The sequence below is a fragment of the Pan troglodytes genome, chromosome 13 (genome assembly GCF_028858775.2).
Source record: "Pan troglodytes isolate AG18354 chromosome 13, NHGRI_mPanTro3-v2.0_pri, whole genome shotgun sequence".
NCBI classification, from domain to species: Eukaryota; Metazoa; Chordata; class Mammalia; order Primates; family Hominidae; genus Pan; species Pan troglodytes.
In genome coordinates, this window is record NC_072411.2 from 108,211,837 (window position 1) to 108,335,069 (window position 123,233).

The 123,233-nt window shown below is 41.4% G+C and overlaps 2 protein-coding genes across 9 annotated transcripts; one reads left to right on the plus strand and one right to left on the minus strand.

The window, feature by feature from the left end:
* Nucleotides 1-18,000: 18,000 nt before the first annotated feature.
* INO80D (INO80 complex subunit D) lies at nt 18,001-119,290 on the minus strand. 8 transcript variants are annotated; one of them, XM_054680136.2, is made up of 13 exons: nt 119,227-119,290; nt 110,176-110,316; nt 88,207-88,322; nt 87,789-87,882; nt 87,437-87,683; nt 80,853-81,598; nt 71,152-71,260; nt 52,393-52,617; nt 44,040-44,149; nt 41,984-42,117; nt 33,868-34,085; nt 31,564-31,721; nt 23,537-29,809 (listed from the first exon to the last, which is right to left on the minus strand). In XM_054680136.2, the coding sequence occupies exons 5-13, from the start codon at nt 87,652-87,654 to the stop codon at nt 28,644-28,646; spliced, it is 3,084 nt and encodes a 1,027-aa protein (XP_054536111.1). In that variant the 5' UTR covers nt 87,655-87,683; nt 87,789-87,882; nt 88,207-88,322; nt 110,176-110,316; nt 119,227-119,290; the 3' UTR covers nt 23,537-28,643. The 8 variants fall into 8 exon arrangements, with proteins under 8 accessions (XP_516046.3, XP_054536111.1, XP_063646731.1 ...); XM_063790661.1 differs by lacking the exon at nt 119,227-119,290 and having other exon boundaries at nt 110,176-110,448; XM_516046.7 differs by lacking the exons at nt 88,207-88,322; nt 119,227-119,290 and having other exon boundaries at nt 18,001-29,809; nt 110,176-110,421.
* LOC107973896 (large ribosomal subunit protein eL27-like) lies at nt 64,752-65,165 on the plus strand. Its single transcript, XM_054680138.1, has one exon. The coding sequence runs from the start codon at nt 64,752-64,754 to the stop codon at nt 65,163-65,165; it is 414 nt and encodes a 137-aa protein (XP_054536113.1).
* Nucleotides 119,291-123,233: the final 3,943 nt, after the last annotated feature.

Genomic DNA, 123,233 nt, shown 5'->3' on the forward strand with positions numbered 1-123,233 from the left:
TATCAAACACCAGTCTCTCTCTGGAAGTTCAACTTGACCCAAACAGTCCATACTGGGAGACAGGAAAACAATAACAGTTTCAGCAGCAATATATTGACAGCCTTGTACGTGCTGCTTAGCATGCCACAGTGCAGTAGCCATTCTAGAATGCATTCCTGGTAGCAGATGGATATGCTAAACCTACAGGAAGGCCTCTATGGTGGCAGAGGCAGGGGTACTTCTCATACTTGCATTGCACCTGAAACCCTGGGCATCTGGTTAAAATGCAGATTTTGATCCTTTAGGTCTGGGGTGGGCACTGACACCCTGCATTTCTAACAAGCTGTCAGGAAATGCTGCTGCTATTGCTGCTGCCGCTGCTGGTGGTACAGGGACCACACTTTAAAGTAGCAAGATATTAAGGCATCACTGTTCAACAGAAACATAAAGCAAGGCAAAAATGCAAGCCCCTGTACATAATTTTAACTATTCTGGTAGCTGCACTAAAAAGTTAAGAAACAGGTAAAATTCATTTTAGTAATATATTATTTAACTTAATAACTTAAAATGTTAACATTGCAATATGAAACCAATAGAAAATTTTATTTATGAGGTGTTTTACATTCTTTTTTCATACTAAGTATTCGAAAGCTGGCAGGTATTTACCCTTAAGGAACCTCTTATTCCAGCTAACCAGGCTTCAAGGGCTCAGTAGTCCCATAAGGGCAGTGGCTATGTACAAGACAGCATGGCCCCTGGGGCTCCTCAGTGGTTCTGGACTCCCTAAGCAGCCATGCTGCGAAGCAGCCAACACTACGGGGAATTATTCTACTCTATTGGCTCCTATTGAGAGTCTTCTAAGAGGTCATAGAGACTCAGAAACGGAGTCCCAGAAACGGAGAAGAGAAACATCATATCTTTTGAGGTCTACTTATCAAAAACAAGAAGGGCCATGGTTCCAAGAGGGGAAGGAGGGCTTTTGCAGTTCGGAGCCCTCCAACAGAGAATCTAGCAAGCACGTTGCGAAGTAAGGTGGCCAAGACTGGTGGGTGGGAGGCAGCCCAAGGGAGAAGCCCTAGAGCTCCTCAACTACTTCCCACGCCTGCTTCCTCACCACCCTTCCTTGACTGGGTGCTGCTGAGATCCAGGTTCCGGACCCTCAGGCCACAGCCAAGCTCACCAATCCTGTGGCCTGAATTTAGTATCAAAAATGAAGTCATGGGGCGTGGTGGCTCACGCCTGTAATCACAGCACTTTGGGAGGCCGAGGCAGGCGGATCACCTGAGGTCCGGAGTTTGAGACCAGCCTGACCAACATGGAGAAACCCCGTGTCTACTAAAAATACAAAATTAGCAGGGCATGGTGGCGCGTGCCTGTAATCCCAGCTACTCGGGAGTCTGAGGCAGGAGAATCGCTGGAACCCGGGAGGTGGAGGTTGCAGTGAGCTGAGATTGTGCCATTGCACTCCAGCCTGGGCAACAAGGGTGAAACTCTGACTCGGGAAAAAAGAAAAAAGAAGTCAAAGAGGGAAAGAGAGAGGTGACAGCGTGCTGGCAGCCCTCGCACGCTCTCGGCGCCTCCTCGGCCTTGGCGCTCGCTCTGGCCGCGCTTGAGGAGCCCTTCAGTCCACCGCTGCACTGTGGGAGCACCTTTCTGGGCTGGCCAAGGCCGGAGCCGGCTCCCTCAGCTTGCGGGGAGGTGTGGAGGGAGAGGCGCGGGCGGGAACTGGGGCTGCGCACAGCGCTTGCAGGCCAGCGTGAGTTCCCAGTGGGCATGGGCTCAGCGAGCCCCACACTGGGAGCCGGCAGGCCTGCAAGCCCTGGGCAGTGAGGGGCTTAGCACCTGGGCCAGCAGCTGCTGTGCTCAATTTCTGGCTGGGCCTTAGCTGCCTCCCTGCAGGGCAGGGCTGGGGACCTGCAGCCCACCATGCCTGAGCCTCCCCCGACCTGCTGTGGGCTCCTGCGCAGCCCGAGCCTCCCCAACGAGCACTGCTCCCTGCTCCACGGCGTCCAGTCCCATCCACCGGCCAAGGGCTGAGGAGTGCTGGCGCATGGTGCGGGACTGGCAGGCAGCTTCACCTGCGGCCCCTGTGCGGGATCCACTGGGTGAAGCCAGCTGGGCTCCTGAGTCTGGTAGGGACTTAGAGAACCTTTATGTCTAGCTAAGGGATTGTGAATGCACCAATCGGCACTCTATCTAGTTAGTCTGGTGGGGACTTGGAGAATCTTTATGTCTAGCTAAAGGTTTGTAAATGCACCAATCAGCACTCTGTGTCTAGCTCAGGGTTTGTAAATACACCAATGGACACTCTGTATCTAGCTAACCTAGTGGGGACATGGAGAACTTTTGTGTCTCACTCAGGGATTGTAAATGCACCAATCAGCACCCTGTCAAAATGGACCAATCAGCTCTCTGTAAAATGGACCAATTAGCAGGATGTGGGTGGGGCCAGATAAGAGAATAAAAGCAGGCTGCCCGAGCTAGCAGTGGCAACCCACTCGGTCCAGTTACACGCTGTGGAAGCTTTGTTCTTTTGCTCTTTGTGATAAATGTTGCTACTGCTCACTCTGGGTCCACGCTGCCTTTATGAACTGTAACACTCACCGTGACAGTCTGCAGCTTCACACCTGAAGCCAGCGAGACCACGAACCCACCGGGAGGAATGAACAACTCCAGGCAGGTAGCCTTAAGAACTGTAACACTCACCGCGAAGGTCTGCAGCTTCACTCCTGAGCCAGCGAGACCATGAACCCACTAAAAGGAAGAAACTCCAAACACATCCGAACATCAGAAGGAGCAAACTCCGGACACGCCACCTTTAAGAACTGTAACACTCACTGCGAGGGTCTGCGGCTTCGTTCTTGAAGTCAGTGAGACCAAGAACCCACCAATTCCGGACACAAAAGGAAGAAAATAAAGGAGAAAATAAGAAGGGAAAAGGAAAGTAAGTAAATATAAAGAGAAAAAAGGAAAGAGTTCTAAGCTCTTAACCTCTATTTGCCTTCTTGCTTCTTTACTCTTGGTTCCCAGGTTATACACAAGAAGATGAATTCTGGAGTTTAATGTCCCTGCCTTAGCTTAGAGATAGGAGCAGGCTTGAAACCACAGTCTTTACTCAGGTAAAGCCAGCATGAGAGGATCATTTCTGACTTGCCCACAGGATTTGTTTATGGAAGTCATAGATCTATAGGACTTCACCCCGATGATATGGTTTGGCTGTGTCCCCACCCAAATCTCATCTTGAATTCCCATGTGTTGTGGGAGGAACCCAGTGGGAGGCAATCGAATCATGAGGGCAGGTCTTTCCCATGCTGTTCTCATGATAGTGAATAAGTCTGATGAGATCTGATGGTTTTATAAGGGGGAGTTTCCTTACACAAGCTCTTTCTTTTTTTGCCTGCTGCCATCCATGTAAGATGTGACTTGCCCCTCCTTGCCTTCTGCCATGATTGTGAGGCCTCCCCAGCCACATAGAACTGTGAGTCCATTAAACCTCTTTTTCTTCCTAGTCTTGGGTATGTCTTTATCAGCAGCGTGAAAACGGACTAATACACCTATCAAAGCAGGAATTCCTCTGAAACAAGGACAGCCAGACTTTCCTTGAAAATTTCCAGAAAGAATTCACTACCCGAATAAGACATCCTCTCCAATTTTTAAGAAATATTACAAAGTTATTGCTATGAAGTTGAAATTTACCTTCATTTAATGTTCAGCCACTAATCCATGTACTATTTTCCAGAACTTCATGAAATACATGTAATCCCTATTCTTTAAATACTTGAAGACAGTTGTCCTGGGTACCTGTCCTAGATCCCTTCCTGTCCAAATCTGCCAACACCTTTCTATCAATATGTATATATATGTTTCAAGTTGATATATATACACACATATGTATATGTGTGTGTGTATATATATACACACTGTTATTGGTTTTAGTTTTAAAATGTGAAACATAATAATAGCATGTTTCTATGTAAATGGAAATGATCCTTTAGATAGGGAAACACTTACAATAGAGGAGAGAAGGGAGAATTACTAGAGCAGCATGTCTTAGTCCATTTGGACTATTATAACAAATTCCATAACTGGGGGCTTATAAACAAAAGAAGTTTATTTCTCACAACTCTGGAGGCTAAAAGTCCAAGATCAGGAAGCTGGAAAATCCAGCCTGGGAAGGGCCCACTTTCTGGTTCATAGTTGGGACCTTCTTGCCCTAGCCTTACCTGGTGGAAGGAGTACAGGAACTCCCTTGCACCTCTTCCATAAGGGCACCTATCCTATCAGGAGGGCTCCACCCTCATGACCTAATCATCTCCCAAAGTCCCACCTCCTGATATCACCACCCTGGGGGTTAGGAGTTCAACATAGGAATTTGGGGAGGACATCGCCATTCAGGCCATAGCAAGGTGTCTTTGATGAATGAAAGGGTGTGGGATCCATGTCCGAGTGGAAGGGCAGGCCCTTGCTAGGAGCACAGACCCATCATCCATGGAAACAAGAAGGCGGAGTGAAGAGGAACAGATGTCTCTTCCAGTGTGTAGTGGGAGAATGTAGAACTTTTCTTTGATTTCTTAAATTTTCTGAGTGAAATAGGAAACAACGATATCTGCTAAAGGTGAGGACAAGGTATGAGTTGAGGTCCGAGAAAAGAGGAAAAAATATGAATGTATCGTCTAGGAGAGGGAGAAGAGTGAAGGGACACTTTCACTTTGCCAGACAGCATTAAGGGTATACTTGAATTTAGTGACCATAAAATCATCTCTCAGACCATATCTCAGACCCTTTATAATTCTTTTTTTTTTTTTTTTTTTTTTTTTTTTGAGACAGGTTCTTGCTCTGTTGCCCAGGCTGGAGTGCAGTGGTACTATCTCAGGTAACTGCAACCTCTGCCTCCCAAGCTCAAGCAATCCTCCCACCTCAGCCTCCTGAATAGCTGGGACTACAGGGTGCATGTCACCATGCCTACTAATTTTTGTACTTTTTGTAGAGATGAGGTTTCGCCATGTTGCCCTGGCTGGCCTCAAACTGAGGCTCAAGCAATCCTCCTGCCTCAGCTTCCCAAAGTGCTGAAATTACAGCCATGAGCCACTGTGTTCAGCCTATAATTCAATTTTTAAGGAATAACCTGAAATCAATAAATGGAAACACTGACTTGACTATACTAAAATCTAAGGACCCTAGACTTTTAGAACTAGAAGATACTGGGCCGGGCACGGTGGCTCACGCCTGTAATGCCAGCACTTTGGGAGGCCAATGCAGGTGGATCACCTGAGGTCAGGAGTTCGAGACCAGCCTGGCCAACATGGTGAAACCCCATCTCTACTAAAAATACAAAAATTAGCCAAGTGTGGTGGCACACACCTGTAATCCCAGCTACTCAGGAGGCTGAGGCAGGAGAATCACTTGAACCCAGGAGGTGGAGGTTGCAGTGAGCCAAGATCACATCATTGCACTCCAGCCTGGGCGACAACAGTGAAACTCCGTCTCAAAAAAAAAAAAAAAAAAAAACTACAAGATACTTTAAATACTATTATTCAACTTCTTTCTTTCACAGAGAAAGAAATGGAAGGCCGGAGAAGTTAAAACATTTGTTAAACAAGTCTATGGCAGAACCCAGATCTTTAATGTGGGGAAGAAAAGTAATACTTGATATGTGACCCCCAAATGTAGAACACACACCAATGGCTGGAATTTCTAGATTTCATCTAAGTATAATATGTTCTTAATAGAGATATCCAATAATGGGATGGGCTACTTGAGAGGGAGTAAAGATAGAAGACTTAGCCAGGTGCAGTGGCTCATGCCTGTAATTCCAGCACTTTGGGAGGCCAAGGCAGGTGGATCACAAGGTCTGGAGTTCGAGACCAGCCTGGCTAATATGGTGAAACCCTGTCTCTACTAAAAATACAAAAATTAGCCGGGTGTGGTGGCACTGGGACTAGTAGCCTGTAGTCCCAGCTACTCAGGAGGCTGAGGCAGGAGAATCGCTTGAACCCGGGTGGTGGAGGTTGCAGTGAGCCGAGATCACACCACTGCACTCTGGCCTGGGTGTCAGAGTGAGACTCCATCTAAAAAAAAAAAAAAAAAAATTAGAAAACTTCACACGTGAAGGATGGTTCTTGCATTACGGGAGTTAGTCTAAATTAACCTTCCAGCTCTGATATTCCACACTTCAAATAGAGATAAATGTTTAAGAATATTGTGCACTGTTTATTAATACCGAGGCAACATTAGGACTACTAGAATAACTAAATCCCATTAGTTCCTTAAAAAGCCTCCCAGGGGGTGGGGATGTAAAAAAAAAAACAGAAAAAAAAGATCTTTTAAATAAAAAGCCTCCTACCCCTAAATTATTCAATTACAACTTTGGAAGCATCAGTACTGACAGAAGTTCCTTATTTCCCCTACTCACATGTGCTTATACAGCATAAAATGTCTATAAGACAAGCAGTCAGTGGAGTAGTTAGGAGAGCAGAGAAGCTAGGGTAATAAACAGAACAGATAATTAGTCCTTGAATAACTGATGAACTTAGGCTCCAAGGTCATTATTCCACAACATTCTTTTTTTTTTTTTTTTTTGAGATGGAGTCTCGCTCTGTTGCCCAGGCTGGAGTGCACTGGCGCAATCTCAGCTCACTGCGAGCTCCGCCTCCCTGGATCATGCCATTCTCCTGCCTCAGCCTCCTGAGCAGCTGGGACTACAGGCACCCACCACCATGCCCGGCTAATTTTTTTGTATTTTTAATATAGACGGGGTTTCACCATGTTAGCCAGGATGGTCTCGATCTCCTGACCTCCTGATCCGCCCACCTCGGCCTCCCGAAGTGCTGGGATTACAGGCGTGAGCCACCGCGCCTGGCCCCAAACATTCTTAATGGTACTAAAACTACTCCAAACATTTTCCTGACACCAACCAGTGACTGGGTTACAAGTTTGCTCCAGAGGAAACACTTTTCAGAAAGGATGAGTAAGTTGCTTCCAATAATGAGGAATGGCCACAGCTGAGAAGATGCCTTTAAAATACAATCTGGGAAAGTACTCTCCGATCTAATTTGTTTCATAGCATGTTAGTACTTTTAAAATTTTTCTGCAGCATACTTGGAAAAAAATTGGAAGAGTGGCAGGGACAGATATAACATGTCCACTGATAACTGCCATGTGTCCAGCAAGGCTGGCAGATTTGTCCAGTAGAGAAACAACAAGCCTTATACCCTGTTGAACTTAGTTTATTGCTTAGACATCAAACAACAACAGCAACCCCAAAAACAAAAAACAAAGAGGCCAGTTCCTCATGTCCTTTGTCCCATAAGGCAACACTGAAACAAAAGTGGCCAGATGACAGCATGGATGATAGCACACTCTAGCTGAGAAGCCTGTGGCATGCTGCAACTAAGCAATTTTATAGCCTGCAGCTATTCCCTAAGGGTAAAGACAAGGCCTCATACCTCAATCAGAATCCAAGAAGCAATGAGAGTGTCCCATGACGGCCTCCATGGAAGATGGGGAGGTGAGTGGGAAATGGCCTTAGGGCATCTCCTCATGTTCTGGGACAATCACAGGGCACTATTCCAAGACTTAGATCAGTTGCAGTTAAGCTTTGCCTATGTGGCCTATGTGGAGACTTGCACAGATGACGAGGACATCATGGTGGAGTCATTACCCTAGGCCATGGTGGAATTAAAGAGTCTCTTGGGAAAGATTATGAAAGAGAGGGAAGAGTGACATGCAGACGTCCGTAAAAATAGTCAAAAGGGCTCTGATTAGCAAGCTGAGTCCCTACAAGGGAAAGAGGTCACATGGGCAGTATTGGTTCATTAAGACGGGAATCTACCATGGGCAAAGGGCTAGTGAAAGCCCATTGGACACAGCATAACAGGACACTTTAGACCGTTCCTAACACAGGGATCTGGAAATGCTACTTGACATTGTGAGAAAAAAACTCACCTGTCCACACCCAAAGAATGGACTCAGAGACCGGGAGAACCGTGAAAGTGAGACTTTTAATGATGGTCTTGCAAGATTGGGTGTCTGATGAGTGGGAACACCCAGCACAGTTTCAACAAGCAATTTGTCCCCTAGTGCGCAGGTCCCTTCCCCAGTTCCTCATAGGCTGAGGACGATGGGGTCACAATCTTCCCAGACATCGCCTATGATTGTTGGGTAGGGGATTTAGATGGTTTCTTTAGGGTTGTCTTGCTGCATTTTTTTTTTTTTGCAGCCCACAATGCATTGCAATCCTAGTTAGCTCAGGGGCTCTTCGGGTATTTGACTTAGGACCTAAGTAGCTGGGCAGGCTGGTAAGAATAGACAAAGCGAGCTATCTTGCAGACTAGTAAACTTTCATCTTAGACTAAACTTTGGTTCGGGTAAAGGCAACTAAGGGGGTTGGAGGGGGAGGGGGGAGGCCGACAAGCAGGTGTTGGCTATCCAAGCAGAGGCCTAGTATATCCTGTTTTTTCTGTAGTTTGCTGACCTAAGCTGATTCAAGGCACTTTGTCTTGGAAATAGACCACTGTATATATCATTTCCTTTAACAGCAAAAAAACCACATGGGCCGGGCACAGTGGCTAACGCCTATGATCCCAGCACTTTGGAAGGCCGAGGTGGGTGGATCACTTGAGGTCAGGAGTTCGAGACCAGCCTGGCCAACATGGCAAAACTTCGTCTCTACTAAAAATACAAAAAAAATTAGCCGGGCCTGGCGATGCGTGCCTGTAATCCCAGCTACTCAGGAGGCTGAGGCAGGAGAATCGCTTGAACCCGGGAGGCGGAGGTTGTAGTGAGCCAAGATCCTACCACTGCACTCCAGCCTGGGCAACACAGGGACGGACACTCTGTCTCAAAAAAAAAAAAAAGAAAGAAAGAAAGAAAAAAGAAAGTACTAATCTGGCCTAATTCTCTTAGTTTACAGATGAGGAACCGAAGGTCCAGAAAGGTGAGATGATTTTCCAAGGTTACACTTCTACTTTGGAGAAACAGCTTGAGCTCAACCATTTCCTCATGGTCCAAGGCTGCTTCTAGTGGACTACCCACTTCTAAATTGCGACGCAAGTTTTGGCTTTTACCAAAACAAAACTGCACCAGTTAGAAATTGTTCCAAAGCAAAACTGAAACTTCTACTGAGAATGCTACTATTCTGAAGCTGAAATTATGCCTTTAAAAAAACACTTTTTTTTTTTTACCAGACTAGTTCAATGGCATCAAGAATTGCTACAATCTTAGTAATTTATTTTTTAAAGCATTGTTTTATCCAGATACTTAAGAAGATATGATTTTAATACTTCATTATTCCATTGCATTTTAAAGCAAGGTTTTAATTTAGTCTTACAACCAAAACACTTTCCAAAAAAAGCATCTCTAATTTGGTAATTTGTGTCAATAAGAAAATATGACTAATTAATATAAATCAGATTTACTGCCAACTTTTCAGGAATACATTTATTTTGTCAAGTAGCCTGTTAATTAAACAGGAGTATGATAAGAGAAACAAGTGATAATAATGCAAGTAAATAGAGCTTCAAGCTTATCATTTTCAGAGGGAAATGTAGGTAATATCCACAAACAGAACATCACATTATACTTTTGATACCAAAATTCAAATACAATTTTGGCACTGCTATTCTATCTGTATATAAAAATTAAATAAAACAAAAAAGGCGCTAGATGCATGTTCTTAATGATTAATATTCTGTGCATACTTTTTTCTGCACACAATTTTTAGGGGAGACAGAACACAGATTAATGAAATGCTGACAATCTAACATATTCTGTGACAAATTGGAGTTATAGAAAAAATTGCCAATTTTGAATACCAAGATATATTTGAAGGTTCCTTATTCTCCCTCACTCAAAAAAAAAAAATCAAATATATTATTTGGCGTCTTCTAGCATCATAATGGGCAACAATTTATCCAGGTTCTGCTATATGCATTGAACCATTATCTCCAGCAATAAGGATTTTTATTTTTATTATTTTTATTTTCTTTGAGACAAGGTCTTGCTCTGTCTCCCAGGCTGGAGTGCAGTGGTGTGATCTCGGCTCACTGCAACCTCTGGAGGGTTATCTGTTAGGAAATGATTGCATGAGTTTTGTCAGCAAGTGAGGAAAACCTGCAACACTGGGAGAAATCAAGATGACTACGGATACTGGTGTGAGTTGGGAGTCTTCATATTTGTTCAAAGAATGAATAATTAAAAGAGCAAGTGAATAAAGGCAAAAGTTCACAGTGAGAGCTGGTCAAAAAGGAAAAGATGTTAACTTTGGATTTAGACAAGCTAAATTTAGAATGATGGCTGGATATCAAGGTGGGAGTCCTCAGGAAGCAGCAGGAGATGTGAGGCCAAAGTTTGAGAGTAATCAGAGCAGTAGGTACAGTTTTCAAGTTAATCTCCAGGGAGGTCAATGTTTAAGCCAGGGCATAGAGGGATCCTAAACTGGGAGCTCATGTACACAGTGAGAACAACAGAGAAGGCTGAGGAGTGATGATGAGGAATTGGAACTGACAAAGAGCCCAGAAAAAGCATAATATGGGAATAAAGTGGAGAAAAGAAACAATGCAATGTTATCAGTCTTGACTGGTTCAAGAGAGGGTAAAGAGAATGACATCAAAGGGCATGGATGGCCTCAGAAAGAATAGTTGCAGGAAAATAACAAGGTGAAAGCTAAAGTGCAATAGGTTAAGGAGTGACAGTCAGTGGAAAGAGCAGATGTAATGTTGACCAGTACAAAGAAAGGACTGCAATTAAAGGAATAAGGGGAGGGAAGATTTTAGTCTTCAAGAATAGACATTGGTACTGAGAGTAATAAGCATTGTGGGACACTATATTTGGCCTCTATGTACTGTGGAGGTGACACATGGTCTAGCTTCTTAGATTTCTACTTTTTATTTATTCAGTGCTTTTTGAGATAGAGTCTCACTCCGTCATCCAGGCTGGAGTGCAGTGGCGCGATGTCGGCTCACTACAGCTTCCGCCTCCTGGGTTCAAGCGATTCTCATGCCTCAGCCTCCAGAGTAGCTGGAATTACGGCGCCCGCCACCATGCCCAGCTAATTTTTGTAATTTTAGTAGAGATGGGGTTTCACCATGTTGGCCAGGCTGGTCTCAAACTCCTGACCTCAAGTGATCCACCTGCCTCAGCCTCCAGAAGTGCTGGGATTACAGGTGTGAGCCTCTGCGCCCATCCTCTACTTTTTAGTTTAGCAAAAGTATCTTGAATTTGATGGAGCTTATGTTGAAAAATAGTTTATATTTTTTATCATTTTTTATTTATTTTTGAGACACAGTCTCACTCTGTCGCCCAGGCTGGAGTGCAGTGGCGTGATCTCGGCTCACTGCAACCTCTGTCTCCCAGGTTCAAGCGATTCTCTTGCCTCAGCCTCCCCAGTAGCTGCATCTACAGTGGGACATGCACATCTTCTGATAAAGGACCAGAGTCTACTAATTCTTTATACTTATAGTCATATTTTCTTTTCTTTTAGACATGGGGTCTTGCTATGTTTCCCATGTTGGCCTCAAACTCCTGGGCTCAAAGGGTCCTTCTGCTTCTGCCTCTGAGTAGCTGCAAATACAGGTGTGCACCACTGCACCCAGCTCTATATTTTCTTTTCTTTCTTTTTTTCTTGAGACAGAATTGCCCAGGCTGGAGTGGAATGGCACAATCTCGGCTCACTCCAACCTCTGCCTCCTGGGTTCAAGCGATTCTCCTGCCTCTGCCTCCTAAGTAGCTGGGATTTACAGGCATGCGCCACCACACCTGGCTAATTTTTTGGATGTAGTAGGGATGGGGTTTCACCATGTTGGTTAGAGTGGTCTCGAACTCCTGACCTGAGGTGATCCACCCACCTTGGCCTCCCAAAGTGCTGGGATTACAGGCGTGAGCCACTGCGCCTGGCCTATATTTTATTTTCTTAAGTAGTTTCTATCCCAAAGTATCTTCTTTAAGTCAGGATACCATGATATATTTTCTTCCATTAAATGATGCTTTGTAGTATGTAAGATAAAATGTAGGAGAATTTTTTGAAGTTCCAAAGCAAAGGCAAATTTATATTTTTCTTTTCTTTTCTTTTTTGAGACGGAGTTTTGCTCTTGCCCAAGCTGGAGTGCAGTGGCACAATCTCGGCTCACTGCAACCTCCACCTCCCGGGTTCAAGTGATTCTCCTGCCTCAGCCTCCTGAGTAGCTGGGATTACAGGTGTGCACCACCACGTCTGGCTAATTTTTGCATTTTTAGTAGAGACAGGGTTTCACCGTGTTAGCTAGGATGGTCTCGATCACCTGACCTCGTGATCTGCCCACCTCAGCCTCCCAAAGAGCTGGGATTACAGGCATGAGCCACCATGCCCGGCCTTATATTTTCAACTAACAGGATTCCCATAACTGAATGCATCCTCGAATATTTGGAAACTTGGTTGGGTAAGAGTAACCACATTTGCTGGTTACCTATATCCTCTTGTATTTAAAAAATCAGCAGCAGACATTCCTTATGATCAGAAATTTCTTCCCAAGCTCTCAGCCTATCTCCATCTTCCTCATTTGCAGCTAACCTCTGTTCTCTTGTTCATTTCCCCAGGACACTTCCTTCTGGAAATAGCCTATGTTGTTTATCTTCAGTCTTTCCCTCTAGTTATAAAAGAAGCCTAACTAAAATTTACTAAGTACTTAGTATATGCCAAGGACTATTCTAAGTGCTTTACATAGGTTCTGTTCTGCAATCCTCTCAATGCAAAAATGCATTTTACAGATGAGGAAACTGAAGAAGAGAGAGGATAAATGACCTGCCTAAGATCACACAGCTTGGAGTCAAGATTAGAACCTAGGAAGTCTGGCTCCCAAAGCCACAGCCTTAACCAACTGCTATACTGCTTCTCACTAGACCCCCTCAGTCTCTTTGGAGTGCTAACTTCATTCAGTAATATTTACTATGTGCTGACACTGGGAAGCAGGCTGTGCTAGGGACTGAGCTTTTTGGAATTAAGGAAGTAGATACGGGAGCATACCTTCCAGAAGGGGACACAAACAAGTCATTACAATGAGCGTGAGGGGGAGGCAAGTGCACATGCTCAGGCCCTCACAACGCCAGGGTTGGGGAAGGGCTGACTTTCCCCTTCAGAGAGCGTCAGGGAGGAGAGCTAGCCCGATAGCACTGGAATACCAGCTCCATAATTTGCTAGCTGGGAGACTCTGGAAACATGATTTAAGGTCTCTTTTTGGGCCTGTAAATAAAATAAAATAAAATAAAATAATAAACAAATAGATAACAGCTGTTCCCCCAAATATGTTCTTAGCTTTCTTCCTTGATCGTTTACAGCTGGCTTCAACATTCAGTTCTATGCCCACAGCCTCCCCATCTGTACCTCCGGCTTGGGCCTCTCTTCTGAGTGCTAGCGGAAGGGGAGCTGGCCATCTCCCCCTGGCCCCTGATCCCAGCTCAAACTATGTGTACTCAGAACACACTGGCCCTCTCCAAACTGTAGAGTGTTCGCAGCCATGCTGCCCACTTCCGTCACTGGCACCACTACTCTTCCAGAAACCCAGGGGTGAAACATCTTTGGCTCTCTCCTTTCCCCTGCCGCTCACATCTTATCACTCTGTTTCCAAGTTGTTTTGATCTCCCCTTTCCTTCCATTTTTACTTCCACAAGTAGGTGCGACTTCATTATCTAGCCTGACTACTGCAGTAGCCCCCTCCCAAATCATCTCACTGCAATCTTACCTCGATCGTGAGGAAAGATTTCCTGAGTCCCCGCTGATCATCACTCCCATTCCAGCCTTCCACATTCCTTATGCTCAGTCACCCATTAGCTTCTCTGCTCCTCACCCCTCTCCCTCACGTTAGACTCCAGACAAGCTGAACTGCTCAGTGTCCTTACACAAACTACGAGGTATCCCAACTGCTCATGCTGCTCACTTCTCCTGGAACACCTTCTCCATTTCTGAATGTCCAAACACCGCCCATCTGTGGATGCTCTGTTCAGATCACTCTACTCAGGGAGGGGCACAGTGGCTCTCGCCTGTAATCCCAGCACTTCGGAGGCTGAGGTGGGTGGATCACTTGACATCAGGAGTTCGAAATCGCTCTCCTCTAGAAAATTTGCTCTATCCTTTGGTTGCAAATTATGTCTCCCTGACTTGAGCTTACACAGCATTTTATCATTCTACTAGGCAGTTGACAGTGTCTTTCTTGTTTGCACAGATGGTTATGCAACACTCTCCTACTAGGTGGCAAAATCCTTTGGGTGTAGAATCCAGTTGTGATTCATTCTCATGTGTCTCACTGTCCCTAACACAAACTGCCCAAAAATATAACTAAGTGTATAAAAATGAATGCAAGGTCAGAAAGACAGAAAACTGGAAAGATGGGAGAAACAGCAATAGCATACTACCATGAGGCTGACTGAAATTTCAGGGTGCTAAGTGATGAGCATCATCTTTCCATCACAGGGATTTGAAGTCGGAAAAATAACTGACTACAGTCACAACATGTTAAAGAGGACTTTTCCAAGAAGACATTTCTGTGAAAGGAACAAAATAACATCACTGATATGGTCTGATGTGTCTCAAATTCATGTGCTGGAAACATAATCCCCAGTGCAAGTGTTGAGAGTTGGGGCATTTTAGGAGATGTTTAGGTCATGAGGGCTGTGCCCTGATCAATGGATTAATGCCACTGTAAAACAGTTTGATGAGGAAGTTTGTCCCTCTTTGCCCTTCTGTCCTCTGCCAGGTGAGAACACAGTATTACCGTTCTATGGAGGACACAGTGTCTCAGGAGCAGCCCTCACCAGATGCTGGTGCCTTGATCTTGTCTTCCCAGCCTCTGTAACTGTCAGAAATAAATTTTGGTTCTTTATAAATTACTCAGTCTCTGGTATTGTGATAGCAGCACAAAACAGGCTAAGAAAATCACCTTAATGTTTAGACCCACATATTGCTGGAAGGTACAAATTAATGCAAATAAGGTTTTTAAACAATACAGGGTTAAAAAAAAAAGAGAAACAGGTTTCACTTTGTTGCCCAGGATGGTCTTGAACTCCTGTGCTTAAGCAATTCTCCTGCCTCAGCCTCCCAAATGTGCTAGGATTACAGGTGTGAGCCACCATGCCCAGCCAATACAGGCTTTTTAAAGAACTATTGTTAGGCCGGGCACAGTGGCTCACGCCTGTATTCCCAGCACTTTGGGAGGCCGCGGGCAGATCACCTGAGGTCATGAGTTTGAGACCAGCCTGGCCAACATGGCAAAACCCCATCTCTACTAAAAATACAAAAAAATTAGCTGGGCATGGTGGCGCATGCCTGTAGTCCCAGCTACTCGGGAGACTAAGGCAGGAGAATTGCTTGAACCCAGGATGCAGAGGTTACAGTGAGCCGAGATCATACCAACTGCACTGCACTCTAGCCTGGGTGACAGAGCAAGACTCTGTCTCAAAAAAAAAAATTATCGTTACATCTTAATGAGGCAGAAGAAAGAACAAATAGGTGGAGGTATACTAAAGGGGAATTAATAAAAATATATTATCTTCTAAACTCCAATTTTTGCTTCCACTCACAATCCACAGGATCTCAGCACTACCGCTTTAAAGATGTTGCCTCAACTCAAATATTACACTAACAGGCTTGTCTCCTAAGGCTACTATTTTTTTCTCAGTCAAGAACTTAGCCAGCACAATCTCAAAAGTTTGTGCAGAGACTTAGAAAGGAAGCAACCTTAAGTAGAAAATAACAGAAGAGCTTAAAATCAGCTACCATATAACCGAAGAAACAGAACGATCCTTTTCAAGCATTATCCTCCATACCTTGTCAATCTCCAATGCAGAGAAATGGAAAAAGTTCTGTTATTGTGGCCGTTTTACTAGTACTGTGGCCATCTGCTTCTAGCCTCAAAATGTTAACTTCTTTTAAAGAAACAAAGGACAATTTTAGAATGTACCTTAAACATGCCTGGGTTAGAGACCAAGGAAAACAAGTTCAACTGCTCCACAAAAAAAAAAAAAAAAAAAAAAATTGGCTGGGCATGGTGGCTCATGCTTGTAATCCCAGAAATTTGGGAGCCCAAGGCAGGCAGATCACTTGAACCTAGTTGTTTGAGACCAGCCTGGGCAACATGGTGAAACTCTGTCTCTACAAAAAAAATACAAAAGCTAGCTGGGGATGGTGGCACACACCTATGGTCCCAGCTACTTGGGAGGCTGAGATGGGAGGATCACCTGAGCCTGGGAGGTCGAGGCTGAAGTGAGCCAAGATGGCACCACTGCACTCACCTAGTGACAGAGCGAGATCCTGTCTCCAAAAAAAAATTTTTTTTTAAGCGAAACTCTCTAAAGAACATGTGATCATAAGAATAGCTTGAGCCTGGGAGGTGAAGGTTGCAGTGAGCAGTGATCACACTATTGCACTCCATCCTGGGCTACAGAACGAGACTCTGTCTCCAAAAAAAAAAAAAAAAAGGTTACTAATTTTTGTATGTGAATTTTTGCCTCTATGTGTACAACAAAACCATTTACACTAGAGCTTCCCTCAGCAACAAAAGATAGCATTAGAAAGTTGAAAAACAATTCCAAGTAAATAGTTGTTAGTATCTGCATTAGGCTGTTCTTGCACTGCTATAAAGAAATACCTGAAGCTAGGGGTGGCAGCTCACGCCTATAATCCCAGCACTTTGGGAAGCAGAGGCAGGAGGATTGCTTGAGCCCAGGAGTTCAAGACCGACCTGGGCAACACAGGGAGACTCCGTCTCTACAAAAAACAAACAAAATTAGTCAGGTATGGTGGCATGCGCCTGTAGTCCCAGCTACTCAGGAGGCTGAGATGGGAGGATCGCTTGAGCCCAAGAGATCAAGGCTGCAGTAAGCCAGGATGGTGGCTACTGCACTCCAGCCTGGGCAAGAGAGTAAGACCAGAAGATGGAAGGTAAAGGGGGAGCAGGCACATCACATGGCAGGAGCAAGAGCAAAAGAGAGGGGTGGATGGTGGGGTGGGGGGGGGGATGGTTGGGTGTGCCACACACTCTTAAACAGTCAGATCTCATGAGAACTCAACTATCGGTAGGACAGCACCAAGACATGAGGAATCTGCCCCCATGACCCAAACACTTCCCACCAGGTCTCACCTCCAACACTGTGGATTACATTTCAACTTGAGATTTGGGTGAAAATATTCAAACTATATCAATGCCTTAAAGAACAAAAGTGTCCCAGCACTTTGGGAGGCCAAGGTGGGAGGATTGCTTGAGCCCAAGAGTTCAAGACCAGTCTGGGCAACATGGTGAGACCCCCATCTCTACAAAAAAATAGAAAATTAAGGGCTGGGCATGGTGGCTTATGCCTATAATACCTACACTTTGGGAGGCTGAGGCAGGAGGATCGCTTGAGCCCAGGAGTTCAAGACCAGCCTGGGCAACATGGCAAGACCCTATCTCTAAAAAACAAATAATTTAAAAATATATATATCCAGGCGGGGTGGCACATGCCTGTGGTCCCAGCTACTTAGGAGGCTGAGGTGGGAGGATTGCTCAAGCCAGGGAGGTTGAGGCTGCAGTGAGCCGTGATTGTACCACTGCACTCCAGCCTGAGAAACAGAACAAGATGCTGTTTAAAAAAAAAAAAAAAAAGTTTCTTTGAGTTTTGTATTTTTTTTTAATTTTGGCTATAAAACATGAAGTTGTTCTTATATTTGTGAAACTATGAAAATGAAGACAGAAGAGGCTTCTGATTTAAAGAAACAGAAATTGGCTTGTAAGACTTCCATTATAGCATATAACAATTTCAAATGCAAATTCTAGTTGAACAAAGGCTGGTTACCATATCAAAAATCACTTTGGATAGAATTTGATTGATCCACAGCTATTACAAATATTAATTATTGTTAGTTCAACCATAAAAATCATGAATATATCTGCCTAGAGTTATTGGTGAAACACAAGATATTAAAAAATACTGTATTCAAATAAAGGTAGAAAAATACTTACCCTGGATTAGCAGCTTCCATCAATATCCCAGTATAGAAAATTAAACTAAAAACAAGGCTACTTCACAGCAAGATTTATTAATACATCCAAAAGAAAGAAAGAAAAATGATTTTGTCACACTATATACAGATAATACATACAGTGTTTCATACACATATTACATCAGTTTTTACACAAGAAAAATATACATAAAAATGTAAACTTTTGTATACAAAAACCCTTAAACAAATTAAACAAGGACCAGATAACAAAAGGAGACCAATTCATTATTATTTCATCAAATTTTTAAAACAGTAATACAGTACATTCATTGAGATATATATGGAAAATGTGAGCCATCTCTTCTTGTTTAAAGGGAAATTACAAACCAAAAGTCAATCGCCTCCCAAGACGTGGTCCTCCCAGCAATGCCGCACCCAATGCCACAAGTATGCCTGTCCACCAGAACTGGGGGCTCTTACCAAAACCTGCCCATCTCCTCATCTTGCTCCTACAGTCTGTGCAGAAACAAGTGGCTCCTAACTTTTGTGCATATAATTAAACTCGCAGCCACTATGAACACAAATACAGAGGAGAGATTGTCAGTTTGTAAGTTCCCTTTAAGCGGCTTTTATATTTTTGTATTTATTTTTAATGCATGGCCTGTTAAACATACTTGGGTGCCAAGGTGAATGAGAACACTGAAAAAGAAGGGCTTTGAGAACCGCTAGTCCTTGCTACCGTGCAGTTTCTTTGTTAGAAGAGATTTTAAAACTGTCCAACCTGTCTCATTTGCTGGTTTCAAATAAGCTACCTCACCTTTGATTTCCCACTGCAACTTGGTTTCAACTTACACTTCAGTACTCTAGTTGTTAGTACCATACAATTGCCAAGAGGCTTTTTGTTAAAGGCTACTTCTGATATCAGGTTCCAGCTAAGCTACTCAGTAAAATGGCTCAAACCCCAGCCTCTCTATTTTAGTCTTCAGGAGTACTCTTACTTCACTGTTTTTTGTAACATCTTACAATTTAGGATTGTCCATCTACCTTCCTCTCTCTGCAAGTTCTTGAGATGTAATCTGCTGCCAACTCTTCACAAAATAAAATAATATTTAATCGTTCTTCCTTAATAGTCTTGCATTCAGTGTGTCAAATTGATGTACTAATGAAAAATACCTAAACTGTGGGGAATAAGAATTAAATCTATTTCAAGCACATGCAACTTGGAACTCGCAAAAAAAAAAAAAAAGAAAGAAAGAAAAAAAGAGTTTGGGATGGCCCTTAACTAAAATGTGCTTAAGACAGCTTCATGAGAGAGCTGCCTTCTTTCAAATTTGAATTTTGAACAAGGCAAAGTAACAATTAGGTGATATATTTCCCTGCAGCATGGGAGTAGTTAACTTCCCCCAGGCAAAATGATCTCAATAATCATTATTTATTAATGAAAGGAGGAGGCAAATTGGTGAATTAAGTTGATCTAGGAGATGGTGGCTGACATACACTAACGGAAATATTAGGATTGCTTTATAAGTGAAATAAACAGTCTGGTCTGTGGAACATCTCCACTTCAGAGAGAGGAAAAATGCACAAAGCTCCTCAAGTGAATCTCCAGCTCTTTCTTACTCTCATGGGACAGATGGCATTTTTAAAATGACAGTCTCCCTTTCAGTTAAGAAAAACACAACAATAAAAGGAAAAGGAAGATAAATAAATAGTGTGTGGATGTCTTTAGATGAGACTTTAAATGTTCTTTAAATAACTTTTGATAATGTATTTTAAATCATTACATACAACTGCCACTGCAGTGACAATATTCCAGTAGGGGCAGCATTTTGCTAAATGTAAAAGATTGCCATTTAAAACTCATACATATACATGTGTATATACAGTTATATCAACACTATTTATATACATATATATCTAGAGAGCAATATTTCATTGCCTTTGAATATCTATATATCTACTCCCACAATATATACTAGAGACATACTGTGTGAGTACATACGAAAGCATATGTACACATGCTCTGACATGTATATATACACTTTTGTCTGTGTGTGCATAAGAGCTTTAAAGGCACAATATATAGGGATGCAAGTTTTCTAGAGAGCTGCAGCAAAGTTAATACAGAATGTCACAAACTGAGAAAAGTCAAAAGGAAATATAGCAGAATTCATCACACAGGAATTCATCAAAGCAGTTTCATCATGAGAAAAATGAGTTAGTTACAGAATTCAAGAGGCTAACATGTGACCTTGTATGCTTTCCATTAAAATGTAAATGGTGAAGTTATGATTAAACTACAAAGCAAATAAAAATATGTAAATGACAAATTAATGACAGTAAGTGTGGAAATAAACCTAACACTAATATCAATCATAAAATCATAATTATGTTCTTTTGTAATTTAAGTAAAATGTCTCCAAATTATTGAGCTAAAACTTTCAAATTTGTTTTATTTGAAGGTTGGCTTTCTGTTTGTTTTTGAGACAAAGATGAATGCCCAAGTCTCAAAATTCCTATTGATAATATTACCAAAACTTGTATCTTCTGGGAAAATTTCAGAGATAAAGATCTTTAAAAGAAATAACAGAGAAGTTGATGAAATATGCTTAAGCCAGATGCTTCTGGCTAGAAGAGACAGAGTTAAGGGGGAAAAAAACCACAATGATGTGTGATTTTTTTTTTTTTTTAAAGTGATGAAAGACTGACCAGTAGAAGGTGGTGAAGATGAAGAATAGTGGAACTGGCAAGTAAGAACTGTTCAGACAAGCATTCATTGTGTAATATCCATAAACAAAACTATAATCCAAAGGACTTCCATTTTAGTATGTTCTGATGATGTACTCTAGACTGTCACCTCCTCTGGCTTACAGAATAATCCAGAACTTTCCATAGACATTAATCTTGCTTAACAAAGGCTGTTTACCTATTATACACACACATTTTTAAGGGAAATATATGTATATAGCTTTATCTATACACACACATATACATACGTGTATATATAGATTTATACAAATGTATAAATAAACATAATACTTTTCAATCTTTCCATTGACAAGGCAAGTTCACATTCAGCAAAGTGCCACCACATCCCATATACACATCTCTGTACAGATATACACATAAGGGTCTGTTTTCACCCTTCAACCGGGAGAATTTTTTCTAGCAAATCCCATTAACCAGCAACTGAAGGGAGAAATGGCACCAGTACAAACTCCCTTCTTTCATTTGCATGCATATGTACAAGAAATATGCAGATTTTTAAAAAAATCCCAAAACAAGAGTGAATGAAACCAGGAGATGCTGCAAAACTACAACTGTAGAAAAGAACAGCATATAGAGCTTTCCTAGATCTTCACTATATCTAAGATGAAGTAAATGATGCTCAAGAGACAACTACAAATTCAGGTATATTATCAGAAGTTGCTTTGACATATTTCAAAGTACATGATTTTTTAAGTATTAAAAATAAATGTCATTGGAACATTTAATACCAACTCTACTTTTGACTATTTCAGACCACCAGATACTCCAGTAATAAATGTATAGCAAAATAACAACTTAAAACTCAAAATAAAGGGATGTATTTTTTTTAATTCCATATGAATCAGGGGTAGCACAATTTTCCTATAGCTAAAATATGGGGATGGGAGCACTCTTAAGTTAATAAATAACAGCAGAACTGAGTAAAAGTTTTTTGAAAAATTTTGGAAATAAATGAAATCACCCCAGCTTTGAAATATGCACGGTGAAATGATCCCACCAACTCCTTAAACAAAGCAGCCCCTTCCAAAAATTCTTTATGAAAGGCCTATACTTTTTCTTAACTTCACCAAGAAACGATGATCAACAATATTTTCTTACTCGAATATAAAGAAATCTATAATTAACATAAAAAAGATTCAATAGATCTCTGGTCCCATCACCACAATAGATAAACACAGCTCATGTCTGGGGCTGTCTGTCTCCCTCTCTTATTTTTATGCTCGAAAGTGAGAGGCTGATCTTAGAACCTCCTGTTTCTCATGTCATTTTATGAACATAGCATAATATAAGTTAATCCAAAGGTTAACATAAAATGCACATGATATCAGAGCTAGCCTTTTAACATAAGATAACATAATGATTAATTTGGTGTATTTATACAACAGAGACAATGAGAAAGTAACTCCAATACCCTCAACTAAATAAATCATGTTTCTACAATACATTCGGTTACCTTTATCTATTTTTATATAAGCACACATTCATATCTCTCACACACGTGCCCCCAATGTATATTTTTGCATGTGTGTAAAAACTACAGACATATACATGCACACAAGTAATTTAGTTCTATTTTAAAGTCACAGTGGGAATTCCTTAGTGAGGAGGGATAAAAAGTTCCTGAATAAGACACTGAGAACATCTAGATTTATTATTTTCTCTATTTTACTTCCCAACTTACAGAATAAACTGTAAATTAAAGAATAACTCCATAGGAAATAAAAGAGGTCTTACAAACTTAGTTTACAAATTCCAGCTACAGTAGTTGGAGTTTTACTTGATCTATGTATTTCTATGTACCCTGTAACTAAGCTTCTAGCCATCTTAAGTGTAAACCACAGATCATTTACTAAAGAACATGATTCTCAACAGTTCTAGGAACAGTTATAAATGGTCTAAAGGTGTTCTACATTTTGAGGCCCCAGGATATCCTTTTATTTTATATATCTGCAAGGTAGCAAAGGATAGCTATACACCTTGACACGGCAGAGATCCAGTGTAAAAAGGTGCTTCACTAGTTTGTTTTGTCCAAAAAAAAAAAAAAAAAAAAAAAAAGCTCATATATATTTAGCTATTAAACACATAGGCAACATAATTCATTACACTCGATACAGCTTTAGTATAAAACTTATAATTTATGAGGTGATGTTAATAGCATAAATTAATATACCTTTTCTCTTAAAATCTACAATAAGTATTCTGAAAGCTCATTGGGGAAGGAAATTTTTAAATAAAAGTTTTAAAGCTGTGCGTGATGGGAAAGGATTCTGTATTCTGAAGCTGAGATGAGAGCCTGGAGGAGAAAGGAAAAAGTCCTATGCAAGACACTGTGGGCTACAAAACCAAATGTTTCCTCTTTCTTCCGCTCTCTTCAATGATGAGTCACCTTTAGTTTCTTTTAAAACTATTTTCTTATTTTAAAAACTGCCCTAATTTCCACAAGGAATCCCTGAGACATACTCAATACTATACAGTGAAAAGAACTATCACTGTTGAGAGGAACAGATTCAACCCTTCCAAACAGATGAAGACAATGTCAACAAGTGTCAGACTTCCCATCATTTCAGCACTAATCCACTGGAGCCAACTGTACCTTAATGATGCAGGTTGGAGTCATTTTAGGGCAAATCAGTCTATTCCCCCAGGTAGAACCAATGGTGTGGCATTTAGCTGCACTGGAGCCTTCTGCACTGCGTGTTGAAAATTTTTCCAAGGGGAACTCTGGGTGCATATAGAGCTTACTTCAGTGGTCCCCAGCTTAAAAAACAAACAAACAAAAACAAACAAACGAAGAAAAAAGAAACAAGTGAAAGAAGAGGATTCTATGACTCTTCGGGCGGGATGGGTACAGATCATATGTGCGTGTGCATTCTTCAGGACTGTGGTGGGCAGACGCAAGAAGGCGAAAGAGAAGATGGAAAGCTGTGCTGCCTTATGGAGCTCACTGAGAGTTAGATTGTTCTCTTATACGAGTATTGATCTAAACTTTAGATCACTAAAAACTGCTGTTCAAAGTAGCCAAACATCCCCAGTATTGGGGAACATAGGGTAAAAAAGTCATACCCAATTTGCTTGCTCTCTCTCTGAAACGTCACATTTCCTCTTATTAGCTCTGTATCACAGTGCAGAGAAAAACTAACAAAAAAAATAAGGGCTGAAGTGAAAACAGAATTTTTGCTATTTAGAAATAAGGCTCCCTAAGTTTGACCCACAACTGCAGCATTAATGACACTGTTTATTAGAAGAGACATTACTATTCATTTATGTTTTATGTTTTCTTTCCTAATTCATTAGTCAGGGAAAAATGCTTAACAGATATCCAAACATGTCCTTCACTGGTATTTTATTACAAATTATTGGAAAGGTAGTATTTAAAATGTTACTTTAATCTACTAAACATGATTCTGGTTTCCTCCAGAATATAGGAAAATGTATAAAGATGTTAAGACATTATTAAACTGTTTTAACTTTTCTACAGAATGCCAGTGAAGATTCAGTTAATGTATTGGGCGGGGGGAAACATCTATGTTCTTTCATATATATATATATAAAACTCTCCACTCCCGAGAAATATATTTTTTGTCAGGAAAAAAATCCTTGGAACAATGTAAATACTGGTAATAAAAGAGATACAAATGAGGACTGTTCAGTATGATGAAATTTTCTTTCAAGGAATCCTCTAAATTGCCTCATTAAACTGGAGAGTTCTGTTGACCATTTAGAAGACCATAATATTAGATTTCTATATATACCAGATTAAGAACAGTATTTTTAAAGAAGTCTGAAAAGAAAGATGAAGAAACTGAAAACTAATTTTTAATGAATTTCAAACCTCTTAATAAGTTTAGTGTTCATATACTCATCTTTTTGCAATACCAACCCATAGCGACCTTCTGAACTAACCTGGAGGAGAGGAGATTGCCTTACACGTGCACTGCTGACCGATGGTGCCCACTGACCATCACCAGCACCCCTAGGATGCCAAGGCACGGCAAAGACGGCGGGCAAGCATCAGCGGACTGACCACACGGCATTTACCAGATATGCTCAAATTCTAATCCCACTTTATAAAAACAGAATGGTATAGGTCAACAGAAAGGTCAATTCTTTCATGTAAGAAGAAAACCATATGGACAGGGCACCTCTGTGCATCCCAAACATGGTTTCCTTCCTAATCAAAGAGTTGTCTTTGCCACTGTGGACTGTGATCACAGATTGAGAACAAGCTCTGATAAGGAAGAGCTTTAGTGTCAGTCACAGAAAATGATGATTCTTAACTTTCAGGTGAGAGATTGGGCTTATTTAAAAATAAATCTTATAAATAATTATTTGGCAAAGATAAAGTATCAGCTTTCTTTAGCCTCAAGCCACTAAAGACAGTAACACCAATTTTAAGGAAAAATAATAATAACCTCACTTTCCAACTTGCTCCCCATGCCTACTATTTGTTTCTGATTAAATTATAGTCTTCTCATAGAGGGGCACTAGACACACCACACTGCCTGCCAACATGAAATTGCTCAGGAAGTCATTTATAAAGCAGTTATATCACACATGGTAGGTCACCAGAGAAAATAATCCTTTGCTGTCTAAGCTATGTGACGATAATTAGAAAATTTTTCCATTGCATAGTCTGTCACTTGGTGGGTTAAGTATAATTGCTACTTACTATTGAGTTGTTTACTAGCTACATAACCTACCCAGATGTGCAAATTGCTAAGCCATTTTTACAGAAGAAAAAACAATGTCTTAAGTACTTTAATTAAAATAATATTAATAATTATGTAGAGAGAGTAAAGGAGAAAAAGCCCATCTTTTCTTCAGATACTACTGATCATAGCCAGTGAATATCACACATTAGAATGGAATTCAGATTCTCAGAGCACAGAATGTATCCATTAACTGCAGCAACTTTGTAAATTAAATCACAGTAACACAATCTAACTGGCCTTTATAAATAGTCCCAAAGAACTGCAGAAACAGAGTGAAACTTCTTTGCCACTATTTCTCCTGGGTTCAACACTAGAATAAAAGCTAGTTTCTACCTATTTAGGACCTTATATAAGATTTGTTTTTCATTCCAGTATTGCCTTGTGATAGCATAAGTGCTATTTTAAAAGATACTAATTTTCATATTTCTGGAGTAAAAGCCACTTCATTCCTTTCTATACATATTAATAGCAAAGTTACTACTAATAGACGAGAATGGCTCTATTAAGTAAAAGAAAAACACAGATCTCTCTGGGCTTATAGATGTTCTCCTCTCTTCCAAAAAGGGACTCATAAGAAACAGCAAGAGCAAAGCAAATTGCAAACTTTGATATCTGTTTTGAACTAGATAAAATAGAGGAAAAGTTTGTTGTTGATAATTCCTCAACCACTTTCCTCAGCTTTCATCATGGGCATCCAAACGAAAATGTATTTACTCAAAGTTTTTGGTGTGAAGCTGTAACTAGCAACATTCCTGATAATTTCATGCCTCCTTACTAGAAAGCAGAGAAGGGCTTTTAAATGCACATAAAACAGAAAATTGCAAACAATAAAATGTGCAACTTACTGCAAACTCAGCTTTGTATCATAACTGAAGAATTTCAAGCAGCTAACATGAGGGGACAAGTAGACAGAAAAAGTTCAAATCGACTACCCAGGACTTTCCCTTCCTTGTCAAAGGGCTGATGAGGAAGTCAATGTGCTGCTCTGCGACAACCTTTAAATACACAATGGAGACTAAACTGAACTGCTGGGAATGGACAGTTATCTAGTGATGCTTATGATGGTTGTGAAAATAGTTTAACAAACTAAATGACATTTTTGAGCAGAGGTAACTACTCGTGACCACTTCATTACAGTACATTAAAATAAAAAAGCTTACTAATATAGATTCACAGGTGAGAAATATTCAAATTATCTGTCCTCACCATTCAGAATAGAAATTTATGGTGATACCAAATATAATTTTGCTTTATGACATAAGTTATAATTTAGAAATTTTGCACTCTGCAAAAAAGGCAAAGCTATTAAAAATAAATCTTCCAATCAATTACCATGATTTTAAAAAAACTAAATATATTACAAACATATTTTTGGCCCACAAAAAGAAACATCAATAAATACAAAATAGGGCATATAATGATTTCATACAGTCATGTGACATTTCCCCTCCATAACCTCAGGCACGTGGTATCTGCATAATGCCTGCTGATCACCATCATTCCTTTAAAAAGCAGAGAAAGAAAAGCTTTCAAAAGAAGGGACTGGTTAGAACTAGCATGGCATAAAGAGATTACATACAGGAAGTAGGACAATACATCCAATCACTACCTATTAGAAAGGAATTAAGATCAAATATTCCCTGACAAATGAATTATTGAACCACATCAATAGGTATGTTCTCTCTACTTAACTTTTAAAATATATATATATGTGAATTAGACTAGACTCAGGTATAAATAGCCAATGGTATCTCAAGGGACAGTGAAACTACTCAGCAAAAGCAGAGTAGAGATGCCTTTAAAATCTAGTTCCACCCTTCTCTGGGGGGGAAAAAAAGGTAGGCAAGAAACCTCACAAATTCATTTCATAGTCACGAACTTCCTAAACTACCCCATATGATTTTTAACCCCTAAAATCCTGGTATTTTAAAAACATTTCCCAAAACTATTTTCAAATTTACTTAAACCCAAGTACTTGAATTATTTTAAAAGGACCAAAGGGCGAATAAAATTTATATCTAATTTCCATATTCTGCTTTGAAAGAAACTTTAAAATGTGTATCCTTCAGATATTACACATCACTTCACAACTGGTACACTGATTCTACAAGTGTCTTAACATTTTACAAATCTTACCAAAGAATCACTACTGTAAACATGAAAAATTCAAAAGCAAAAGATGGATCAAGGAGTTCACAGATCCCATCTTTTCAAATCTATCTGACCTATCCTGCTTTTTCACATCAAAATATTTTCTTTAATTACATCTTGCAAATGTATTCCATGAGAGAGGGATTTAGAAACAAATGTCTGAAAAGACAAAGTGACCATCAGGCCCCAGAACCCCGGCAGCCTGCAGTCATCCCAGGCAAGCTTTTTAGGACATCCCTACCTCACTGACGGGAATCCAAGCTTTCTATGTTCTGTTTCTTCTTGGGCTAACTTTTAGCAGAAAAAGGTTGTGCTACTCACACGACCAGTCCACCACCCTCCCTATTCAGGAAACTTGAGGAAAAGAAGGACCGACCTTATTAGGACTGTGAGATGTAGGACAGGAGAAAAGTAAGAGTTTTATACTCATTAAGTAGGGGGAAGGGGAGAACAAAAAAAAACCAAACTAATGGGACAGCTGCTTCCTGCACTGCACAAAAACACACGCGTGGGCACACGCATACTCACAGGCAGTCAAAAGACACATTTTTTTCTTTTAGTTAAACATGATCACAATTACGAATGGAATCCTGGCCTCACTGTGGTGTTTAGCAGTTGGTGCTAGGTCAGAATCTTGACCTGCCACACACCATTTGCTGTCTCTTATACAGGAACTCAATTAATAAGATCATTCTATCTAGAACCACCTATGTAAAAACCTGGCAATAGAATGGAAAGCATTGATCTGAATACTAGGAAATAGTAAAGGGCACTGGTATTCTGAGGTATCTTCCACTTCTAGGACTTGCTGCTAAAAATCAATCCTATCCAGTCACTGTGCTGAACCACTAAGGAAACCACTGGGGCGGAGTGGGCCTGCCAGGAGGGAATGAGCACCAGTGCTAAGGAGCACATGTGAACACTGTAGCGAGGTCCACTGCAGGGCCACTCATTGAACTGGGAAGGGGGGTGCCCCTCTGATCCCCATCTGTTATATCTTCTTTAGGAAAAGGGGAGAGGGGTGCTAAAGAGGAAACAAAGATAGAAAACACTGGGTTCCCCACCTGCCTGCAAACACACAGACACCCTCAGTTAGGGGAGGGAAAGGGAGAAGATGCATTATTGGTACTTGTAGCTGTGGCACCTGTTACTGTGAAGCCTGTAGGAGGGGCTATAGAGCTGTGGCTGGGCTGCAGGTCCTTAGGAATGCCACTGTGAGAACTCAGCTGGTGGCCAAAGGCTGCGCTGAACTGAGGGAGTTGCTGCTTGGGAGAGGTGGAGGCCATTAGTTCAGCAGAAGGCCCCATGCCACTGAAGCTGGTCTGTGGTAACCCCGGAAGCACACTGGAGCTGCTGGGGGTCACGGTGGCGAAGGCAGGCTGTGTGGTCTCTGAGTTCGAAGTGGTGGGTGGCGTGGATAGGGAAGTGGAAAGAAGATGTCCATCTGCGCCGAGAAGGTTGCTAAATGGAGAGGGGTCTCCAAGGTTGACAGGGAGATTGCCCCAGTGAGTTCTGGGGTTTACCACGCCTCCAAGTGGCACCTCAAGTTGGGTTGGGAGCAAGTGCTGCGCCATGATGGGCATCTCTGCTGAAAAGGTAGCTGCCATATTATCACCAGAGTACGATGTTGTGTGGGGAGAGGTGATATGGTCACTGTAGGGAGACGGCACATGCTCACTATCATAATGGCTTCCATGGGGTGAGGAGTGTGAGTGATCACTGCTGTATTGCTGTCGTGAGGTGATTAGGTCATCTGCCTTGCTCAGCAGCTGGGCAGGATGTGGCCTCTGGGAGGCATGGCTGCCGTCATGAAGTCCATGAAACTGTCCTGGGAAGGCTCTCTCCCCAAGTGCACTCTGGCTGATCAGAGTGGCAGAAGTAAGGCCAACGTTGGCTGGGGCAGAGAACTGCCCCTGGATCTGCCCTGCCAGGGGTGTAGGTGGGTTTGACAAGGTAGCAGAACGGAGCAGGTTCTCATCCAGCTCTAGACTAGAAAAATTATCATGTACTATACGCCCATTCAATAGCTCCCCTAGGTCTGTGTTCACCTCTCGGCTCAAGGATTGTATTCCTGAAGCTCCAGTACCTGTGGAGAACACCCCTATTCCTCTATCTGACAACTCCTGGACTGGCACACCATCTGACTGGGCAAGGACCCCAATGGTACTCAGGCACTCGAGAGAAGTTACAGCCTGCAAGGCCCGTTCAAGCTCCTCAGCCTCTTCGGTAGTTGGGAGGAGGTCTCCATTCTTCCCTGAGTCAACAAAAGCCATCGACAATCAGTAGAGCTTTTACCAGTTCTACATCACAAAAATCATACATTTGAATTATTTTAAACAATATTCGATTTAAAGAGTCCCTCTTGAAAAGAAAAGTTTCCAAGATTTTGATTGGAGGGAAAAAGTGAAATAATGGTCTGCAGGACAGGGTCTGTAACGTCAGCTACCTAGGAATTTGAATCACCACCTTCAGTTGATTTACTGAAAACCATCTCAAAAACCATCTTATCAAAGTACTAAATTCTTAGGAATTCTAAGGATTACAAATTTAAAACTCATGGTGACTATGTGATTATACGTGTTTTTAACCTAAAATAATATTATCATCATTAACATAGAAAACATATATCAACTTGGATTTGAGAGAAAAGGCTGTGTAGAACAGGTCCACCTTGCCTGTTCTACTCCTGACTCTCCCAGCTGGAGGGCAGCTGTGGAAAGTTAAAACACAGAAATTCATACATCTATTTTAGCACAACACTAAGCTCTCAGTTCATTTCATGGGTTATCTTTCAAAATGCTTTTGCTTTACTCTCTAATCCTTTCCCCTCATCCTCTTCCCATTTCTTACTAATTTTCATAAAACGGAAGCCCATGGACCTACTTTGATTTCATTTCTAATATTTAAAAAATCTATTGTTAGGAACTTGATTAATCACCATGGAAATATTCGATTTTTAATGGTGAAAGAAACATTCTAAAAGTATAAAATATTTCCCCTGAAAGCATGGGGGAATTGGCAGGATTAAGCAAACTTTGTTTTGGAAAAGTGCACTTCAGTTGAAGTACAGGGTGGGGTATAAAACTAGGGCAAGTTCTAACAGACTTCAAAACTCACGTTCGGCTGGGCGCAGTGGCTCGTGCTTGTAATCCCAGCACGTTGGGAGGCCAAGGCAGGTGGATCACCTGAGGTCGAGAGTTCGAGACCAGCCTGACCAACATGGTGAAACCCCGCCTCTACTAAAAATAGAAAAATTAGCTGGGCATGTTGGCAGACACCTGTAATCCCACCTACTCGGGAGGCTGAGGCAGGAGAATCGCTGGAACATGGGAGGCAGAGGTTGCAATGAGCCAAAATGGCGCCACTACATTCCAGTCTGAGCGACAGAGCGAGACTCCATCTCAAAAAAAAAAAAAAAAAAAAAGTCATGTTCGAGATGTTTTTGTTCAAAAATAAAGTAAAAGTATTCACTTTAAAGAAACAACGTTGGGCCAGGTGTGGTGGCTCATGCCTGTAATCCCAGCACTTTGGGAGGCCAAGGCGGGTGGATCACTTGGGGCCAGGAGTTCAAGACCAGCCTGGCCCACACTGCGAAACCCCACCTCTACTAGAAGTACAAAAATTAGCCGGGCGTGGTGGCACATGCCTGAAATCCCAGCTACTCGGGAGGCCAAGGTGAAAGAATCGCTTGAACCTGGAGGCAGAAGCTGCAGTGAGCCAAGATCGTGCCACTGCACTCCAGCCTGGGCGACAGAGTGAGACTCTGTCTCCAAAGAAAAAAGAAACAAGTTATAAACCTAGTCAGCAAATTATGAGATGGTTAAACAAACTGCACATTCCTTATCTTCTGAAAGGGTTAAAATAGCTGCAGTGGCATTATATTTCCTATCTACAATGAAAGACATTACATATGAGGAGGAATATGATAAACACATCTCAAAACACTATTTCTTTTCTTATAAACTCATTTTTAAAACCAGTTTCCTTGAGTCAAAATATTGACTATACCTTCAAAAAAATCAAAATCTTGTAAGTCATCAGGTAGCCGTGGCAGGACATCTGAAAAGTCCTCCTGGTTCAATTCCAAGTCATGTGGAATGTCAGTGATCTCATTGGCAATGTCATCCGGCAACTCATCAGCACTCAGCTCTGGCGTGGATGGGCTCCTGGGAAAGAGGACACTGTTGGTCCCATAACTCCCCCATTATCTTCACATCAATACCACCAAGCCAAGTTCATTCAACATGAAAAGAAGCTAACGTCAGGCAGGGCACAGTGGCTCACAACTGTAATCCCAGCACTTTGGGAGGCCAAGGTGAGAGGATCACTTGAGGCCACGAGTTCGAGATCAGCCTGGTCAACATGGCAAAACCTTGTCTCTACTAAGAATACAAAAATTAGCTGGGCATGGTGGTACACACCTGTAATCCCAGCTACTCAGAAGGCTAAGGCATGAGAATCACTTGAAACTAGGAGGCGGAGGTTGCAGTGAGCTGAGATCACACTACTGCACTCCAGCCCGGGCAACAGGTCGAGACTCTGTCTCAAAAAAAAAAAAAACCAAAATCAAAAAACAAGCTAATAATGTCTTTTAGGTTTTTTATTTAAAGGTCAGAAAGCCCCGGCAGGTCTTGAACCCAAGCACAGGGATTAGACAGATGGAAAGTAAGGAAGTAACCACCTGAGCTAAAGCCAATCCTAATGTCTTCTAGGTTTTTTTTTTTAGACAGAGTTTCACTCTTGTTGCCCAAGTTGGAGTGCAATGGCGCGATCTCGGCTCACTGCAACCTCCACCTCCTGAGTTCAAGAGATTCTCCTTTCTCAGCCTTCAGAGTAGCTGGGATTACAAGCGCCCACCACTATGCCAAGCTAATTTTTGTTTGTTTTTAGTAGAGACGGGGTTTACCCATGCTGGCCAGGCTGGTCTCGAACTCCTGACCTCAGGTGATCCACCCACCTTGGCCTCCCAAAGTGTTGGGATTACAGGCATGAGCCACCATGCCTTGCTTTTTTTTTTTTTTTTTTTTTTTTTTGAGATGGAGTCTTGCTCTGTCGCCCAGGCTAGAGTGCAGTGGCATGATCTCGGCTCACTGCAACCTCCACCTCCCGTGTTCCAGCGATTCTTCTGCCTCAGCCTCCTGAGTAGCTGGGATTACAGGTGCCCGCCACCACACCCGGCTAATTTTTGTATTTTTGGTAGAGATAGGGTTTCACCATCTTGGCCAGGCTGGTCTCGAACTCCTGACATCATGATCCACCCGCCTCGGCCTCCCAAAGTGCTGGGATTACAGGCATGAACCACCGCACCTGGTCCTAGGTTTTTTATATTCAACAGAAACATGAGAAACCCTAACTTACAGTGTCTCCTCCCCTATTTTAAAAGAAGGAAATCTGAAAGTAGAGTCACTGCAAAAATACATGCCTCACCATATGCAGTCATATTTCTGCAACCTTCACCCATGTATTAAGAGGCAACAACAACTACTAGGTAATACTTTTACTTCAAATTTGTACAATGAATCACAATTTGGTGTATCAAGTGTGTCTTAATGCTTTTTAGTAGAATTTCAAATCTGGTTGAAATAATAATTTTAGAAATGAAATTAACAACAGGTAAAATTGAAATGCTTAGCTAAAACAAAAGCTTCATTCTTCTGGTCAAAATGTTTAACCCTGCCAAAATAAATAATGCCTCATATTTCTGATGGAATACTTCTGTTGGAACATATATGGAATTTCTGCAAAAGTTTTAAAAGTTAAGAGACTAGGTATAGTGGTTCATGCCTGTATTCCCAGCACTTTGGGAGGCCGAGGCAGGTGGATCACTTGAGGTCAAGAGTTCCAGACTAGCCTGGCCAACGTGGTGAAACCCCATCTCTACTAAAAATACAAAAATCAGCTGGGCGTGATGGCACATGCCTGTAATCCCAGACTAGGGTGGCTGAGGCAGAAGAATCGCTTGAACCCTGGAGGCAGAGGTTGCAGGGAGCCGAGATTGCACCACTGCACTTAGCCTGGGCGACAGAGCAAGACCTGGTCTCAAGGAAAAAAAAATGTTTTTTAAGTTGAGAGTATACAATGAAAGTCAGTTTCAGCGTCTGTTCTCTTTATTGTAAGCAAAAGCTTAATTTTAGATCAAATACAGCCAGATACAGGTAAAATTTGCACCAAAAACTATTTTAAAAATCTAGGCTGATATACTAAATGGTTTCTGTAGCCTAGTGACAACTTTACAATAACCACATGAAGCTAGATGTTCTGAGAAGAATCCCAAAATGTAAAGAAAAATTAGGTGCCAGTGGCACCACTGACCGGATCTGAGAGGCCTCCACTGGCAGTGAGACGCTGGCGGGCATGCTGAGGTTCCCTTGGGGGACTGCAGGTGGAATGGGTTTTTGGGGTCGACGAGGTCCACGCCTTCTCTTCTTCTTGTGTTTTTTGGTTAGTGCAGGAGGCTTGGTTTTTTTCCTGGGTTTCCTCTGCTGCTGGTGCTGAACTTTACGGGAGTTATCTCCTCTCAAGAAATTATCCTTTGAAATGAATAAATAGGCTTTTAAATTGAGATTATCTGGGATAAACCTGACAGCTACCTAAAGAATACTTACATCCCTTAATATTCTATATAATGCCTAAAACATACTGGATGCCCAAAACTATGTATAACAATAATGAAGACATCAAACTTCATCAATTCCAAGATCTACATTTTAATATCTCTGCAATTGGGAAGCATTCTAAATTGGTGGCATTTTACCATTGCGGTCAGCCTGCTGATGGTCATTATAGTTGACACTGTCTACACACACACACACACACACACACACACACACACACACACGGTTCCAGTTCTTTGTACTGGCATCGTTTCTGAATTAAGGTTTGTACACTGTTGGTACTACGTGTGGAGGAAAATTTTTTGTGAATGTAGAAAGGCACAAAGAGCAGCAGGGCATAAAATTAATATTAGTGGAGCACATATTCATTACTGAAGAACTGACCACAATTCTTTTTTTTTTTTTCCCTGTAAGGCAACAACCAAGTGAAAAAGGAAAATAACCACAAAGTAGATGAAGTTGTTCTATTGCTGAAGTACGTAGAAAATACTGCCTTTCACATGTCAAGCAGTACAGTCAAAACCAGGAACAGTATATAAAAATCTATGTCTAAATAAGTCTTTTAAAAGCTCTTTAATGAGTTGAAAACAAAAATTCTAAGTGATAAGAAAGTACCGCATCACTGGCAACATTTTTTTCTTTCTTATTGGCACATAAAACAGTGGGATTTGCAATTGAATGTCACCTTTAATTAATTCCCTAATAACTCTTGTAGCTAAATAAAGATTGTAGACCATAGTATTTTAAGACTAATAACTATCACTAGCATCAAAAAATTGAAAACAAGAAATAAAATTAAAGCATAAATTCAGGAAATCTAAAACAGGTTTAATCCTACTCAAATGCTTGAATGTAAACAATTACAGATTAAGTCACAAATACATAAATTTAAAACAAACCAAAAAAAAGAGGCTACCTCGGGCCAGACGCAGTGGCTCACGCCTGTAATCCCAGCACTTTGGGAGCCGAGGTGGGTGGATCACCTGAGGTCAGGAGTTCGAGACCAGCCTGGCCAACATGGCGAAACTCCATCTCTAATAAAAATACAAAAATTAGCCGGGCCTGGTGACACGTGCATGTAATCCTAGCTACTTGGGAGGCTGAGGCAACGGAATTGCTTGAACCCGGGAGGCAGAGGTTGCAGTGAGCTAAGATTATGCCATTGCACTTCAGCCTGGGCAACAAAAGCGAAACTCAGTCTCAAAAAAAAAAAAAAAAAAAGGCTACTTCTCAGACTCTGGAGTTCTTTTTGTCTCAACACTTGAGGTCTACTTGTATTATGTCCACTATTTAACTCAACAAATGGTGAATGCGCAAGGGCCAGTACCCGAACATTGTGCTCAGCATCCATTCCCGGCTTTCCCTCCAGCACCAGTGCTGATCTCAGGAGGAAGTTAGGGAGCTCTCACCCAAGAGAAAATAAGTCCTATCTGTAAGGCTCCCAATGATCACCTGGGTCAGATTCCTGCCTGATTCTCCTAAGCTTGTGTGCAGTGGCCTTGTGGCACTCTTGGTACTATGCCAGATACTTCACACAGAACAGCCTGTGACTGATACCTGCCTTGCTCGCCTCCAGAGAGCTAGAGCCCCCACCCCCTGAGGCTTTCCTAATGCCAGCTGTTCTTTTACCTAGCTTCAGTGCACAGTGAAATACTATTCACTCCCAACTTTTGTCTGATTCTACCTCTATGTCAAGGCAATGCACTCACCATCTGTCATAGGATCTTACAAAGGTGGAATCCCATGTTCTGCCTGACAGCCGGGACTTCCTGCAGCTGGAGTCTCTTACCAATGGCTGTCACATCCTAGTTCTGAATCTTAACCCCTTCCATTGGTATGCCTAACCATTAATGTATTCAACAATTACTTACTGAGCATCTCTGTTCTAAGTGCTAGGGATACAGTAGTAACAAAAAAATGCTCCTGCCCTTGTGAGGTTTACATTCTAGTAGGAGAATACAGAAAATAAACAAACTAATGAATAACTGTTAGGCAGACAAATGTTAGGAAGAAAAATGAGGTAGAGTATGAGGATAAAACCTGACAGGGTAACAGGCAGGTGGAAGACCTGTGTGATGAGACAACACATGGTAACAAACCTGAATGAAAGGAAGGAGTGAGCAATGCGGAAACTTGGGAAAAGGCCAAGTGTGGTGGCTCATGCCTATAATCCCAACACTTTGGGAGGCAGTGGCAGGAGGATGTGATGGGAAGCCATTAGCAGGTTTTGATTTTATGGAGCTAATATGATCAGATGTATAGTCTAAAGGGCCTGCTCTAAAGGCTACTTACTACAGAATTCCCTTTCTATGACATTCTGGAAAATGCAGAAGTATAGGGGCAGAAAATAGATCAGTGGGGATGGAGTAAAGGGATGACCACAAAGGGAGTAGTGTAAGAGAATCTGGGGAGCAGTTCTGTATCTTGATTTAGGTGGTGGTTATACAACTGTATGCGTCTACAAAACTCCTAAGAGTGTACACTCAAAAGTGAATTCAATTCAAAGAAAGTAGAACATAGACACACCCAGCCTACTCTGGCTGCTATGTAAACAACATACCCCCTATGGCAGGGGGATATGGCAAGAAGGGAGATCAATTAGGAGACTATTACAATAATCCAGGCAAAGATAATGGTAGCCTCAACTAGAATGGTAGCAGTGAAATTTATAAAATGTGTTTGGATTCAGAATATAATATGAAAATAGAGGCTCGGCGCAGTGGCTCAGGCCTGTAAGATCCCAGCACTTTGGGAGGCCAAGGTGGGCAGATTACTTGAGGTCAGGAGCTCAAGACCAACCTGGCCAACATGGTAAAACCCCATGTCTACCAAAAAATACAAAAATTAACTGGGCACGGTGGCACATGCCTGCAGTCCCAGCTACTTGGGAGGCTACTGTGGGAGAATTCCTTGAACCTAAGAGACAGAGGTTGCAGTGAGCCGAGATTGCACCACTGCACTCAAACCTGGGTGACAAAGAGAGACTTGTCTCAAAAAAAAAAAAAAAAAAAAAAAACCAGAGCCTAGATTTGCACATACTTTTCATCTCCCAGTGTCAGTCTCTCATAGGAGCACTGATGGGGTACAAGTGCTTCTTATAGTCTCTTATGTAATTTTTAACCTAAAACAAAAATAGCTCAAACTACTGCCAGATTCTAACTGTCTTCAGAGAGAAAACCATTTTCAAAAATTTGTATTTTAAATACTTAAAAAAAATTTGATTAGTATAATTGTGATTGTTATATAAAATATATATTATTTTATGACTAATTTACATTATACTAATTCAGTCTTAGGTTTGCCTCATTGAATTTGCCTAAGTAGGAAAGTTTAACTAGCTGAAAAGAATAAAACTGCATTCAATTTCTCTAAAAGCATTCACATAATAATGGTTATAGGAGGCCAGGCGCGGTGGCTTACGCCTGTAATCCCAGCACTTTGGGAGGCCAAGGCGGGCGGATCATGAGGTCAGGAGATCGAGACCTTCCTGGCTAACATGGTGAAACCTCATCTCTACTAAAAATACAAAAATTAGCCAGGCGTGGTGGCAGGCACCTGTAGTCCCAGTTACTTGGGAGGCTGAGACAGAAGAATGGCGTGAACCCGGGAGGTGGAGCTTGCAGTGAGCCGAGATCTCACCACTGCACTCCAGCCTGGGTGATAAAGCAAGACTCCATCTCAAAAAAAAAAAAAAAAAAATTGTTATAGGAACCAAAAATTCATTCATAATAAGTTCCTAAAGCAGACACTGAAGTACAGTTTTTTCTACTTAACAGTATCTTCCTCAGTATCTTAGAAGTATGCCGGAATGGTGGAACTTTAAAATGAAAATATGCGGCTGGGATCATTTATTTCGTGATTTGAAAGCTACAGGGCCCACATTACCATGGGTCTGTGAAATCATCAATGAAGGTCCACAAAAGTGGTTCAAAAAGCATATAGAAATTATTCCTTAGCTATGACAAAGCCTGAGTAAGCTTAAAAAAAAAAAAAAGCCTATATTCGCTGGGCATGGTGGCTCATGCCTGTAATCCCAGCACTTTGGGAGGCCGAGCCGGGTGGATCACCTGAGGTCAGGAGTTCAAGACCAGCCTGGCCAACATGGAAAAACGCTTTCTCTACTAAAAAAAACAAAAATTAGGCGGCATGGTGGCATGCGCCTGTAATCCCAGCTACTCGGGAGGTTGAGGTGCAAGAATCACTTGAACCCAGGAGGCGGAGGTTGCAGTGAGCCAAGATTGCACCACTGCACTCCAGCCTGGGTGACAGAGTAAAACTCCATCTCAAAAAAAAAAAAAACAACCTATATTTTAAATGTTTTTATATTAAAGTTTTATATTAAAGTTGAAAATAATTATTCAACATTTGTAATATGTAATTGTAATATGTAGTTTAGTATACAAATTTTTCAAAACATATTGTCTGTAAAAGAAACCTAAAAAATAAAACAAGTTCTTGGTGAAGAAGCCAGTTGATCTGGTTTGGTTCTGTGTCCCCACCCAAATTTCATCTTGTAGCTCCCATAATTCCCACGTGTTGTGGGAGGGAGACACTGGGAGATGACTGAACTATGGGGGCAGGTCTTTCCCCTGTTGTTCTTGTAATAGTGAATGGGTCTCACAGATCTGATGGCTTTAAAAATGGGAGTTGCCCTGCACGAGCTCTTTTTGCCTGCCACCATCCATGTGAGATGTGACTTGTCCCTCCTTGCCTTCTGCCGTGATTGTGAGGCCTCCCCAGCCACGTGGAACTGTGAATCCAATTAAACCTCTTTTTTTTTTTAAATTGCCCAGTCTCAGGTATGTCTTTATCAGCAGCACAAAAACAGACTAATATAGCAAATTGGTACCAGTAGAGTGGGGTGCTGCTGAAAAGATACCCAAAAATGTGGAACCAACTTTGGAGCTGGGTAACAGGCAGAGGCTGGAACAGTTTGGAGGGCTCAGAAGAAGACAGAAAAATGTGGGAAAGTTTGGAACTCACTGGACACTTGTTGAATGGCTTTGACAAAAATGCTGATAGTGATATCGACAATGAAATCCAGGCTGAGGTGGTCTCAGAAGGAGATGAGGAACTTGTTGAGAACTGGAGCAAAGGTGACTCTTGTTATGTTTTAGCAAAGAGACTGGCAACATTTTGCCCCTGCCCTAAAGACTTATGGAACTTTGAACCTGAGAGAGATGATCTAGGGTATCTGGCAGAAGAAATTTCTAAGCAGCAAAGCATTCAAGAGGTGACTTGGGTGCTATTAGAAGCATTCAGTTTTAAAAGGGAAATATAGCATAAAAGTTTGGAAAATTTGCAGCCTGACAATGCAGTAGAAAAGAAAATCCCACTTTCTGAGCAGAAATTCAATCCAGCTGCAGAAATTTGCATAATTAACAAGGAGCTGAATGTTAATCCTCAAGACAATGGGGAAAATGTCTCCAGGGCACGTCAGATGTCTTCTCGGCAGCCCCTCCCATCATAGGCCTGGAGGCCTAGGAGGAAAAGATGGTTTCATGGGCCAAACCCAGGGCTCCCGTGCTCTGTGCAGCCTAGGGACTTGGTACCCTGCATTCCAACCACTCCAGCCATGGCTAAAAGGGAGCAAGGTAGAGCTCAGGCTGTTGTTTCAGACGGTGGAAGCCCCAAGCCTTGGCAGCTTCTACATAGTGTTCAGCCTGCAAGTGCACAGAAGTCAAGAATTGAGGCTTGGGAACCTCCGCCTAGAATACAGAAGATGTATAGAAACAGTCTGTCTGGGCATGGTGGCTCACGCCTGTAATCTCAGCACTATGGGAGGCTGAGGCGGGCAGATCACCTGAGGTCAGGAGTTTGAGACCACCCTGGCCAACATGGTGAAACCCTGTCTCTGCTAAAAATACGCACAAATTAGCCAAGCGTGGTGGCACACGCCTGTAATCCCAGCTACTTGGGAGGCTGAGGCACAAGAATTGCTTAAACCTTGAAAGCAGAGGTTGCAGTGAGCCAAGATCAAACCACTGCACTGCAGCCTGGGCGACAGAGACTCTGTCTCCAAAAAAAAAAAAAATGTATAGAAATGCCTGGATGCCCAGGCAGAAGTTTGCTGTAGGAGTGGGGCCCTCCAGGGGAACCTCTGCTAGAATAGTGCAGAAGGAAAATGTGGGTGGGAGCCTCCACACAGAGTCTCTACTGGGACACCACCTAGTGGAGCTGTGAGAAGAGGGCCACCATCCTCCAGACCCCAGAATGGTAGATCTACTGACAGCTTGCACCATGCACCTGGAAAAGCAGCAGATACTCAATGCCAGCCCATGAAAACAGCCAGGAGAGGGGCTATACCCTGCAAAGTCACAGGGGCAGACCTGCCCAAGATTATGGGAACCTATGTTTTGCATCAGCTTGACCTGGATGTGAGACATGAAGTCAAAGGAGATGATTTTGGAGCTTTTCGATTTGATTGTCCACTGGATTTCGGACTTGCATGGAGCCTGTAGCCCCTTTGTTTTGGCCAATTTCTCCCATTTGGAACAGCTGTATTTACCCAATGGCTGTACCCCCATTGTATCTAGGAAGTAACTAACTTGCTTTTGATTTTACAGGCTCATAGGCAGAAGAGACTTGCCTTGTCTCAGATGAGACTTTGGACTGTGGACTTTTGAGTTAATGCTGAAACTTTTGAGTTAATGCTGAAATGAGTTGAGACTTTGGAGGACTGTTGGGAAGGCATGATTACAATGTGAAGGTATTACAATGTGAAGATATGCTATTTGGGATGTGCCAGGGCAGAATGATATGGTTTGACTCTGTGTCCCCACCCAAATCTCATCTTGTAGCTCCCATAATTCCCACGTGTTGTGGGAGGGACCTGGTGGGAGACGACTGAATTATGGGGCAGGTCTTTCCTGTTGTCTTTCCTGTTGTTCTTGTAATAGTGAATGGGTCTCATGTGATCTGATGGTTTTATAAATGGGAGTCGCCCTACACAAACTCTATTTTTGCCTGCCTCCATCCATGAAAGATATGACTTACTCCTCCTTGCCTTCCACCATGATTTTGAGGCCTCCCCAGCCACATAGAACTGTGAGTCCAATTAAACCTCTTTCTTTTGTAAACTGCCCAGTCTCAGGTATGTCTTTCCCAGAAGCATGAAAACGGACTAATACACCAGTGAATCACACACATTGAGACTGAGGTCCAAAAAGGCTGAATCCTTAGCCCCTAGTTATATACCAAGCTGGTGGCAAAGCCAGGATCACAGGTTCCAACTATTAAGTCCTGGTCTAATACCCATTCCCTCACCCTGAGAATCCCTGAAAACTATAACATGTTTATAGAGGGCAGGAAGTATCTCACTTTCTAGTACATAAGGTACCTAGGAAAGTATCTTGCAGTAACTGCTTGATGGATGAAAACAATAAAAATGAACTTCCTTTAAATGATTATATAATTTAGATATTCCTCAAATTCAAATCTGTCTCTCCTCCAAATTATTCTGAATTAATTAGGATTTATGATAACTAGCATTAACTAAAGCAATAATTACGTTCAATAGATTTCTAGAAAGGCTGGGCCTTCGATTGAAGTTTCATCAACTATTCATGACATTTGTAGAATTGTATATAAGAAAGCAAAAACTTAGAGACATAGGAACAAAGAGAGTATTTAGAAATTCTGCTATGTATAAGATACATATCTTAAGTTAATAAAATGTATCTTAAGGGAATAAAAATCCTGTCTCAAAACTTGTTTCAGTGATTTATATACATACATAGTTTGTGCTAAGTTATAAAATACTTCCTACAGTGGATAGCTACAAAAAGTTTGAAAGCCTCTGTTGCAGAACTTACCATTTTTTTGGCATGTTCTTCACACAGAGGTGTCTGATGTGTAATGTCAAAAACTGGCACAGAGCACTGCTGTCCATCTGCAAACTTGGCTGTGCAACTTGAGAAGAGCTGCTGAGAGTGGTTCAAGAGGATATCTGGGTTTTTTTAAGTTAGGAGTAAAATACACTGAAACTCTAATTTTTCAATTTCTATATAAAATTTGCTTGTTCCCTTACATTTCATAAGTACAAACTTTATTATCCATAATATAAATATTACCCATATCAGTACTAGCTCAACTACTGATATGGGAAAATAATAGAATTTATCAGATGACAACTCTGAAGGACTCTATTTTGCTAATGAGACCCTGGCACCAGTCTCCTTAATGACCATTCTGAACCAAATTGTGTTATTTGGAAAAGCAGGGCCATTTCCTTCTTAACATGTGAACTCCACTTAAAGTTCCACTTCATGTTTTTTTTGTTTTGTTTTTTGTTTTGAGATGAAGTCACTCTGTTGCCCAGGCTGGAGTGCAATGGCACGATCTCAGCTCATTGCCACCTCGGCCTCCCGGGTTCAAGCAAGTGATTCTCCTGTCTCAGCCTCCCGAGTAGCTGGGATTACAGGCATGTGTCACCACATCCAGATAATTTATTGTATTTTTAGTAGAGACAGGGTTTCACCATATTGGCCAGGCTGGTCTCGAACTCCTGACCTCAAGTGATCCAGCCGCCTCAGCCTCCCAAAGCGTTGAGATTATAGGCATAAGCCACTGCACCTGGCCAATGGTTTTCTTTTTTTAAACAGCTCTTAAAAGGAAAATTTTCTGCCTATGATACTTACCAAGAATAAAAATTTAAAGATATAGTTATTAAAAACTCATCTTTCCAAATTTGAATATTTTGCTTCACACTTCCAGCAACAAACTCAAACTCACAACTCATGAAAAATTACTTTTAAATCAAAACTTCACTATTGGCCAGGCACAGTGGCTCACACCTATACTCCCAGCACTGTGGGAGGCTAAGGTGGGTTGATTTATTGAGCCTCAGAAGTTCAGGATCAGCCTGGGAAACAAAAAAGTACAAAAATTAGTCGGGCATGGTGGTGCATGCCTGTAGTCCCAGGTACTCAGGAGGCTGTGATGCAAAGATCACCTGAGCCCAGGGAGGTCGAGGCTGCAGTGAGCTGTGATCGTGCCACTGCACTTCAGCCTGGGTGACAGAGTGAGATCCTGCCTCTAAACAAACAAACATGAGCTTTACATCATCAATATTTTTAAGCACTCATACTTTTAGCTACTACATTTCCTTAACACTTACCTTATATCTATTAAGTGCCTTTGTGTTTTTCCTTTATGGTTTTTAGGTAAAACTATAAAGCCTTTATTACATAGAAAGTGCTGCTGAACAAGCTGTTCCAAGAACAGAAAGGAGGGCAACAATTAAATAGATGGTAAAGATAAGTAATTGCTGCTATTTTTACATGCTACCTGATTTTAAATACTCAATAAAAGTCACAGCAATAAGATTTCATCACCAACCTAAAGCTCTTTAACATAGGTTTTCTTCAAGTATACTTTAAAAGAGATCTTCTTTCCTAGGCAGTGATGTTTGTTACCTTTCATTCATTTCAAATCAGCACTGTACTCATTAAAAAGAGTAAACTAATCTTACAGGAAAAAGTTCTGTAAAACTGTGTAACTGTCTTAGAAGACTAAAAACAGATTTTAAATAATGTGATTTGATTTTTTCCATTAATGAGTGTTATAGCTCCTTCTTACAAGCTACTAGGAACCACCTGAGGGACCAGAATTCTATTAACAAAATATAATTAAGTGACAGACACTGGAGGAACCTGCTATTTGCTATCAATTTTGCTTATTTTTTGTGATTTTTGAGTAAAACAAGAAAAATTATTCAGAGGACATCATGAAAATTATGTTCGATAAAATTATTTTAAACATTAAACAGTTATGGTTTCAAAAGTCATTCACTTGAATTAAAAATGAAATATACAGCCCCAAATTAGGTAGTACTTTTTCAATGCACATTCCATTTAGTTGAAAGGATACGTTGGAAACAATGTCTGGTGAATGGAAGGGCTTTGTTAGCGCACTGTTCACCCTTCACGGTTCCACTGCATGCTGCTGGTTCCACCTCCCTCAGCTTGGTCCGGCTTATGCTAAGGAAAGAAAAACACAGAATTAATTTTTTTTTAATGCTTTAAGAATCCAGGGTAATTTTTCAACATGATGTCACAACTCTGTAACACTCTCATTATAATATATATAACATCTACAGTCACTAAATAAAATGCAAATGTGATTTAAAGAAAGACGGTATTACAATTACCAATTGTGTTATTTCCCTAATCTTCTGACATTCAAAGCTGATAATTACATCACAATATGTTTCAAGTATGTCTGTTTTTTTTTTTTTAAGTGATGTTTTATTTCCCTTTTCTTCACAAAGAGACAGTAGAGAAAAGTGATGAAGAACATGAGAGAAGAATCAGATGGACCTGGTTTTGAATCTCAGCTCTCCCTCTTACTAGCTGTGTGACTATGGGCATGTTGCTCAGCCTCATTTAAGCCCCAGTTTTCTCACCTGTAAAGTAGAGACAATAAGGTACCTTGAGCTGGCAGGGTTGTTGGGAGCATAAAAGGATTAAGCACATCTAAACCACTTATATACAGTATATAGTATTACACAGTAAACAGTCAGTGGTTGTTAGTCATGACTATGATTATCGCCACCATTAGGAATTGATTGCCTCATGCTACTAAACCCATAAATCTGCAAAAAAATCTTCATCTCATACATGGGGAAGAGGATACTGATATGCAGAAATGGCTGAGTGGCTTTTATCCTCCAAAGTCAACTCACTTTAGATCTATTTTTTAAACTTTCTATTATATGTGCAATCCATGTTTCATTATTTAAATTTTATCTCCACTTTGTACACTTAATGTTTAAATATTTTAACTCATTTAAAATCTTATGAATAAGCAGTGCATTCACATGGATCCATAAAAAAATTAAAGAATGCTAGGCAGTGAAGAATCGACTTCTTGCCCTTGCCCCCTAATTTGCCAGCCCCGACTCCCTCTATAATACGTATTCATTTTATTAGTTTGCAGATCCTTCCAGTTTCTTTACACAAACATATAAAAACACAAATAAATAACATTTAAATTCTTAGAAGTGGGCCAGGTGCAGTGGTTCATGACTGTAATCCCAGCACTTTGGGAGGCAGAGGAGGGCTCCCAAAATCAAAAAGGATCGCTTGAGCCCAGGAGTTTGTGACCAGTCTGGGCAACATAGGGAGATCCCCATCTCTATTAAAAAAAAGAAAAAGAAAAAGAAAAAAGACAATTCTTACAAGTACAAAACCTATCCCATCTACGTGACTCTATAAAGCATCACAAACCATTAGGCCTTTACAAGTCTGAGTATGAGGAAAAAAATCTACTTAACGTACTGAGTTCAAGTCAGATATCACAAACAAAAAACCTTTTGAGTTGTTTGTTTCTAGTATCTTTCTCAGGGTTTCAATGGAATTATTGACACTAATTAGGTAAGGCCACACAGAATCTAAATTACATATGAATTTACACAAAATATAAATACTTCTACCATAGTTATTAATTTCATATAAACTGTAAACCCTGTTTATATGTCCATGGTGTTGCCTTAAAACCTGCCTTAACTAAGATGTCTACAAGATTTGTCACGATTATAAGAATAGGGAAGTGGATCATCACAGAACTAAACAGTTTATTCCTAATAGTTTATCCATTGTTTCTTTAAAAAGTTGTTTACATTAAATTTAGCCCTATAAAAGGAATATATAATTTCAAATAAATAAACCTTTACTATTCTGGCAGCTAAGCTCAAATTCTCTTGGTCTAGATTTAAATAGAAAGGTCTCCATATTAAAGGGATACTTCTCTTTTTTTATTTTGAGACGGAGTATTGCTTGTTGCCCAGGCTGGAGTGCAATGGTGCGATCTCAACTCACTGCAACCCTTACCGCCCGGGTTCAGGTGATTCCCCTGCCTCAGCCTCCCAAGTAGCTGGGATTACAGGCACCTGCCACCATGCCTTGTTAATTTTTTATATTTTTAGTAGAGACGCGGTTTCACCATGTTGGCTGGGCTGGTCTTGAACTCCTGACCTCAGGTGATCCACCTGCCTCAGCCTCCCAAAGTGCTGGGATTACTGGCATGAGCCACCACACCCTGCCTGAATGGATAATTTTCATTAAACACTCTAATAAACCGCTCAGCTATCTTCAAAGACTAGTGTACAATACATTCCCTGATTTTCTTTATTCTAAACTTACAAAATAACTATTGGTTTCATTTTTTTAAATTGCCTTGTTTCAATAACCCCATGGACAAATTAAGGTAAAAATGGCCAGACACAGTGGCTCACCCAGTAATCCCAGCACTTTGGGAGGCTGAGGCAGGCGGATCACAAGGTCAGGAGTTCAAGACCAGCCTGGCCAACACAGTGAAACCTCATCTCTACTAAAAATACAAAAAAAATTAGCTGGGCATGGTGGCGGCACCTGTAATCCCAGCTACTCGGAAGGCTGAGGTAGGAGAATCACTTGAACCCAGGAGGTGGAGGTTGCAGTGAGCCGAGATCACACCATTGCACTCCAGCCTGGGCAACAGAGCAGAACTCTGTCTCAAAAAAATAAAAATAAAAATAAATTAATGTGAAAATGCTTGATGTAATGTTAGATATATTTTATTATCCAAATAAGCCCAACAAACAAAGGGAATTACCAAAACTTTTTCATGTTTTTCATATTTAAAAAATCTACTACAGGATTCCCTTTGACATGCCCTATTGCATCCCCCATAAATAATGATGTTTCCATACAAACATTAGTCACTGTATGATTGTGGGCTGCAAGATACTTAATTTGGGTTCACATATTTGAAGCTCTTTCAATGGCTTATTCCACTTACTCATCAATAAATACGACAAAGTTATTTGATAGGAAAGACTAACATTATTTAGCTTGTATACAAACTATATTTTATTTTATTGAGAAGGAGTCTCCCTCTGTCACCCAGGCTGGAGTGCAATGGTGCAATCTCAGCTCACTGCAAGTTCTGCCTCCCGGGTTCAAGCAATTCTCCCACAGCAGCCTCCCAAGTAGCTGAGACTACAGGCACATGCCACCACACCCAGCCACCATGCCTGGCCAACGAACTGTATTTTAAAGGATCCAGGCCGGGCGCAGTGGCTCATGTTTGTAATCCCAGCACTTTGGGAGGCCAAGGCAGGCAGAGTACCTGAGGTCAGGAGTTCGAGACCAGCTTGGCCAACATGGTGAAATCCTGTCTCTACAAAAAATACAAAACAATTAGCCAGACGTGGTAAAGGGTGCCTGTAATCCCAGCTACTTGGGAGGTTGAGGCAGGAGAACCACTTGAATCCGGGAGGCAGAGCTTGCAGGGAGCCAAGACAGCGCCATTGCACTCCAGCCTGGGCAACAAGAGTGACACTCCATCTCAAAAAACTAAAAAATTAATAAAGGGTCCACATTAGAAGGTAGCCATTAAACTTTTAATTTCTAAAATATGTAATGTCAAACTTTTATGTATCTTTTTTTGAAACTAGGACTTTAATACCAAAAATATCAAATAGAGGGCAGCATGCAACTAAAAGTTGACTTTTGTGAACCTAGAATATAATGTAATATAAAAAGCTGCCGGCCGGGTGCAGTGGCTCATGCCTGTAATCCTACCACTTTGGGAGGCCGGGGGAGGCAGATCACGAGGTCAGGAGTTCATGACCAGCCTAGCCAACATAGTGAAACCCCGTCTCCACTAAAAATACAAAAAATTAGCCGGGCATAGTGGCGCGTGCCTGTAGTCCCAGCTACTTGGGAGGCTGAGGGAGAAGAACTGCTTGAACCCAGGAGGTGGAGGTTGTGGTGAGCCAAGACTGTGTCACCACACTCCAGCCTGGGCAACAGAGTGAGACTCATCTTAAAAAAAAAAAAAAAAAAAAAAAGTTGCCAATCACCAAAGAATGATTATGATACATTGTTACATGATTATCAGCGATGCACTGGGCCATAAACGTTTCACTAATCATGGGTGACACAACTGAATATCATCAAATCAATCTGAAAACTATAACAGGGTCCATCTTGCTGTTTGTTTGTTGTGGCAGTTATCATTAATGTTTTTTAAATATCACTGATGTCAGTTAGGAAGATGTTCTGAAAACAACCAGTTAAGAATCGTAGATATATACAGTTTTCCACACAAATACCAAATTTTCCCAAACTCATTGTATAGTCTTTTACATCTTTGACAAGATCAGAATAATATATTGGACTCAGCATATACATTTACATACAAATTGGTTCATGCTGGACAATTCTACTAAAAGTATACACTTGAAAGCATTATATCATATAAATGTTAGTTATCATTATTTTATAACCTGTGTCAAACTGAGTAAATTCCTTCAACAAATAGAGAACAGACCTTCATTTACTCAATTCTGTTCACTCGTTCATCAATACTGGAGATTTAGGAACAAACTTTTTCCTGTTCTCATGGAAATTACTGTCTAGCATGAGAGACAGACTTAATATAGGTATAAAATTGTACAGTGAAACAGAGTACAGAGCACAGTAGGCATACACAGTAGAGGGAACCTAACATAGTCCAGGGAATCAGGGAATGTATCTCTAAGAACATAAGTCTCTGAGTAAGCTGAGACCTGAAGGATGTTCTAGAACAGATACTAGATCCAGAGGACTGAGAGGTCTAGGAGTCAGGCAAGGTGATTTGGGTGTAAGGGAAGAGTAGGCTGCAGCCATTACATATGGTATATTAGATACTTCAAACAACTCTAACCTGTTCTACTTCTAGAAAACTCTTAAGGGCACAGTGCATCCATGTGAGATATGCAACTGAAAATTAGGTCACTTTATTACAACAAATGAAAAGCAAAATACACAACACTAAAATAAAATATCAAAAAACAGGTATATAAGTAATATGACCAACAGCTACAAAATAAAGACTATATTTTAACACTTTGTTTTATTTATTTATCTTTTTTTTGTTTGAGACGGAGTCTCACTCTGTCGCCTAGTCTGGAATGCAGTGGCACAATCTCGGCTCACTGCAACCTCTGCCTCCTGGGTTCAAGCAATTCTCCTGCCTCAGTCTCCTGAGTAGCTGGGACTACAGGTGCCCACCACCACACCCAGCTAATTTTTGTGTTTTTAGTAGAGACAAGGCTTCACTATGTTGGCCAGGCTGGTCTCGAACTCCTGACCTCATGATCCGCCCACCTCGGCCTCCCAAATCATGCTGGGATTACAGGCATGAGCCATCGCACCCGGCCGACACTTTGTTTTAAAACCGTTTTTTTCCCTCAAGTGTCTTATGATCATTACATAAAAATGAGACTGTACAAACTAAGAATTTTTTCATTTTATCAATAATCCCACCACCTAGAGATATTCTGGTACATAAATTCCTAAATTTTTTCTCTATATATATACTAAAAGTTGTCATATGAAAATATAATAACTGGCCACGCATGGTAGCTCACACCTGTAATCCCAGCACTTTGGGAGGCCAAGGTGGGTGGATCACCTGAGGTCAGGAATTCCAGACCAGGCTGGCCAACATGGCAAAACTCCATTTCTACTAAAAATACAAAAATTAGCCGGGCTTGGTGGCGGGCGCCTGTAGTCCAAGCTACTCAGGAGGCTGAGGCAGGAGAATTGCTTGAACCCGGGAGGCAGAGGTTGTAGTGAGCCGAGATCGCACCATTGCACTCCAGCCTACACAAGAAGAGTGAAACTCCATCTCAAAAAAAAAAAAAAAAATATATATATATATATAAAATAACTAAAAAGTGTGAAATAGGCTGGTCCATATGCAGTGGTTTTACAAGTAATTTATCACAACCAGTTAGTTACAGATTTCTTTGCTCCTTCTCCACTCCCACTGCTTCACTTGACTAGCCTTAAAGGAAGAGAAATTTTTTAAATGTGTGAAATAATAAATAATAAACTCAATAAAGAAGCTGGCCTTCTATCAGGAGGCTGAGGCTGTAGTGACCCGTGATTACGCCACTGAATTCCAGCCTGGGCGACAGACTGAGACCTTGTCTGAACGACAACAAAAAGAATCAGAATTTGAACTCTATTTCCTTAAAGTAAGATAATGTTTTGAAATTTTTTTTTTTGGAAGGCAGTCCCACTCTGTCGCCCAGGCTGGAGCACAATGGTGTGATCTCTGCTCACTGCAACCTCCTACTCCCAGGCTAAAGCCATCCTCCCACCTCAACGTTCCTAGTAGCTAGGACTACAGGTGCACGCCACCACACCTGGCTAATTTTTGTATTTTTTAGTAGAGATGGGGTCTCATCACGTTGTCCAGGCTAATCTCGAATTTGTGACCTCAAGTGATCTACCCACCTCAGCCTACCAAAGTGCTGGGATTACAGGTGTGAGCCACTGCACCCAGCCATGTTTTGAAATTTTAAAATTCAATTTAGTGCTTTAAATGTGTATTTCAGTTAAAAGTAATAACCAGGCAGGGGCAGTGGCTCATGCCTGTGATCCCAGGACTTTGGGAGGCCGAGATGGGCAGATCACCTGAGGTCAGGAGTTCAAGACCAGCCTGGCCAACATGGTGAAACCCCATCTTTACTAAAAATACAAAAATTGGCTTGGCATGATGGCAGGCGCCTGTAATCCCAGCTACCTGGGAGGCTGAGACAGAAGAATTGCTTGAACCAGGGAGGCGGAGGTTGCCATGAGCCAAGATCGTGCCACTTCACTCCAGCCTGGGTGACAGGGCAAGGCTCCGTCTCAAAAAAAAATTAAAAAAAAGAAAAATAGCCATAATTAAAATATATATAAAAAACAAAATTGTGTTAAATATGTATTTATATATACACAACAGATATTATATATATTATATATAACAGATATTTTATATTTATATATATAACAGAATTCCATAATCAGTTTAGAAAATATAACTTTGTATTTTTTAAAAATTTTATAGGTATAAACAAAGGTTTAACTGTACTAAGGTTTTCACCATTACCACCAAAATGGTAATATGCCAAATTTCTAAAATATCAGATAACTCTACATTTCTGATATACAGATTTTCACGAATGGAATATTATGTAAACATTATAAATCCTGTTTTCAAAAGAATCTTGAAGAACATAGGGAAATGGCTATGGTATACTTTTGAGGGAAAACTAGAAAACTCAAATTATTGTCATGAGAATGTCATTAATTAATAATTAAGAATTAATCTCATGAGAAAGTGGTCATAATTCAGTGATAAAAGGAAAAGAGCATTTATGGAAATAAATGAAAATAATACAGATAACATGATTTCAATTTTGCTTTTTAATATAAACACATGGCTCACTGGAAAATTTACGCACGCACACACGCGCGCACACACACAGAGAGAGAAAGACTAGAAGGAAACAGAATCAAAATGTTAACAGTGCTCATTCTCTCTCTCATGAATGGCAACAGGAAGATTTTTCCCTTCTCATTTGTGTATTTTTTAAATTTTCCACAATAAACAAGTATCTGCATTATAAACAGAAGGAATTTTTTTCTTAAAAAAAATTCAATGTAATAAAATACTTGCACAAATAATCTGTGAGGTAATGTAAATATTAATAGAAAACACACTGAAAAGGCCAGCTACAGTGGCTAACACCTCTAATCCCAACACTTTGGGAGGTAAAGGTGGGAGGATCGCTTCAGGCCAGGAGTTTGAGACCAGCTTGGGCAATACAGCGAGACCCTCACCTCTACAAAAAAAATTTTTTTTAATTAGCTGGGTATGGTTTCACATGCCTATGGTCCCAGCTACTCAGGAGGCTGAGGTGGGAGGGTCATTTGAGCCCAGGAGTTTGAGGCTGCAGTGATCTATGATCACACCACTGCACTCCAGCCTGGGCGACAGAGCAAGACCCTGTCTCTAAAAACAAAAAAACGAAAACCAACACTGAAAAGAAACTAAAATAACACAAGTAAATAAACATAAAATACTACTTTTGTAGTTAAAAATCTATAAATGTTACTTTTAAATAACATGAAATTTCTAAGCATTCTATTTTTTTTAAAGCCAGGTAACATTCTCAAATCTTCAATGAATAAATTCTAATCAAACTTCAGCAAAATTTTAGTAATGGTTTAATTTTACTGTTAGCTCATGGCAGTATTATTTTGCCACCTGTAGCACTTTAACAAAGCAAGAAAACCAAAACATAATGCTTAAACGTTTGGAACTTAGTGGTCATCTCCCACTGTGCCTCAACTATCCTCTCACAAAATAAAGAAAGCAAACTGAGATGAGTCCCTTAAGAATAGGTTGCTGTGGCTCTAACCTGGTTCGACTGCATGCAGCTCTCCGCAGTTCTTGTATTAACTGACCAGTGCATTCTGGTTCTTTACTGGCCGCCTGCAGCAAAGCTTTCCTAAACGTATGCCGGCATTTCTTTTGACGAGATTCTGCCCGCTCCAGGCGGCAGAGGTGCTTATATTTCTGCTGAAAGTAAGTGCAAAGTTGGGTCACCCTGGAGCTCCTACTCTCCGCATCATCATCATCTGACCTGGAAAGTGCAGGGAGAGAAAGGAAAAACTGATTACACATTAGGCTCATTTTAGACAGGGTAAATGAGAATTAGGAAGTGTAGCTGAATGCACAGGTTTAAAACTTTTGTGGCATGTGAGCACATACTTCACACAATTAGAGTAAGAGAATTCCAATAGAGCTGAACTAAGTACAGTATTTCAACAGTAAGGACAGAGTTAATCCAGTGTTTTCAGAAACAGCCTTCTTAGCATGGCATCAGTAGACACTTAATATACCAGTGTCTTCTAAATTTTAAGTGACTAGAGACCCTTGAGGAAAAAAATTCATTTCTTTACCTTTACTTACTAAAAAGTCTGAGTAAATGACATGACAGTTATGAGGAAACACATAGCATAATTTCATAAAAGATAGGTCATACCAGAAATAGGGCAGCGAATTCTAACAGTTTATTATCTAAGAGCTGCCCTTTTAACCATTCTGGTTTTTAACCACCTTTTTCTTGCTAACCACCTAAAGAAATTTGGTTGTAGGGATCGCATTAATTCTATCATGTATTTTTGTTTTGTTTTTTGTTTTTTTTTTTTGGAGACAGAGTCTCACTCTGTCGCCCAGGCTGGAGTGCAGTGATGCGATCTCGGCTCACTGCAAGCTCCGTCTCCTGGGTTCACGCCATTCTCCTGCCTCAGCCTCATGAGTAGCTGGGACTACAGGTGTCTGCCACCACGCCTGGCTAATTTTTTTGTATTTTTAATAGAGACGGGGTTTCACCATGTTAGCTAGGATGGTCTCGATCTCCTGACCTTGTCATCCACCTGTCTCGGCCTCCCAAAGTGCTGGGATTACAGGCATGAGCCACCGAGCCCGGCCTTCTACCATGTATTTTTTTAACTATGGAAGTATCCTAAACAGCATTTGATAAGTCAGGGATTACATAAAGGATTTTCCATCACATGCTAATAATGTGATTAATTGGTGTCCTGGCTGAAATGCGATGTGGAAGTGATGCTGAAGGAGCATCTAAGCTCAACAAGAAAGAGTGCCTTTTTAGCAATGGCTACCACCAGCAAGGTTTAAAAGGCCACTTTTTTATGGAACAAATGTGATCTTACTTTTTACCGTTAGGAATAATGCACACTGGACTTGAAAACTGACCTGTTATTTTAGCTTCTTTCTCTGCTATCATAAGTAAATACCACACATGTGACACCATGGACTATATATTCTCTTACTAATCTTCTACTATTCATTGCTGGGTTTCTCTTAAGTGATATTATTCTTCTTTCCTTCAGCATAGTCTATAACAGGCTACTCTATAAACTTCTACTTAGTACCTCTCCTAAGAAGCACATTCTCGTCAGTATACTTTTTACTACAGATCTACAAATTGAAGGACTTTACTTCAATCTTTTCGTTTATTCAACATTCAACATTCACTGTGTATCTATTATGCTCAGCACTACAGAAGAGAGACCAACATTTCAAAGAGTTTGCAATGCAATTTGGACAAGATAAACACTTCCCAAAAAGTTAAAACAATTCAAAAAAGAATAAAAACAGTAACAAAAACAGTGGGGCAAAAAGGCCAATGATTCAAATATCTGACCACAAATCAGAAAAATCTGTGAGCACTTAAAAGTTTCAGACTCCTACGAACTACCCCAAATCTACTGAACCAGAATCTCCATGGTATAGGGCCCAGGATTCTTCATTTTGAATTTTTCACTGACCTCTGACAGCAGGTCTACACTTGGGAGTTCTCGTAGAGCTAGCAAGTGTGATAAATATCTTTCACACAAGACAGAAAACAGTAAAGTACCACAACAGAGGTCAGGGTAAGGTGTTACTGAAGTTCACTGGAAAGACAGCTGGAAGGCCTGGGTACGATGGCTCACATCTGTAATCCCTGCAATTTTGGGAGGCCAAGGTGGGCAGATCACCTGAGGTCAAGAGTTTGACCAACAACGCAAAACCCTGTCTCTACTAAAAATACAAAAAGTACTCAGGTGTAGTGGTGTATTCCTGTAATCCCAGTCACTCAGGAGACTGAGGCAGGAGAATCATTTGAACCTGGGAGGTGGAGGTTGCAGGAAACTGAGACCACAGCAGTGCACTCCATCCTGGGTGACAGAGCAAGACTTTGTCTCCAAAAAAAAAAAAAAAAAGACTGCTGGAAGTAAAGAAAGGCTTTGCAGAGGAGGTGACAGCAGAAATGAACCCTGAAGAAAGAGGACCTCACACAAATACAACACGTAAGCCAAGACACACAAGACACAGAGATAGACAGGATGGTGAACAGCAAGAATGTAAGTAGCTTGGTGTGGCTAAGGTAAGGGGTCTGTAAGGGAATAATGATAGGTAAGGTTAGCTTTCTAGACTTAAATGTCAAATTAAAGAGTTTAACCTTTATTCCACAGGTAAAGCAGAAGACTTGTAATTTTTTAAATTTTGCACTCCTAACTGCTAAGCTTTGTAACTGTTAAGAAAATACAGTAACAGAGGTGTGCCATGACAATGATTACAGTCAGCAGCAGATATAAAATAAACAGAAAAAGAGAGAGAAGAAGGCAGTTAAAAAATTACTGTAAATCTCCAGCAAAGAGATAACAAGGATCCATGCTAGGATGGAAGGCGCAGGACTGGAGAGCATGAGGCAATCTGCATGTATAAAAACAAGCTTTGTCAGCTGGCAAGGACCAGAGAAGGGACAATAAGCAGGCAGCAGTTTCCACCAACAAAGAATGGGAAGGACAGTAACATCATGTATAAAACAAGGAACTAAAAATACAAAAAAAAATAGCTTGGTATGGTGGTGCATCCCTGTAGTCCCAGCTACTTGGGAGGCTGAGGCAGGAGAATCACTTGAACCCAGGAGGCAGAGGTTGCAGTGAGCCAAGATCACGCCAGTGCACTCCAGCCTGGGTGACAGAGCAAGACTCCATCTCGAAAAAAAAAAGAAAAAAAAAAGACATAAGGGCCATTATCATAAGTGAACTAACTCACTTTGGTGACTCAATATGAAGGATTAGAAAGTCAAGGACTCAATGACTTAGAATATGCATAACTAGGAAAATAGAAGTCTCATTCATAGAAAAAGGAAATGGAGAGGAAAGGCAGATCTTAAAGGGAAGGTAAAGCTTGGGTCGATAATCAGTTGCCAAAACTGTTATTTTTAAAAGATGCACCTGCGCCCCTGCCACCGCTATCACCACCTCAGTGTCCCCTGGCTCCAGTCCCACTCTTAGGACAGCACCGCCACTGCTGCATGGCCCTGCCTGCCTCCTGTGCTGCGCAGCACTTGCGGGTGCCCCAGATGGCACTTTACCCCTAGGACTGGCTTAAAATAGTGGAGTGATCATCATGGCCGATGAGAGACAGGACTGGATTGCAGCTCCAACTCGGACAGACAGAGCAGAGTGCAGAGGCTTGCATAGTGAATTTTATCTCCAGAACAACTGCAAGAACAAACGAGGAATCCCGAGAGGACCTACAGACCCTCCGAAGGAAGTGGACTGCTCCTGCAGGATCCGGAGACACTCCAAATACCGTGAGTGCCCAAACTGCGGAAGTAGGAAAGGGCGATTCTCCGTTTCGAACACACACCGCTGCTGGGGAAGCTGAAGGTCTAGTTTGCAGGAGAAGTTTCTGACCTTACCTGGAGCTGAGTCAATTTAGAGAGCTGAGCAAAATAACAGGGGTAGAGAAAGCAGCAGGAAACGCTCTGGGAGCTCACTGGGTCCCCAAGCAGGTCATTCCTGCCTGGCATCACAGAGATCTTTCGGGAGGGCAGCCAGAGGCATGGGGAAAATGCCACAGGGAGAAGGAAATCTCCAGCTGAACTTTGTAACAATTTGAACCTGGCGAGAAGCCTCCTGGCCAGAATGTGGGGAAGGCCACAAATCGTCTGTGCAGACTCCACAGGTGGGGAAAGAACCAAAGCCCCTCTCTTTTGCAGCTGGGAGGCAGGTAGCCTGGGACAAGTTCTCAAGCCCTGCTCACCCACTGCCTGGAAACAGACTGGGGCTATTAGGTGGGGCATGGTGGGAGTGAAACCAGCCCCTCAGATTGTGTGGGAGCTGGGTGAAGCCTATGATTGCCGGATTTCCCCCACTTCTCTGACAACCTGTGTGATTCAGCAGAGGCAGCCATAATCCTCCTAAATACACAACTCCATTGATCTGGAAGCCTTTGCCTAGACACATTGTCATTAGGTTATCCAAAGTTAAGACGAAGGAAAGAATCTTAAGAGCTGTGAGACAGAAGCACCAGATAACCTATAAAGAAAACCTATGAGATTAACAGCAGATTTCTCAAGAGAAACCCTACAAGCTAGAAGGGATTGGGGCCCTATCTTCAGCCTCCTTAAACAAAACAATTATCAGCCAAGAATTTTGTATCAAGCAAAACTAAGCATCATATATGAAGGAAAGATACAGTCGTTTTTCAGACAAACAAATGCTGAGAGAATTCACCATGACCAAACCACCACTACAAGAACTGCTAAAAGGAGCTCTAAATCTTGAAACAAATCCTGGAAACACATCAAAACAGAATCTTTTTAAAGCATAAATTATACAGGACCTATAAAACAAAAATACAAGTTAGAAAGCGAAACAAAAAACAAAAGTACACAGGCAACAAAGAGCACAATGAAAGCAACGGTACCTCATATTTCAATACTAACATTGAATGTAAATGACCTAAATGCTCCACTTAAAAGATACAGAACCACAGAATGGATAAGAACCCACCAACCAACTATCTGCTGCCTTCAGGAGACTCACCTAACATATAAGGACTCACATAAAGGCACAGAAAAAGGCATTCCATGCAAATGGACACCAAAAGCAAGTAGGGGTAGCTATTCTTATATCAGACAAAACAAACTTTAAAGTAACAGCAGTTAAAACAGACAAAGAGGGATATTATATAATAGTAAAAGGCCTTGTCCAGCAACCACAGAATAAACACTCTATTCAACAGTGCATGGAACTTTCTCCAAGATAGACCATATGCTAGACCACAAAACGAGCCTCAATAAATTTAGGAAAATTGAAATTATATCAAGTATCTCTCAGACTACAGTGGAATAAAACTGGGAATCAACTCCAAAACAAACCTTCAAAACCATCCAAATACATGGAAATTAAATAACCTGCCCCTGAAAGAGCTTTGGGTCAAAAACACAATCAAGATGGAAAATTAAAAATTCTTCAGATTGAATGACAATAATGACACAACCTATGAAAACCTCTTGGATACAGCAAAGGCAGTGCTAAGAGGAAAGTTCATAGCCCTAAACGCCTACATCAAAAAGACTGAAAAAGCACAAACTGACATTCTAAGGTCACACCTCAAGGAAGTAGAGAAACAAGAACAAACTAAACCCAAACCCAGCAGAAGAAAGGAAATAACCAATATCAGAGTAGAACTAAATGAAATTGAAACAAACAAACAAAAAAATACAAAAGATAAATGAAACAAAAAGCTGGTTCTTTGAAAAGACAAATACAATTGATAGGCCATTAGCAAGATTAACCAAGAAAAGAAGAGAGAAAATCCAAATAACCTCAATAAGAAACAAAACAGGAGATGTTACAACTGATACTACTGAAATACAAAAGATCATTCAAGGCTACTATGAACACCTTTATGTACATAAACTGGAAAACCTAGAAGAGATGGATAAATGGATAAATTCCTGGAAAAATATAACCCTCCTAGCTTAAATCAAGAATTAGATACCCTGAACAGACCAACAACAAGCAGCATGATTGAAATGGTAATTTAAAAATTACCAACAAAAATCAGTCCAGGACCAGACTTATTCACAGCAGAATTCTACCAGACATTCAAAGAAGAATTGATACCAATCCTTTTGACACTATTCCACAAGATAGAGAAAGAAGGAATCCTCCCTACTTCATTCTATGAAGCCAGCATCACCCTAATACCAAAACCAGGACATAACCAAAAAAGAAAACCACAGACCGATATCCCTGATGAACATAGATGGTAAAACCCTTAACAAAATATTACCTAACTGAATCCAACAACTTATCAAAAAGATAATTCACCATGATCAAGTGGGTTTCATACCAGGGATGCAGAGATGGTTTAACATAAGCAAGTCAAGAAATGCAATATACCACATAAACGAATCAAAAATAAAAATCACATGATCATCTCAATAGATGCAGAAAAAGCATTTGACAAAATCCAGCACCTCTTTATGATTAAAACTTTCAGCAAAATTGGCATACAAGGGACATACCTCAATATAATAAAAGCCATCTATAACAAACCCACAGCCAACATAATACTGAATGGGGAAAAGGTGAAAGCATTCCCTCTGAGAACTGGAACAAGACAAGGATGCCCACTCTCACCACTCCTCTTCAACATAGTACTGGAAGTCCTAGCCAGAGCAATTAGATAAGAGAAAGAAATAAAGGGCATCCAAATCAGTAAAGAGGAAGTCAAACTGTCACTGTTTGCTGATGATCTGATCGTTTACCCTTGAAAACCATTAAGACTCCAGAAAGCTCCTAGAACTGATAAAAGAATTCAGCAAAGTGTCCGGATACAAGGTTAATATACACAAATCAGTAGCTCTTCTATACACCAACAGCAACCAAGCGGAGAATCAAATCAAGAACTCAATCCCTTTTACAATAGCTGCAAAAGAAAAATAATAATAATAAAATACTTAGGAATATACCTAACAAAGGAGGCGAAAGACCTCTACAAGGAAAACTACAAAACACTGCTGAAAGAAATCATGGATGACACGAACAAATGGAAACACATCCCATGCTCATGGACGGGTAGAATCAATATTGTGAAAATGACCATACTGCCAAAAGTAATCTACAAGTTCAACATAATCCCCATCAAAATACCACCTCATTCTTCACAAAATTAGAAAAAACAATTCTAAAATTCATAAGGAACCAAAAAGCAACCCACATAGCCAACACAAGACTAAGCAAAAAGAACAAATCTGGAGGCAACACACTACCTGATTTCAAACTATACTATAAGGCCACAGTCACCAAAAAAGCATGGTATTGGTATAAAAATGGGCACATAGACCAACGGGACAGAATAGAGAACCCAGAAATAAACTCAAATACTTACATCCAACTAATCTTTGACAAAGCAAACAAAAACAAAGTGGAAAAAGAACACCCTTTCAACAAATGGTGCTGGGATAATTGGCTAGCCACATGTAGGAGAATGAAACTGGATCCTCTCACCTTATACAAAAATCAACTCAAGGTCAATTAAGGACTTAAATCTAACACCTGAAACTATAAAAATTCTAATATTGGAAAAACCCTCCTAGACATTGGCTTAGGCAAGGAGTTCATGACCAAGAACCCAAAAGCAAATGCAGTAAAAACAAAGATAAATAGCTGGGACGTAATTAAACTAAAGAGCTTTTGCACAGCAAAAGGAACAGTCAGCAGAGTAAACAGACAACCCACAGAGTGGGAGAAACTCTTCACAATCTATTCATCTGACAAACGACTAATATCCAGAATCCACAACGAACCCAGACAAATCAGTAAGAAGAAAACAAACAATCCCAATAAAAAGTGGGCTATGGACATGAATAGACAATTCCCAAAAGAAGATAAACAAATGGGCAACAAACATATGAAAAAATGCTCAACATCACTAATTGCAAATTTGATTTGCAGGGAAATGCAAATCAAAACCACAATGCAATACCATCTTACTCCTGCAAGAATGGCCATAATCAAAAAATCAAAAATCAGTAGATGTTGGCATGGATGTGGTGATCAGGGAACACTTCTACACTGCTGGTGGGAATGTAAACTAGTACAGTCACTGTGGAAAACAGTGTGGAGATTCCTTAAAGAACTAAAAGTAGAATTACCATTTGACCCAGCAATCCCACTACCGGGTACCCACCCAGAGGAAAAGAAGTCATTATGCAAAAAAGATACTTGCACACACATTTATAGTAGCACAATTCGCAACTGCAAAATCATGGAACCAACCCAAATGCCCATCAGTCAACGAGTGGATAAAGAAACTGTGGTATATGATGGAATACTACTCAGCCATAAAAAGGAATGAATTAATGGCATTTGCAGTGACCTGGATGAGATTGGAGACTATTATTCTAAGTGAAGTAACTCAGAAATGGAAAACCAAACATCCTATGTTCTCACTGATATGTGGGAGCTAAGCTATGAGGACCCAAAGGCATAAGCAAGATACACTGGACTTTGGGGACTTGGGGGGAAGGGTGGAAGGGGAGCAAGGGATAAAAGACTACATATAGGGTGCAGTGAATACTGACCTCACAAATCACCACTGAAGAGCTTACTCATGTAACCAAATACCACCTGTACCCCAATAACCTATGGAAAACTGAAAAAATAAAAAAGATGCTATTACTGCAGAATGGAAGGACTAAATCAGTGCTTCTCAAGTTAAGTGTGGAAAGACGCACTTGGATGCTGAGGCACATTACATGATTATACGATTTTCTAAAGCTTATTCATAATTTCCATACTTATTTTATCACAGACCAGTAACAAGCAGTTTGCAGACTGACACAGGTCCACAGACCATCCCTTGCAAGGACATAATTTAGAACATCTTCAGGATGCTTCCCACTTCTAAGATCAATGACATTAATATTTCAAACCTGGTTGCTGATGAAGAGTAGAGAATTGAGAAGAGAAAGGCCAGTTTCCCTTCATTTAGCAGTGACAAAACCTGGCACCTAGTGCATTCTCAGTATGTGTTTGTTTCCTTCCTTCTTTCTTTCCATATCTGTGAAATGAGAGATACACCTGGCCTACCTCCCAAGGTTGTTTACAAAAAAGGAAAGAAATGATACCTGTGAAGTAACAATATAAATACAGATATTGTAATTACTAAAATGCTATTAATAACCCAAACACAGAGCAGCAAATTCTACACTTGATATTCTAAGATTCCAGGCTTGTCCATAATCTCAAGGCATGCCATGAACTTCTCCAAGGGAAATTCATTTTAATTTACTTTATTAAGACAACCAAACAGCAAAATGGTAATACCTCTAATAAAAACAGCAGAATCAGAAAGAGGCATACATATTAAGAAAAATAATGAGTTTAGTTTTGAAAAATAATGAGTTTAGAAATGCTGAATTTAAGGTATTGACCAAATACATGATGAGAAATATCCAACGAGCAGTTCAAACTCAAAAGAATCATTAGACATGAGTAAAAGATTTGGGAGTCATTCACAAAAAGATAACAAGTAAACCCAGTTAGAATGGCTATCATTAAAAAGACACTATTGGTGGGAATGTAATTAGTACAGCCTCTATGGAAAACAGTATAAAGATTTCTCAAAGAAGTAAAAATAGAACTATAGAACTTCCATTCAACCCAGCAATCCCATTACCAGGTATCTACTTAAAGGAAAGTAAGTCAATGTATCAAAATGATACCGGCACTCATATGTTGATAACAGCACTATTCAGAATAACAAAGAATGGAATCAACCTAAGTGTCCATCAGTGGACAAATGGATAAAGAAAATGTGTTGTCTGTATACATAATGGAATGCTATTTAGCCAAAATAAAAAAAGAATAAAATCATGTCTTTTGCAGCAACATGTATAGAATTAGGGGCTTATTATAAGTGAAACAAGCCAGGCACAGAAAGACAAGTATCACATGTTCTCACTCATAAGTGGGTACTAAAAAACATGTTCACATAGACGTAGAGAATGGAGTGATAGACGATGAAGACTCAGAAGGGTGAGGGGGTGGAAGAGCGGAGGATAATGAGAAATTGGTTAATAGGCACAATGTATGTCATTCATGTGATTGGTACCCTAAAAGCCCTGACTTGATCACTACACAACCTATGCATAACAAAACTGCATGTGTACCCCATAAATGTGTACAAATAATATGGAAATAAAATTACTAGTCATCTGTTTTGTTCTATTTTGATCTGTGTATTAGAATATTTGTGGTATAAAGATGAATAAATTGTGTTCTTTGACCTTGAGGGTAAAAAGAGGTACCTGATAAAACTTTTAAAAGAAACACTTAACAGCATATGGTAGTTTAGATACTCTAACAGAACTTGTTGCCATTCTAAAGCAACAATATACTAGGTAAAATATATGAATGCATTGTTGGTCCCAGTAGGAAGTAGAGGAGATCTCTTCCCCTAACTGCTCATCAAAAAGTAAATAAACAATAAATAGAAAAAACTTGGGCCAGGCACAGTGGCTCACGCTTGTAATCCTAACACTTTGGGAGACCCAGGTGGGAGGATAGCTTAAACCCAGGAGTTCGAAAGTGGCCTGGGCAACATGGTGAAACCCATCTCTACAACAAAATGCAAAAATATAGCCAGGCGTGCTGGTACACTCCTGTAATCCCAGCTACTCGGGAGGCTGAGGTTGCAGGATGGCTTGAGCCTGGAAGGTCACTCCAGCCTGGGTGACAGAGTGAGACCCTGTCTCAGAAAACAAACAAACAAATGAACTCAAAACTGAAGCTAAGTTGGAAGCAGAGAAAAAAAGAGAGGAGGTAGGCTGATTTCAGAGTACTTGCTGATATAAAGTATCATCCCAACAAGATAATGTAGCTAAATTTGAGTTTCCAGGGTAAGTCCAGAACCTATAAAACCAAAGATTACCATGCAAATGAGTAGGTAAGCCACTTTGTGTGACAAAAAGAAAAAACACATTAAATGATAGACTCATACTTACAAGGACCCCGAAGGTGGGACTTACGACATATAGAATATAAAAGTTGTGTAAGAAAGGTATAAAGGGGCTGGGGGCGGTACCACACCCCAGTAATCCCAGCACTTTGGGAGGCCAAGGCGGGCAGATCACCTGAGGTCGGGAGTTCAAGACCATCCTGACCAACATGGAAAAACCCCGTCTCTACTAAAAATACGAAATTAGCCAGGCGTGGTGGCGCATGCCTGTAATCCCACCTACTCGGGAGGCTGAGGCAAGAGAATCACTTGAACCCAGGAGGCAGACATTGCGGTGAGCCGAGATTGCGCCATTGTACTCCAGCCTGGGCAACAAAAGCGAAACGAAACTCCATCTCAAAAACAAAACAAAAAAGAAACATATAAACGATGTTCCTGCTATAGCTTAGGCTCTTGGTTCTGGGCTTAGTGGCATGGTCCCAGAATTTTATTTAATAAATAAACTCTTACAAATAAAAAATTATTTGCTGGGTGCAGTGGCTCACGCCTATAATTGCAGCACTTTGGGAGGCTGAGGTGGGGGATCACCTGAGGTTGGGAGTTCGAGACCAGCCTGACCAACATGTAGAAAGCCCCTCTCTACTAAAAATACAAAATTAGCTGGGCGTGGTGGCGCATGCCTGTAATCCCAGCTACTCGGGAGGCTGAGGCAGAAGAATCACTTGAACCCAGGAGGTGGAGGTTGCAGTGAGCCGAGATTGCACCACTACACTCCAGCCTGGGCAACAGAGTGAGACTCTGTCTCCAAAAAAAAAAAAAAAAAAGAAAGAAAGAAAGAAAAAATATTATAATGGAATGTTATTTTTAAAAACTGTATGCCAAAAACTTAGATAAAAAATGGACAAGTTCCTAGAGAGGCACAAGCTTCTGAATCTAACTCAAGAAAAAACATGAATAAACATACGACAAGAGTAATCACAAAACTTCCCACAAAAAAAAGCCCAGGCCCAGGCCCAGGCGCGGTGACTCACACCTGTAATCCCAGCACTTTGGGAGGCCAAGGTAGGCAGATTACTTGAGGTCAGGAGTTGAAGACCAGCCTGGCCAACATGGTAAAACCTCATTTCTACTAAAAATACAAAAATTAGCCAGGCGTAGTGGTGCATGCCTGTAATCCCAGCTACTCAGGAAACTGACACAGGAGAATTGCTTGAACTCAGGAGGTTTAGTGAGCCTAAATCTCACCACTGCACTCCAGCCTGGGTGACAGAGTGCAACTCTGTCTCAAAAAAAAAAAAAAAAAAAAAAAAAAAGCCCAAGACCAGATGGCTTCACTAGTGAATTATACTAAAACATTTAAAGAATAACTAACATGTTAGATGTAAATGCAATAATAGCCTTCCTTCCTTTTTGTTGTAGCCCTCGGTGGTTGCTGTCAAAATGGGCAAGTGCATGAAACCTGGGAAAGTGGTGCTGGTCCTGGCCAGCAGTATTCTGGCTGAACACAAAGCTGTCATCGTAAAGAACATTAATGATGGCACCTCAGACTGCCCCTACATCCAAGCTCTCGTGGTTGGAATTGATCGCTATCCCCGCAAAGTGACAGCTGCCATGGGCAAAAAGAAGATTACCAGGAGGTCAAAGATCGAGTCTTTTGTGAAGGTTTATAACTACAATCATCTTATGCCTACAGCGCACTCTGTGGATATCCTCTTACACAAAACTGTCATCCACAAGGATGTCTTCAGAGATCCTGCTCTTAAACACAAGGCCCAATGGGAGGCCAAGGTCAAGCTCAAAGAGAGATACAAAATGGGCAAGAACAAGCAGTTCTTCCAGAAGCTACAGTTTTAGACGTTTTGTTTCCATCTTAAAAATTAAATAAATAAATGCAGTAATATAAATAATAACATTAAATTCAAATGGTCTAAACACTCCAAATAAAAAGCAGACACTGTCAGAGTAGATAAATGAAATGAGTAGGAATGAAAGGACACTGTTATACGTTCTTATGCGTGAAGTGGTTTAACACTTGAAGGTAGACTGTGGTAATTAAAGATGTATGATATAAACCCTACAACAGCTACTACAAAAACAAAGCATATGAGTACAGCTAATAAGCTATGAAAAGAGATAAAATACAACCATAATGAAACAGGGAGAAAAGAACAAAGAAGAGGTGAGACAAATACAAAAGACAGTAAATTTAAACCCAATAATATCAATAATCATATTAAATTTAAGTTGTCTAAATACTCCAAATAAAAAGCAGAGATTGTCAGAAGAGATAGAAAAGCAAGACCCAGTAATACATTGCCAGTAAGAAACTCACTTTAGGCCGGGCGCGGTGGCTCACGCCTGTAATCCCAGCACTTTGGGAGGCCGAGGCGGGCGGATCACGAGGTCAGGAGATCGAGACCATCCTGGCTAACACGGTGAAACCCCGTCTCTACTAAAAATACAAAAAATTAGCCGGGCGTGGTAGCGGGCGCCTGTAGTCCCAGCTACTCGGGAGGCTGAGGCAGGAGAATGGCGTGAACCCGGGAGGCGGAGCTTGCAGTGAGCCGAGATCGCGCCACTGCACTCCAGCCTGGGCGACAGAGCGAGACTCCGTCTCAAAAAAAAAAAAAGAAACTCACTTTAAATATAAAGATGCAAATAGGTTAGAAGCAAAAGGACTGAAAAAGATACCAAGCTTTCACTAATCAAAAGAACGATGGAGTGGCTATGTTAATGCCACATAAGGAAAGATCTCAAAGCAAACACTGTTACTGGGATATAGAGGACCATTTTATAATAATAAAAGGCCACTTCATCAAAACAATCTTAAACAATTATGCATCTAATAACAGAAATACAAAGTGTGGGAAATAAACAATGACAGATCCAAAAGGAGAAATAATCAAATTTACAAAGAGATATTTCAAGATCCTTTTCTCAGTAATTGATATAACAAGTTGACAAACATCACCACAGATGTAGAAGACATGAACAACACTATTAACCAACTTGACCTAATTTACATTTATAGAATACTATATTCAAATGTGGTTTGTGATCACAGAATTAAACTAGAAATCAGTATCTGGGAAACCCCAAAATACTCAAAAACTAAGTATCATTTCTAAATAGCCCATAGATCAAACAAGAAATCAAAAGAGATATTACAAAGTATTTTGGGGCTGGGCATGGTGGCTCATGTCTGTAATCATAGCACTTTGGGAGGCCAAGGTGGGAGGATCACTTGAGCCCAGGAGTTTGGGACCCCATCTTTACAAGAAAATAAAAAAATTAAAATTAGCCAGGTGTGGTAGCACACGCCTATGATCTCAGTCACTCAGGAAGCTGACATGGGTGGATCTCTTAAGCCAGGAGGTCAAGGCTGCAGTTGAGCTGTAATCATGCCACTGCACTCCAGCCTGGATGACAGAGTGAAACCTTGTCTCAAAAAAAAATATTTTTAACTGAATAAAAATGAAAATGTATTAAAATTTGTGGGACACAGCTACAACCAGTGTTTAGAGGGAAGTGTATAACATGAAGAGTCAATATTAGAAAACAATAAAGATCTCAGTCAACTGACTTAAGCTGTCACCTTAAAAACTACAAAAAGACAAGCAAATTGCATTCAAAACAAGCAGAAGGAAATAATGGGAATTAGAACACAAAGCAATGAAATTAAAAACAATAAAGAGAATCAAAGAAACCAAAAGCAATATTAAAAGGTGGCTCACGCCTGTAATCCTAGCACTTTGGGAGGCGGAGGCAGGTGGATCACCTGAGGTCAGGAGTTTGAGACCAGCCTGGCCAACATGGTGAAACCCTGTCTCTACTAAAAATAGAAAAATTAGCCAGGCGTGGTGGCTGGCGCCTGTAATCCTGCTACTCGGGAGGCTGAGGCTAGAGAATCACTTGAACTCGGGGGGCGGAGGTTGCAGAGCCAAAATCGTGCCATTGCACTCCAGCTTGTATGACAGAGCGAGACTTTGTCTCAAAAAAAAAAAAAAAGCCTTTAGGGCTGGGTACAGCAGCTCACGCCTGTAATCCCAATACTTCGGAAGGTCAACGCAGGAGGACTCCTTGAAGCAAGGAGTTTGAGACCAGCATTGGCAACATAGTAAGAGCCTATCTCTACAAAAATTTAAAATGGTGGCCTGCACCTGTTGTCCCAGCTACTCAGGAGGCTGAGGCAGGAGGATCACTTGAGCCCAGGAAGTCAAGGCTGCAGTGAACTATGATCTCACCACTGCACTCCCGCCTGGGTGATAGGGTAAGACCCTGACTCAAAACAAACAAACAAACAAATTCCTTATGGCACAATCCTGCATTACCAAAAAATTCACAAAAAGATTCTTTAGGCACAAATTTGGTGGCCAGACAACTGTCAGTTTTCTTTTAAAAACTCAATGAACTTATTGAGGCATTTGGCATGGCAACACCCTCTTGAAGATATAATGAACAGCCTAGGTAGGGCCAATTTTCTTTTCTTTCCTTTTCTTTTTTGAGACAGACTCTCACTCTGTTGCCCAGGCTAGGGTGCAGTGGCACAATCTCGGCTCACTGCAACCTCTGCCTCCCACGTTCAAGCAATTCTTCTGCCTCAGCCTCCTGAGTAGCTGGGATTACAGGTGTGCACCACCACACCCGATTAATTTTTGTGTTTTTAGTAGAGATGGGGTTTCACCATGTTGGTAAGGCTGGTCTCGAACTCCTGACCTCATGATCCGCCCACTTTGGCCTCCCAAAGTGCTGGGATTACAGGCGTGAACTACCGTGTTCAGCCAGGTAGGGCCAATTTTCATTTCTTTTCTTTTCTTTTCTTTTCTTTTTTTTTTTGAGATGGAGTCTCGCTCTGTCATCCAGGCTGGAGTGCAGTGGCACAATCTCGGCTCACTGCAAGCTCCGCCTCCCGGGTTCACGCCATTCTCCTGCCTCAGCCTCCCAAGTAGCTGGGACTACAGGCACCCGCCACCAGGCCCAGCTAATTTTTTCTATTTTTAGTAGAGACGGGGTTTCACCGTGTTAGCCAGGATGGTCTCAATCTCCTGACCTTGTGATCCGCCTGCCTCGGCCTCCCAAAGTGCTGGGATTACAGGCGTGAGCCACTGTGCCTGGCCAAGGTAGGGCCAATTTTCTACAGCTCTCCATTTTCTACTACACTGAAACACAGCAAGGTACAACAAATGACAGGTAGCTGCAACAAGAAATTGGAATAAAGATGGAAGTTTAAAATACAGGACAGGTCAGGCATGGTGGCTCATGCCTATAATCCTGACACTTTGGGAGGCTAAGGCAGGAAGATCCCTTGAGACCAGGAGTTCCAGACCAGCCTGGGTAAACATAACAGGACCCCATCTCTACAGAAAACTTAAAAATTAGCCAAATGTGGTGGTGCACACCTGTAGTTCCAGCTACTCGGGAGGCTGTGGCAGGAGGATTGTTTGAGCCTGGGAGTTCAAGACTGCAGTGAGCTGTGATCATGCCACTGCACTCTACTGTGGGCAACAGCAAGACTCTCGTCTCAAAGAATTAATTAATTAATTAATTAAAATACAGGACAGAGATTCCTCTTAGAGGGCAGAGTGGCAGATACAAATGTGGAGTTACAGGAATAGATGGGTGGGTAAACCAACATGTTTGCCCAACATTAAAAATATAGAGTGCTCCATGACTGGAGCATAATAGCCCAACAAGAAAGTGCTGAATAAGTAAATGAACAAATGAATGAAAAATGAATGACTGAGTGAAGGAAAAGAATGAAAGGGAAAAGATGAAAACAGCAGCTGGGCAAGAAGTAAGGATAAATACCTGTTTAAAAAAAAAAAAAAAAAAAGGAGGAAAACAGTAAAGGAAAAGAACCAGGAGAGCAGAGTATCGTAGTAATCAAAGAGGAAGCAAGTTATGAAAGTGGCCAAGAAAGTAACATGCTACAGAGATAAAGAAAAATGAGGATGGCCACAAATCTGAAACAACAAAAGAAGTATTTTGATAACTCTGCAAGAATAGAAGGCAGAATAGAATATACATTGTTCCTAATCAATAGCATATACTCCCTATACTGATGTCAAGGTTACCTTAAGAATTAAATTAAGAATGATAACTACCATTTATTAATAATTTCCCATGTACCAGGTTTTGGCTGGATGTGTAAAATTAACCCAAAATATCACAAGTCAAATTAAGCTGATACGAATTACCATTAGGAAGTATGACTGATGGTATCTATAACTAAAAAGCTTACGCTCAATTGACTCTATTGTGCTGTATCTGAAAGAACCTGCTAATGGTAAGGTAAGGAAACAGTCTTGAATGACATATAAAATGGAACCTCAGTATAAGAAAAAAAGGTATAACATTCTCCAATACTATCTAGGGGGTAAGTGAGGAACAACTGGGTGGGAGATAAATCCAAAGAGTGGAATAGATACATCTTGCTATTATAATTTAAGACAGTGACCACTAATAAAATCCAACTAACCCTACTTGCTCTAATTCCATGTCCAAATAAGCTTCTGATGATAATTTGCTTCCTGTGTAGTTTTGTTTAGTGACCATTTGTACTATTTGATGATTGTATTTCTCATTATAAGCTGGCATTTTAGTGTACAGATTAGTCTCTAGTGAATCAGTTCCCTAAGCCTAATCACCTCTAGGTATACTAACAAATCACATTTTTAATCCTATAAATTCAAAAACCATCACAGATAGCTGATCTCCCTCTACATTGCTGAATATCTATTCAAACCACAACATTTTAAATAAATGGTTAGCTGAGTAAGTGAGTCATCTTTTGGCCCCACAGACAAGGATCTATCTTGGTATTGTCAAACTGTACCAAGTGAATCTGTAGAATGCTAAAAGGAGTCTCCTAAAAAAATTCGTTTTCTTACTATCATTGAAGAGGATGTGCATTCAACTTCTACAGATCTTAGACAAACACTTCTTTTCCGAAGACATAACATGGGGAAAAAAACTGAAGAGAGCTGTCAGTATACCCCGACAGCTTTCCAATAAGGAAGGTACAAAGAAAACCCCTCAGGAGATCTATCCTAAAAAAAAAAAAAATTGTAGCACAGTAGAAATAAAGAATGGATCAATGTTGCAGAAGATAGAGGTGAAGTAAAAAAGCACTATTTCTACTACTGTGGAGATGTACAGCCAAGGAAGATACAGAGAGGCAAGATAGTGGGACTCCACGTAGCCCCCCAAGGGACCACGTGCAAGTTCCTCAACCTATGTGGGCCTTGCTTTCCTCTTCTGTAAAATGAGGAAATTGGATCAATTAATCTCTAACGTTCTTTTCAATTCTAGGTTCTATTATAATTAATTCCTTTAATGATGAATGGGAAAGGTACAGAAGCAAATTTACCAAGAAAATTTAAGAGTAGCTTTGCTCAAACAATATAGTACATTTACAAACAATATAGTACATTTACTCCCAAGTGGAATCTATTTTACCACCAATTTTTTGGAGTGAAGTCTTTTTTTACCTTTATTTTACAATAAAACTAGATCTAATAACATAAAAGTATCAGCATATATAGTGGGAAATATCAATCTGCTACAGTGGTCATTCAAGAAGGAAACTAGGGCCGGGCGTGGTAGCTCATGCCTGTAATCCTAGCACTTTGGGAGGCCTAGGCGGAGAGATCACTTGAGATCAGGAGTTCGAAACCAGCCTGGCCAACATGGTGAAACCCCATCTCTACTAAAAATACAAAAAAAATTAGTCAGGCTTGGTGGCAGTAAGCTGAGATCACACCACTGCACTCCAGCCTGGGTGACAGAGCGAGACTCCGTCTCAAAAAAAAAAAGAATAAAAACAGAACAGAAGACTTACGCATGTCTTTGATATCTGAGGGTTTCCCGGATGGACCATGCAACCTGGTAGGGCGAGGCCTGCTCTGAGTCCTCTGGTTCCTCTCCGCTCTCTTCAGACCAGTCCAAACCTGGGTTAGACAGGAGATATTGCAAATTAGAAAAAATTTACTTTTATTCAAAATTTAAACTAAAAAGCTACACAAAATAACATAACCCAACATACCTATTGCAAGTACTATCATGGTGTGAATAAATGTCTCCTGATGAATCTCATTTCTATTCTTACAAAGATAATCGGTTTGTTTTTGTTTTTGTTTGACAGAGTCTCACTCTGTCGCCCAGGCTGGAGTGCAGTGGCACGATCTTGGCTCACTGCAACCTCTGCCTCCCGGGTTCAGCGATTCTCCTGTCTCGGCCTCCCGAGTAGCCAGGACTACAGGCGCCAGCCACCACACCCAGCTAATTTTTGTATTTTTAGTAGAGACAGGGTTTCACCATATTGGCCAGGCTGCTCTTGAACGCCTGACCTCGTGATCCACCCACCTCGGCCTCCCAAAGTGTTGGGATTACAGGCGTGAGCCACCGCGCCTGGCCACACAATCGGGTTTTTAAAATGACATTACAACAAAAAGGCTAAGCTATATTCCACAGATGAACTTCTTTTGTCAGACACTTCACTAATGGGGTAGAAACAACACAAGTAAAGAGAGATTTCAGGTCACAAAGAGGTAGAATTTCTTTTCTTTTTTTTTGAGACAGGGTCTTGCTCTGTCACCTAGGCTGGAGCACAGTGTGGCATGATCTCGGCTCACTGCAACCTCTGCCTTCCAGGTTCAAGTGATTCTCATGCCTCAGCCTCCCAAGTAGCTGGTATTACAGGTGAGCACCACCACGCCCAGCTAATTTTTGTATTTTTAGTAGAGATGGGGTTTCGCCATGTTGGCCAGGCTGGTCTCAATCTCCTGACCTTAAGTGATCCACCCGCCTCGGCCTCCCAAAGTGCTGGGATTACAGGCGTGAGCCACCACGTCTGGCCAGAATTTAAGTATCAAAACTTAATACACTAAAATGATGTCAGAAAAACATAAAATACAAACAAGAGGGTGAGAAAAGAAGCTCGATATATGTTAAGGCAAGAAAAAGGTCAATACCTGCTTCTGAATGGTTTTATGAAAACAAACAAACAAAAAAAACATCAAAAAGTGCAGAGTCACTCTACATTTCAACAACGAAGGGCCCTATGATAAAGTGTCAAAGGTAGAAACACTCCATCCCCCTCTCCCAAACCATTCCCTGGCTCTTACCTTCCATGGGAAGATGGAAGGGTAGGATGGTAATGTTCTACTACTAATGAGGTTTCGGATTTCTTTCAATTATTATTATTATTATTATTTTTTTTTTTTTTTGAGACGGAGTCTCGCTCTGTCGCCCAGGCTGGAGTGCAGTGGCGTGATCTCCGCTCACTGCAAGCTCCGCCTCCTAGGTTCACGCCATTCTCCTGCCTCAGCCTCTCGAGTAGCTGGGACTACAGGCGCCCGCCACCGCACCTGGTTAATTTTTTTTTTTGTATTTTTAGTAGAGACGGGGTTTCACCGTGCTAGCCAGGATGGTCTCGATCTCCTGACCTCGTGATCCACCCGCCTTGGCCTCCCAAAGTGCTGGGATTACAGGCATGAGCCACCGTGCCCAGCCTCTTTCAATTATTTTAAACAAAAAATGTCAGACTTTGTGCTCCATTATCTAAAACAAGGTTAGAAGGAAAAGTGGATACAGTATTTATTAATATTTTGTTAAAGGGTCTCGATCTGTTGCCCAGGTTGGAGTGTAGTGGTGCAATCTCAGCTCACTACAGCCTTGACCTCCCAGGCTCAAGTGATCCTCCCACCTCAGCCTCCAGAGTAGCTGGCACTACAGACAGCACCACCATGCCCAGCTAATCTTTGTACTTTTTGTAGAGACCGGGTTTTGCCATGTTGACCAGGCTGCTCTTGAACTCCTGAGCTCAAATGATCTACCTGCCTTAGCCTCCCAAAGTGCTGCAATTACATGCATGAGCCACTGTGCCCAGCCAAATGCTATAATTTTTAATGACTGAATAATTTTTAGCTCCTGACATAAAAGTTTTACCCTTTTAAAAGTCTTGTATCTTGGCCAGGTGCACCGGCTCATGCTTGTAATCCCAGCAGTTTGGGACACTGAGCCAAGGGGATCACTTTAGGCAAGAAGTTAGAGACCAGCCTGGGTAACACACCAAGACCCCGACTCTACAACAAACTTAAAAATTAGCCAGGCTGAGTGGTGCAGGAGACTGAGGCAGGAGGATCGACTGACCCTTGAGCCCAGGAGGTTGAGGCTGCAGTGAGCCATGATCATGTAACTGCATTTCAGCCTGGTGACAGAGCAAGGCCCTGTCTCTAAAAGTTAAGAAAAAAACGTTTTATATCTTGAAGAGGTCTTGATAAAGACTGATGTTGCACAGCCTAAAGTGTAACAGTATGTGGGACTATGTAAGTTTAGTATATCCATACCTCTATGAAACTTACTAGACACCTTGATAACTAGTATTTTATTTATGTCTTCCTTCTTGAGAACCTCAAAAATCAAGAGTATCCTCATTAGACAGTTACATTAAAAAGGACTTCATGGATTGCTTCCATAGTTTAAATGAGTTTACATGTGCCAAATAGGGAAATTAAGAAAAGGTTAATTAAAATGCAAATTATGAATGCTTAAGATTAAATAACACATTACCATTGGCATAAAGAAACTTCAAATCTAATTCCAAGATGACTATCTAAAATGTCAGGTCACCTTTAAAAATGAGTTACTTTCTCAACTGAAATAATTAATAATTTGTAGGGGGAAAAGGTAAAAAAGCAATTAAATGATCACAACATCAACTTCAGTGTGTTGAAAGGTAAGGTCCTTCAAAGTGACATTTAAGGCACCACTGAAAAACAGAACATGAGTTATCTTTTATTTGTTTCAATAGAATAATTTCTCCTAAGAAACCTCTGAGGTGTCTTGACTTTCTCTGAGGAAGTCAAGATCTAAGTCATAAAAACTAAGACGGAAGTGTTTTTCCTGCTGTGAAACTAACTGTCCAATAAAGCAAACCTTTGATCTTGGCTTCATTATCACTAGTTTTAATGTAACTAGCTGACATAACTAGCCCAGACAGGACTATAAAGGCTAATAATAAGACTGAGTTTTTATTTAAATACTCTTTGCTGACATGAATACAGACTACACTCTGTCATAAGATTACAGAGTATATGCATTACTATTTCTGGTTTCCCCAAAGTAACTTTTGCTTTGAAATCTTAGGCCTCTAATATGTTTGCATTTTAAAAAATTTAAAAGGGCGTCCGGGCATGGTGGCTCACGCCTGTAATCCCAGCACTTTGGGAGGCCAAGGCGGGTGGATCACCTGAGGTCAGGTGTTCAAGACCAGCCTGGCCAACGTGGTGAAACCCCATCTCTACTAAAAATACAAAAAATGAGCCAGGCATGGTGGTATGCACCTGTAATCCTAGCTACTCAGGAGGCTGAGGCAAGAGAATCACTTGAACCTGGGAGGCAGAGGTTGCAATGAGCTGAGATCACACCACGGCACTCCAGCCTGGGCAACACAGCGAGACTCTATCTCAAAAAAAGAAAAAAAAAATTTAAAAGGCTGAAAACTTTTTCTGTGTGTTTTCATTCTGTTTAAAAATGATTAAAAAATTGCTGGGCACAGTGGCTCATGCCTGTAATCCCAGCACTCTGGGAAGCCGAGGCGGGCAGATCACAAGATTAGGAGTTCAAGACCAGCCTGGCCAATATACTGAAACCCCGTCTCTACTAAAAATGCAAAAAATTAGCTGGATGTGGTAGCATGCGCCTGTAGTCCCAGCTACTCAGGAGGCTGAGGCAGGAGAATCGCTTGAACCCGGGAGGCGGAGGTTGCAGTGAGCCGAGACCTCGCCACTGCACTGCAGCCTGGGTGACAGAGCAGGACTCCGTCTCAAAAGAAAAAAAAAAAAAAAAAAAAAAAAAGATTAAAAAAGCAGCCCCTAAGATGACATAATATTTCATCATTTCAAAAGCTAAAAAATTATCAGCATCCAGAAATAAATGAAATTATAAATAAAAATTTAGTAGATGATGCCGGTAAGTGTTGGAATTAGAGGCAAACATTTTTTAAAAATTGTTATATTTCGCCGGGCGCGGTGGCTCACGCCTGTAATCCCAGCACTTTGGGAGGCCGAGGCGGGCGGATCACGAGGTCAGGAGATTGAGACCATCTTGGCTAACACGGTGAAACCCCCGTCTCTACTAAAAACACAAAAAATTAGCTGGGCGTGGTCGCGGGCGCCTGTAGTCCCAACTACTCGGGAGGCTGAAGCAGGAGAATGGCGTGAACCTGGGAGGCCGAGCTTGCAGTGAGCCGAGATCGCGCCACTGCACTACAGCCCGGGTGACAGAGCGAAACTCCGTCTCAACAACAACAACAAAAATTTCTTAGATCTCTGCCTCAAAACTAATGTCTAAATGAGTTCCAGCTAGATAAAATGTCAATAATGAAATGATAAAAGGACTAAAAGAAAATATGGGTGAATATGTTCATATATTCTTGGGATGAAGAGAATCCAAATAAGGAAGCAAGCAAACCAAAACCCAGACTCAAAAGAAAGAAATCTTAAAGAAGAGAATACATAAAAATTTTAACTTTTAAATTCCTACAATGGATATTTCTTTTCTTTTCTTTTCTTTTCTTTTTTCAGAGACGGGGTCTCAGCTCTGTCGCTGTGGCATGATTATAGCTCACTGCCAGTCATAAGCTCTTGGACTTAAGGGATCCTTCCGCCTCAGCCTCCCAAGTAGCAGAGATTACAAGTTTGCAACTGTGCCTGGCTATAACAGATACACGGAAGCAAAAAACAAAGGAGAGGAGGGAGAGACTTTCCAACAAATATAATATACATATAAAAAGCTCTTACCAATCAATAGAAAATAAATATATGGATTGAAGAAGTGAAAGGCAAAATAAACAAAATGTCCAAAAATCATATGAACAAATACTCAACTATATTATTAATCCAAAATAGCAGTTCTGAAAGTATGGTCCACAGATACCCAGAAGTCCTTGAAATATTCTTGGAGTATATAGGTCAACACTATATTCTTTCTAAGAAGTTTTTTTTTTTTAATTTAAATTTTAAAAGAGAGAATCTCACTATGTTTCCCAGGCTGGTCCCAAACTCCTGGGCTCACGTGATCCTCCTGTCTTGGCCTCCCAAAGTGCTAAGATTACTGGCATGAGCCACCTCGCCTGGCCTCAAAACTATTTTCAACAAAATAATATTAAAACATTATGTGCCTTTTTAACTGTGTTGACACACTGATGGTATAAAAGCAATGACGGGTAAAACTACAGGCTCCTTAATTACCATGAATCAAGGCAGTGGCATCAGACTTACTAGGAGTCATTGTATTCCTCACGCCATGCCTCGCAGTTGTAAAGGAGTTTTATTTGAGAATATTCTTGTTTGTTAAAGATTATTTATTTTTATTAAATCGATCCCTGAGCACATGTCTTTATACTATTCTGTGTGAGTAAATGTGAATCTGCTGCAAAGGAAGAAAGTATGACAGCCGTCCTGAGGAAGAGGACTTACACAACTGTTTTTATTGCAACCTGACCAAACTGCTTTTTCTCATTCATCATCATTTTTTTGTTTTTGAGATGGAGTCTCACTCTGTAGCCCAGGCTGGAGTCCAGTGGTGCGATCTCGGCTCACTGCAACCTCCGCTTCCCGGGTCCCAGTTCAAGCAATTCTCCTGCCTCAGCCTCCCAAGTTGCTGGGATTACAGGCACGCTCCACCACGCCCAGCTAAGTTTTTTTATTTTTAGTAGAGACGGGGTTTCACCATGTTGGCCAAGCTGGACTTGAACTCCTGATCTCGTGATCCACCCGCCTCGGCCTCCCAAAGTGTTGGGATTACAGGTGTCAGCCACCACACCCAGCCTTCATCATCATTTTTATTTGAAAGAGAATCTGACAGGCCAGGCACGGTGACTTGTGCCTGTAATCTCAGCACTTTGGGAGGCCAAGACAGGAGGATCAGCCTGGGCAACATAGTGAGACCCCATCTCTATCAAAAAATCTGAAAAAAAAATTAGCCAGTTGTGGTAGTGTGTGCCTATGGTCCCAGTGACTTGGGAAGCTGAGGTGGGAGGATCACTTGAGCCCAGCAGGTCAAGGCAGCAGTGAGCCATGATCATGCCACTGCACTCTAGCCTGGGCAACAGAGCAAGAACCTGTCTCAAAAAAAAAAAAAATTATATTTTAAATTTATCAGTTTTAGCTTCTAATATTGTATAAATAGATACAACCCATACACAAGAGCTTTATGGTTTCCTTATTAATTTTTAAGTGTAAAGAATCCTAAAACCAAATATTTGAGAAACCCTAATCTAAGATATGTAAATTTAAGCAGATTTTCTATCTAATTTGCAAAGGCAATAATAACAATAATAATACTACCCAGGGCTGATAAAGATTTAGAGAAACTGTTATTTTCACACACTGCTTAAAGAAGATAAGCTGACAAAATAATTCTGAAGAAAAATTTGGCAACATATATCAAAACTTTTTTTTTTTTTAAAAGCTAAAGCTTGGAATCAGCAATTCCACTTTTAGTCTGAATTAACAATCTATTTGAAGAAAAAAAGATGTGGCAATAATTGTTTTACTGCAAGGCTATATACATCTACGACAGTTTATAAGGACATAAGCTGGATACAACTTAAATGGAAGAGAGAATTCAGCCATGACAAATTACACTGCATATGAAAAATTACCAACTTGAAAATACATTAGTATGAAAAATTTTAAACCAGGTTACAAAACAGCATGTATAGTAAGAGCCCAATTTTATATATTAGAAAGAATATATCAAGGTATTAACAAATGGGTATTAATATGGCTTGGAGTGTTTTAATTTATTATTTTTGTTTATAAATTTTTTAACTTTTGTATTTTAATCACAAAAAGTCACAGATGGTTTAACAACAGGTGAAACAATAAAAAGCTATAAGAAAAGCCACCACTCCCAACTCCTATAAAATATACCCTGTCCAATTCCATCCTCCCTAGGGTAGCTGATGTTAACAGTCTGGAAGTATATACCCTTTTATACTTTTACCTTTGCTCACATCAACCAGGCCAATAGCCATATACTTAATCAATAAATATACTGATATCCCCTGTTTTTTTACTTTTTTTTATTTTTACCAAAATGGGATAATAATTACCTCTTGATTTTTTTTTTCCACTTTTTAATATACCATGGACACATCCCGGTCAAAAGATACAGAATTTTTTTTTTTTTTTTGAGATGGAGTTTCGCTCTTGTTGCCCAAGCTGGAGTACAATGGCACAATCTCCGCTCACTGCAACCTCCGCCTCCTGGGTTCAAGCAATTCTCCTGCCTCAGCCTCCCAAGTAGCTGGGATTACAGGCGCACACCACCATGCCTAGCTAATTTTTGTATTTTTAGTAGAGACAGGGTTTTGCCATATTGGCCAGGCTGGTCTCGAACTCCTGACCTCAGGTGATTCACCGGCCTCAGCCTCTCAAAGTGCTGGGATTACAGGCATGAGCCACCACACCTGGCCTCATTCATTCTTTTTAATAGCTATATAATATTTCTTTTCTTTTCTTTTTTTTTTTTATACAATAGAGACAAGGTCTTACTGTGTCACCCAGATTGGTCTTGAACTCCTGAGCTCAAGTGATCCTCCCACCTCGGCCTCCCAAAGTGCTAGGATTACAGGTATGAGCCACTGCACCCAGCCTGCTACATAATATTTCATAAAACTTATGTGAACAATAATTTAGTCAAGGTTTCCTATCAGTAATTGTTTCTTTGCAGGTTTTTAATGCTGCAAACAATGTTTCAGTGAACATCCTTGCACATATATCCTTACATTTTGATTTTTTTAATCCACAGGATAGTGTCCCAAAAGTGAGTCTGCTGGCTACAAATATATTTTGTTTGTTTGTTTGAGACAGGGTCTCGCTCTGTCACCCAGGCTGGAGTGCAGTGGCACAATCTCGGCTCACTGCAGCCTCCACCTCCCAGGTTCACGCAATTCTCCCACCTCAGCCTCTCAAATAGCTGGGACTTCAGGTATGCACCACCACACCCGGCTATTTTTTGCATTTTTAGTAGGGACAGGGTTTCACCATGTTGGCCAGGCTAGTCTCCAATTCCTGACTTCAGGTGATCTGCCCACCTCAGCCTCCCAAAGTGCTGGGATTACAGGCGTGAGCTACCACACCCGGCCTATTTTTGTTTTTTTAGAGACAGGATCTCACTATGTTGCCTAAGCTGGTCTCAAACCTCTGGCTTCAAGTGATCCTTCTGCATCAGCCTCTCAAAGTACTGAGATTACAGGCATAAGCCACTAAGCCCAGCCTATACATATATTTTAAATTAGTAGATATTGCTAAATTACTCACCAGCAATGTATGAGATACCATATCCTGACCCTGACCAACAATGGATATCATTTTTGACAATCTGGTAATTCATTGTTGCTTTAATTTGTATTTCCTACCTGCTGAGAGGATTGAGGTATTCATTTGTTTATTGACTATTCATATCTCTTCACATTCTATCTTTGCTCATATTTCTATTGCTGTCATATTATGCAAATAATTTTTCCTGAAGTGAAAATCATAGCTCATATTGCATTCGAGAATAAATTTCAACTGAATTAAAGGTTTAAATGATCAAAACCAATCAAACTATTAATAGAAAACATAGAATATCTGTATAAACTTGGAATCGAGGAAGTTTTCTTAAGCAAAACAGGAAATTCAGAAGCAACAAAAGAAAAATAGACATGTGACTACATTAAATTACAAGTTTTCCCTGTATTTTCTCACTCTTAAATCATTAACAGGTATTGCCTTGAGAATTTTTTAAACAGGAAAAAATGTTTTAAAACTGTCAGCAGATATCAACAATGCTATGATCATTCCTAGAATAAGACACGCCAAGAACTTCACTAGATGCACAGGTGTTAAACTCATAAAAGCATACAACCAAACACAACTGCCTTTTAATGCTGCTATCACTACAAATAAAAGCTGCGTGCGGAATTCTAAATTCCCAACTCCTATTTCTGTATCCTATTCAGCAAGTGTTACACCCTCCAGTGTTGGCCCTCTCTATCCATGGGATCCACATCTGTGGATTCAGTCAATCGCTGATCAGAAATATTTGAGAAAAAAGATTCCATTTGTACTGAACATATACAGACTTTTTTTCTTGTCATTATTCCCTAAACAATACAGTATAACAACTGTTTTCATAGCATTTACATTATATCAGGTATTATACGTAATCTAGAGATGATTTAAAGAATATGGGAGAATGTACATAGGTTATGTGCAAATACTATGCTGTTTTATATCAGGATCTTGAGTATCCTCAAATTTTAGTGCCTGAGGGGAAGACCTGGAACCAATCCACCACACATGTAGAGGGACGACTGTGTTTATTTTAAGGTGGTCTACCTAAATACAGAATCTTTCACTGCACCACTTTGCCTCATTGTGATTCCACCCCCATCACATATGGGGTAATTATGAAAGGGAAGCTCCACACAACCGAACACATTTTGTCATATTATGTGTCTATGATATGATAAAATAGATAACTCACCTAAATGGGGAAAGAGATCAGTGTCCAACTGATGTTTCTGGGTGCACAGTTTCACCAGTCTCTGCAGTCGGCTTATACACGAGAAGTGTGGAGAGAAGGCTGTGGCTTTCATGAGGATCCGGTCAGTCCTGGGTGGGTCCACAGTGGGAGCCCTACTGGATGGCAGGAGGGGCAGAGGCCTCTTGTGAGACAACTGCCGTGCTTGTGCTATAGTGTGTGTGGTGGGTGCCACTCCCTGCATTGGTAGGCTGGTGTTCTGAGGTTGAGGTGACTTGCAGACTGAACCCTGCGGTGGCGCTGGAGGTTTTAAAGAAGTGGATAAAGGTGACAGGTGGGAGTGCTGCTGCGGAGGCTGTTGCTGTGAAGGTGCAGGAGGGGGACTAAAGTGCTCTTGTCGAACTTTTAAAATCTCTGTCTCTCTCTGGCGCTGCCGATTCTGGGCCAACTTGCTCTGCAACTTCTTTCTCACAGTTGCCCCTTTCTTTAGGTCATCATCTTCCTCATTGAAAGCAAATGGGTCTTCCAATTCAGTTTCCAGGTAGTGGAGAGGGACCCTTGCCCCAGGTGGAGAGAGGGACATTCCATCCAGTCCGTTGGGCATCTTCAAGGCCAACGTGGGCACTGTCAGGCTAAAGGCCATGGTATCCATCTGGTGCCTGACCTTCACCTCATCTATAGGATCATTCTTTTTCTTCCTCTCTTTTTTCGGGATAAAGCCAAGTACCTGCAAGTGGCTGTTGCAGTACCTTTAAAATACACACATACATGGGAAAACAGTCATGATACATATTTTTTAAAAGTAGAACATAAAACTACATGAGAATCCTAATGTTAAAAATTGCGTCACTATAGTGACTCTTGGCAGCCAGCAACTTAACATGCAAACCTCTACTACTTTCAAGCAGTCCTCAAAGTCAGTGTAATTTTGATGAGGCAAATATGTGAACTGTACATGCACAGGGGTGGCCAGACAGAAGCAAGTCATTCAGTTACTGAGTGGCCCTGGATAACTGCTCAGCTACTGCTTCTCACATGGCTTTGTTATTCTCTATTCATAGCATACAAAGTAACTCATCAAGAGTCTAAAAGATCACTTAAAATTCTCTTATGAGAAAAAATATATATATTTTCTAATGCCATTAAAGTATTCGGAGATTCACAAAGCTCTTATGACATAAAACCCTCAAGAATGTCAAGTGTCTACTGTGCTTTAGACACATATACAGAGAGAGACAGAGAAAGAGAGAGAGAATGAAATAAGAAAGTAAAAGATGGTTCGTGGGGTTATAGGTGAAATGCCTTTTTCAATAGCCAGATGTAAGTACATGAATTATCTCCTGTAGTACCTACCTGCAGTAGGCGCTAAAATAATTCCCTTAATGCAGATGAGGAAACTAAGCTTTACAGAAATTGATGAACTTGCCTGAGACTCTTTCCAGCTGGAAAGAGTCAGAGCTAAGACCAACTAAAATCAAAGCTCATGAAGACTCTCATTAGTCTTCAACAATAAGCAAGTATACTGCTTGGGTGATGGTTGCACCAGGATCTCACAAATCACCACTAAAGAACTTGCTCATGTAACCAAATACCACCTGTACCTCAATAACTTTAAAATAAAATAATAAAAACTAATAATTTTAAAAATGCTTTATAGAATTCACCAGTGATGCCATCTGACATGGACTTTTCCTGTGGAAAGTTTAAAAAAAAAAAAAAAAAGAGCAAAATTAAATTCAAAACTGCTATTTTGAATTCTCTGTCTGAAAGATCACATATCTCTGTTTTTCCAGAACTGGTCCTTGGTGCCTTATGTATTTCATTTGTTGATGTCATGTTTTCCTGGATGGTCTTGAAGCTTGTGAATTTTCGTCTGTGTGGGCATTGAAAAGTTAGGTATTTATTGTTGTCTTCACACTCTTCATGCTATTTTAAAAACCTATAAAGGCCGGGCACGGTGGCTCACGCCTGTAATCCCAGCACTTTGGGAGGCTAAGGCGGCGGACCACAAGGTCAGGAGATCGAGACTATCCTGGCTAATCCGGTGAAACCCCGTCTCTATTAAAAATACAAAAAATTAGCCGGGCGTGGTGGCAGGGGCCTGTAGTCCCAGCTACTCGGGAGGCTGAGGCAGGAGAATGGCGTGAACCCAGGAGGCAGAGCTTGCAGTGAGCCGAGATGGTGCCACTGCACTCCGGCCCAGGTGAGAGTGCCAGACTCTGTCTCAAAAAAAAAAAAAAAAAAAAAAAACCTATAAAAGGGCCAGGCGCAGTGGCTCACGCCTGTAATCCCAGCACTTTGGGAGGCCAAGACAGGTGGATCACCTGAGGCCAGGAGTTCGAGACCAGCTTGGCCAACATGGTGAAACTCCATCTCTACTAAAAATACAAAAATCAGCCAGATATGATGGTAGATGCCCGTAATCCCAGCTACTCAGGAGGCTGAGGTACAAGAATCGCTTGAACCCAGGGGCAGAGGTTGCAGTGAGCTGAGACTGCACCACTGCATTCCAGCCTGAGAGACAGAGCAAGACTCGTCTCAAAAAACAAACAACAAAAAAAAACAGTACTCCATGCTTAAATAAATTTGGAAAATGCTGGCTTAAACAAAATTAAAGAATGATTTTGTTGTTTTTTGTTACTGATGTGCAACTACTCAAAGCACTTTGTGTAACATGCATTATGAAGTTCCAAAAGGAAACTGTACCCATCTGGCAGTGTTTCCCAAAGTTATTTGAAAATGAAACCCAGGGCCAAATGTGGTGGCTCATGTCTGTAATCCCAGCACTTTGGGAGGCTGAGGCAGGAGGATCCCTTGAGGCCAGGAGTTCAACATCGGCCTGAGCAACATAGCAAGACCCTGTCTCAGTTAAAAAAAAAAAAAAAAAAATCAAAGAAAACAGAACCAGCCAGGCAAAGTGGCTCATGCTTGTAATCCCAGCACTTTGGGAGGCCAAGGTGGGTGGATCACCTGAGGTCAGTAGTTTGAGACCAGCCTGGCCAACGTGGTGAAACCCTGTCTCTACTAAAAATACAAAAATTAGCCGGGTGTGGTGGTGTGCGCCTGTAATTCCAGCTACTTGGGAAGCTGAGGCAGCAAAATCCCTTGAACCCATGAGGTAGAGGCTGCAGTGAGCCGAGACTGTGCCACTGCACTCCAGCCTGGGCAACAGAGTGAGACTCAGCCTCAAAAAACAAAAAAAACAAAAAAGAACAGAGAACCTATTTTTACTGTAGCATATAGGTGATAGCTCCAAAAAACATAGTTTGGGAAAAGACCACTGAGGTAAAAAATGTCAATCCTCAAATTCACTGGGCCTCATCATATAAATGTTTTTCTAGTAATTGCTAAAAATACAGATTCACCAAATAATCAGAAAATCTCAAGCACACACAGAATATGTGTGGGTGTGTTTTGTTGCTTCGTCTTAGAAATAAATCTATCAGAGGCACTCTTTAACGTAGGCCCCTTAAGAAAAAGCTTTCTTTGTCATGTGCAGTCACTGAAAAAGCGGAAAAGGTTTCTAGCCAGCAAAGAGAATCTACACTGTGTGTGTGTGTCTGTGTGTCTGTGTGCTTCCCTAGCAGGTTTGAGCTAGGTCCCATATATATCTTAAACAGAACAGATTCACAAAGCAATGGCCAGCAAAGAAAGAGGCATCTGGGATAACTGCACTAACCAAAAAGTTTCCCAAGAACAAGAAAAAATTTTAATAAAGAATAAATTTGGCCTGGTGTGGTGGCTCATGTCTATAATCCCAACACTTTGGGAGCCCAAGGCAGGGGGATTGCTTGAAGCCTGGAGTTCGAAACAAGCCTGGGCAACCTAGTAAGGATCCATCTCCACAAAAAGTTTTCAAAACTCGGCCGGCCATGTGGCTTGTGCCTGTAGTCCTAGTTACTCGGGAGACTGAGGCAAGAGGATCATTTGAGGCCCAAAGTTCGAGGCTGTAGTGAGCTACGATCATGCCACTGCACTCCAGCCTGGGCAGCAGAATGAGACCCCATCTCAAAGAAAAGAAAGACAAATTTATAACTTAGTACTTATGGCCGGGCACAGTGGAGCATGCCTGTAATCCCAGCACTTTGGGAGGCAGAGGTAGGAGGATCACTTCAGGTCAGGAGTTCGAGACCAGCCTGGCCAACATGGTGAAACCCCATCTCTACTAAAAATACAAAAATTAGCCGAGCGTGGTAGTGTGCACCTGTAATCCCAGCTATTGGGGAGGCTGGTGCAGGAGAATTGCTTGAATCAGGAGGCAGAGGTTGCAGTGAGCCAAGATCATGCCACTGTACTTCAGCCTAGGCAACAGTTGAGTGAGACTCCGTCAAAAAAAAAAAACAAAAAACAACTTAGTACTTTTTTTTTTTTTTTGAGACGGAGTTTCGCTCTTGTTGCCCAGGCTGGAGTGCAATGGCGCGATCTCCGCTCACTGCAACCTCCGCCTCCTGGGTTCAAGCAATTCTCCTGCCTCAGTATCCCGAGCAGCTGGGATTACAGGCATGTGCCACCACACCCGGCTAATTTTGTATTTTTAGTAGAGACGGGGTTTCTCCATGTTGGTCAGGGTGGTCTCAAACTCCCAACCTCAGGTGATCCACCCACCTCGGCCTCCCAAAGTGCTGGGATTACAGGCGTGAGCCACCGTGCCCGGCAACTTAGTACTTATTAAGCACAGCTTCTCGAGATAGAAACATGAAAGTCCTTTCCCTTATCTTGTTCTCAAAAGAGCAAACTATTTCAAAGACAAAGGTGTATACAGATGCTTCAGAGAATATTTTGAAGAGATTCATAAGGACTCTCACTTGAATTCTTGCCTTTTTTTTTAGATATGGGGTCTTGTTCAGTTGCCCAAGCTGGAGTATAGTGGCACAATTACTGTTCACTGCAGCCTCGGCCTCCTGGGCTAAATCAATCCTCCCACCTCAGTCCCAAGTAGCTGGGACTCTAGGCGTGTACCACTACACCTGGCTAATTTTTGTATTTTTTGTAGAGATGGGGTTTTGTCATGTTGCTCAGGCTGGTCTTGAACTCCTAGGCTCAAGCGATCCACCGCCTTAGCCTCCAAAAGTGCTGGGATTACAGGCGTGAGCCATCACACCCAGTCCTTGCTGCTATTAAGATAATTCTTGCTTTGGCTCAACTGAAAAAAAATCCAACACTGACAACTGTAACCATGATAAGCTAATTTTAAGACAAAATTTTAGAAATGTGTTTACGATGGGGCTTGATGTAAAAAAAAATTAATCCAAGCTCATCCATTCTTCAAGTTAAAAAAAGGCAGGGGTAAGAAATTATCATTTTCAGTCTGCTAAAAACTAACTAGACAGATATATTTAGCCTAATACATACATCCCTTTCTCACCTGAGATTAAAATTTTATTCCTTGCCTCACTAAGCAGCTGTTTCTAACTTTCAGGTATTGTAATTTGAAGCCGCAATGCTCATTAGAAATTCTAAGAGAGTATTCCTAAATCCCCATTAAACTATTTGTACTCATTTTGGTGAGATCTGCACCAACACAAATTATTTATTTCATACTGCAAGTGTAAAAAGTATTCATGACATAAAATATCTGATTCCTTTCCAACCAATTTATGCAAGTGACATTTGCTAATGTATAGAAACATGGATGAAGGTTGTGTGTGTGTTTTAAGATAGAAGTGAAAGGTTCAAATTTTCTACCTAGAGATAACAAGTATCTTGAAACTTTTGGAAAACAAGCATGTATCTCTCCATGAAGCCCCACAGTGATCTATATAGTTTCTGGAGAATTGAAGAAAAAGAAGCACAGAGAAGAGATTATATATGAAAGATAGTGTGAATTTTCCTAACAATATGAAAGATGAATAACCAGTATAAGACTCCTTTAAAAACAATTCCACTCTTTTCTAAATTTAGCGAAGCATAAACTCATCATTCTAGTGGCAAAACCGACCCTTAATGTGAAAATAGTGTTTCCAAATTATGGCAAACATACTCTATTTGGAACACTTTTTAACCAAAAAAGGTAAGGTTATAAAACACGCCAAACACTGGTGAGAAGTCTGATAGGAAATAAATCTAACTGATTCAAGTAGTTTTTTAAAATTTTCTTTAGTAAGTATATATCCTTTACTAACTTCTAGGCATAGATTTTAAACTCCAAAATTGCTATCATTAATTATAACACCTAATTAGTTATTTAAATTTCTCTCATTTAGGCAAATGAGAAAACTAGGTAGAGAAGTCAGGAATTACTTTATAAGGCCATAAACCAAACAAATCCGTTTCAAGACTTCAAGCAGCAACTTTGAGGGAAAAAAAATCTTTTAAAAATTCTAGAAGTCCATGAAATCAATTAAATAGAAGACACTCAAACATACTTTAAGTAATTCCCCAAATTTATTACTCTATTTTAAAAAATTGCCATATTTCATCTTTAAAAGTATTCCATAGATTACCCCCAGAATTCAACATTTATATAGGTGGAGGAAGGGAGGGAGGGAGAAATGAAGGACAGAAGAAAAGAGAAGAAAAAACAAGAAAAGAAAAAATTCCAAGGCTGTTAATGAAATCAAGGTATGATTCTCATGATTAGCCCTTACCTACGATCCTCTGATTTGGGGATGGGGTTGGTGCAGCGTTGGCTGTTATACTTGGCCACATATTCACATTGCTTGAAGGGGGCAGTCTTGTCCTCCAGAACGTGTCTGATACAGAAGGCGTAGCCGTTGAGTCGCCTCTGCTTGCACAGTTTGGGGCTATATGAGCACAAGGGCTTATTGTCAACCTCAGAGAAGTGTATATGTTTCCCTTCATACATCACGTGACTCTATTCCTTGTGAACATCAGCTAAAAGGCCACCACAAAAAAAGAAACCCAAATGATAAATCAGAGAGTATAAGGCAGATTTAAGTTGAGAATTTCACTGAGGGACTTCTGGCCCCACAGCCATACCTGATTTTAAATCTTCTGCACCATAGCAATGTTAAGAGAACCCCCAAGGATACCACAGTTTGGAATGCCGCAGAATCAAGATGAAGCAGATTGTCTATAAAAATATCAAAAGGCCTAGTTAACAAACAGAAATAAGCAAAGCTAGCTCACCCAGGAAGCAAAATACTATGACATCACCCTTACTAATGCAATGGATTCTTCACTGTAAATCAACATCCCAATAACGAGGTTAAATAAGAAAATAAGAGACATTATAAAACATTAAGTTGGCCGGGCGCCGTGGCTCACGCCTGTAATCCCAGCACCTTAGAGGCGGGTGGATTACCTGAGGTCAGGAGTTTGAGACCAGCCTGGCCAAAATGGCGAAACCCCGTCTCTATTAAAAATACAAAAATGAGCCAGGCATGGTGGCAGGCACCTGTAATCCCAGCCACTTGGGAGGCTGAGGCAGGAGAATCACTTGAACCCGGAAGACAGAGGTTGCAGTGAGCCGAGATCACACCCCTGGACTCCAGCCTGGGTGAGAGTGAGGATCTGTCTCAAAAACAAAACAAAAAAAAAAGTAAGTTACCTTATCCCCCCAAATTGAACTAAATAACATTTGCTCTGGTTAAGTTCTATAAATACCTCAAAGCAGCAAAACTCTTCCACCAAATGAATGTCACAGGTAGCAGGTCTCTTTTTCATTACTGATGTTTGCATGCTATACTCATTTTCAGAACCCACATCCCTTTACAATGCCAGCAGAATAAATGGTAGACCTAAAACTTCTCTCAGAAATTCTACTTTTTTTGATATGATGGTAAAATATTTGGCAATTTATAAATTTTGTATTTAAATTTCTGCCATTAAAAAGTGTTCTTTCCCTTATAATATTTCCCCACACCTATCCCATCCAATCACAATAAACTTCTCAGGCCCAAAGACTAGTCACCTGACCACACTTACATCATTCATTTCAAAGTTCTGCACCACATGGTGCTTCCAGTCACACTAAATAGTAAAATAATCGTGGCTTATGAGTCTTTTCAGAGTCAGTGAGAAAATGGAAGGAGGGAATTACACAATACTCACTACCAATCTACACGCAAAAGGCCCAGTGGTAGGATTTATATATTACAACACCATCTAGTCCATCATGAAACTGAATCTATTTTGCCAAGTCAGGATCTTAGTGAGCTGATGGAGTCTCACCCATCCTCTTCCATACTTCCAGCCATCAAGATGGCTGATGGAACAGCTCAGATATCAGCTACTGAAAAAGTCCAGAAATACTCTCTGTTTTACCAGTAAATGACAAGATACATAAATGCTGGAGGTGTCAGAAGACACGGTTGTTCAAGTCCAAAATCTGCCACTTGCTGTGTTACCTTGAACAAATCATTTAACCTATTTGAATGTCAGTTTTCTCATCTGTAAAACAGGGATAATAATAGTAGCTATGTTATCAGGATACTGGAAGGATCAAATGATACAAAGCATCCAACATACTAAGTATCATCCCTAGTATATGGTAAACACTAGAGAAACAAATTACTATTCACAAGTGTTCATTCTTGTAATACAAGACTACATTCCACCTGCCAGTAATGAAAGTAGAGAATTTGTAGTCTTCTCAAGACATACTTCACTTACTGTAGTAGGAAAAAAAAAAAACTCAAAATATTAACTTAGTTAATAAAAATCATATTTTCTCTTCTGGAGGGAAAAAAAGTCACATTCATTACTAAGTAAATTAATCACACATTAATGTAAAAAATAAGAGCTTTCTCTTTTCACCTTATGAGAATGTAAGGAAAAAAAGTTGGACTAGAAATTTAAATTTAGGTGCTAAGAAACTGGATATCCACATGCAGAAGAATGAAACTAGACCCCCACCTTTCACCCCATACGAAAATCAACTTAAAATGGATCAAAGACCTAATTGTAAGACTTGAAACTATAAAACTATTAGAAGAAAACACAGGGGACACTGATGTGGGGAAAGGGTTTATCAGTTAAGATCTGAAAAGTACAGGGTGGGCACGGTGGCTCATGCCTGTAATCCCAGCACTTTGGGAGGCCGAGGCGGGCGGATCGTGAGGTCAGGAGCTCGAGACCAGCCTGACTAACAAGGTGAAACCCTGTCTCTACTAAAAAATACAAAAATCAGCTAGGCATGGTCATGCATGCCTGTAATCCCAGCTACTGGGGAGGCTGAGGCAGGAGAATCACTTGAACCTGGGAGCAGAGGTTGCAGTGAGCCGAGATCACGCCACTGCACTCCAGTCTGAGCAACAGAGTGAGACTCTGTCTCAAAAAAAGAAAAGAAAGAAAGAAAAAAAGATCTGAAAAGTACAGACAATAAGGTAAAAATAAACAAATGGGATTATATTAAACTAAAAAGCTTCTGCACAGCAAAGGAACAACCAACAGCACAAAAAGACAACCTACGGAATGGGAGAAAATATTTGCAAACTATTGAACCAACAAGGGATTAACATCCAGTATATATATAAGAAACAAACATCTCAAAAGAAAAAAATACAAACAATTCAATTTTTAAATGGGCAAATGATTTGAACAGACATTTCTCAAAAGAAGGCATACAAATGGCTAACAAATATTTGGAAAAAATGCTGAACATCACTAATCATCAGGGAAATACAAATCAAAATTGGGGTAAGGTATCCTCTTACCCCACTTAGGATGGCTATTATCAAACAGACAAAAAATAACAAATGCTGGTGAGGAAGCAGCAAAAAGGGAACTCTTGTACGCTGTTTGGGAATGTGAACCAGTATAGCCACTATAAAGAACAGTATGGGCCGGGCGCAGTGGCTCACACCTGTAATCCCAGCACTTTGGGAGGCCAGGGCAGGTGGATCACTTGAGGTCAGGAGTTCAGGACCAGCCTGGTCAACATGGCAAAATCCTGTTTCTCCTAAAAATACAAAAATTAGCTGGGCTTGTTGGCATGCACCTGTAGTCTCAGCTACTCAGGGCTGAGGCAGGAGGATCGCCTGAACCCAGGAGGTCAAGGCTGCAGTGAGCTGAGATCACACCACTGCACTCCAGCCTGTGATGGAGCGAGACGATGTCTCAAAAAAAAAATAAAATAAATAAAATAACAGTATGAAGGTTCCTCAAAGAGCTACAAATAGAACTACCCACTACTAGGCATTTTTCCAAAGAAAAGGAAATAATACATCAAAGAGATATCTGCACTCCCATGTTTATCAAAGCACTATTGATGATACCCAAGATATGGAATCAAACTAGGTGTCCCACAACAGATGAATGGATAAAGAAAATGTGGTATATATACACAATGGAATACTATACAGCCATTAAAAAGAATGAAATTCTTGGGCACCAGGCGCAGTGGCTCACACCTGTAATCCTAGCACTTTGGGAGGCCAAGGTGGGCAGATTACCTGAGGTCAGGAGTTCAAGACCAACACGGCCAACATGGCAAAACCCTTCTCTACAAAAAGTACAAAAATTAGTTCAGTGTGGTGGCACACACCTGTAATCCCAGCTACTCGGGAGGCTGAGGCAGGAGAATCACTTGAAGCCAGGAGGCAGTGGTTGCAGTGAGCCGAGATCGCACTACTGCACTCCAGCCTGGGTGACAGAGCAAGACTCCATCACAAAAAAAAAAAAAAAAAGAAATTCTCTTATTCACAGCAATATGGATAGAACTAGAAGACATTATCTTAAGTGAAATAAATAAGGTATGGAAAATTAAACACACATGTTTTCACTCATGTAGTCACTTAAAAAAGTTGATCTCATAGAAGCTAAAAGTAGGCTGGGCGCAGTGGTTCATGCCTATAATCCCAGCACTTTGGGAATCCAAGGCAGGTAGAACATTTGAGCTTAGGAATTCGAGACCAGCCTGGCCAACATGGTGAAATCCTGTCTCTACTAAAAATACAAAAAGTAGCCGGGCATGGTGGTGGGGGCCTGTAATCCCAGCTATTTGGGAGGCTAAGGCAGGAGAATCGCTTCAACCCAGGAGGCGGAGGTTGCAGTGAGCCGAGATCGCACCACTGCACTCCAGCCCGGGCAACAGAGTGCAACCGTCTCCAAAAAAAAAAAAAAAAAAAAGAAGAAGTAAAAAGTAGAACAGAGGCTAGAGGCTACAAGACAAAGACTGGGAAAGGTAGGGGAAAGAAGAGAATATGGAGAGATTTGTTAAAGGATACAAAATTATGGCAAGATGGGAGGAATAAGCCCTAGTGTTCTATAGCACTGTAGGATGGCTATAGTTAACAATAATTATTATACAGTTTTGAAAAGCTAGAAGGAGGATATTGAATGTTTCCAATACACAAAAAAATGATGCTTGAGATGATGGATGTTCTAATTACCCTGCTGATTACTATACATTATATGAATCAAAACATCACTATATACCCCACAAATATGTACAATTATTTTGTGTCCATTAAAATTTTTTAATTTGAAAATTATAAAACATAAACATTTAAATTTAGCTGCCCTGGATGTTTGGGACAGGAAATATTTCAAAGCAAATCCATGCCATTTTTCATTTTTCACCATCTTTGCTCTACTCACCCACAAGCCAAACACACACATATCTTTCACAAATTAGTTCAAAGAAACCTATACGAACTTCAAGAAAAAAGAGCAATCTACATGTCTGTAGGTATGAGAGCATTTTACAAATCATAGAAAGAAATCTGAGGGCAGGGATGGAAGGATGTGAAGTTGCAGTGTGCCGAGATCGTGCCACTGCACTCCAGCCTGGGCAACAGAGGGAAACCCTGTTTCAAAAAAAAAATGCAACTCAACTGAGCATTTTGTGATGAATTCAACCTTGTCTTACACAAATATTTGAACTATTGCTTTTTTGGTTTGAATTTATCAACTGAGTCTTTGCCCGTACTTCTGTTCCCAACTTTTGAGGCACTGTGTTGTGTTTTATTTTTATTTATTTTTTATTTTGAGGACAGGGTCTCACTTTGTTGCCAGGCTGGATTGCAGTGGCATGATCATAGCTCACTGCAACCTCAAACTTCTGGGCTCAAGAGATCTTCCTGCCTCAGCCTCCCAAGTAGCTAGGACTACAAGTATGTGCCACCATATCTGGCTAATTTTTTAAATTTTTTGTAGAGACTGGGTCTTGCTGTGCTGCCCAGGCTGGTCTCAAACTCCTGCATTCAAGAGATCCTCCCGCTCTGGCCTTCCAAAGTGCTGGGATTACAGGCATGAGCCACTGTGCCTGGCCACACTATGTTTTAGATCTCAGGTCAGCAAACTAAACTATTTCTTACAGGATAAATGTGGCCCACTGTCTGTTTTAGTAAATCAAGTTTTATTGGAACACAGCCATGCTCATTCATTTACATACTGTCCATGCCTACTTTTGTGCTATAATGGTAAAATTTAATAGCTGCAACAGATACTATATGGCCACAAAAATAAAACTATTTACTAACATGTTATTTGTTGATCCCTTTTAGATGCAACTCTTGTTGGGTTTGACTTTTTGCTCCAATCTGAATCATTTTACTTTTGAGCAATTTTTTTTTCTTTTCTTTTTTTTGAGACAGTGTCTCACTCTCTCACCTAGGTTGGAGTGTAGTGGCACAATCACCACTCACTGCACCCTCAACCTCCAGGGCTCAAGCAATCCTCCCACCTCAGTCTCCTGAGTAGCTGCGACTAAAGGCACATACCACTACACAGGGCTAATTTTCTGTATTTTTTGTAGAGACGAGGTTTCACCATGTTGCCTAGGCTGGTCTTGAACTTCTGGTCTCAAGTGATCTCCCTGCCTGGGCCTCCCAAAGTGCTGGGATTACAGGCCTGAGTCAACCTGCCTGGTCCAAGTCATTTTCTTTTAATAAATGAGTTTATCCAATTTATAATTTTGTATTTATGACATATTTCATCTTAATCCTATTATATTTTGTATTGCCTTTAGCCTTTAATTTAATCTTTTCATTATACATTTCACTATATTCAGTACAAAGGTTTGAACTGTGTAGCTCTACTTATACATGGATTTTTTTTCCTCCTCTGCTACCCTGACAGTAAGACCAACCCCTTCTCTTTTTCCTCCATCTACTCAATGTGAAGACTTTTATGATGATCTGCTTCCACTTAATATTAAATATATTTTCCTTATGGTTTTCTTAATAACATTTGCTTTTCTATAGCTTACTGTATTGTAAAAATATAATATATAATACATATACAAAATATGTGTTAATCTGTTTACGTTTTCAGCAAGGCTTCTAGTTAACAGTAGGCTAGTTAACTTTCTTGGGTAGTCAAAAGTTCTAATATGGCCAAGTGTGGTGGCTCATGCCTGTAATCCTAGCACTCTGGGAGGCCAAGGCGAGTGGATCACCTGAGGTCAGGAGTTCTAATGCAGATTCTCAAAAAAAAGTTCTAATGCAGATTCTCAACATGTGGGGTTGGTACCTATACTTTCAAGTTGTTCAAGGGTCAACTGTAGTCTGTTTTCTTAGAAGAACTGTAGTCTATCTCCTTTAGATAACATTTCTTTACTCCACACTAAGAAAATTAGTATACTTATCAGCATTATTGCAATTGATCCCATGTTATAAACGAGAAAAATTTCCAGACTTGCAACTACCTACCCATCCCTAACTCTCAAGGCTTTTTCCTGTTGTTGTTCTTAGTTCTACATTTAAATTTATTCAATGCAAAATGATGCTTTAACTTAGTCTTCCATTCACTTCTTGATTCAATAGTTTACAACACAGTTTCCTCTCCTTTCTTTCCCCCAAAAGAGCTGATTTGTGGAAACTATAAGCCACGATTTTTCTATTTGAAAACATACGCTGGCCAGGTATGGTGGTGCACGCCTGTAATCCCAGCACTTTGGGAGGCTGAGGCGTGTAGGCTGCTTTGAGCTCAGAAGTTCGAAGCCAGCCTGGGCAACAGAGCGAAACCCTATCTCTACAAAGAATACAAAAATTAGGCCAGGTGCAGTGGCTCACACCTGTAATCCCAGCACTTTGGGAGGCCGAGGTGAGGTGGGCGGATCACTTGAGGTCAGGAGTTCGAGACCAGCCTGGCCAACATGTTGAAACACCATTTCTACTAAAAACAAAACAACACAAAAATTAGCCGGGTGTGGTGGCATGTGCCTGTAGTCCTGGTTACTTGAGAGGCTGAGGTGAAGGGATTGCTTGAGCCTGAGAGGTCGAGGCTACAGTGTGCCAAAACTGCACCACACCGCACTCCAGCCTGGGCAACAGAATGAGACTCTGTCTCAAAAAAAGAAAAGAGCCAGGCGCGGTGGCTCATGCCTGTAATCCCAGCACTTTGGGAGGCCGAGGTGGGCGGATCATGAGGTCAGGAGATAGAGACCATCCTGACTAACACGGTGAAACCCTGTCTCTACTTAAAATACAAAAAATTAGCCGGGCGTGGTGGCATGTGCCTATAGTCCCAGCTACTCAGGAGGCTGAGGCAGGAGAATCGCTTGAACCCGGGAGGCGGAGGTTGCAGTTAGGCAAGATCACGCCACTGCACTCCAGGCAACAGAGCAAGACTCCATCTCAAAAAAAAAGAAAAAAGAAAGAAAAGAAAACATGTCAATTGGTGTTATACTTAAACAACAGCTTGTCTGGACATAAAATTCTTGGGTTGTGCTTTTTTTTATCTACTGACTTTGTATATATTGTTTCATGTTGAAAAAGCCTGAAGCCAGTCTCTTGATTTTATAGGGGACTTGATTTTTTTTTTTTTTTTTTTTTGCATGTTGACCTAACGATAAAAGTCTATTTAAAGACTAGAAACTGTTCTAAAATTTTAAATCCTTTTCTTTTCTTTTTCACTCTTGTTGCCCAGGCTGGAGTGCAATGGCACGATCTCGGCTCACTGCAACCTCCACCTCCTGGGTTCAAGCGAATTCTCCTGTCTCAGCCTCCTGAGTAGCTGGGATTACAGGTGCATGCCACCATGCTCAGGTAATTTTAGTATTTTTAGTAGAGATGGGGTTTCATCATATTGGTCAGGCTGGTCTGGAACTTGTGACCTCAGGTGATCCGCCTGCCTCAGCCTCCCAAAGTGCTGGGATTACAGGCATGAGCCACCACGCCCGGCTTTTTTTTTTTTTTCTTTTTTTTTAAGAGATGAGGTTGCACTATAATGCCCAAGCTGGATTGAACTCCTGGGCTCAAGCGATCCTCCACCATAGCTGGGACTACAGGTGCATGTCACCACACCTGCCTTCAAATCTTTTATTGTGGGAAACTCTTCCTTAATGTATTGACATTTCTTTCTGCTTGATTTATTCTCCGACAGCTTCAGGGGTATCAATTATTGGCATACTAGATTGACTGTATTCCCTATCTGTCACTCTCTCTCTAGTCTTTCTTCATTTTTATTTGTTCCATTTTGGGTTGCTCAAATTTCTCAAGCTTGCTTCCATTACCCCCAGCTATAGTTGATATTTGCACTTTGAATGTTTCTGCAATGTTACTTTTCTCTTATTTTGTACCCTGATTCCATCAGCTCACTCTTACAATACTTCTGTTGTCTTCTTTTATTTCTCGAGCTTTTATATCTCATCTTTAAACTCTAGTTTCAGAGGAGGTATGTCTCACCCCCACCTTCCACCATAGGAACTATTTTTTCACTCTCCCTTGAGGCTTGACTCCATGCTGGACTATGTTCCCTAACTCACAGGAGCCCACATGGCATAGATTTGGGGGTGGGGTGATAATTTAGGCTTTACTTCTCTTCACATGACCAAGATCAGGAGCTGAAAGGCTGCTTGCTGCCAGTTTCTCCTCCACTCTGAACTTCCTACAAAACTGGTAGGACTGCACAGTTTGTAACTCAGCCCCACCTCTCCTGCCACTCAGGGAGCCCAATATACATATATCCAACTTTGCCATCCATGCATGGGGATTACTGGTTTTGTCCTCGGGGTGTGTCGCTTTCTTGAGAGAAAGCTTCTTCCTTTGCTTTGCCTGGTTCTACAGAGGAAATCATCCTCTCTTGGCATCCTCTCTTGCCCTGGTTCAATTTTCACTGCACTTAATAGCACTAATTTATATATTTTGGGTTTTTTGGGAGGGTTTTGTTTGGTTTTTTTTTTGAGACAGAGTCTCGCTCTGTCACCCAGGCTGGAGTGAAGTGGTACAATCTCAGCTCAGTGCAACCTCCGCCCCTTGGATCAAGCCATTTTCCTGCCTCAGCCTCCTGAGTAGCTGGGATTATAGGCGCCCGCCACCACGCCCAGCCAATTTTTTTGTATTTTTAGTAGAGACGGGGTTTCACCATGTTGGCGAGGCTGGTCTCGAATTCCTGTCCTCAGGTGATCCATCCACTTCAGCCTCCCAAAGTGCTAGGATTACAGGCATGAGCCACCGCGCCTGCCGTAATTCATATATTTTGATTACAAGGTTACAGTAATTGTCAAAGTTGCAGTTTAGTTTCTGTTTCTAATTCTCCCTATTTTTAAAGTTGGTTTGGAGAAGGAAGAATAGAGATCTCAGTACTTGCTATCATTAACCACAAATATCTTTTTAAATTTTGAATAAACTATTCCACAATAATATCAAAACCATAAAGCATACTTACTATAGAATTTTTTTACAACAAATGCATTACTTTTGTAATAATTTTATAAAAATCTAACTTTCTTCTCTTTTTTTTTTTTAAGAGACAGTCTTGCTCTCTTGTCAAGGCTAGAGTGTACAGTGGCACAATCATAGCTAACTGCAGCCTCAAGCTCCTGGGCTCAATTGATCCTTTTACCTTAGCCTCCCAAGTAGCTGGGACTACAGGCATTAATCACTGTGCCCAACTAATTTTTTAATTTATTGTAGAGATGGAGTCTCACTACATTGCCCAGGCTGGTCTTGAACTCCTAGCCTCAAGTGATCCTCCTGCTTCACCTCCCAAAGTGCTGGGATTACAGGCGTGAGCCACCACAACCAGCCTGAATTTATTCTAATTGAGTATTATTGTAGTATCAAAATCACTGTTCTGTAAACTGGAAACAGATCAATATCTGGTCTTCTCTACATTAATAAACTTCTCCTTTTTAAATAAAGAAGAAGTTATGACAAACGCACTGAGGCAGTTCTCAGAAAAAATCCTACATATTTTTCACTCTTTACCTCTAGCCTTCCACAGCTGGCGTTTTTTACCCTGATTTTACTAAAGGTGAAGTTCACATCACTTTCACTCTTTGGCACTGAGTGCAAGATATAAATAAGAATGGAAATATACAATATATAAAGCCCACATAATCTTAATCAAATGTCTTTTAGACCCTGATATATAAATACTATCGCATTTTCTTTCTTCCTTTCTTTCCTTTCCCTCTTTTTTCTGAGACAGGGTCTTGCTCTGTTGCCAGGCTGGAGTGCAGTGGTATGATTACAACTTACTGAAGCCTTGACCTCCCCAGCTCAAGTGATCCTTCCACCTCAACCTCCCAAGGAGCTGGGGCCACAAGCACATGCCACCACGCCCAGCTAATTTTTCATATTTTTAGTAGATATGGGGTTTCACCGTGTTGCCCAGGCTGGTCTCGAACCTCTAGGCTCAAGCCATCCACCAGCATCAGCCTCCCAAAGTGCTGGGATTACAGGCCTAAGCCACCATGCTCAGCCTATCACATTTCCTAATCCATGCAAACAAAAGGCTAAAACTAAGCACTATCTTTTTTTGTTTTTGTTTTTGTTTTTGTTTTTGTTTTTAGAAAAGGGGACTGTCTCACTATGTTGCCCAGCTGGTCTACAACTCCTAGTCTCAGTGAGCCTCCTGCCTCAGCCTACCAAACTGCTGGGATTACAGGCGTGAACCACCATGCCCAGCCAAGCTCTACTTTTTAATACATGATGAATATCACTTTAAAAAGAAAAAAAAACCTTAGCCAAACTAAATTTATTAACAGTTCTAGCAAATATCATCTTCAGCTGTGGAGACAACTTGCTTAGCATATAAACAGACCTATGCTCCCTTAAAGGAGAGAATGCAGGTAATTAAGCACTTTAGAGCAGCAGCAGAATATACACTGTTATTACCAAAAAATGGAAATAACCATTACTGAGAACAGAAAATACTCAAGTCTCACTTGCTGTAGAAAAAATATTTCAACAGCAAACATAACCATATACTAGAATTCAAGAGTAGAAAATAGCCGGGCACGGAGGGTCACGCCTGTAATCCCAGCACTTTGGGAGGCCAAGATAGGCGGATCACCTGAGGTCAGGAGTTCAAGACCAACCTGGCCAACATGTTGAAACCCCGTCTCTACAAACACACAAAAATTAGCCGGGCATGATTGCGGGTGCCTGTAATCCTAGCTACTCAGGAGGCTGAGGCAGGAGAAACTGCTTGAACCCGGGAGGTGGAGGTTGCAGTGAGCCGAGATCACACCGTTACACTCCAACCTGTCTAAAAACAAAAACAAAAAACAGTAGGAAATATGATTAGGTTTAGGTTTTTAAAAAATCCTCATTGGGGCTGGGCATGGCGGCTCACGCCTGTAATTGCAGCACTCTGGGAGGCTGAGGTGGGAGGATCAACTGAGGTTAGGAGTTCAAGACCAGCCTGACCAACATGGAGAAACCCAGTCTCTACTAAAAATACAAAATTAGCCAGGTGTGGTGGCACATGCCTGTAATCCCAGCTACTCAGGAGGCTGAGGCAGGAGAATCACTTAAACCCAGGAGGCAGAGGTTGCTGTGAGCCTAGATCGCTCCATTGCACTCCAACCTGGACGACAAGAGCGAAACCCCATCTCAAAAAAAAAAAAAAAAAAAAAATCCTCTTTGATATTATACACCAAGTTTAATAGGAAAATTGAACAATTCATTTCCATTGTTTCTTACTTCTTACAAATACAGAGGAATAAGACATTAGCAAGGAGAAAAGTAAGGAAGATACACTTTTAACAAAAGCAGCCAGCAGCGCTTTCAGTCTTCCAATGATAACCACAAAACAATTTGACAAAAATATGAACATTATTCTCTTTGGGACTACCACTTGATCACCTCCATGTGGAATCTCTATGTCACTGCTGTTCTTTTGATTCTCCTGTTTCAGAAACATGTTCATTTCACTGCCACACCATTTTTCTCTAATTGCCATCTGTAATTTTATATCCTACCACTTTTAAAGAGCCTAAATCTACAACATACCTTATAATTTTTTTTTTTTTTAAAGACAGAATCTCACTCTGTTGCCCAGGCTGGAGTGCAGTGGCACGATGTTGGCTCACTGCAACCTCTGCTGCCCATTTTCAAGTGATTCTCCTGCCTCAGCTTCCCAAGTGGCTGGATTTACAGACAAGCACCACCATGCCCTGCTAATTTTTGTATTTTTAGTAGACACGAGGGTTTCACCATGTTGGCCAGGCTGGTCTCAAACTCCTGACGTCAAGTGATCCGCCCACCTCGGCCTCCCAAAGTGCTGGGATTACAGGAATGAGCCACCGTGCCCAGTTCATACCTTATAATTTTTTTAAAACTAGCGTGAGATGCCAGGTGCAGTGGCTCATGCCTGTAATCTCAGCACTTTGGGAGGCTGAGGCAGGCGGATCACTTGAGGTCAGGAGTTCGAGACCAGCCCGGCCAATATGGTGAAACCCAGTCTCTACAAAATACAAATATTAGCTGGGCTTGGTGGTGCACACCTGTAATCCCAGGTACTCTGGAGGCTGAGACAGGAAAACTGCTTGTACCCGGGAGGTGGAGGTTGCAGTAAGCCAAGATAGCACCACTGCACTCCAGCCTGGGCAATAGAGTGAGACTCCATCTCAAAAAAAAAAAAAACCTAGTGTGAGGCTGGGCACAGTGGCTCACACCGTAATACCAGAATGTTGGGAGGCCACGGCAGAAGGATTACTTGAGCCCAGGAGTTCAACACCAGGCTGGGCAATGTAACGAAACCCTTGACAAAAAATAAAATAAATAAAACTAACATGAGCCTACTAAATTATCAGAATGTTTGTTTTCCAATATACTTAATGCAAATGAAAAGAATATTTACTTATCCCAGAAAGAGTGGATACTGTTAAAATCATATTTAGAGTATCATAAAGTCTTAAAAACGTTTTTCCATGTTATGTCCTTTTTAAATGAGTTTTAATTCAACTTGATGAAGCATAAGAATGTAATAAGACACTAAACAGATGACTATATTGATTTTAAGAACCAAACATCTATATTACCTATGTAAAAAATAGTAAAATCAGACTGAGGAATGATGAAAATCTATCAACTGATGTGACTGGAAGAGAAAGAAGCAGTGAGAAAACTGCTTATCACTCGAAAATATAAACAACATTCATTATAATCAAGTTCGAACCAGAATATTTTAAAATAATGCTTATTGAATGTCTAGTATGTGCCACATACTGTACTCAGACAGCATTGTACAAGTAAGTTTGCATTAGGAATTTCAATGACCTTTACACTAGTTCCTTCCCTGCTATATTAGAAAGGTAAGGATAGTTTATGCAGCAGAAGAGATCACTCACTAGCTCTGGTAGGTATCAGAGAGGGGGCTCAAATCTGGTTTTGCTAATTACTAAGTATAAGACCTTGGGCAAGTTATTTAGGCTTCAGTCTTCTCATCTGTAAAGGGAAGATTGTAATTGTATGTATCTCATTGAGTTGCTTAGGATAATTAAATTAGGTATTTCATGAACTGTAACCCCAGCATATAGTAATCACTTAATATTAACTACCATTAGAAGCCAGGCGCGGTGGCTCACGCCTGTAATCCCAGCACTTTGGGAGGCCAAGGCGGGTGGATCACGAGGTCAGGAGATCGAGACCATCCTGGCTAACACAGTGAAACCCCGTCTCTACTAAAAATACAAAAAAAAAATTAGCTGGGCATGGGGGTGGGCGCCTGTAGTCCCAGCTACTCGGGAGGCTGAGGCAGGAAAATGGTGTGAACCCAAAAGGCGGAGCTTGCAGTGAGCCGAGATCGCGCCACTGCACTCCAGCCTGGGCGACACAGCGAGACTCTGTCTCAAAAAAAAAAACAAACTACCATTAGAAGCAGTAAGTAGTGGTTTATTTGTATTATCATTTTGATCTAGAATCTGTAGGACTAAAATACATTCTCCAGCTGTTAGTGGTTTTCTGAATAGTTTCCTATAATCATTAAAAATCTAATATCCAAAATATTTCCTACATTCTATAGAGCACTTAAATACTAATGTTCTTGTGATGGAAAACACTAGCAGAATGAGCACTGTTTGACTGATCTGGGTACAGTATTTATTAGTTCCAGTTAATAATCCTTCACAACAAATGCTTTCTAAGTTCCGATCCATGTCACAGTCATTCTCTGTTGTTACAGAAACCCTGCATTACAGGACAAGAGGAAAGAAGAAAAACTAAGTTGTAGCTCTACTCCTCAAAGTTCTTTTGTTTTAAAAATCTGAAACTAATGGCCTCTTTGTTACTGAATTCCACATGCACTTTTCCGCCTTCAGCTAACTGGACCTCTCTGCAGCATCTGACACTGCTGACCACTTTCTCTTTCTTGAAAATCTCTCCTTTCTGACCAGTCAGTGGGTTCTTTTCTCTTGACCCCCTTGCTTCCATGCCAATATACTCCAAGGTTCGTTTAATCTTACTTTACAGGGGTGCAAGATGAAATGCCTACATGGGCTGGAAGAGTAGGCCAGGGGCATTCTTTGGCATACTTTGCTCAAATCATTTCCAGCAAGTTGTTGCAATGTTTACAAAAAAAAAAGGTAGACCCAGAACTTCCAGCTCTTCCACGTTATTAAAAGAAGACAGGGCCAAGCACAGTGGCTCAGGCCTGTAATCCCAGCACTTTGGGAGACCGAGGCAGGTGAATCACCTGAGGTCAGGAGTTCAAGACCAGCCTGGCCAACATGGCGAAACCCTGTCTCTACTAAAAATACAAAAATTAGCCGGCGTGGTGGCACGCGCCTGTAGTCCCAGCTACTCAGGAGGCTGAGGCAGAAGAATCGCTTGAACCTGGGTGGTGGAGATTGCAGTGAGCTGAGATCGTGCCACTGCACTCCAGCCTGGCAACACAGGGAGACTCCATCTCAAAAAAAATAAATAAAAGAAGATAAAAATCCAAATTTCCCCACAAAATACCTTAATTGTTTTCATGTCAGCAGCTCCTTTAAACTTTTGAACATATGAAGGCCGGGGGTGGTGACTCACACCTGTAATCCCAACACTATGGTAGGCTGAGGCAGAAGGATCACTTGAGCCCCTTTGTTCGAGCCCAGCCTGGGGCAACATAGTAAGACACTGTCTCCATTTAAACAAAAAAAAAAAAAAAAAGAAAAAGACAGCCAGGCTCACGCCTGTAATCCCAGCACTTTGGGAGGCCAAGGCAGGTGGATCACGAGATCAGGAGTTCAAGACTAGCCTGGCCAAGATGGTGAAACCCCGTCTCTACTAAAAACACAAAAATTACTGGGTGTGGTGGTGGGCGCCTGTAATCCCAGCTACTCGGGAGGCTGGGGCAGAGAATTGCTTGAACCTGGGAGGCAGAGATTGCAGTGAGCCAATCGCACCACTGCACTCTAGGCTGGGCAACAGAGTGAGACTTTGTCTCAAAAAAGAAAAGAAAAAGACATGTAACCCTAAGTTATTTTATAAATCTGTTTCCTCATGTATGAAAAGGTACTGATGAAAAATCAGAGACCATCACAAAAAGTGTGGGTCAAACAAAACATTTCTATAGGCTTTATCTTTTTTTTTTTTCTTTCTTTTTTTTCTGAGATAAGTTCTCCCTTTGCCACCCAGGCTGAAGTGCAGTGGTGTGATCAAGATTCACTGCAACCTTGACCTCCTGAGTTCAAGCGATCCTCTCACCTCAGCCTCCTGAGTAGCTGGGACTACAAAAATGCACTACCACACCTGGCTAATTTTTGTATTTTTTGTAGAGACAGGGTTTCACCACTTTGCCCAGGCTGGTCTCAAACTCCTGAGCTCAAGTGATCCGCCCACCTTGGCCTCCCAGAGTGCTGGGACTACAGTTATGAGCCATGGTACCAAGCCTACCCCAGGTTTCAAACCAAATGGCAGAGGTAGCCTCTGCCACTGCTACCTCCTCTCAATTGCCATTGCCACCACCTTAGTTCAAACCCTCTTCAAATCTCTTGTCAGGAGCTGCCTCACTGGTCTAATTACAGTCTTGTCCTCCTTTTTCCTACTCTGTACAACTCAAATCCTCTAAATCTCAAGTAATTTATGTGGCCAAAGACTTTCAGGGTCTGCTTGTCACATAAAAGAAATCCAAACTCCTTACCCTAACACAGAAACTCCTTAGGACCTGGCCAGACTGACCTTTCCCTCTCACTATTTATTCCCCTCCTCCTCCAACTCCTGGGCGGTAACAGAACCACAATTTGCAACACAGGATACTCTTTTGTCCCTAAACTTTGATTCCTACTTACAGGTCACACCTTATGGAATGCCGAACTCCTCCCATTCGCTTAGGACAGAAACTTCCCCTGCAAAGCCCTCACTTTAAAACCTAGCCTGCCCTTTAGGCCAGAATAGAAGAATATTCCTCCAGGCTAAGCTATCACTTAACATTCACATTGGCATTGTAAATGTCAGCTTATTTTTCTTCTCCAACAGACTAAAAACTCCTCAAAGGCAGAGAACGTGTCTCTATTGCAAAGCTCAGAGCTACAACAGAGAAGCTAATCTGTTAAATGAATGAACCAGCAGCTGCTCCTACCAATCAAGTCAGGTAAACATGCCCAGGACTCTAAAGTGAGCCTATCAATGCCACAAACTGCTCAGTGCCTTCAAAACCATGCAACACTACTGTCCACGGGGACTCACAAAAACACTTCAAAACCTGAAAGAGCGGAACCAGGAGTAAAGCAAACCCACCCTGTGCTCCTTTGCCCTCGGTGTACTTACTATACCTTTATATTGGCCAATTCCAAATTCAAACAGCAGAGACTATGCTAACATGAAGCTGCTGAAATGGAATATACTGCACAGTTTTTTACTGGCAAAAATATATTTATTTGCCCCATTAAAGTAATTATCATATTCTCTCTGTACTCAAATACTTATTCGTATTATTAATATATACTGAGACAAGAACTCATTAAAAATTCACATCAATTAAAAATTCACATCAAGAATATTAAAAATCTGGCCGGGCGCGGTGGCTCACGCCTGTTATCCCAGCACTTTGGGAGGCCGAGGCGGGCGGATCACGAGGTCAGAAGACCAAGACCATCCTGGCTAACACGGTGAAATCCCGTCTCTACTAAAAATAGAAAAAATTAGCCGGGTGTGCGGGCGCCTGTAGTCCCAGCTACTGGGGAGGCTGAGGCAGGAGAATGGCGTGAACCCGGGAGGTGAAGCTTGCAGTGAGCTGAGATCGTGCCACTGCACTCCAGCCTGGGCGACAGAGTGAGACTCAGTCTCAAAAAAAAAAAAAAAAAAAAAAAAGAATATTAAAAAATCTTTAGAAAAAAATAGAAAAGTTATGCACCAGAAAAAGTTATGCACCAAGAAAATATAAAGGTTATGCTTCAGGAACCATTCTAAAGGCTTTATGTTCAATTCCTCATTTAGTCTTCACAGCAACCCTATGAAGTAGGTACTATTATTACCCCCTTTTACAGACGAAGAAAACTGAGACTTAATCAGATTAAGTAATTGTCATTATCCAAGGTCACGATGCAAGGCCTATTTGCTCCAGAGCCCAAGCTTTTAACCAATACAAAACTACACAACTACCATCACATGGACAATCCTACCCTTACGTTTTTCCTCTTTGTTTCTGCTGTATGCATACACATAAAGAGAAAAAGCACACTAAAGTGTTAAACAGTGGTTATCCTTTGAGTGGGAAAAACAGGTCTACTCTCCAAATATAGCATAAGCCTACTATAGTACGTATAGTACAGTATTACTTTCAGTTATTTAAAAAAGGAAACAAGAGAAATAGTATTTAGATGTTACTACTAGAAAAGTAAGGTGGAGGCCAGGCCTGGTGGCTCACACCTATAATCCCAGCACTTGGAAAGACTGAGGCAGGCGGATCCCTTGCATCCAGGAGTTTGAGACCAGCCTGGGCAACATGGGGAAACCCTGTCTCTACAAAAAATACAAAAATTAGCCGGGCATGGTGGCAAGCACCTGTAGTCCTGGCTGACTACAGGCACACCTGAGGTGGGAGGATCACTGGAGCCCAGGAGGTTGAGGCTGCAGTGAGCTGTAATCATGCCACTGTACTCCAGGCTCGACAACAGAGTGAGACCCTGTCTCAAAAAAAAAAAAAAAAAAGAAAGAAAGAAAAGTAAAGTGGGCTAGTGGAATTAACATTTAATTAATACTATTATGGGCCAAACACATGGCTATCTCATCTAACCCTTATATCAAAGAATTTTATTCCCATTTTAAGTTAAAGAAACCAAAGACTAAATAACTTGCCCAGCGGAAGGACTGGGATCAGAACTCAAAGCCCAGTCTAAAAGTGTCACTGCAGGAAGTCATGCTACAAATAAAATTTCACCAAAACCTCATCTTTTATTTTTTTTGAGATGGAGTTTTGCTCTGGTTGCCCAGGCTGGAATGCAATGGTGCAATCCTGGCTCACTGCAACCTCCGCCTCCCAGGTTCAAGTGATTCTCCTGCCTCAGCCTCCAGAGTAGCTGGGATTACAGGCATACACCACCACGCCTGGCTAATTTTGTATTTTTAGTAGAGACGGGGTTTCCCCATGTTGGTCAGGCTGGTCTCGAACTCCGGACCTCAGGTGATCCGCCCGCCTCAGCCTCCCAAAGTGCTGGGATTACAGGCGTGAGCCACCATGCCCGGCCTAAAAACTCATCTTAAAAACAAATCACATTCTGTGAAAGGATAAGAACCAAGTAGTCTGTCACCTTACGTGCAAGGAGGGAAAAGAGGGAGGCTTAAGGTTTTAAATTGAGTATTTCCTCAGTATCTCAAACTAGCCAGGAGCATTGTCAAAAATCAGCCTTTACAGTCAGGACTTCTGGGACAAACTCTTGCTTGAAGAAGTGAGGAGACTCTACTGCTGTTTGTTTTGCCTAGCACAGAGCTGCATGTATAAGTTAAACTGACTTAGCACTGGGGACAATTTGCTGCCTCCAACCCAGTCTCACCTATTCAACCATTGTTTTACCAGTTACCAGGTGTGGGGGAGGGGGAAAGAAAAGTGTCTGAGAATATTGCTCTAACTGTATTCAAATATAAATGACTTTTCATTAGCCATAACCATTGTACCAAACCTGGATAGTGAGAGCTGCTAACCCTCAGAGAACATCTCAGGTATGAATAAATAGTTTAGCATTTTTTTGAAATGTCATTAATTTTGGGTGCTCTCAGAAATATTTAATTCCTTCTAAACTAAAATTTTTATTTCTCTAAAAATAGTAGCAACATGATTTGCTGAGAAAAAGTTGGAATGGGATATACAAATTTCCTCCTAAAAATCTTCCAGAGGAAAGAAAACTTGATTATTTCAGACTTGTAATTATACTAACCATTTACTTTTTAAACTAACACTTAATAGTAAAAAAGCATATTCCCTTAGTAGTTTAAAGTTAATTCAGTATTTGCCCTGAAAATCTTTTATGAATTTCAAATGGAATGTAACTTTTAAAAACATCAAACCTCTCATTCCTTCAGGAAATAAAGTAGCCCATTAGGCGATCAGGTTAGGAAATTAATACATGTTTGAGGTAGGGTGGGAAAAAGTACAAAACTTTTTTGGTATTTGTACACATACAGTTTTGGAAAGCTTAGGAATGTGAAGTCAACAATATACCTTTAAAATATCAAATTATAAGGCAATAACAATTTTTTTTCAAACCTTAAAATGTTCCAAGAAAAATGACTAAGAATGATTTTTTTCCATCCAGTATATGCTCTAAAAATAAGGACAAACTATAATAGAAGTAACGATTTTTGGTACACATGTTTAAAAAAATGTCCATGTCAATAAACAATTTCAATTAATCAATAAACTTAAAACAACCATTAAATGTAATTTGCATTTTTGTATCAGATCCATACAATCTCAAATATCAAGATTTTCTTAAGCTCAATGCTAAATGACCGGATATCTATCATTGTGGAGAAACAGAGTTTGATCTTAGGCAGACCAAAGGAAAAGAAAGGCACACACCTAGAAGAATCACATGAGTCTCATTTCGAAGCCTCACAGAAGTCAGCACTGAAAGTCGTGGGTGACCCATTGCCCTGCAAGTGGCAGCTTTTCACTAACAACAGTGCTGGGGGTACTGAGTGGGCAGAATGTGGGACATCTCCTGCCAGCAACTCTAGCCTGCTACCAAGCAGGACACCACCGCACATAAACACAACGCTCTGCCCTAAGCTCACCAAAAAAAAAAAAAAAGGAAAAAACCAACAATTAAACGATGCAAAATAACCTCTCCAAACACGCCCACACTGGGGACTGGCAGTGGGGGGTGGCAGGGTCTATTAACATTTCAATGTCAACACTCAAGAACAACAAGGAGGTAAGCATAGCCACGGGAAACATCCTGTCCCTGAAAAGCAGAAAATCGAGATTTGGAAATTTATGTTTATCACTTTTTTTTTTTTTAACGTTCAGAGCTCAGGGCACCAAAATATAGCTAAAATTGAATCCATTTAAACAGAAAACATACGTGTGTGTGTATGAATATATATGTGTTTATATATGCATATAAAATATATACATACACATATATATTTTTTTCGTTTAAATGTTATACATACACACACACACACACACACACACCCCAAAACCAAAGTAGTTTTGCTAGGTTCCGAGGGCTCTTCCACAGACCCTTCTGAGTTGTAGCAATAACAAGTTTAGGTTTCCTTAAAATCTCCATTACTCTATTTCTAGGTCGAATACAAGAATGTCACATAAAACTAAACAGTGATTATCAGAATAAATGAACTACTGATCCTTAAACTGTAGACCTTGTTTCGGGAGCTGCCCTGCCCACTTCCTCTCCCTCCTCCCAATCCCGGAGGCTTCCAAGCCATCTGACAACCACGTCTCCCCCTTGGGATCTGTTCCGGTGTTGGTTTTACCGGACAGTGACCAAAAAGGAGGGGAAACTCCTACATCTGGGGACTGCTCCAGAAACCCTGCCTGATCCTGCCCCTCTCTCTCACTGACAGTCTCCTCGCTGCTCCCTACATCTTCCTCTCCGCCGGAGCTGTCCAGAAGGGGGATTTTGGACCCAAAGGAATCGGGATGAAAGGGGGTGGGTACTCAAGCTGAAAATAACACCCCCAGTTGGTGGGGTAAGGGCTAAAAAAGGCAATAGGGAAAGATTGTCCGGCAGAAACACCACCTGAGTTTACCTCCTCCTTCCCACCCCAAAAACCCAGTCACTAACTAATAAAGCTAAGAAAAGCCCCTTGCAAACTTTTCCAAACCGGAAGAGAAGGCCCTCTCCCCAACCTGGGGGGCTCTAGGGGGAACAGGCTGGAGTTAGCAGCCCCGAACGGGCTCGCGGGGAGTTGGGTGGGGCGCGGGCGAGGGGTGCAGGGGCGGAGTACCTTCTTCAATGGACAGGAACTGGCAAAGAGTTTCAAAATAGCCGAGTGCGCTCCCCCACGCCCTGGGGGGTCCCGGGCGCTAGGACCAGGGCTCCCCGGAGAGACAGCGGCCCCCAATTCGGGCCTAAAAGGAAACTTTCCGGGCCGCGGCTGCACCTGACTCCTCACCGCCCCTCCACCCGACCCCACGCCCGCCAGGCCGCCCGCCCCGCCCCGCCCCGGCCTGGCCGTCCGGAGCGCGGAGGAGGGGGATAAATAAATTCAACTCTTACCGGAATCTGGGGGGCGTCTGCGAGAGACCCGGGGGAAGGGGAGCCGGGCGCCCATTCCCCACTCCCCACTCCTAGGCCCTGACGCCCCTGTCCCGGCAGCCCGGGCCTGCCGCCCCGCGGGAAAGCCTCAGGGCCGGCGCGGGATTCGGCCCAGCAGCGCCGCCGTCCCACCCGGAGGCCCCGGGGGACTCGAGGGGGCGCGCGGAGGCCCGGGGTGCGGGGGCAGGGCGCGGCTGCCGTGGGGCCTACCGGCCCGAGGCCTACCGGCGCCCCCCCCTCCCGCCACACACCCCCACCTGGCCCGCGCAGGCCGCTCCGCTCGCCCCGCTCCGGCTCCGGGTGGACCCCTGCCCGCCCGCCGTCGCCGCCCGCGGGCGCCCCGGAGGCCCTCAGGCCCCCGGCCTCCACCACCCGGGCGCCGGCCCCACTCACCCTTTCATTCTCCGCCCGGGGCCTGGCGTGGGCCGGCGAATCCCCGGCCTCACGTAAGCGCGCTCGCCGCCCGCCCAGCCTGCGCGGCCCAGCCCGCCGCCCTACGGGAGCCCGGGGATGTGGGCCGGGCCTGGGGCCGCCTCTGCTTACCTTTCAGCTGCTTTTTTTTTTCTCCTTCCCCCCGTTCCCTCGGCTGGGCTGACAGATCAGAGTGAGAGGCGCTGGCAATGGACTAGGAAGCTCGGCTGCCGCTGCTACTGCTCCCCCCTGGGCTCCGGCGAGAGCCTTTCCCTGTCAAGCAAGAGGGGTGAGGATCATATTTTTATTTTGGAAACTAAAAAGTGCTCCCAGGGTCGGTGATTATTAAGGGGAAATCCCTGAATATACTCTCCAGCCAAGAAGGCAGGGCTGCCGGGGCTGTACAAGAAGAGGCAGCAGCCTCCTACAGCACCACTACAGGCACTGCGAGGACATAACACCAGAGAGCTGCTCCTCTGCCCTCCGAAACGACAACTTTCCTACCATCTTGGAGGCAGAGCAAAGGGGGGCCAGGGGGAAAAGTGCACCCGCTCCCGATAAAGTACAAATTTTTACTTCTCATCTCTGGGAAAAAGTCCACACCGGCCGTCTACACCCGCGCCTGGGGGAGAAAGCAGGGAAGAAACGGGGGGTGCATGAGAAACGTTTTCATTTGCTCCAGGGGGAAAAATGTTTCTGCATCTTCTGATGGAAAGAAATCTTTACAAGACACAGGTTTTCCGGTGATTATTGTTTTCTATTTTCTGTTTTTAGTTTTTTTCATGTTAGTGACAGTGATATTTTAATATTTTTTTAAGCCAGTAATAATTTTTCTCCATTACAGGGCTAAGTTCTGTGGCTGGTGGTCAGTTTGTAAATTTATACTTAAAGAGACTTAATAGTAACTTCATTTATTTGTCTAGTTATGTTATTGTATATATAAATATTTATGTTTTCATATATTGCATATAAAAATTTGTGTTACATGTTACTCTCAAAACTGAGATTGCTGTAAGACAATTGTAAAAAACATGTCTTTCGTCTGTTTCTCAAAGCAATGTAAATAAAACCTATGGACTGTCCAGAAAGGCATGATACAGTGTATCATTTTCCACAGTGCAGATAAAGGCAGATATCACTGGGGATTTAAAAACGGCCCCTGTTTCTGGAAATTCTGTTATGCTGCCCATACAGAAAGGATACAGTAAAACTGGAAAGAGATTTTAAAGACAGCCTTAGATTTTTCTTGAGGTAAAATAGCTTATTAAGAATTATATCCGGGCATTTGATTTTCTTATTTATTTAGATTCTTTAAACTCTAGCTAGATCTTTGGTGCATTACACATGTTGCTATCTGCTTTTTGTGTCACAGAATTGAGAAATGTGGCTATTTTTGTTAGTTATGTTAGTTCAGAACTTCCAATGTGCTGCCAGCCTGTATGATAGACTTTTTGTATATTGCAGTGGATGTCATGAATTTACTTTTTTAAATGAGCAAAGCTTACTAGATAAATGGGATCAGAGTTAAACAATGCTGTTAGCACAGAGGTGAGAGGGACAAAGGGTACCCATTTACATCGATTCCAATAGAACGCTTATTGGAGGATAATAAATTGCAGAGACATTTTTCTATTTTTGTGAAGAAAGAGAAAAATAATAGAAAAAGAACCGACTATCTTTGTATGTTCTACTGGGGATGATGATTTAAATCTTGTATTAAAAGTTATTTTTCTAACACATGTTGACTAACCTGGCAGGAATGAATTTGTTATATTAGTGCCCTGAATCAGTAGAATATTTAATTTCTTTGTAAAATTTATTACACAACATTTAGAAATAACTTCCAAATTTAGAACTTGTCCTGATTTAAAAGTGAGTTCATGTAATGCATATATCGGATATTTATTAGTTTCTAGCTGAACCTTATCTTTATCATATAACTTTGAATATAGTACTTACCTAAATATTCTGGATTTTCTTTTTTTTTTTTTTTTTTTTTTTTTTTTAGACGGAGTCTTGCTCTTTCGCCCAGGCTGGAGTGCAGTGGCCCTATCTCAGCTCACTGCAAGCTCCGCCTCCTGGGTTCACGCCATTCTCCTGCCTCAGCTTCCCGAGTAGCTGGGACTACAGGCGCCCGCCACCACGCCCGGCTAATTTTTTCTATTTTTAGTAGAGACGGGGTTTCACCGTGTTAGCTAGGATGGTCTCGATTTCCTGACCTCGTGATCCGCCCGCCTCGGCCTCCCAAAGTGCTGGGATTACAGGTGTGAGCCACCGCGCCCGGCCTATTCTGGATTTTCTTCTGTGGTTTTTTTCCTCTTTGTTTGGTGGAAAAAGTTAAGTAAAATTAACTGATTCTCATCATCTTGGAAACCTCAATTGTGAAGCTATGTTCTATTTACAATATTTTTTTTAAACATTTAGACATCAAACACATTAGTTATCACAAGGAAAATCCCTTAACTAGACCTCTGGCGAAATTGAAAAACATGTTTTCTAACAACTTATTTTTCTTTATATATGACATGACTTTATAAATATGTTTTGAATTTTTCAAGAAATTAAAATGTGTTTGGCCAGATTCCATGGCTTACGTCTGTAATCCCAGCACTTTGGAAGGCCTAGGTGAGAGTATTGCTTAAGCCCAGGAGTTTGAGACCAGCCTGGGCAACACAGCCAGACCCTTTCTCCAAAAACAAAAATTAAAATAAAATGTGCTTGTTTGCATTAAGCTGGCTGCACCCTTTTTTGCAATGCCTCTTGTGACCAAAGGAACTTGTCTGTCAGTGGATAGGGCTATGCTGCATCAGCTTAGCATTTCAGTGCTTTTCTCTTTATAAAGTTTGACTTCTGCTTAGCTATAGTCTATGATATTTATCCATCAATTGAGCAAAATATTCAAGACTTGAGGCCAGGCACGGTGGCTCACGCCTGTAATCCCAGCACTTTGGGAGGCAGAGGTGGGTGGATCAACTGAGGTCAGGAGTTTGAGACCAGCCTGGCCAACATGGTGAAACCCTGTCTCTACTAAAAATACAAAAATTAGCTGGGTGTGGTGGCAGATGCCTGTAATCTCAGCTACTCTGGAGGCTGAGGCGGGAGAATCACTTCAACTGGAAGGCGGAGGTTGCAGTGAGCTGAGATTGCACCATTGCACTCCAGCCTGGGCGACAAGAGTGAAACGTTGTCGCAAAAAAATTGCTATGTCTGATTCGTAGAATCTGCAAATGCTAACAAAACTACTGATATAATTTTTTTTTAATTTTTTTTTTGAGACAGAGTGTCACCAGGTTGGCCAGGCTGGTCTTAAACTCCTGACCTCAGGTGATCCGCCTGCGTCTGCCTCCCAGAGTGCTGAGATTACAGGTGTGAGCCACCACACCTGGGCTAAAACTACTGATATAATTTGAGGAAGCTATTTTTTTCCCAATAAAATTTCCACTACTCAAATTTGGCTACATTATTGAGCACTTAATGCATCTTGATAATCTTATTGGATACTTTTATCTATGTTTTCTTATTTAATTCCTGTAAGAGCTCCAAAAAGTATTACATTTTTCTTTTCTTTTTAAAAAAAAATACAGATGGGATCATTGTCTTTCCTGTCAGGGATCATGTACCTTCTTGGCCCAAAAGCTTTCCAATAAGATTCTCAATTCTCCTGGTTTAGAGTGTCCAAGGTGCCTGTCACAATTCTGTGCACTATGCTTGAAGTGCTAGGTTCGTGCTCTATGCTCTTTGCCAAAAACAAACTGAGTAGCCAGCTATTGGAGCCCCCTTCATTCATGGGTGGCAACCAGTGGCTCATTTCACTTTCGTGAAGTCTAGCACGTAATCTATCAGTTGTTTTGAGGAATGCGAATAAATAACAAAAATAAACGCGTTATGATTAATAGAGACTTTGTTCCTGATCCTGAAAATGAGCAGTATATTGCATAAAGCACTAACTTATTCTATTATACCTTCATTTCACAAATAGCTGTTTGGCCATTAGTTGAAGTAGGAAATGCTTACCTTAATTCTTTTTTTTTTTTAGACAGAGTCTTGCTCTGCCCAGGCTGGAGTGCAGTGGCGCGATCTCGGCTCACTGCAACCTCTGCCTCCTGAGTTCAAGCTATTCTCCTGCCTCAGCCTTCCAAGTAACTGGGATTACAGGTGCCCACCACCACACCCGGCTAATGTTTGTATTTTTAGTAGAGACGGGGTTTCGCCATGTTGGCCAGGCTGGTCTCAAACTCCTGAGCTTGGCCTCCCAAAGTGTTGGGATTACAGGCGTGAGCCACTGCACTCGGGCAATATTTTTTAAAAATTATTTTTATTATTATTTTTTTTTACATAGAGATGGGGTCTTGCTATTTTGCCCAAGCTAGTCTGAAACTCCTGAGCTCAGGCTATCCTCCTCTCTCTGCCTGCCAAAAGTGCTGAGTTTACAGGCGTGAACCACCTTCCCCGACAACCTTAATAATTTTAGTATCATTAGACTCTTTCATTGATCTACCTTTTGGTATTAATTATTTTAGTTTTCTTTCTTTCTTTTTTTTTTTCTGAGACAGAGTCTCACTCTGTTGCCAGGCTGGAGTGCAGTGGTGTGATCGCAGCTCACTGCAACCTATGCGTCCCGGGTTCAAGCGATTTTCCTGCCTCACCCTCCTGAGTAGCTGGGACTACAGGCATGCACCACCATGCCCAGCTAAAGTTATTAAGAAAATATCAGCCAGGCGTGGTGGCTCATGCCTGTAATCTCAATACTTTGGGAGGCCAAGGCAGGCAGATCACCTGAGGTTAGGAGTTCAAGACCAGCCTGGCCAACATGGTGAAACCCCACCTCTACTAAAAATACAAAAATTAGCCTTTCAGCTACTAGGGAGGCTGAGGCAGAAGAATCACTTAAACCCAGGAGGCGGAGGTTGCAGCGAGCTGAGATCGCGCCACTGCACTCCAGCCTAGGCAACAGACTGGAGTGCAAGACTCTGTCTCAAAAAAATAAAATAAAATAAATACAATTAAAAAACTCCCAAGGAGGTGAGGGAGTAGAAATAGGGTACGTACATAGCCTGAAAGTTTTCAAAGCCACACTATTATGATGGCCATAGACTCAAATTTTTTTCACTTTAAAGCCTTTCTGTTTTGCAAACATTTGTTGGTAATGTTTCTACCTAAAATAAAGATTTTGGTTTTATTGTGGTTACAAGAAAGTGTTTCTGAGATAAACACTGTATTTGGCAGACAGACATACACATCATAGCTTTAGATTGACTATGAAATTTCTTCAATAAAGATTCAAGGCTGGGCGTGGTGGCTCACACCTGTAATCCCAAAACTTTAGGAGGCTGAGGAGGGAGGATCACTTGAGCCCAGGAGTTGGAGGTCACAGTGATCTGTGATCGCACTATGGCACTCCAGCCTGGGCAACAGAGTGAGAGGCTATCTCAAAAAAAAAAAAGGCCGGTATGGTGGCTCACACCTGTAATCCCAACACTTTTAAAGGCCGAGGCAGGTGAATCACGAGGTCAGGAGTTTGAGACCAGCCTGGCCAACACGGTGAAACCCTGTCTGTACTAAAAATACAAAAAATTAGCTGGGCATAGTGGCAGGGGCCTGTAATCCCAGCTACTCTGGAGGCTGAGGGAAGAGAATCGCTTGAACCTGGGACGCGGAGGTTGCAGTGAGCCGAGATCACGCCACTACACTCTAGCCCGGGCAACAGAGTGAGACTCCGTCTCAAAAAAAAAAAAAAAATATATATATATATATATACACACACACACATATATATGTATATCACATATATATGTGTGTGTATATACACATATATATACACACACACATATATATGTGTATATATAAAAAAATACTATATATATTTATATATTCAGCTGTAGTCAAACATGAGCATTGATCAGGTAATCTCCCTAATGCTAACATCTAGCCTGGGGCAGTTAGACCTCTGATTTCATACCAGAAACCAAGAAGTGGGTGTTTGGTTTGGTTTTGCTTTTTTTTTTTTTTTTTTTTTGAGATGGAGTCTCACTCTGTCACCCAGGCTGGAGTGCAGTGGTGCGATCTCAGCTCACTGCAACCTCCACCTCCCAGGTTCAAGTGATTCTCCTGCCTCAGCCTCCCGAGTAGCTGGGATTACAGGTGCCTGCCACCACACCCAGCTAATTTGTTGTATTTTTAGTAGAGACGGGGTTTCACTGTGTTGGTCAGGCTGGTTTCAAACTCCTGACTTTGTGATTTGCCTGCCTCGGCCTCCCAAAGTGCTGGGATTACAGGTGTGAGTCACCGCGCCTGGCCTGGTTTTGTTTTTAAATCCCCACAAAGGCCAAAAGATACCCTCCAGGAACCAGATGGTCAATGTTGTGCTGCCTTCTCATCATAGTAAAGGCAGAAAATGTGACATTCTAGACACTGTATACCATAGGCATTCTTGGGCTATTTTACTGACTCCTAATCTTGGAAAAAGGAAAACAACTCCCCAACTGAAGTCATGTTTTCAGTAATAATTAGTAAAAAGAAACACCCCAAAGCAGTATGAACGATTGGGTGGTGGAATCAGAAGTGATAGTCAGCCTTTTCCATATAATTTTAAAAACTGTCCCAAAAGTGGTGGTTAGCTAAAACATTGAAGTAAGGTGAGAAATCCATTGAGACCTCTGAATAATAGGCAGAGGTTAACACAAAGGTGACAGTGTTCATTTCTGCTGCATTCCTGGCTAAGCAAGCTTTTGTAGACCTGCTGGGAATTTAACCACTATTTCCATGGGAAAGCAAATTCCAGGTTCCAAACAACTAATTTACAGTGATGTTCATGGGAACACAGCCCATTAATAAGTTTGGACTTCCTGTGCTATAACATCTTCGCCATGTAGTTGTTATAGACTGCCAGAGTTCGATGATAAGAATGGGAAAATACAGGGAAAATCCTCTCAAACAAAAAAGGAGTAACTATGAAGACAACCTTAATAGCTTGACTTAAACTCAGGTCAAGGGAAAGATTATCAAAGATATTAAATGGTAAAGCCAGTTCTAGTACACCAGGAAGGAGAAAAAGACCTCAATAACTGAAAATTGAACTATTTACTGTGTATACATTGAAGTTTGTTGTTGTTGTTTTGAGACAAAGTCTTGCTCTTGTCACCCAGGCTGGAGTGCAATGGCACAATCTCAGCTCACTGCAACCTCCACCTCCAGGGTTCAAGTGATTCTCCTGCCTCAGCCTCTTGAGTTACTGAGATTACAGGCGCCTGCCACCACGCGCGGCTAATTTGAAGTTTGTTTATGCATACCTGGGTGCCACATGATAGTATTATAGGCATTTGCATTTTCTTCTATTCTTAAAGAAAAAACAGGTAAGATTCTACTAAAAATTACTAGATCTCATCGTTCTACTAGGTTAATGCTCTTTTGGCACCACACAGCAAGTCATGGCCATTCTTGTTCTCATGCCTCTATTCTTGTTCTGATGCTCTCTGTTTTCAGCTCTGCCAATTAAATCCCACTCTGCTTTGATGACTTGCTCACAGTCTTGTCCCTGAAGCCTTCTGAGGCCAAGTTGAGTCTATACTGACCTTATTGTTAATTTAATACCTTGAGTTGTTTTCTAGCTTTTCTTAGTTTTTTGGGTTTTTTTCTACATGTGCAACAGGAGCTGTAGTGATTAATAGCTTCATCACTGGAGTCAAGGCCATCTGATTTGGAAACTTGGCTCTACCATTTTCCTACTGTGTAACCCTGGGCAAGCTCCTAGTCTAGTCTGTTTTATGCTGCTATAACAGTATGCCACAGACTGAGAAATTTATAAAGAAGAGACATTTATTTCTTACACTTCTGGAGACAGGAAGTCCAAGAGCATGGCGCTGACATCTGAAGAGGGTCTTTTTGTTGTGTTATCGCATGGCAGAAGGCAGAAGGTCAAGAGAGTACATGTATGAGGGGGGAAAGCGGGGAGGAAGGAGAGGAAGGTGGCAGAACTTATCCTTTTATCAGGAACCCACTCCCACAATAACTAACCTACTTCTGTGATAACAGCATGAATCCATTCAGTAGGGCAGAGCTCTTATGACCTGATCACCTCATAAAGGTCTCACCTCTCAACCTCTTTGCTTTGGGGATTAAGTTTCCAACATATAAACCTTGGGATACACATTCAGACCATAGCACTCCTCACCCTCTCAGTTTCCTCATTTGTAAAACTAGAGATAATAATAGTACCTGCCTCACTGGGGTATTCTGAGGATTAAATGGCATAGTAGGTAAAGCACAAGGCTCCAGCACTTTTAGTGGAGATGGGGTTTCACCATGTAAGGATGGTCTCAATCTCCTGACCTCATGATCCGCCTGCCTCAGCCTCCCAAAGTGCTGGGATTACAGGTGTGAGCTGCCGCGCCCAGCCCCAGATATTCTTAAATACCCAGATAATTTATAGAATTTTAAGTTTAGCTGAGATTTTGGTGCCCTTCAGAATCAATCAAGGTCTTAAAATATAAAAGGGGGTTCAGAAATAGTACATAGAGAATACACCACAAGCCAGGCACAGTGGCTCATGTTTGCAATCCCAGCACTTTGGGAGGCCGAGGTGGGAGGATCACTTGAGGCCAGGAGTTCGAGACCAGCTTGGCCAACATAGTGAGACCATGTCTCTATAAAAAATTTTAAAAATTAGCCACTGGGAGGCCAAAGCAGGTAGATCACCTGAGTTCAGAAGTTCGAGACCAGCCTGGCCAACATGGTGAAACCCCGTCTCTACAAAATAGCCAGGTGTAGTGACGCACGCCTGTGATCCCAGCTGCTCAAGAGGCTGGGGCAGGAGAATCGCTTGAACCTGGGAGGCGGAGGTTGCTGTGGGCGTAGATCACACTACTGCACTCCAGCCTGGGCAATAGAGGAGACTCTATACACACACACACACACACACACACACACGTATGTATATATGTATGTATATGTATGTATGTATATGTGTATGTGTATATGTGTGTGTCTACATTGTGTGTGTGTGTGTGTGTGTGTGTATGTGTGTCTATATATATATATGCCACTTGTGGTGGCATGAGCCTGTAGTCCCAGCTATTTGGGAGGCTGAGGCAGGAGGATCGCTTGGGCTGAAAAGGTTGAAAAAAAATTTTTTAATAATAATAGATACATACATACGTATTCAAGAAGTGTCTATAAATCACTTACAGTGTGCTAGGCACAGGTGGTAAGGATATTGGGGAAACAGCTCCTGCCTGCGAGTGTCTTCAGTCTGGCAAGAGACAAAAGAATTATTGTTTTAGGGTTATTTATTTTTATATAGATCCTCTTGATATGTAAGCTTTTATAAATATAAGCTTTTAAAAATATAAGCTCCACGAAACCTAGAGATTTTGTCTTTTTTTGTTTTGTTTTTGTCTAGTTTGTTCATTTGGCCTCTTGAACACTGCCTGGGATGAAATATACACCGTAAATATTTGTTGGATTAATGAATATTTGAGATTTTGGATTCTTTACTATTTGATAATTAAGATATGGCTTTTAGATGGTTAAATGAGAAGGACTCTGAGGAATCGAGCATGGACTTTCTAACAATCTCACAACAAAAGTCCAAGATGATTAGCAAAATATCTGTATAATTCTAGTTATTTCAGCCACCCTCAAGCATTACATTCCAATTGGCCATACTCTAGTTTAAAAACCTGGGAGTGGTATTAAGTATTCTTTTTCTTTTCTATTGACATATTTCTGTTGTGCATTTCTATTGCCAAAGATACTCAAAACGTGTGCATATCCTAGGTTATTTTAAGATGACTAGCCCTGCAGGTCAAAAAATTAAAAAATGGAATAGAAGAGAATCACCTGGAGTAAAAAGCAAACATAGAAGACGTAAAAATATATATGGTTGCCATTATAGCCTTTTGTGTGGAAACTCTAGCATATTTGAGCAAACATCTTTGAGTATTCCCTTTTCACATTTTGTAGGACATGATCAGATATACCATCTGCTTCTCTGGGTAACTTGGCAGCTGTTAATTGACTAACATTCCCTGAGTTCTGTTGTCACCATCAGTGGTTCTAGAACATAAGAACAAAAAAAGATTGTAAGAATAGCCTTCATAACCCAAGTTTCCTTTAAATCATAGAGAGAAAAAAAATAAGAACCTATATTGACCAACTGGGAAAAACTAAAGGAATATTTACATAATCATAAGTCATTTTAATTTTCTCTAAGGCTATTACTACAATATATCCAAATATTTTAAATGTATATATAAAGCAAGAGCAATTAAGTAATTTAATACCAACAGAATTTATACTTCAAATGAGGGGAAAATGGATCATCTCATTTTGTGGTAAGATATACAGATGCTTCCTGTTGCCCTGTCCAGAATGATGTTAACATTAACCTCAGAGGAGGCCGTTAAGCCAGCGTTGAGCTAGACAGTAACCATTATGTCTCTCTCTATTGAGGAGGAGGGGAAAAATGATGTTACCTAAATTTATGAGCTGCAAACTGAATACTTCATACAATGATCATCAATGATATGATAAGTTATCATTCAATTTCTACGGTTTGTGTCCTCTCTGAAATGAAGCTAAGGAAAAAAATTGTAGGGAAATAACAGACTGCCGTTTGCATTATTAGAAAGCTCACGTAACTGCACTATGCAGGCCATTTGTCTTTTTTTTTTCCTGTTAGAAGGGAGTTTTTATTTTCTCTGAATCAAACTATTAGAGTAATACATTACTGAGTTCATTTTTGCTTCTATCTCTTTATCTTGACTTGAGTTCAGAAAACTTGGAACATGTGCATTCTTTTAAGCTGTCTGAAAGGATTTTGTGTATTTATGGTTTTACATGCCGAGCTATTTTTCCTCAGAAATTCTGACATCAAATGTGTGAATTTTTTCTCACACCAACCAATTCTCCAACTTTCCGGACACCAACGGGGTATCCTACAATTCAATTCAATTCTGACATTAACGACCCAGCATTAGCAGCAGACTCCACAGGTTTTAAAGAGTCCTCAATTCCAATGCCATTCGCAAGTATCGGGTCCCCAGGTTACCCACACACACTTCTTGGCTACAAAGTCAGGGAGTTCCCACAACTTTCTCCCCTTCAGCTTGATAATTTGCTACAATGACTCACAGAACTCAGGAGCACTCTTATATTAATATTTACTGGCTCTTTATAAAAGATATAACTTGGGAACAGCCAAACAGAAGAGATGCAGAGAGCAAGATATTGGCAGGGGTGTTGGAAGCCCCCGCGCCCTCTCTGGGCACACCACCCTCCTAGCAATTTGATGTGTTCACCAACCCAGAAGCTCCCTGAACCTGTCGTTAGGGGTTTTTATGGAGGTTTTGTCAAATCAGGATGACCAATTATTAACTCAGTCTTCAGCTCTTCACTCTTCCCCACATATTGAGGGGATGGGCTGAAAGTTCCAGGCTTCTCATCAAGGCCTAGTCTTTCTGGGGACCAGGCCCCATCCTGAAGCTATCTAGGGCCCCAGCAAGAAACCTCAGTAGAACAAAAGATGCTTCTATCAACCAGGAAATTCCAAGAGATTAAGGAACTCTGTGTCGGAAACTGGGGACAGAGACCAAATATTAGAACAAACGACACTCCTATCATCCCTATCACTCAAGAAATGGCAGTTTTAAGAGCTCTGTGTCAAAAATCAGGGACAAAGTCCAAATAGATAGATAGATAGATACACATATATACATATCTCTCTCTATATATATATATACACATATATATCTATTTCTTACTATGTCACACATGCTAACTCCTTATTCTGAAATAAAAGCAAAAAGCAAACACCAAACCAATAACAAAAATCCTCCACAATGTACAGGTGTTATGGGGTCACATCATGATAAACCTATTGCGAATTGGAAATATTGTTAAATAAAAAATGCATTTAATGTACCTAATCCACCAAACATCATAGCTTAGCCTAGCCTACCTTAAATGAGCTTGGAACACTTACAATAGCCTACAACTGGGCAGAATCATTAAACGCAAAGTCATTTTACAATGAAGTGTTGGCTGGACACAGAGGCTCATGCCTATAATCCCATCACTTGGATACTGAGGCAGGAAGATTGGGCCGGGCACGGTGGCTCACGCCTGTAATCCCAACACTTTGGGAGACTGAGGCACGTGGATCACCTGAGGTCAGAAGTTCGAGACCAGCCTGGCCAACATGGTGAAACCACGTCTCTACTAAAAATACAAAAATTAGCTGGGCGTGGTGGCAGGCACCTGTAATCTCCTAGCTACTCCGGAGGCTGAACCAGGAGACTTGCTTGAACTCAGGAGGCAGAGGTTGCAGTTAGCCAACATCGTGCCATTGCACTCTAGCCTGGGCGGCAGATCAAGACTGTGTCTCAAAAAAAAAAAAAAAAAAAAAAAAAATTGGACGACTTAGTACAGATGGTCCCTGATTTACCATGGTTTGACTTAGGATTTTTCAGCTTTACCATGGTAACCATACAACTATTCTGTCTTTCAGTACAGAACTCAATGAATCGGCCGGGTGCAAGTGCCCGCCTGTAATCCCGGCACTTTGGGAGGCCGAGGCGGACGGATCACGGGGTCAGGAGATCGAGACCATCCTGGCTAACACGGTGAAACCTTGTCTCTACTAAAAGTACAAAAAATTAGCTGCGCAAGGTGGCAGGCGCCTGTAGTCCCAGCTACTCGGGAAGCTGAGGCAGGAGAATGCCGTGAACGTAGCGGGGCAGAGCCTGCAGTGAGCCGAGATCGGGCCACTGCACTCCAGCCTGGGAGACAGAGCGAGACTCCGTCTCAAAAAAAAAAAAAAGAACTCTTTTTTTTTTTTTTTTTTTTTGACAGAGTCGTGCTCTGTTGTCCAGGCTGGAGTGCAGATCTTGGCTCACTGCAGTCCCGACCTCCCAGGCTCAAGTGATCCTCCCACTTCAGGCTCCTAAGCAGTGAGTAGCTGGGACCACAGGTGCCCCACTATGCCTGGCTAATTTTTTGTTTTTCTTTTTGTAGAGACAGGGTCTCAATATGTTGCCCAGGCTGGTCTCGAGCTCCTGGGCTCAAGCAATCCTGCCAATTAGCTGGGATTATAGACATGTGCCACCATGCCCAGCATATATTTACTTTCATTAATCTAAACTATTGCATCAAAATTATTATAATGTTGTGGCATGTTAAGTCTTTTTTTTTTT

Excerpts from the sequence above, each read along its gene's own strand:
- INO80D (XM_516046.7), bottom strand. The coding sequence starts at position 87,654 with ATGTATGAAGGGAAACATATACACTTCTCTGAGGTTGACAATAAGCCC. Across the intron at positions 71,261-80,852 it reads TGATCTCTTTCCCCATTTAG|GTTTGGACTGGTCTGAAGAG; the intron begins GTGAGTTATCTA and ends TGTCTAACCCAG. Across the intron at positions 42,118-44,039 it reads CACCAGACATTGTTTCCAAC|ATATCCTCTTGAACCACTCT; the intron begins GTATCCTTTCAA and ends AAAAAAACCCAG.
- LOC107973896 (XM_054680138.1), top strand. The coding sequence starts at position 64,752 with ATGGGCAAGTGCATGAAACCTGGGAAAGTGGTGCTGGTCCTGGCCAGC.